At 37.6% G+C, this 142,232-nt stretch overlaps 12 protein-coding genes and 1 long non-coding RNA gene across 18 annotated transcripts in view; 6 read left to right on the forward strand and 7 right to left on the reverse strand.

Moving 5' to 3' along the window:
* Positions 1-18,268: 18,268 nt before the first annotated feature.
* Positions 18,269-48,058, forward strand: LOC112560307 (C2 domain-containing protein 5-like). The gene is given in 32 exon segments (XM_025232078.1): positions 18,269-18,288; positions 21,201-21,290; positions 21,895-21,981; positions 22,651-22,691; positions 23,085-23,215; positions 24,072-24,167; positions 24,531-24,686; positions 24,996-25,021; positions 25,023-25,057; positions 26,034-26,159; positions 32,283-32,818; positions 34,199-34,302; positions 34,522-34,630; positions 34,968-35,082; positions 35,450-35,701; positions 36,001-36,099; positions 36,966-37,055; positions 37,203-37,263; positions 37,439-37,492; positions 37,783-37,857; positions 38,378-38,440; positions 39,249-39,353; positions 39,577-39,687; positions 40,624-40,752; positions 41,019-41,105; positions 41,645-41,734; positions 42,297-42,390; positions 42,757-42,894; positions 43,725-43,768; positions 44,020-44,145; positions 44,433-44,579; positions 45,348-48,058. Coding segments are annotated over 31 exon segments (3,552 nt in total). The 5' UTR covers positions 18,269-18,288; the 3' UTR covers positions 45,483-48,058.
* A 548-nt stretch (positions 48,059-48,606) lies between these two features.
* LOC112560310 (oxidoreductase HTATIP2-like) lies at positions 48,607-56,025 on the reverse strand. The gene is made up of 6 exons (XM_025232083.1): positions 55,805-56,025; positions 54,901-55,090; positions 54,284-54,391; positions 53,938-54,075; positions 52,848-52,909; positions 48,607-52,548 (listed from the first exon to the last, which is right to left on the reverse strand). The coding sequence occupies exons 1-6, from the start codon at positions 55,939-55,941 to the stop codon at positions 52,287-52,289; spliced, it is 897 nt and encodes a 298-aa protein (XP_025087868.1). The 5' UTR covers positions 55,942-56,025; the 3' UTR covers positions 48,607-52,286.
* Positions 56,026-56,673: 648 nt separating this feature from the next.
* LOC112560308 (archaemetzincin-2-like) lies at positions 56,674-60,335 on the reverse strand. Its single transcript, XM_025232079.1, has 4 exons — positions 59,535-60,335; positions 58,851-58,972; positions 58,302-58,441; positions 56,674-58,008 (listed from the first exon to the last, which is right to left on the reverse strand). The coding sequence occupies exons 1-4, from the start codon at positions 60,113-60,115 to the stop codon at positions 57,727-57,729; spliced, it is 1,125 nt and encodes a 374-aa protein (XP_025087864.1). The 5' UTR covers positions 60,116-60,335; the 3' UTR covers positions 56,674-57,726.
* Positions 60,336-60,340: 5 nt separating this feature from the next.
* On the forward strand, positions 60,341-77,330 carry LOC112558918 (kinesin-like protein KIF6). Its single transcript, XM_025229678.1, is given in 19 exon segments — positions 60,341-60,465; positions 61,475-61,830; positions 61,989-62,103; positions 62,663-62,813; positions 63,387-63,601; positions 68,948-69,136; positions 69,894-70,003; positions 70,558-70,675; positions 70,951-71,047; positions 71,463-71,595; positions 71,759-71,968; positions 73,091-73,288; positions 73,291-73,327; positions 73,690-73,822; positions 74,340-74,555; positions 74,968-75,467; positions 75,470-75,755; positions 75,988-76,069; positions 76,396-77,330. Coding segments are annotated over 18 exon segments (3,258 nt in total). The 5' UTR covers positions 60,341-60,465; positions 61,475-61,592; the 3' UTR covers positions 76,626-77,330.
* Positions 77,331-77,525: 195 nt separating this feature from the next.
* LOC112560312 (soma ferritin-like) lies at positions 77,526-79,829 on the reverse strand. The gene is made up of 4 exons (XM_025232085.1): positions 79,651-79,829; positions 79,069-79,215; positions 78,596-78,721; positions 77,526-78,375 (listed from the first exon to the last, which is right to left on the reverse strand). Exons 1-4 carry the CDS (start codon positions 79,747-79,749, stop codon positions 78,226-78,228), a joined length of 522 nt encoding a protein of 173 aa, XP_025087870.1. The 5' UTR covers positions 79,750-79,829; the 3' UTR covers positions 77,526-78,225.
* Positions 79,830-81,448: 1,619 nt separating this feature from the next.
* Positions 81,449-91,224, reverse strand: LOC112560309 (nuclear transcription factor Y subunit alpha-like). 2 transcript variants are annotated; one of them, XM_025232082.1, is made up of 9 exons: positions 91,085-91,224; positions 88,671-88,847; positions 88,290-88,439; positions 87,915-87,977; positions 87,323-87,470; positions 87,057-87,217; positions 86,003-86,269; positions 85,713-85,814; positions 81,449-85,192 (listed from the first exon to the last, which is right to left on the reverse strand). In XM_025232082.1, exons 2-9 carry the CDS (start codon positions 88,788-88,790, stop codon positions 85,169-85,171), a joined length of 1,035 nt encoding a protein of 344 aa, XP_025087867.1. In that variant the 5' UTR covers positions 88,791-88,847; positions 91,085-91,224; the 3' UTR covers positions 81,449-85,168. The 2 variants fall into 2 exon arrangements, with proteins under 2 accessions (XP_025087867.1, XP_025087865.1); XM_025232080.1 differs by having other exon boundaries at positions 88,671-88,850; positions 91,085-91,221.
* A 102-nt stretch (positions 91,225-91,326) lies between these two features.
* On the forward strand, positions 91,327-100,280 carry LOC112560313 (secretion-regulating guanine nucleotide exchange factor-like). Of its 4 annotated transcripts, none has more exons than XM_025232086.1 (10): positions 91,328-91,583; positions 94,722-94,855; positions 96,138-96,293; positions 97,035-97,117; positions 97,358-97,433; positions 97,902-98,000; positions 98,179-98,247; positions 99,367-99,521; positions 99,802-99,954; positions 100,146-100,280. In XM_025232086.1, the coding sequence occupies exons 3-8, from the start codon at positions 96,242-96,244 to the stop codon at positions 99,447-99,449; spliced, it is 462 nt and encodes a 153-aa protein (XP_025087871.1). In that variant the 5' UTR covers positions 91,328-91,583; positions 94,722-94,855; positions 96,138-96,241; the 3' UTR covers positions 99,450-99,521; positions 99,802-99,954; positions 100,146-100,280. The 4 variants fall into 4 exon arrangements, with proteins under 4 accessions (XP_025087874.1, XP_025087871.1, XP_025087873.1 ...); XM_025232088.1 differs by lacking the exon at positions 91,328-91,583 and adding an exon at positions 92,148-92,165; XM_025232087.1 differs by lacking the exon at positions 91,328-91,583 and adding an exon at positions 92,175-94,379.
* Positions 100,281-100,890: 610 nt separating this feature from the next.
* Positions 100,891-107,096, reverse strand: LOC112558926 (spore coat protein SP65-like). Its single transcript, XM_025229685.1, has 6 exons — positions 107,033-107,096; positions 103,395-103,709; positions 103,191-103,290; positions 102,641-102,692; positions 101,801-101,875; positions 100,891-101,402 (listed from the first exon to the last, which is right to left on the reverse strand). The coding sequence occupies exons 1-6, from the start codon at positions 107,094-107,096 to the stop codon at positions 101,304-101,306; spliced, it is 705 nt and encodes a 234-aa protein (XP_025085470.1). The 3' UTR covers positions 100,891-101,303.
* Positions 107,097-108,487: 1,391 nt separating this feature from the next.
* Positions 108,488-111,398, reverse strand: LOC112560311 (cell wall integrity and stress response component 4-like). The gene is made up of 5 exons (XM_025232084.1): positions 111,229-111,398; positions 109,697-110,897; positions 109,058-109,151; positions 108,848-108,899; positions 108,488-108,724 (listed from the first exon to the last, which is right to left on the reverse strand). The coding sequence occupies exons 2-5, from the start codon at positions 110,232-110,234 to the stop codon at positions 108,650-108,652; spliced, it is 759 nt and encodes a 252-aa protein (XP_025087869.1). The 5' UTR covers positions 110,235-110,897; positions 111,229-111,398; the 3' UTR covers positions 108,488-108,649.
* A 3,965-nt stretch (positions 111,399-115,363) lies between these two features.
* LOC112560107 lies at positions 115,364-117,405 on the reverse strand. The gene is made up of 4 exons (XR_003098477.1): positions 117,216-117,405; positions 116,869-116,961; positions 116,237-116,285; positions 115,364-115,530 (listed from the first exon to the last, which is right to left on the reverse strand). It is a non-coding gene; the product is annotated as an uncharacterized LOC112560107 (long non-coding RNA).
* A 5,641-nt stretch (positions 117,406-123,046) lies between these two features.
* On the forward strand, positions 123,047-128,635 carry LOC112560897 (cell wall integrity and stress response component 2-like). The gene is made up of 7 exons (XM_025233007.1): positions 123,047-124,020; positions 124,642-124,740; positions 125,122-125,363; positions 125,759-126,095; positions 126,512-126,632; positions 127,345-127,445; positions 127,788-128,635. The coding sequence occupies exons 3-7, from the start codon at positions 125,235-125,237 to the stop codon at positions 128,012-128,014; spliced, it is 915 nt and encodes a 304-aa protein (XP_025088792.1). The 5' UTR covers positions 123,047-124,020; positions 124,642-124,740; positions 125,122-125,234; the 3' UTR covers positions 128,015-128,635.
* Positions 128,636-133,721: 5,086 nt separating this feature from the next.
* LOC112559905 lies at positions 133,722-138,777 on the forward strand. The gene is made up of 8 exons (XM_025231386.1): positions 133,722-133,873; positions 134,839-134,929; positions 135,265-135,329; positions 135,531-135,632; positions 136,097-136,335; positions 136,762-136,999; positions 137,308-137,419; positions 137,876-138,777. Exons 2-8 carry the CDS (start codon positions 134,844-134,846, stop codon positions 138,543-138,545), a joined length of 1,512 nt encoding a protein of 503 aa, XP_025087171.1. The 5' UTR covers positions 133,722-133,873; positions 134,839-134,843; the 3' UTR covers positions 138,546-138,777.
* Positions 138,778-139,891: 1,114 nt separating this feature from the next.
* The window catches only part of LOC112560350 (MAM and LDL-receptor class A domain-containing protein 1-like), a 12,399-nt gene continuing 10,058 nt past the window's right edge, over positions 139,892-142,232 (forward strand). For both annotated transcript variants that reach the window (XM_025232161.1, XM_025232162.1), the window contains exon 1: positions 139,892-140,090. In XM_025232161.1, the coding sequence (XP_025087946.1) occupies positions 140,005-140,090 (86 nt within the window). In that variant the 5' untranslated portion in view covers positions 139,892-140,004. The remainder of the gene's footprint in view (positions 140,091-142,232) is intronic.

Genomic DNA, 142,232 nt, shown 5'->3' on the forward strand with positions numbered 1-142,232 from the left:
AATAACCTAATCTATAAATAACAGAGTAGTACAGGCACCGGAAGCTCCTGACTGAATGAACAGTAGAAATGTTACTATATTTCTCTCCCCGGAGTAGGTTTCGTGGAATAAGTAATAATTATCGTGAATCTGAAAATAGAATTCGCCGTCTGGTCGACAGAAGAGCATTTGATTGCACAGCAGGTAAAGGAAGATGATTTTTTTTATCGGAATAACATACAGGACATTAAATCTCTTTACTTATGAATTAGTCATCCTTCTCTCCTGGTCTGCGTCTCTCATTATCATTTTCTGTCTTTGTCTGTCTGGCGATCAGTTTTATTATCCAACCCTTCCTCCAGACTGAGAGGGATCTGGGGGGGGGGGAGGACTGCAAGCTCAAGGGCGACCTCGGCAGCTTAAAAAAAAATAGAATGAAATAAAGCGAGTTTTTATAATTTTTTTGTTTTTAACCGTTGGAGTGTTTGCGTCATTGTGACGTCACTGCGTCATCTTGTGTTTGAACGCAGCAGCAGGAAAATACTGCGCCAACACCCACAGCGTAACTATTCCCAGCACGTCATGCTCGACTTTATCCTGTAACCTCCGTCGCGTCGATAATCGGCATTACCGTAGTCGTGCCGCCGATGTACCTGCATCGTCAGGACCAAAATGCTCGCAACGGTTTTACATTCTTTTTCTGCAATAAAAAAAGTTGTACCTCTGTAATGGCCATGTTTTTCGAAGACATGGTAATTTTACGGTTGGAAACGCGCTGAGATGTTTTAATGGAGGTATAAAATGACTATGAAAAGACATCAATATTCTTTCTGCGTTTGTATTGCTGTTTTTGTTTGTTTGTTGGTTGGTTGGTTTGTTTGTTGGTTTGTTGGTTTGTTTGTTTGTGTACTAACGTGAATATCAAACTCATTAAGCCTTTCGATTTCATAAGAGCACGACAGGTGAAGAATAAATTATCATTAATCTTTCTCTCCTAAAGACCTTCAAAATGATATCAACGTTCTACACACACACACACTACATTTTAAAAACTCAATCATCACTCACAGACACGCACGTACCAGACACAGACATAGAACGGTCCGTGCGATGTGCATGTTATTTGTCTTTCTGGAAGAACATATCCAAAGATTTAACGAAGGTAAGGTGAATCCTTACTTTGTGGTCGCACTGTAGAAGGAGAGAAACATTGTTCTCCTTTCCAGCGTCATTCACCTTGGCCTTAAAGCAAGTTGAAGCTGCTCGATAAAAATGCTGAGAATGGAGCGAGATAAAGCAGTTGCTGACGTCCAGGACTATTTGTGTCAAAAAGGCTGGGTCATCCGACCTACGGTTATCCAGCCGTCAGCCTCACTAAAGGGAGAATGATGGAAAAGAAAAAAAATCTTTCATACAAGATAGATAAGGGAGAACTATGGAGAGGACGGGATCGAGTGAGGGAGTTGAAAGAGATAGAGACCGGTAGTGTTACAGCACTTGTTTGTGGAACGCACAGGTCTTACATAAGGGCGAGAATGCGGAGAAGTCTTGACCTACTGACCTCGGCTCGAGGTGAAGGGTGACTAAATATAGGTCACCAGCTTATGTAATGGCGGGCGGAGGACGAGAGGAGCGCTGCCTGGCTTCTTGAATCTCTCTCGAGTCCAACCCCTTAATAACTTTGCGACGAACTTTGTTCATTTTTGTTCTTCGTGGGAATTTCTGCCCTTGTGCTGCTTCTCTGATTGAGATGGGAAATCAACTGTTAGCTTTGTGATGAACAAGTCTGCCTTTCCTACTCCTTTTGATGGGCTGCGAAGAGAAATGGGCTGGTGGGTGGGCTGCTTTCAAAACGGACGAATATCTCAACCATTTCAATACTGTCTTCCGTGTGCGTGAGTTCTTCATTCCATCCATCAGTCTATGTAACCAGCCAGCCTGCAAACAAACCAACAAACTCATCATTCGACCAACATTTTTCATGTCAAGTAGGGAGAGCAGCTAGTCAGAGGAGTGTGGGTATATGTCAAGTAAGCTGAAAGGAATAGGAGCGGGATTTTAACTAAGCCCAATGCACAAAGTAGACTTCAACTCCTTTTCCAGCAACTAACGTTGGATATTAGTATGACCAAAGGATAGACACGAGAGAGTTTGACGCCAACATCTTGGGTCTGTCTGCCCTTCCATCCACCTACTATTGCCCTCGAGAGCAATTCAACGTCTGGGAGCGTTTAATCAAGAACCTGTGTGAGTTCGTCGACGATTATCAAACAGCAGATGGCCCGTGACACAAATATCCTGTCCTTTCCCCCGCCTCTAAAATGTAATATTTTTCTTAGTCACAGTGCCATATTCAAGGTTTAACCCGCGCATTACTAGAATTTAAGCCAAGAAATCGAATATGTTTCCATGGAAATCTCCAAGGACCAGTTTATTCTGTCATCTCATCGTTCATCGTTCTTTTCCCCCCTGCCTCTTCCCGTCTGTCGCCCTATCATGCTGTTACGCTCTTTTTCTTGTTCACCCACTTTTTCAAACAACCAGGTCAAAAAAAAATTTGAAATGGGGCTGAGGTGGGGGGTAGGCGCATCAGAACTGGCCGAGACTTCACCTATTAAATTAGGACAAGGGAAATGCTCTGCGAGTGCCACATCAATTGCTTGTCTCGATCGTCGTGGGGTTTCCTTCGATCAGCTTTCTGGGGGCCATGATGGGGCAAACTAAGTTTTGTACATGACCTACTTGATGGGAATTAAAGGCGCCGACGTGAGATTGGATCACCCCGTCTGTGCCATTATGTCAGAACAAGTGTAGAGTTGCAGGCTTCCCGAGATCTTGCAGGGACAAGGCCAACACCAAATAAAAGACAGAATAATGATGTTAGGGGGGAGGGGAGGGAATTACAGGGAAAAAATGAGGAACAAATCATCAGGAAGACAACCTGACCTAAAAAGTAATTTTAAAAAAGTTCCAATGACCCCTTTATTATTTGGTTTTGTACAGAAAAGGTCCAGCGCTGCCTTGGGTTACAGGTTATTACAAACTACATTTGCCTTACAGATAACTATATTTTTCTGTGCTCTTCGCTATTAAGCTTAATTATTCATTTACTTATTCTTTAGTACTTTTGTAAAAACAATTTCAGACCCCTTAAAAATAAAGCTTAGTACACGAATGCCTTCAATATCAGCCTTGACCATGAATTTTTGATCGGTTGTCGTTGCGTTAGTAATTTTTCACCATTAAAAATCACTTTTGCTTGGAATATTTATCTTTCTTTGAAGAAAAACACTGTCTTTTTTGTGTCTTGTTAGATCATGTAGCTAATATCCGACATTTTCTGAGGTGTCTTTGAAGTCTTTGCTCCATAATGTGAAGACAGAATTGGCAAGCTCTTTCGCTTTTTTTTTAATATCATTTTAAGGCTGGAGCAAATGTGGGTCATAATTTACAAGGGATGAAAGAGACTGGGGTTACTGCAAATGTAAGGCATATTTATTTTCTTTTTTTTTTTCTCGAAAAGCTCCTTTTAAAGGAAGCGTACAAATGTCTGCAAGATTTCAGTGCTGTGTAATTTCATTATAACTGATCCATAAGCACTAATCCTAACATAATCCCCACTGTAGACCTTTAATCAAGGTTGATGTGATTCCTATGTGAAGCCCTTTGGAGAAGCTATATAGAGAACCAAACCTGTGCCCAGCTATCAACCAAATAAGTAAATGGCTGGGACTTTGCTGCCGACAGAACAACAGGCTTTTTGATGAGACAAATTCAGGAATTATGACACAATAAATTTTATTTAATCTTTTCTTAATAAATTTTGAGACCAGAGAATGTGAAGACTGGCTGGTGGAAGTAATTGATATCTGCAGACGAATACTCCGGATGGTTGTACGGATGACAGCAAAATATAAACAAAATAATAACTGATCTATGCCCAAAAATGCGTAACCATTGGTCCTTTATTTTAAGTTGGGCCCAGATAATTGTGTTTATCGTGTAGACTTTGGTCAAGAGAGCAGTGAAGAATATTGTTGTATTGAAGCTCACGGTAAATTGAATACCTATTATGCCTCCTCACTGTGATAGAGTAGCGAAAAGGTTCTCCCTGGAATTAGCAGCTCGTCAGATTAGAGACAACAGATTACATTAAATTTTACAATACTGGACGGATTCTACAATAAGAACAGTACTGTGCAATCTGAGAACAGGTATTAGTGTGCACTCTTCCACAAGCGCTAGACAGCTCGTTGACTATTACTAAGATGACTGGGTGACTGAGTATTCTCTTTACTGGTTAATGTTTCCTTGTTTTAGTCTCGACTGAAGTTATGAAGTTATGAAGTTATGAACTGTCTTCATCATCTCAAGCGTTCCGCTTTATTTCGATAAGTTCAGATCCCAACATCCCTACTTTTGTTTTGCAACCATTATAGCATAGACATTTCCTAAGTAGGCTTGTATTCAACATCAGTGAACTACTTCCCTCTAACCATACTTATAACTCCATTTAGGAGACAGATCTTTTACAGACCTCCAGCGCCTGCTGCCTCCATACAGATTTTCACACCCCCCAAGGCATCTCCTCCAGTTACTACAAGTCTAGCTTCCTCTTCCTCTCTTACTCTCCTTACTTTGTGGGTACCAGAAGAATTCGACATTAATATTACAATAGGACGAGACCTTGTAATATATCGAATTCAGTCAAAGTAGGCTGAAACTAGGTCTAGTTTTATGGGGTTTTTTTGGTCTCATTCTCTACTTTCCCTCAACAAATGGCGATTTTCTTTTTCTCTTTCATTCCCTCTTCTTCTCTTAGTCGGTCTCTTCGCGTCGAACAGTTGCAGCTTGAGTACGAATTTTCCAGAGTAGGCATACGTAGTCATCTGTATTTTGCATCGTTTACGTCAGAAAATTTAAAAAGTCCCCGATAAAGGTTGATTTTCATCCCCTTTTGCCATGTAATTTCATGCTCGAAAGATATTACTCAGTATCGATATCAAACTATTTCTACTCTAAATCAGGTTCATGAATCCAGAATTATTTTAATCAGTTGGTTCCGCCAGCGAGTAGCAAACCTAATTTTGCATTCTTGAGACGATCGAGATAGAAAGACTTGAAAAATGAAAGAAACTTTGATTATAATGCCTCCTTAAAAATTCGTCATATGCATGCATACATTTTTGTGAATAAATGATATTAAGGGCTGGGTGAGATTAATGTTTGTTCACTGCTGACTGTTATTTTTAAAACAAATTAGGTTTGATTATATCCTGTTCCAGGTGCAGAAATGATTGCCTAAAAACACATTCTGACAGATACTCTTTAATCTGCAAAGGACGAAATCTCATTTATTCAGATATCCAGGTCGTTCCATAGCGCTCGCAAGAAGACCCATAGCAACAGACTAAAATGAGTCTCTAATCAATCTATTATTCTCTTTAAGCAAGTTTTGTAGTGATCATCATCGTCGTCGTCGTCGTCATCGTCATCATCATTATCGTCTTCGTCGTCGTCGTCGTCGTCGTCGTCGTCTCTGTAATATGTGAGTGTATGTGTGTTGGCTTGTTGGCACCGAGGTATATGACCATATTTCACGCAACGTTTAACTTTCACTTCGCTTTCTGAAAGTCGGTTAGTAATATTTATAAGCCGTGAATATCAAGCACGTTTCTTTTCAGTTCCACAATATAATTAAAACATCTTTTTATGCTATCGGTGATTACACTTGGGAAGGAGGGGATGTTTGTGAGTAGGCGAAAGAATAGACAGAGGAAGATGCGGAGGAGGATGGGAAAATAGAAATCAATATTACCGCTATCTGGCTTTGGAGAGTAACAAAAGCTCTTTCAGACTATAGAAAATAGTTCTACCTGGTATTGTAATCCTTCTTATTTTAGCAGATTTAATGGGCTGCACTGTCCCAACTACAATGGCCTCAAAAATCAGTACAGAATTCAGAGCCATGATAGTCTTCCGACGTTCAAAGAATTAAATTAATCAGAAAATAAATTGGGCTTGAAAAGAAAGCTTCTCGTCTACTCCACATGTCCAGAAATAATTTCTATAAAAGATTTGAGGTCATAATTGTTACTGTAAATGGTCGGAGTAGGTCAAATGCCTTTTAATTTATGATATTTAAATATCTCAAGGGATACTTCATAAAGCTGAGACACGTCGGTGACTTGCGAACCCCAGCCTGTTGTTCACTCCGGATCGTTCTGGAGTTTTATTTAGTTTAGCCTTTTTTGTTTGCTTCATTTTGTTTGGTATGTTTTGATGTTCTTCCAATCATGCTTCTCCTAAAAAGCACGAGCAAGCACGCTATGCAAAAATATACAATGATCCTCTTACTCATGTACGCACACATGCACACTTGCGCACACACACACACACATGTGCACGAGTGAAGGAGAAAAGGTAAAGTGAAAGCCGCTTCGAGGCAAAGACTCATGGCGAGTTCCAAGAAAAGAAAGCAGGGCGCAACACGTTATTTTCTCCTAAATTATGTTTATGTGAACTGCAAACCTTGTGAAGCACCAGCTGTTCGGACATCCTTTTGAAAACAGTTGTAGACCCATGGAGTGCACACACGCCCACGGGTGCAGGTCGCTACAATTATTCTTTACTCCGTCGTTATGAGCCTCCTGTTGGACTTGACTCACTTTCCTGTTCCCTTATCAACCTAGACATTGACAGACAGAAATATGGGGATATTGAGTAGTTCTCTGTCTCAGACAGACGTGTAATCCTCATCAAATCCACGTGCGCACAATCTAGCAAGGACAGACTAAGGAACAGGTCCACACAGACACACACGAGTTTGACCCCTTGTCCCTCCCAGAGACCAGACACATGAGAAAACAGACAAAGGCAAAAACAAAACTGCTATGATATTTTTTCATTTGATGGGGGCAGTAGAAAATAAACTGCGTCTAAAATTCGATCTCCTTTATCTGCAAATGTAAACGAACTGCGCGTTATCCGTAACCGTGGACAGTGACAAACAAATCGGTCAGGTGATATCAGTGAATCAGTGTGAGCCAGTTATTTGATCAACGTGCTAGTTTTACATTCCACAACATTCTCTCCCAACCTTTTAGAACACACTTTCCAGAAGCTTCAGGATTTTTGCAATCGTTAAAGTGACAGAGATGTTTTCTTTGTCGATTGTCTAATTTTAGCTCCATTGACAGTCTCATCGTCGCAGAAACGCCTCCACAGGGAGGTGGGTGTGAAAGACGTTAGCAGCAAGGAACCACACATTTAGGGTGGCTTCTACTTGCATTTCTTTCACCACACACCTAGCCACTTCTCGCAAGCATGTGTTAACTAAAAAAAATATCTTCAAATCCATCTTCTGTCATTTGAACCAAACAATTATCGAGATTTCTTTCCACCTTATCACCGATTTAATATTTGATCTTTGGAAACCAGTCAATACAGATATATCACGAGAGCAAAGACAATAAACTGGAAAATTAAACAAAGAAAATGCCAGTCCTTTACTGATGGCCAGCGCCGGGTTTTCTAAAGACGATCGTTTAAAGAGGAGTGAAAGGATCAAAAGGTTTCGTCGGCAAACTTTCGTCGTCTCTGATTCACATCGCACAAGACGCAAAAAGTGGACAGTCACAACATCCACGAACAAAGCTGTCGGAAATAGAAGGCTTGGTCAGCCCGTCCTCTATCCCTCAAAAATCAAGCAAACAAAGAATAAAACGTAAACAAAAACAAACTAAACAGATGGATTGCCGCACGACTGGTGCTCCCTTGATGACGTCACGCATTCTATTGTAATAACCTATATGTATGGCCTATAATTATTAAGTGTCAGCTAGCAATGGAAGCATCAACTGTGTGAACAGTACTTGAAAGGAGTCCTTTCTTATATGTACACATCGCATTGCGAAATAGTCCTTGCATCTGTCTCTACAGAAAAGTGCGATAGATTCGTGAAATTCGTGGGTCAGGTTAATATGCTTCCTTTTGTTTCCCTGCACGATGCTGATTTTCGATAAACAGATAACAGTAAATCTTTAGCAACCTTGCACAAGTTAATAGTAAAAAGGTATGAAACACAGTTATGTAAAAACTTCAAAACAAGTTAGGGTAAATTACACATGCAAGGTGTTCAGAGGAAAGATTGTCTTTGTCTAAATTTTACTTGCAAATTAAAGAGGCTTGTCTACTTATTATTATTTGATCGTTAGTTTTTCTTCAACCTTTCTTTATTCAGTCATCAGTTTCAAATTTTGATTTCGCATCCTCGTCTCCCAGAGATTTTTAAATCGGTTCAAATAAGAATGAAAGGAACCAGCTATGTTCTGAACTTTTGACCTAGTGGGAAATAAAAATGCAAATTAACAGAACAGGAAGAAGTTTCACGTTTGTGGCTTCTACATCAGACGGTGCAAGTTTTATTCACAAGAACACTTTCAATGTCCCCTTTGAGATGCTGCTGCTAGTTTTAATCCACCTTTGGAATTTGAGTCTTGAATGGCGAATACGTGCCTCCAAGGTACTTCGTAAATCATATCTTGGGAATACAAAGATCAGCTCAGAAGAAACAAACACTTTATCGATAAGCCAGACTGGAGGTCTTGTGCCAATGCCATCTATAAAACGAAGAAAGAGAATGGTGAAGAGGGTTGGAATGAGCTTATCGGCAATAATAAAAAAAAAAAAAGCTGTGAATGTATCATATTGCCAGTTCCGAGGATTTTGTTTTAAAAGCTTAAGTCAGTAATTTATTTAACAATCGTGTTGGCAGAAGTGCATTATGTACTCAAAAAAGTATGTAAAGCAAAACACGATAAAAAAATATTTTAACATGTTTTCAGCGCTCTAAAATTACAAAAAGGACATGCAATGCATTAAAGCAGCTCCAACTATTTCAAGCTCATCTCACTTGGACAAAAGGTATCTCTGCAGAAGAAAGTCGTGAAAGCCAGTTTTTCTTGCTCGCGATTTTACTCGGCACAGAAACCGCGGTTCGGTTTTTTTTTTTTTTTTTTTTTTCCCCGTCCTCAATATCTCCGCCACCTTGAATTTCTCCATCCTTCTTTCTCACTCGAATTGCTTTTATCTGTAATGTGAGATTTTTAGTACTAAACTGGTGTGAGATTATCTCCCCTCTTTCTAAACTTTTCTTTCGTGTGGGCGAGTGTATATATATCTGCGTGTTGGCGTGTGTATAAGAGAGAGGGAGGGAAGAAGGAAGAAATGAGTAAAAGAAAGTCGCGGGCACACACACACGCCCACGTAACCCTCCTACTTACGCTGTGCACCTACAGTTAAATAACTTCTGGACTGGCCGCCAGTTCGAGCTCACATCGAATTCAAGATCACCATGATTCGCTACTGTGTTGTTCCTCGTCTCCCCCTAATCTGTCTGAGCTTGTGTCACCCTCCAAGCCCTGCTCTCGCCGGTTTTCTCCCTTTCCCACGTATCATACCGGAAGATGTTCAGCAGTCGCTCATTCTCTTTCGCTGGCTCCGGTATTTCGAATGCCCTGCTTCTGTCTCTCCGTACAGTGGAGACGCTATACATACTTTCCGGTCGGGACTTATACCTCTGTCAGAAATACCTACTGTAATCAGTTTATCCTGACTGTTATTTTCTTCACATTTCCTCTGTGTTCTTCCGTATTCCTGGCAATGTTCACTGTGATTTTTGTGATGCCCATGTGGTGTGTCATACGGCTCCTTTATCTACAGCCCTTTAAATGTTGTAAAGTGCATTGAGATCGCCTCCGTGTTGGAGGCTATATTATTATTAAATGACACTGTCTGCACGAACGAATTTAGAGCAAACTCTTAAACACGTTTGTACACCCGTGTACGGTAGCACATTTCTATACCTGTCGGCATCGACCTTGGCAGTAGTTTTTACTTTCCTGTACTAGGCATTTATAGCCTGCAAAACACTTGTCATCACATTTACTATAGTTTGCACTATATTTCTGGATCCGACTAAGCAACTAACGATGGGGTTGGTCCCAGACGTGGATCAGACTGAAAGGAAAGCCGAGAGCTGCTTATATTTAGACCCGTTTGCGTCATGCACCATTGGCACCTGACAATTAAATAGGATCTGGCAGATGAGAAGGTGAAGCCAGCAATCAATAGGTTTATTACCTGCTGCCTCTAGGTTCTACGTTCTGTCTCGTCGTCAGCTTTATCGTCTTTTTAGTGACGAACGACTCTCCGGTGTGTGACTGTACTGCTCCGTCCGACGTTCCTGGCCTTGATGATGGCATTCGTTAGTTGGTGTTGAAAGAAAGGATGCTGACTCAGTTGAAAATGATATACATGCTGACTGGTACGAAGTACAGACTGAAACAGGTGAGCAGGTCTTTGCTCCCATTTAAAATAATCTGATTGCATGTTCTGATTTCGAGGGTAATCTTGGTGTGTACTTATATGCCAGCTGATTATGGATGCACTCATCAACCAGTTTTGTAAAGTATCAAATATACACTACCAACGAATTGGGAAAATTTGACAGCAGTTGGCTCTAGATGTGGCTGTGCTACTCATTTGAACCCCAGGCGATTATTATACAGTGTTGTAGCAGCTGATGAATGACTACCTCGCTAGAATCTTAGATCGAAAGGGAAGGTTGGAGACGTTTAGAAAGTGACCAACAAGTAAACCAATTTTAAGAACAGGGTGGTCATAAACGACACGACATAAATAACATAAATCAACGAAAAAGAAAGTAGGTGAATATCTATGATACATCTCTGGTAGAGTAAACAATTAACTTTCCAAGGCTGGAATAGGTCATCCAGGAGTTTATTTTAGCTTAATTTATAGCCACTAGTGGGTACAGTAATACTAAGAGAACACTTGACACTCAGCAGGTTAGCGTAACATTTATCTCCGTGCGCAGTAAATGTCATCTTGCCCCGTCTTGTCTGTATGAAAGACACTGCAGCTCATCTTGTCAAACAAGTGTGGCTTTTCATTTCTCAGTCAGGATCTGCATAACATCTGCATACACACATGACAACAACTAAGGATGCACTTTTATGCACTTTCCAAGCACCCTTCCTTGGACATGTCTTGCACTTTCCCCGGAAAGCAAAGCTGTTATTGTCTGGCGTTAGTTATCAGTCGAACCAATCAAACATCTCCTATCTATGACCTTTCTGCGAAGGGTGAGGTCAACAGCAGTGGAGGTAATTAAACACCCGAAAGCGTTATCCTAGCTTGAGGGAATGTCGTCTGTCACTCAAGGGGATCAGTAACGACCTTTCACGCGAGTCAAGCATTCTCCTTGTAGGTGTACTTAGCACTTAATGCACGTGCTTCGTGACCTATCCGAATAATCACACCCTATATTCAGCTAAAGGTTCTCCTAAAGACAGGAGAAAAAGAATGCGTACATAGGATTTGCAAGTGATGTCGATTAACAATCACGCAAAATGTAACACACTCAACCAAGCACAACTAAACACAGATGGACCTTTGCGTCAGCATATTTATTACAATGTTCTTGTTATCTCACCAGACGTGAAACATGGAAGTTGTCATGTGAGTGGCAGTTATGAGGTAACTCTTACTATCCACGTTAACATAATCCTGCAGGGGAACGTTGTATACAATGTTCACACGCCAGTCACTGCAAACCTCGCCACATGGCTCACATATCCCCGCCCCCTGCTCTTCCACGGTTAAAAAATTAAACAAACGCCTTATGAATCAAAGTACAACAAGAAAAGAAAACAAAGCAAAAAAAAAAAAACAAAACAAAACAAAAAACAAACAAACTAAAAACAAACAAAAACAGAAAACACACCAGAGCCAAACTAACAGCGTTATATATGCAAGCTCTGGTCTCTCGCTTCCAACCTTTTTATTGTGCATTTACAGATTACTTCCCAGAAGTACATAATGAGTAGCTGCCACGGAAATGCAGAGAGTGGTAAGAAAATGGTCTAGTAGAAAGGACATTGAATTCATTAGATGGACACAAACTGTCATTTCCCAGACGCAGGGTGTAAAAAAACAAAAGTATACATCACAAAGGAAACGATATAAAAAATAATACTATAGCTTCTTTGCCCGACTACACTGATATAGCATATGATACCCGTCGGGATACACGATGCCACGAACGCCACCTTGATGTGTCGTCATCCTCCCGACTACAGCGCGTTCTCTTCTCCTCTGAAAATGGAAAGAAGGAACTTCTGTCTCTCACACGTAACCCAGATTCTGGATAGATAGTCCTTGAAATTTCCTCGAAGACAACTGGCAGTCCCGACTTTTTGTTGTCTCTGACTGGTCCCTTGCATCAATGTTCTCTAACTCAAGTGTAGTGACTCTCTCCCGAGTCCATTTTCTTGTCCCACTTAAAGTTATCGCAACATTCGGGTTGGGAAAGCGAATATAAAAAATTTCAGAGAACAATAAAAACAAGGAAACACAAAATTTCCCCCTCCCCCAAAAAATTAAAAAAGACTGGAGACATTTGGGCGACAATATCTTAACCTTTGATTGTGTGTTAATAAATTTGTGTGCGTCATCTTCTTGTGTACTTTTGTAAACTTTTGGAGGAGCGGATAGTCAAGTGGTTAGAGCACTGGCATCTGAACCAAAAGCCCCCACTGATTCTATACCCGTGGCCCAGCGAACTTCCTCCAGTTGACTCAGTGGTTAGGAATAAGCATCTGACTCCATAGAAGATTGAGAAGGTAAAGCAGCAAGAGGGAGAAGAGATGATCGCCCTCCCTGACAAGAAGAGGTGGTCCCCAGAAAAGTGAAGTCTCCAGCACCTTCCTCCCAATCGCCTTAAGAGTTAGGAATCAAGCTTTACCTTTTTTTCAAATCTTTTGAGAGTAGTCAATACGAGGATTCTTGGGTTCTCAAATATCGTTTAGTAACCACTTGATCTCACTTTCAAGATTAAAGAAAGCTTATGGAGTCATTAGCACAAGCCGTCGAACTCACTGATCAAGTTACTGCAGATGATGAAAATAGGTTGAGTGTCGAAAAAATATGGATAAATAGTTTTAATGTGTATTGTAGTCATGAAAACATCTCTCGCAAAAAACAACTGAGATTTTTTTTTAAAGTAACACATGCACAGCAGTGGTCAGAGACAACCAAACTTACTAAGGCAACGAAAAGCAAGTTCAAACGATAAAGTTTCCAGTAATAAATATTAATAACCATTAAAAATATGAAACGTAAACGCTAATCTGTACCTCATATCAAGTGAATAACATTTAAACAAAAAACAAAACAAACAAACAAACAACAACAACACCAAAAAAAAAAAAAAAAAAAAAACCCAGAAAGAATGAATGAAACGAAGAAGCAAAGAAAGCAAGAATAGGGGTTGGCCTCAGAATACAATCTTTATCCTCCGTGTCCATATATTCCTGGATAAGAGAACAATAGAGACCACAGAGCAGCAGACAGCAGCAAGAAGTGTAACCTTTGCAATTATTGTGTATGAAACTGTTTTTAAAGTACTGGTGTTTGTGTATAAAATGCACTGTTTCTTTGACATTTTATCATCATATTTGTAAAGTAGGATTGGTATTATGCGGGACAAGAATAGGCGAAGCTTGAACACCTGCCGGGTTAAGATGACACAAAAAAGGGAAAATCCAGTTATTCTAAAACAAGTGCCTGAGCAGACTGCTCCGGATCTGGTACAAGAAAGTAAAGCCAATACCTTTGTACGAAGCACGGTCACCACACTCATATGACACCAGGAAGCACTGCTTGCAAGTCTGCTGAAGCTGGTCTGATTCAGCCATGTTTCCAGATGCGATATTCTGTAGAAAACTATCCTTACAGGTAACTTGGATGAGGAAGATGGTCTGATGAAGACCGGGCTTGTAAACGTAAAGAAATGGACTGGTGGCCACGTGCAGGACCTGCTCACCATCCTCGTCAGGCCTGAATGGCGGGTCTTGTCAGCTGCCAGCTCTTGTCATGTCCTCCCCCAAACTACTGGTACCAGTCAAGGGACGAATGACTATTATCAAGACACCATTGCAATGTCGAAAGCTGCTACAAGCATGAAAATGATGGAAACATATCGAAATCATTCAAGGAGTTCAGAACTTGATACATCACTGCAAAGGTTATTGAATACATGCAACATCTGCCAGTACCATCCGTCAATACAATATTAATGCGATCTTAAGTTCAAATATGCTACATTTTACATTGTACTGCACAGTTCCAAAACATACAGTATTATTTGACAACAATTGTGACAAAACTATTCCTCGATGGACTGTGTCATTAAGCTTGCAGCACACTAGCGTTTGATTGTTACATTGGCCATCTAGAAGGACATTCTCTACTCCTCCGTATTACTCTATTTCTGAATGCTATCAAATGAGATGTCGTCCATTTGTAACGTAAGCAGGTAAGACGTATATGTAGGCGGCAGGATCAAGGTGCGAGATGTTAATGGAGCTTCGTCTGCAGGGAAGAACTCTGAACACCTGGTAGTTTAAGTTGGCGCAGAAAGAAAGAAAAGAAAGAAAACAACACGTGGAGTAAAATTTAATTTTTCGTGGGTGGGAGTCAAACAGAAGGCTGAAACTTGATACGCGGTGGAGTATAGTCGAAGTCTGTAGTTTACGATGGACGTGATTGCCCACGTACACCGACGAGTAAGCGGTTCGGATCAAATTCTGTTGGCAGGTGTTAGTTCGAGATACACTTCCAAAAAGAAACATCTTTTTAATCGTAAACAACGCAGGCTTAACACATTTGCAGTGTATATGAAGAACTACATCTGAAATGCAGGAATGAGGAAAGGTAGTTCAGTCAGTCATGCAACACTTAAAATCCTAATCCAAAAAAAAAAAAAAATGCTAAGAGGTTTACAGAACATAGGGCTGTTATTAGTATCGTAGTATGGAATATGGCACACACAAACACACACAGAGGCGCATCATGTATAGGCTGGGCGGTGGGGGGAGCTACTGGCCGTGCGGCGACCCTGTGACCAAAGAAGAGCTGGGTGGGGTCACCAAAAACAGGATGAGGGATGCGGAGATTTTCGGGAAAAGTCGGGTGGAGAGATCACGGAGTCAGTTGAAAGGGGCGCCATGGGTCGAGTACGTATAGAACATGTACGCAAGCCATTAAACTACTGGCCGGCACTCGGCACCGCTTATGGGAAAATATTAATAGACCCCATCACTTGTGTAGATGTCTGGGTCGAAGGTGTAGCCACAGCAGAGCTTTGAGTCACGGATGCCACCCTATCGACCTTGACGGACATATTCTATCGCCAGAACCTAGCACACCTGGTGGTCCGTCGGCTTCAACAGGTGTTACGTACTGAGTGTGCGAATGTCCACCTGCTCCCGTAAGAAGGGTACATCGCACAGGAGCTGCTAACAGAAGAACAGTTAATAAGCAGATCTTCAACTGTCGCATTTTTATAGCAAAGCCTCTTCAGCACCACAACTTCATTGACTTTAAAAAACCATTTCACAGAGTCTTACAGTAGGGCCTATGACATGTGGTACGAAAATTCAACACCGAATAAGGTCTCGTTCGAGTTATCGATGGGCTATACAATAACTCAACGAGTACAGTACTGATAACCAAATAGGAGCTTACTTTCGAACTACAGTATAGATCTATATGAATGGGGTACAGCTCGAATAGGTAAGCAGCTAGCTTCAAATACTTGGGAACCACCTTCTCCAAAGACGCCAGCTCCACGCCAGATATCCGCATCAGGATAGCGACAGCAACAGCGGCAATGGCTAGACTAGACAGGATCTGACATAGCCATAAGGTTCACTACCAAGTACAAGCTGTACAAATCCCTGTTAGTACCAATCCTGCTCTACGGATGTGACACGTGGACTTGCCGAAACAGAAATGAAGAATCCAGGCATTCGAGTACAAGTTCCTGAGGAGGTTGCTCTGGATCTCATACAAAGAACATAGAACCAATGGCTTTGCATGAAACAAGATTGCCACACTCGTATGATACCAGGAACCTCTACTTTCAACAGCCAAGCGACGTAAGCAGGTCTTCTTTGGCCATGTGACCCGGCACGACTCCAGGGTGGCCAAAGAAGGAACTTGCTTACGAAGGTCAAAGACTGGATTGGTCGTCATGTACAAGACCTGCTGACTATCGCCCACAATAGACAAGAGTGGCGGGCTGGCGGCCATGTCAGCTGCCGCCTCTATCCATGTGCTCCCCCAACAGGTGCCGGTCAAGGGACGACTGACTGACACACTAATCGGCAGAGAAAAGAATAAAGTGGCTACTCCCGACGCTACATGTTGAGTTATTAAAGGAGTGGATAACGTTACTACCAAGTTTTCCTAGGTCACCTGCTACAATAAACTTGCAGCTAAATGCGTTGTAAATGTTTGATTCGTTTTTTTTTTTTTTTGTTTTTTTTTTTGTTTTTTGTTTTTTTTAAGAATACACACATGATTTGACAAAAGTCTAACTTCTTATGTTATCAAAGCTTGCATCTAGTGGAATAGCTTCGTGCATTTGTTTATTAGAAACTACTGTTTCTGCTAAATGCTGACAGAGTTTTACATGGAGTTTTTTCAATTTTCGTCAAATAGTAAGTGCCGTTTTTCTTAATCCTTCCTCCCCCCCCCCCCCCCCCCCTCCATGACCCTATAATATATACCCTTTCCCTCCATCACACACACACAATAAAAGAGGGAGGTTTTCGAGCGCGTTGCAGTCAAACGCCTCTTCAGGTAACTATGGCATCTTGACACCGAGTGCTCTAAACTCGCGTTGTCGCAGCTGTTTTGCGCCTGAGATAACTTTGCCTATCACCATTACACGTACCATGAACTGTATGCACTCCTTCGTAGTTTGTTCACTAGACCGCCATACTAAGGCTTCGTAGTTTTATTTTCCTAATGATTAAAAGTAAGGCTTCGCCTACCGCAGAATGTCATGGTCGCTGACCTGACGCTTCCAAAGGCTCACTTCACTAGGACATTTAGAAACGGTGGTGGTAAGTGTAGGGTAGGGGGTGAGGGAACCAGCAGCCGAACCATTAGGTCAACTGATGCCCGACAAAAGCCCAGTAATGTTGCCCCTCGGTTCTTTCAACACTTACTTGAATTGTCAGCTTTGTCAGCGGTATTTTTTTTTAAAGCAGTCTATTCAAGTTTAGCGACAGCTGCAAAGCCATATTGCCGATAACACCCCGGTTTAACGACTGACTATAGAGCACGTCCGCGAACTTACTGTACATTGCAGGTGTTACTGTTTTGCCCCCTCTCTCCACACACACTCCCTCCACCTCTCTCTAAAATCCATTGTTATATTAATTATCACACACATATTTGGAAATTTAACTGTATAGTATTATGGAGTTGAGTCTTTCTTTGAGGGGTAGGAACCGTTGTACATGAATTTTTCAAAACGTTAATATATAAATTGAGATGATAATGTTTTGAACGGGATGCATCGATCCACGCATGATGTTGCGTGTGGGTAGGTGAAACATTAGTGTTGGCCAGGTCATGCGCTGCTCGCATCTTCGGGAGCAAGAGATTATTGCCTTTACATTTACTGCTATTTTTTTTTCAAACAAAAGCTATCTCAGCCATTCACAAGTGTACATGTCTATTATGAAAATAATTAGTCACTAAAGTATACGACTGTCACGAAAGAAAATCTAGGGAATATAAAAGTAATTAGATATGATGAGCTTTGTAGAAACAAATAGCAATTTTATTTATGCTAGACTCTGGGACTGAAGAACCAGGCCATAACAAGAGAGAAAGGAAAATATCGAAGTATTTATTTTACCTCAACACACCTTATATTAAGAAAGAAAAAATCCGCATCCACTTTGATAAGTAGTGAGCAAATCCGACGTATTCATAGTAAAATTTTGAATTTTGACAAAATAAATAATTATAAAGCTATGTAATCGATAATCATATTTTTTCACGCACACAAATTACGGTAAAGCTGTAAATAATTTCATAAGCGAAAGATCTGGCTAGTTATAGTTATATAGCAGACGACATTACTTGACAAGGGAGGCTATCAGCAATTCCATTTCAAATAAAGAGTTCCTTTTTCTTTTTGAGCGAGTGGGACATCGTCTGCAAAATTTAGAAAATTCTGCGAAATTAATTCGTTATCAGCTACATTAAGGTATTTTGCCGACATTCTTTGTTTTGCTTAGAATATACATCATAAAGGTTTTTAACTCACATTCCCATTAAGGGGACTGTTTTGTCTAGAAGGGCTTGAAGTATTATTACCTGTAAGCTGAACAGTAATCTGATGTCTCGAACAGTTAATCAGACGTATCTTTTAACGTTCAGTTTTTGATAAGTATAAATGTTCGAATTTGCATATTTCAGTTCGTCATTTTAACAGAAGTTCGTGTGTTACAAAATGCCGTAATTTTGTGAAGTTCTTTGACATTATTTACTTGACTGCATTCCTATATCAATAATAATATATATAGTAGTTTTATGTCTGTGACACATAGAATATGTAAACTCCAAGTTACAATCCTGTTTATTTACTCATTTTAAGGCCTATGAAATATATTTTTACATCAGTCGACAATTAACACGTACGCAGGCTGTTCATGTGTGTAAGAGAGAGGAACACACACACAAAAAAACCCATTAAAAACAAAAACGAATGATCAAGCTATGTGCAATGAGCCTGGTAAGCCATGGAAGTATACATATAGTACATGATGCTTCAGAATAAACACAAATTTAAAAGATACCTTGCTTTTTTATATTATCAGTTGACGGCATCTTCATGTAAAGAATCATACCTCTGTTTGGTAGCTTACATAGTTATACGTGTGTGTCCTCACATCATTCATCAGTTGTGTGGGAGTTCATGTTTTGTTCTCTTGTTTTGTGCTAGCAAATGTAATTGCATTATTCTCTTCACCCTCAAAGTGTCATAATAGTTTGTTGAAAACTATGTGTGAAGCATCATAGTAAAACATAATTAAAAAACATGAGAAAATCTGCATCCATTACAAATTGCTAAGATACCTTATTCGCAATATCATAATGCAGATATGATATGCACACATAATTAGTAATAGATTTTATATACTTTGCGACACCTGGCCAAATATAGTATTTTAACAAAATGAGATATTGTATTACATAAGTTTTTTTAAAGTAATGTTTAGTTTAATTATTCCTTGTTACTCCTCAAAGAGCATAGGGCCTCAAAGTACTGTTTAAAACCTCTGTAAGCGTTTGGTAGATTTCCATAAAAATGTGGTTTTAACATTTTAAAAAGCAGATTTATTATATTTAAATAAACCATAACTATTGATAAACCATAACTATTGGATGTCTTTCTTCCATAGGCACATGTTGTATTAGGTCTGATAAAAGAAACTGCTATTAAAGGGTCAGAATTTTAGCAATGGGATGTGATTAGGTGGTCATATTGTAACCCCAAAATATAACAGGGTAGATGTGGGCTGCTTTCCCTATCTCACCACAAGAGCAAACACAATAATGTCATGGGTCCCTTTGACTTGAACGCCAGTCGATAGTTCTGCCTAAGACAAAACATCTACATCACACACTTACGCTCTCCATGAGTTGTAGCTCTCACCTTTGCGGTCCCCTCACCTTCTTTCTTACATCTTCCCCCGGCCTTCACGCACGACTTCTCTCCAAAACATCCCTGCACCTCCATCCTGTCACAAATCAACTCCCTCCTGGTCTTCTTCAGTCACAGGGTTTTCTCCCGGCCAGTAATTACCCCCTACCGCCAACCTTTTACCTGTTACCTTTCCCTCTGTGCATGTGCATTTGCGTGCTGGTGTATGCATGCTGTGTTCCACACATAATAATATGACTAAAATATGACTCAAAAGTCAAATACAAATGTAACTTTAAGTATTTTGTAGTTTTGTATGTTTTATCTACTTATTTAAGCCAGTTTTTGATAAATTTGTCAGAATTCTGTTGTTAACTCTAAACATTTCTTACTAAAAAGAAAGAGTGTTAAATTAATTGAATGATTGATTAGGTGGTCATATCAAATATGTCTCAAATACAAATGCTATTTTAAACATTTTGTATTTTTTTTTTTTGTATAAATCTTTCTTGTCTACTTATTCAAGCTAGTTTGGGAAAATCTAGTCTTACATGTTTCTTAACCTTTAAATCTTTTATTCTTTAAAAAACGAATGCTCTGTTCAATTCCAATTCAGTCCAGGAATTCAGTTGTGAAGGGTAGTTTTTACTGGCGGAATAAAATTCAAATGAAAGCTGTCTCTTTGTGTGAAAACCTAAAGATAATAATACTAGTGTTTGTTGTAATTTTTAGCATAAACTTATTTAAATTAATTATTAAATTGAGATTAGCATTTGACAACGGGCAATTTTGACAACAAAGTCAATATTCCCTAAGCCCAGTTGTCTGTAAAAAGTCACTTGCTCTAGTTGACTTTTAAATTTTTGGTGGAAGTAGCAGTGTATATAGGTAGTTTTTAGTTACACCCATAGGTGTACTTCAAAAAAACCCAATCAAATTCTCCGAGTATTTCTTATTTCACCCCTTTTTTTGTTCTTTTTGAAACAAGATTTGACTTTGACTACTGGCGTTCTAAATTCTAAAGATAGTATTTGCTAAAAAAAAAACAAAAACAATTTGGATCATGTACAGAGAATTGTTAATTAAAATTACTTTTTTATTTAAAAATTACTTCAAGCTATCTACTGTATTCCCATAAAATATTGAGCATCAGACTTAGGAAAAATTTCTTTGGATACAGCAAAGGCATTATCATCTTTATCTTCATCAGTTTTCTCAAGTTTTAGTCCTGTTTATGCATTGTGTAACTGACCATGCTACCATCAACACTTACTAGCTTTCATGGTTCTATATCTTATCAGAAAAGTCATATTTAAAAGAGATGTTGATCACAGCAATATTATTGCCAATAGCTTAAGTAAGTTATTTTAATACTATTAACAATCTTCAGATAATTTCAGACTGAAAAACTTTCCATGGCCTCATTAAGTGGCATTTAAAATAATTTTAGATGTGTTGATATGAAGCTTTCTATTTAGCAGAAATAGCAGTGCTCCATTGTATTTAATCTGTAAAAGGTTTGCTTGTCTTCCAGAAATTAACTTTCCGAGACATTGCTATCATATGTACCTAGTTTTTACATAGATGCAAAATCTTTGAGATGTGTAGTTTTGCTTATGTATCACAGATGCCTGGACGTCTGAAAGTTCGTCTTCTAGGTGCAAGAGATTTGCCAGTCATGGATCGAGCTAGTGATCTGACAGATGCCTTTGTAGAGGTATGAGAAAGATGTGGAACCTCAAAGATATTGTTCTTCATAGAACATTAGACTGTTTCTATCAGTGATGAAACTACACAGTGCATATTCTGAGGCATACAGTAGAATACAGTTGTGCTATAAAAGTACATTGGTAATGCTCATAAGTGTGATATTAAAGCTTATTTATTAGAAACAGATGGCAATGTTCTTTGTTTTGGAATTTCACCTTATTCCATGTTTTACTCATTTCTTCAATTTTCAATTCTGCTCAAAAAAGAGAGGGGTTGGGGAATTCATTACACAGTCATCCATTCAATGAGGGGAAAAACATGTTAGGTTAAACAAATATGAATATTAGGCCATCAATAATTAAAGTTATTTAGATTATTAAAGTTAATCACAATCATCAAACCGAGACAATAAAATGTTACCAGAAAGAAAAAGAATTTGCTTACAGTTTACGCTTCAGTTGTATTTTCTTACATCTCTGCAGTAGTGAATATTCATATTTACTGTATTTAGTTTGACTGTTGTTATAATTTTTTTCCTCCTGATCTCCTTTCTCTCTGCTTTCATATTTTATACCACACCTAAGGGTTTCTTTATTTTCTGGAATTTTTAGGTAAGATTTGATGGCGAGATGTTTAAAACAGAAGTGTGCAAGAAATCATTGAACCCTCAATGGAATTCTGACTGGTTTAAATTTGAGGTACCATTTTACTTTTTATGCTTGTTCACCCAAAGATGAGTTAGATTATTTGTTGGAATGTTGTGCCATAAAAGCATGGTACCTAAAGTTATAGTATATGTAACATGAGGTGTGTTTTGTATGACATTTTGAAAACTTCACTTGCTGAAGCAAATATAATATGTGTAATCCTAGTGCCTATCATTCAAGAATGACATAACTGATTTGTAAAATCTAAAGTGGTTTCAGTATCACTGGCCTTGTATGGGCATTTCTTCAGCAGAAAACTATGTTAAATTTGTTATGGCTGCTTGCTGTACTTGTGAAGTGCTAATGGTAAGCCATTCTGCTCATAATGGATCTGTGAAAACTGTGAATACTGGGTTCTCAGACATAAAACCTTCATCATCTAAATAGAGAGTTAAATATTAAGGTATTGTTTTAAGATCATTGCTAAAAATGGTGTTTTCTTTTTCTTTTTTAATGAATGCAGAACAGCATGGTACCTTTTCCGAGTGTCCATTAAAGTTGACATGATGTAAACTCGCTGCCTGATGAGGCAATAATAATTAGAACCCTCATTGTCCTTGTTAGTGATAATACCAGTGCAACTGTCTTTTTTATATTTTTCTTCATAGATTTTTGTCAGAGGTTTTCTAACTCTTGACCATTGATTACTTCTTGATATAGGTGGATGATGAGGTCCTACAAGATGAACCACTGGACATAAGGTAATTTTTGCTGAGTTCCTATTTTAGCTCTTATAATGTTTTCTGTAGTACAAATAATTAATATGCTTTTTTCTTCTATTTTAATTGAACTATTCACATTCTTTTTGAAGAGGCAAAAAATTAAAGAGAGAGAGGAAAAAAGTGAAGACTATGTCCGAGGCATTGTTTAGTCTTGCTAGTATCTGTCCATCAATTTTATTCACTTATTTGGGTTAAAAATAAGTTTTTTGAAATGATGCATCTGTTTGTACACTGTAACCTTGTTTTACAGTTAGCACACATCATTATATAACAGAAACATGTATGCAGGTGCTTATAATGAGTGCTTGCTTTTTTAGAATTCTCCAGTTTTCTTGTTTTCATTAATTTTTGTCCTAATCCTTTTCATGCCAGAGTGCTGGATTACGACACCTACAGCGCCCACGATGCCATTGGGAAAGTTTACATTGACCTCAATCCTTTGCTTACACGAGATCTTCCTTGCACAATCAATGGCTGGTTCCCAATATATGACACGATGCATGGTAATATGATATTTATATTTTTCTGCCATTTTTTTGAAAAGAAGTTTTTAGCTCAAAGTTGTTTTGTAAGGTGGAAGAGCATAAAAAGTTTTGTGATATTTTAGATCAAGTAATATTTTTGTTTATTTATGGGGAGTCAAAAGAGAATTTTTAAACAAGTGACCTCGTGCATGTATGAGATTCCCTTACCCCACAACAAAAAAAAAAAAAATGGAAAATCAAGTGTATTTGTCTTTTTACATGTGCATGAATTTTATTTTATTTTTTTCATTAATCTGTTAAGGTTGGTAAGGCTATCACCATACAGCATCAGTTTGTAGCTTAGAATACCTCAGAATTAGAATGATATGTTTTTTAGTGTGAGTTGATACTACTGAAAAAAGCAGATTTAGTTTTCACCCAGAATACAGAATACTCATATTCTTGTCAATATAGAGAACTCAGACTAATAAATGTGTGCTTCTTTAAGCACTTTGTATAGTTTTAAAAAACACTTTCAAGAAGTTTTCGAGATATTGTCTACTTTAGTGTTAACATTTATATTTTTATTTTGGAGTCTGATGCCAAAACTTTTTCCTGTCGACGATGATGTGACAAGGATGTGAACCTAAATTGCTGAAGATCCATTTCTGTGTGTTGACTGTTGAGGCTAATATTCATCCATAATTATATGCAGTGCATGTTTGCAATGTAGCTTATCCCATTATTTCCATAGGGTAAAAAAAAACTTTTTCAATTTTTTTCCCAGAAATTGGCTTTCATAAACCGTTACCTTTACTTTGTCTTCCCTTCTTTTTCCCCTCCACCATGGACCACGACCACTCAGCCAAGTTTGTTGTATTTTCCAATAACTCAGGCATCAGAGGGGAGCTGAATGTACAGGTGAAGGTAGAACTGTTCAGTGATCTTAACAAGTTCCGTCAGTCATCTTGTGGTATCCAGTTCTTCTGCAGTAAGTGAATTTTGGAAGGGGGTGATTCAGTTTTTTTTTATATTTTATTTTTAAAGACAAATATTTACCATGTTGACTCAAAGTTAGTGCTATTTCTTGAATGCCAAAAACATGCTGCAATCTGTTATGGTTAAATAGATTACTTTGATCCATGGTATTAAAGGCCACTGTTAAATCCAAAAGGGTTTTTCTGACAGTTTTTCTTGATCAAAGGCCACTAGTAGATCGACAAATTTCATTCAGTCGTAATAATGGTTTCTAATATATATACCTGTTTTGCCTGTAACATGTAGTATGTATCAAACTTCTTTGTGGAATTGCATTATTGTGTTCAGAACTTTCTTTGTAAAACTCTTTTTTTAGCTGCAGCAGTACCATCTGGCTATGCTCTACAAGGCGTCCAAGGGTTTGTGGAAGAACTTGTGGTCAACGATGATCCAGAGTATCAATGGATTGACAAAATACGAACACCCCGTGCATCAAATGAAGCAAGACAGAGACTCTTCTCAAAACTTTCAGGTATGACATTTTCTTTTACATGAAAACTGCTTAACCGCAGACATTAAAGACTTAGAAATAGAATAGTGAAATGACGCCTATAAAATATCTCCTCATCTTTTGTTGTACAACAAAGAGACAAGAACTAATCTACCAATTAACATCTCTTCTCACTCTCAGCATCAAACAAGATTATTTCAAAGACCTCAGCATGGATTCATTATGTGCCTGTGTGTGGGGGTGTGTGCATTCATATACGAGTGTGTGGTGTTCATATGTGTGTGGCAGTGTTGGTGTACCTATACTGAGTTTACTTTTTTGTCCATGTAGGCGGCTTGCAGCGTAAGGTTGGAGTCAAAGGTCATGGAAATGGGAGGCAATGCTGTTCTTGGGTGAGTCTGACAATATCCTCATAACTTGAAACATTTACATTAAGTTTGAAGACAATAAGAGCCTTGTGTGCGAAGGATAAAACAGAGAGTTGGCTATTGCTTTATAAGGAAGTGCTCTTATAAGATTGTTTTAGTTCGAAATGCATTTTGAAATTGAAGTCTTAAAGAGAATAACATGTTTTTGTTATTACTGAATCACAGCACTCTTCCTTTCTTAAACCAATTTAGCACAACCATTTTATTAAAATTTAATAAGACTTTCTTATTCTTATTTAATAAGAATTGTTTATTAGGAATGACTTGCTATGTTATCAAGCCAGATGGCAATATGAATGCAACAAGTACTTCATTGGTACAATTTGGCTCAAAACACATAGCAGTTGGGCCCTTCAAAATTTGAAATATATAGAATGAGCACATCTGAAAACATATGGATTTAAATGCATTTAATAACTATATATATATTGTGTGTATGTGGTGTGAGATAAGAGTGGTGAGTGATTATGGTGGACTTCTTGGTGGACAAAGTAAGTTAGGTAGACTCTTAGACTGGGTACCAGAAGATGAGCACAGTAAACACCAAGCTATGATGCCTTTCCACTTACCCTTTTGATTATTATATATAATAATTTTATAGTTGAGAGGAGTAAAATTGATATTCTACACCAAACCAGCTAAGGCTATGTCATGGTAAACCAACTTCTGGAAACAAGTGCCACATGCCCAGAAATGGAATCATAGCTGAGAGAAGATTTCAGTCCATGACAGCCATTTCCTTAGTATATTTGATAAACACATAACTGTTGCATCACTGGACCTACCTAATTATTATCTCTTACGAAGAAATTGAAAGAAATAGGCATAAGCAGAAGAATAATATCATTTTAAGCTATTCTATTTAATGCAGAAAAACCAAAAGAGGCAAAACATATCACAGGACTAATTTACATTTTATCTTTTCTTTTTATTTACACAGGTATACTCAAAACTTTGACTTGGAAGGGGAGTCTGGCATTGTTGTGCGGGCCATTGGAACAGCTGTTACCCTTGCCAAACTCCACAGCGCTCAGCACTCACCTATAGGTGTTTCTCCACTGAAAGAGTAAGAATTAGTAAGTTTTTTTTTCTGTTACCTTACAAAAGGAATTGGTTTTCTTTAATGAATTTTTTAAAGAGAAAAGACAAAAAAATTATATCTTTATGTGAATTGAAAGGATATTATTGAAAGGTATGATGAACATTGCTTATAGTCACTTTCACCTATGAATCAACTGGGAAGTAAACTGCTTTTATCTCAAGAATATTTTACTTTAGGTATTTGACATGGTTGTTGTAAGAACATTTCAGAGAATAGCAAATTAATTTCAGCAGATAATGTTCATCTCTACTCAAGCTTCATTTGTATTTTTTTTTTTTACATTAAACAAGTCAGAACAATGTTATCTGTTCTTTTTTCAAATGCTTGATACTCTCTGAGAAGTCTACTATGCATTGTCTATAGTTTTTTGTCTCGGCAAAAGGACACATTATTTAGTCAAGTCTTTTATGAGAAAGAACTTCTTTTCTGCCTTCAGTGACCAGCCTGAACTTATGATTAGAAGCTAAGCATTACATATTTACTGAGGTAACATATCACAGCAAATGAACTGATTCCTAAATGTTGAGTAAAGCAGAGGCTTAGTCAGCAGAGTCCTCATATTTGATGACGTAAAATGTGAAGAGGGGACAAACCATTTATTCTAAAATATGTGGATTAAGAGAAAGTTTCCCCTTTAGAATTATTCATAGATGTAGATATATTATCAGTTCTCTAATACTGAATCTGCTGATTTTGTTTCTTAATTTATATATGCAATGAAATGTTTTGCTTACACATAATAGTTATAGGATATCTATTATATATATACTTTAAATATCTCAAATAACTTGACGTTTTTTTTAACTGTTTGAATTGCAGACATAGCATGGAAATATGTTTTAATATGCCATTGCTTCTACTCATTCAACTCTTTTTATTTCTCCCCACTGCATTTTTTCTTGTCTCTGTTTTCACCCTCTGCTACTTGTCTCCATGATCCTTGCCATTGTGTATGAGAGTTTTACTCAGAATCGATCAGTTATAATGCACTTGCAGATCCTCTGCTTGCTTCTTGTTAAAATATGTCCAAGGCTTTTCCTTACACAGGATTTTTTTCCAGTTTATCATTTCTCTGGCTGTATTTATTTAAAATAATTAGCTGATTGCAAGATTTAAGTCATTAACACATTTTTCTAAAAGATCTAGTTGGGAGCAATTTTTTTTTGTAAGGACTGGGTAAACCCAAATGTTGAGATTGTACATACATATATGTTTGCTTTGTGAAGTCCTCAGCCATAGGGAGAGCTGGGATCATAATTATGTTAATGAGTCTTGTGTGTGTACCACATGATGTTGTGATTTTGAACTCTTTCTGTGCATGGTGATGTTTGAAGGCATGTAGAATGGAACTTAGGGAAAGTATGAAGGGGATGAGGGGGGAGTCACCAAGATTTGGGGAAATCATATCCTGTGCTGAGTTTTATCTGGCCATTAAAAACAGAACTTGTGCACCCCATCAGGCCTTTAATTTTGCTAATTGTATTATTTTCTTTGATACTGTCAGCAAATCAGATATATTCAAACACTCCATTTTTGTCATGAGATAATCATTATTAACTTACAGAAGATAATGCCCTATAATTTGTGTGTCTGCTGGACCCATGTGTCAACTTATGCCAGTTTAACAACCTTTTCTTTAAATTAAGCCTTATGTGCTAATATTGAACCTGTGTCCTCCATTCATGATGTGGCTTGAAATTACTCTCTTATAACTCTCATAATATCTTGGAATAATATCTGCATAATATCTTGGGATGGGAAACGGTCTATTTGTTTTCTGATGTTTTTATGTCTGTAAAAAGTGATAGGACTTTTCTGTTTGTGTATAAAAGCAAAGCACATTGTAAACAAGAGTACCATATAGTCTATATTGACCTATATTTTATTCATTATTTGTTATTTTTTACTTTTGTAGATATTGACAGTTTTTATATGAAATATTACAGGTTTTATTTAAAGATATCTACTTAGCTTAATATCAGAAAGACCTAAGAACTAGTCTTATGAAACTATTTTGATGGTCTTTCTTTCCAGTAGCTATATATATATACCTTTTTTTAAAAAAAAACCAAACATTATTTCATGGTCACTTATTTAATTTATATTTTATACCAAAAACCAGAAGTTAGGTCCTCAGTGGCACATCAGAGATACTTGCAGCACTTACTGTGCTGGTGCTTAAATGTAGAAAAAAGTCCATGTCATTTGCTTTCATCTACTTTTAACTCTTATGTATTCTTTGGTATTTCTATTCTGCTTTATCTTTGACCTGTCTTAGAATGTCTGTAATTACAATAAATGGCCAAGTAAGCTAAACTTGAAAGCATGTTAAAATACACACACACACATGCATGAACATTATCTGATACTAAAGAAGGTGCTGGAGAAATGTGACTCAACACAAATGAAGTAAATTCAGTATAAATAAATTATCGCAAGGAACTGAAAGTTGTTTTTAAACTAAAGAGTGAGTGATAGTTCCATTTTTGATCTCCACTATGGTTGTTCTGAGGAAAGAAAAAGACAAGGAAAGAAGAATAAGGAAGATGGAGTGAAATAAAATGCTAAGAACAAATTTATATCAAGAATAAAAACAGGAGCTCTATAAATAATACATTATTGGAAAAGGCATAATAGAAGATAATGTCATTTGAATGTTGCCTATGTAGGGAAACACTCAAAGACAAAGCTATTTAAGCTGTAGCACATGGGAACTTACCTTGATGCTCTTATTAATCATATGATGGATTTTACTGTGGCACCAGCATGGATCCTCGTCTGACTGAATTTTCATCAGTTTGTAAAGTTAATAGTTTATCCATCAATATATGCATGTTCTGAATACCATTCAAGTACATTCTAAAAATAGTATGATCCTACCTCCACCAGCCCCAACCTACCAATACTTTTTTATAGTTCTCTTGCTGATTAAAAAGACAATTATTATTGAAGGATTAAATTGAATAACACTACAGAACAACATTAAAGAACTATTTCTTTCTTTCAATGGCTGATTTTGTGCTCATATTATTTTTGATTTTCAGAATTCTTATGCCATGGGGATATTGCTAGCTAACATCTTTAATTGCTGTTCATTTGAAATAGCTTTAGTGCCTGTTTTGGTAATCAGTCATGACATTTTGTTTATTATCTTGTGTATTATTCAAAGAACAGAAGAAAAGAAATTTCCCTCTCATAATCAAATGATTAAAACATTTTTGATGAGTCTTTCAGGTTTGACTTCTTGAAAACATTAGAATAGATAATTTCATTCACAGAAGACAGGTGTGGTTCAACAGATGATGATTGACATTTAAAAAAAAAAGCCCTAATAAAAGAAAGAATTTCATTCTGTTGATCACCAGGCATGCCATTTGTCAGTCATCTGCACAATTATCAGGTTCCCTTTCATGATACAGTATATATTTTTTTTAATTAGCCAGTGTTCATTTATCTACATTGTTTGATTACTTTGAATTTGCCAGTGCTTTTAATGTTGATGGATTTCTTTCTCCCTTCTTTTTTGGTACTGAGGCTGGGTGACAGCTTGGCAAGTCGCACCAGTCAGGCTGTTGTGACATGATACTCAATGGTACTGTGAGAATGACCAGCAGCTGAAACTTTATGTGTGCCTAGAGCATTCTGATGAATGTCAAGTAGACCAGCCTTACATTTCCTGCTGCATGCTGTGCTGAATTTTAGTGGCTTTTGCAAAAATAAAACAGATATTGCCTTCCTATGCACTTTTACCATATATGGCTATTGTCCATCTGTTTCAAATTTTAAAACTTTTTTTTTTTTTTTACCTTTATCTTTATCCCAATTTGCACCTGCTGGTGTCACTATGAGGGCATACTTTATGTAGTATAATGAGTGCTATCCTGCTGTCTCCACATTAATATCTTAATATTAGAACTTAATTATTTGTCCTTTACTTTTTTATATGAGGAACCTAACATTTTCAGTGTACTTGTGTTCATTTCTTTTTAGTCTTAATTTCTGATATGTTTTCTAATTTTGTCACCCTGCCTGTTGCTCACCTGCTTGGCACCATTTGTTTTTCTTTTTATTTTGTTGTAACAGTGCAAACCATTTTGCACAATTCTGTGCATACTGTTTTCTTTTTAGTTATATCTAGTACATGTGTAGACAGAAGTAAGATGTTGATAGGACTCCTGACAGATCCTCTGCTGAATTTTTCTAGGAAGAGCATTGGATTTTATTTTAACAATGATTGTGAATAACTACTGTAAGTTTTCTGGAAGACTTTGGTTACCTTTTTTTTAATGAAATTCATAAAATATTTGCTTTCAGTCATTATTATGATTAGACATAATATAAACGTTACTATTGACAAACATATTGTGACTAACATTTATTGTGAGGAAAGTCCTCTATAGTAAATCTTTTGCCACTGCTCTCCTACCCTTTCTGCCATCATCCCCATTAACTAGGCATCTGGGAAAGGTTATGATATAGAATATATGTTTGCTGTATTTAATTTAGCTGCTTCAAGTAACCTTGTGTAAAGTAGTTTTAAAATTGCCTATTCAAGTATAAAGAATCATGCTTTTCTATTTGGCTACATCCAGCTTATGCAGGATTATTAAAACATTAGCATGTTGTGCTGTTATCCCATAGGTGGAATTCATGAAGCAATGCACTATTTTTTTGTAAATGTATCAAGATGCAGCATCCAAATGGTGATCATCACCCTGTTTTGTGATTGATGACCATACCTCTGTATGTTGTGAAATACAGCCATGTAGATGTGTATGGTATCAATAAAACTCAAACTACATTTTTCGAAAGAGAGCATGCAGAATAGCAAGTAAATCCGGCCTTTGTATGTTCATGCCCATTCTGTATAATCAAGAACATTAACAAACATTCAAACAATATATTGGAAAGCTTTGGACATAATACTGACATACACTTTGAATCTCATTTTAGTATAAATAGTCTGTCTAACATTAAACTAAAGATAAAAATTTATTTTTTCTGCCTTCCCAGTTTCCCCACTTTGACCTAAAGAATAATAGCAGATATAATGAGACATACTGAGAACTGAGCATTTTCACTAGGACTTGGAAAATAATTTAAACACTCAATCTCCCACAAATTTTCCCCATTTCTTAATGTAAGTTTCATGGAATCTTTAGATTATTTTGGAATCCTTGACTGTCCTTGTTTCACTTCTGTGCAAAACATTTTGTAATAGGTTCACTTGGTTGGTGTGTATTCAAATGTGTAATCTTTTGAAGACATTTTAGAGTCTTAAGACAAGATTTTGGATGAGTGTTTTGTGTGCTCCTTTTTGTTACATTTTTATTATCAAACGTTTCTAATTGCTTTAATTCATTGCTAATTTTGATTGTTTGGTTTTTAGTTAAATTTAAAACACTGACTTAAAGATTGATTACTAAGTGCATGCTGAGGTTAAATTTGGAGTTTATCTTAAGTGATAAGGCAGTTAAAGTAAGAGCAGTGTAGTGTATTTACCTTCGCAGTGAAAGATTTGATAATGCAAAGCCTAGCTGTTACAATGACCTGCCAGAAAACCAAAAGAGTTCTTTAAAGGCTTCTTTCTAAGGCTTTAAATGAAAATCTCATGTGCTCAGTATAAATCTTTATATATATAATTTAATTTTATAATGATATTTTGTAGTGTACACATTTAGATGCTACAAAACAATGCCAGTTCTAAATAAAGTGTACAATCTAGACTCTATATTTTAAAAAATATATATAAAATCATGTTTTTTTTCTTGTCCTTAATTTTCTGTTCTTATCAGAGCAAAGAAAGCAATATTTTAATTTTTCCTTAGTTACTTATTTAATCTTATCATAAATGTGGATTAGCAAGGAATGAAATATAGTTCGGACATACACATTCTTTTCTGTTGGCTGGTGGATTAGAGTCTTTTCCATTTTTGGATATGAATGTGATTCTTAATAAAATGCATTAAATATCTTTGATTATGAAGTTTCTCAGGTTATGTACCTGATTATATCCTGACAATAACTAAATACTTTGCAGAGTCTCTCAGCCTGATACTGATATCTGTTGTTGTTTTTGTTTTCCAGTGCTCAGACTGGTTATTCCTCCTCTAGCTACTCTCACCATCATCAACACTACCAGCATCAGTACCATCATCACCATCGGCACCACCACCATCACCGACGACATCACCAGCACCACCATTGGTCATCCTCAGGTCAGGTCACGTCCCCACCCTTAAGTCCACCCAAGACTGGGAAAAGTCACAGCCAGTCGCCCCCTCCCTCTGCTCCTCCACTCAGCTGCAGCCTGGGCTTCACTTTTGATGGCATGGATATCAGTGATCCAGTGAACCACTGTGGTCAAGGCAGAGGGTTGCTGGAGGAAGGTCACATTAAAGGTCAGCTGGAAAGTCAAGGTCGTAGCTTAGGTCAAGAGGATGATCGTGGTTTCGACTTTCTTTCCAGCTCACCTTTACCTCAGGACACAAATCAGCCTGGCTCGCCTCCCCTTGCTATCAACAGGCACTCCAATTCTCCAGCACGTGTGAGTGGGTCAGGTGGTGGAAACAACTATTCCAGCCGAAGACTGTCTGATTCAGATGTTGGGTCACCACCTAGAGGTTTGAGATGTTGGCATTCCTTGTATTAAAGTAAATATAAGTGTGCCTTGTGCCATGTGAATAGTGTGATCTGCAATAATTAAACACTTTACTGCATTTAAACAAAACTGCTTTGAAAGAGTACTGCATACTTGTTGAGGGAGCTGGGCTAAATAGAATGAATGGAGCATCTAAATCTAATTTAGTTATTTGAAAACCATAGCAAATCAACAATATTATTGGAATGTTTTCCTGGTAAGACTCTTTTAATTTGAACAAGTAAATGCAGATGAGAAAAACTGAAAGTCTGTTATATGTGCACCTACACTTTTTTATAATACTTCCATTTCGTTTCATTCAGAATTTAGAAAATTGAGAGTAGTCTTTTGAGTTTATAATAATAGCAGGTGTTGCAGGAGAAAGGAATATAAGAAATTGATATAAAAAATTATATCCAAACTAGTCTGTGCAGTTTGTATAGTTGGTATTCTATATATACTTATGAATACATCAGCCCATTACAGTAACTCCTCTCTTAACATTGTTTTATTCAAAGTGATTTTTTGTAAACATTGATGTAGGGGAAGAAAAATAATTTCCTGGCCAGAACCAATGTCACTGTAGAGTTTGCAAGTTCTCCACAAGGGTCGTAGTTATGAAGTGAGAGTATAAGTTGCACTGGGGAACTCAAGGTGAAGTGTCTTGTTTCGAAACTATAAAGCAGTGTCCAGATCTCATAGACACTACTTCATGTTTGTTTACCCCAGGACACTTTGCCACAGCTTTTTAACTGCAGCTCCAGTGGTTAAACAACATCAGCAGAGGCTGGACCTCACTTCATAAATTTGATTTAGATGCTTGTCGTTGATTTCCCCAGGGCAACAACTTACCCTCGTGGGTTTCCACTGGGGCTGCAGATTCCTCTCACATATTTTGGGTCTTTATTTAGGAGTCTGGTGATGTGACCAGAAATATACCATGGGAACTTAATTCTTGCTTACATAAGTGCTAAAACTGGTTTTTTTATATGTCATGCCACCTAAAGTTGCAGTTTCTGATAACCTAGTAGTGATGTTGAGGGATGAGTATATGACATAGAAGACCAAGAATTCTATTCCCTGTTGTGTTGTTTGCTCATCCATTGATCATGTTAATACCTTTGACCTGACGTTTCACGATACTCTTTTTCACTTCCTTTCTTCCATCCAGTGAACAATGAGCCATAGTTATTCATGTGAACTCATGTGAGATCATCAGTCTGTCTGTGTGAAATCACCCTTTTACTTTCTGCTATTGCTGGATGGCATTTGGAAATTAAATCACTCTAACCTTGAATGTCAATAAGCAGTCGGCCTGTTCTCACCTGAGACTAATTACCTTTGTCCATTTGTGATGTTGTAGCTAACAGCTTGACAGGGAGCTACAGTAGTGGAATAAACATAGGGGTTACTCCTCGTGCTCCACCTCCATGTAATGCTATCAACCAGCAAAATATTGATCTCTTGGTAAGCTTTGACCTTTTTTCTTTTGGGAGCTGTTGTTCCTCTTAGGCTATAAAGAACCAAGCTTAGAATACCAGGAAATGTTCTCCTTTGTAAATATTCAGGAACATTTGTTTAAATATCACAGACAAATCTAGTTACAGAACAGTAACAGCCTGTAGACATCATTTGAAATGCTCAAACAGGCACTCACTGTGTTTTCAACATATTTCACAATTTCAGGAATATCCCTTCTTCACAATGCGATCATACCCACCTGGTTTTATTGTGAGCCTTGGTAGTATGGTATCTGCTCGCTCAGTGAAACTTTTGGACAAGATTGATAATCCAGGTAAATTTATTCATCTTTCCCAGTTTATTGTTCTCCTGAATTTCTCAAAAGTCAAACTATTGTTATGTCAAGCAATCATTAGCCATAGCTTTTACTTTAGGATTAGTTATATATAACATCAATATCTATATTATGATCATTATTTTTATAATTTAGATTTCTGCCTGTTTCAAGAAACTCCAAGGATTCTATGATCATCTACAAATATGTTTATATTGAAGGTGTAAATTTCTGTAAAACTAAGAGTTAGTAAAGTTTCAGAGTTTCGTGTGATTCTGAGAAATACAGAAAGTGCAAAAGAAGTGACTTCATTCTATTATCATGTATATTTCCACAGAGGAGCCAGAGACCAGAGATATGTGGTGGAATGAAATCCGGACAGAGATTCGCTCCCATGCTCGATCTATGAACTGCCATGCAGTGCTAGGTTACACAGAACAGACTGCAATTTGGTTAGCATCAGAAATTGTGTACTGCTTGAAGAAGACCTTAGTTCTTGGTTGTCAAGAATGCAGCTTTATCATAGATTATTTTGTTTGTGAAACAAAAAACTATTTTATGATGGCTGCAGCAGAAGCGTTGAAAGTTTTTTGGGGGTATGTTCTCACTTCTTTAAAAAATAAATATTTGTGGAAAGGGATCTACTCACTTTTCGTATCTGTACTATTTTGTGTTTGTTAAAGTAAACAAGCTGATAACATGTCTGATAAAAATTTTTTTGCTCATTTACCTTTTCTCATTTGATATAATGTTTTATACAGTAAATCTTTTGATGACATGTTTTAATATATTTACTTATTTGTTTGTTTTTGTATGCAGTGATGAGATCATAATTCTGTCAGCAAGTGGCACAGCTGCTAGAATTTCATTTCACATTGGGCCCAGTGGACAAGTTGGGCAAAGTAGCCATTTGCTTCAGGCCCCTGCTTTGATTGTACCTAATGCTGCTGTCCCATCAGTAGACCGGCAACAGAGTAGTGAGCGAGAAAAAGACAAAGAAAGAAGACTGACAGTGGATATTGCGCTGGCAAATCAGTTGGCTCAGATGAGGCTATTAGCTGCAAGTGAAGGGTGAGTACTTGACTTCTAAAGGTAATCCCCAGTAATACTACCATGTGTGTGTGTGAGAGAGCATGCCTTTGTATATGTGTGTGTGTGAGAGAGAGCTTGCATGCATGGATGAGCATATTTCTGAAAGAGTATATATGTGTATATGTGTGTTCAGTAGATAATAGCTTGACGCATCCAGTCTCTTGTATAAATTTAAAGTAGCTGTTAAATCTTAACAGTAACCCATAAATTAAGTGAAACTCACTTGACTCATCCTGGAAGCAACTAAATACTTAGAATAACTGCTGTTTGTATTCCAGGTCTGAGAAGTTGTCTAGTAAATGCTCAGTGTGCCATATTCCTTATCATGCACACAATCTGCCCTTTCCCATCAACCTCACGCTGTGCACCATTTGCAAGTAGGTGAAGCGATTGCATGTTGTTAGAGCATTTGTGTGTGTGTGTGTGAGAGAGAAAGAATGTGAAAGAGTTTAGAAAAATGTTGACATGATGTATTTGGAAAATATCATGATCTCCTTAGACACCATTTTGGTGGATCAACTGTTCAAAATGTGTGACTGACATGCGGATTGAATGTTGATGCTTAGTCTTTTATGTATGCCAAAGCCCCCTTCTTCCTAAAGTCAGTAGAAATCAAGGTGAAGGCTGCTTAATCAAAGAAGGGTTAGATGCTGAAGTCAGCTTTACAAAGATGGCATCTCATCATGTCCTGACTATACTATATGAACTGAAACTCCTCTGTGTGTGTGTGCGTTTTCACGCTTATGCATTCATCTGTATGTATATGTTTCTGCCTGTGTTTTGAGTATCTGTTGATGTGTATGTCATTGTATACCTTTGTGTATGGTGGTTAAAATACAAGGGTGTTAGTGTTTGTAGGCTGTACATAAACATATAATGGGCATGTAAGAGCATGGGATGCTGTATACCAATACAGTGTTCTGAAGTGAAAATTTAGTGTTGGCAAATGACACGTTCTTACTGATTCTCCAGATTTTGATCATTGTAGCATAGAATGACTTACAGAAGGTATATGTTTTTGCTAAATTCTTTTGATGATCTAAGTTTGTATTCCTGACAATGCAGCTGTATTATAGCGCCCAATTGTGATTTAATGGATTGATGAATGAAGGACATTTGATATATTGCTTTGTCTACAGACTCTTTTTGTAAAAACATCATCTGTTACAAAACCCATCATATTTCATTTTATTCTACTTCACTTTAAATTCTTGATTAAATGAATTTTTGATCAATATCACAGGAAGAGACGAGTACCGGATATTCTCTTTACTACTATTGACCCTCCAAAGGAAATTCCTGTGGTGAGCCATGGTTCCTTGGTTCAAGCCAGGTAAAATTTTGCTCTTGCAGCAAATTCTGTAAAGTGTTTAATGTGATTTTTGTAGATCTGTTTGCCATTTTTTTCAATATCATCACATATTGTTGCAATAATTAAAGTTTTCTCTAATTATTTTTGTCATCTCTGTCTCCTTGACAGAGTGTGCAGGGCAAAGAGCAAAGGCAAAGGATCAGAGGCCACTGCAAAAGATGTCAGTGATGTGAGTGTGTGGATTTTTCTATTTTTTTAATATTAATAATGAACATTTTAGTTTATTATTTAGTTCAATTTTAATGCTCGAGTGATATAAAGCTATACAATTCTACAAGGTAAAATTTCATTGTGATGTCAGTTTGCTTCTAGTGTTCAATGATTTTTTGTTTTGTTTTCCCTAGAGTTTACCCTTTTTGGAATATGAACTGCACAGTCAGCTCATCAACAAGCTGAAGGTACGAGTTCGTCATGTATGGTAATTGTGACTTTGTATAGAAAAATCCAAAGCAGAATTTTATTTAACTTCTCCGGATTGGAGGTAGCCATTGTTTCTACTGTTTGCTTTTTTTTTTTTGTTGTTTTTGTTTATCAATTTATGAACTAATTTATAGATGCTGATTTTCTAGAGGTAATTGCTTTTCTGCTAGTTTGGGGAGCTGTTTTTTATGTTATTTCAAAGTTAAGGCTTTTTGTTAAACAGTTCTGTATTCATTATTCTGTAATGATCTTTGGTCTCCTTAAACAGATGCGGGGTCTTAATTCCTTGTTTGGACTGAAAATACAAATTTGCCTTGGTGAGACCATGATTACAGCACTTGCTGTAAGTAAACATCACAGAAATATATTTTTTGATTTTCTTTTTTATTTATGCAATATATTCAACCTAAAAAGACATAATCATAATTACTTTTTTTTGTAATAACAAGTAATTGCAGTAATTGCAGTAATTAAATTAACCCACAACAAACTGCTGTATGTATATTTTGTTGCACAATTATGTTTGCACATGTGGTGCTTGTGAGTATATTTTATACTTTTTGCACTCAAAAGCTGATTAAAACAATTGAAGATAGTTGTCATGCAGACACAAAAGGGGTATAATCTTTTAAATAGTCAAAAACTACTTTCACAGACTGTCTTAATTGTTTAGTCATACTTGATCGCTTAGATGTTTTGATATCCTTATTTAAAGGATTACTATTTTTGTTACATTTTTTTCATTGGAACTCAGGAGAGAATGTTAAAATGGGGAGAGGAATAGCAGTACATGTACATTAAATTGTTCAGCAGTGATATGTTCAACTCAGTCAATTTTAATGATCTTTTATTTCACTTGTTAGACAGGAACAGGTGTTTTTCTTAGCCCAATGCCTCAACCCCCTCTTCCAAAGCTATCAACCCAGGTACAGTTAACTCTTTTCAGTAGAATTCCGAATTAGAATTCATTAACTGTTCTGGAGATAAGTCAGAACATTATTCTATGCTTGAACAAATATGTGAAGAATCTAGCAAGAAATTATATTATGTGAAGATAGTATTTTGAGAGGATAACTTTTACTGTTTGACAGAAAGACTTGAAATTTTACAAAAATGTTCACCCTCTCTCTCTCTTGGTTTCACTGCCTCTCTCTCAATCTTTGTTTCTGTCATTCTTCTAATTTCTGTCTTTTTCTCTGAAAGGCTGCTTCGCTAAAATCTACAAGATCATAGGTTCAAGGAATCAATGCAAGTCTTTTTAGACAACTCTGAAGCAGCCATCAAACAGATTATTTTTAGATATTTGTATCAAGTATTCAAAGAAATGAAACATGAACATTAATTGGACATGTGAACATGTTAATATATAAAATGTAATTTGAAACATTGATATTTTTTACATATAATTTCCCCCTTGAAATAAAGCAAACAGTTTGCTCAATGAAGAAGTCAAAGTCTCTCTCTTCCTCGTCATGTTTTCTTCACTCAGCTCTTTTTGTGCTAGCAGTTCATGAATGTTTTGGCTAAATTTTGAATATTGGCTTCTTAACTAGAGCATGCTTCCATTCCCAGGTATAGATCTCTGTCACAGCAATTACACTTAGTTGTGGAACAATTTTAAAGACTTTAGTAATTTGCACAAGCTGTTTATATACACAATGGATGTAATACCTTAAAATACTACCTTTATTAAACAGTGAAATGTATTTATAGTTTCCAACAATTCATTTGTAGGTGCAAGTTGCCACACAAGAGGAGAATCGGGATCTTGTGGAATTGCAGGCTCGAATTAATGGTATTGTGCAGCAACACCGCCAGAGGCTGTCTTTAGAAATGGCTGTGAGTACATCTAATGATTGCTGTTTCAGTGAATGATTTACTCAGCTCTGCAACACAATATAAAAAACAAACACATTTTAATGCATACATATCTGTTCTACTTTTTAAGGTCTTGGCTTTTTTGTTTCTTGTCTTTTCACTTCTACAGGTGGTTTAAAACATAGAATGTATATGCAGAACTCTTGATAAAAGTGAACCTAGTGGTTATAGTTGTGTCTTGCAGGAAGAGATGGGGCTAGATCAGAACATTCATGCTCCAGTGACTGATGAGAGTGATGAAGAACAATCTGACCTGGAGATGCCCATCACTAGCAAAGACACCTTTGTTTTAGAGGTTTGTTTTGCTTTTTTTTTTCTTTCTTTCTTTCACTTTTTTTTGTCTTCTATATACAGTAAAACATACAGATTCAACTCAGACAGGTCAGTATGGCAGGGTGATATGACTGGCCTTGCACTTTTTTGACTCTTTGTTTACCAGCACGCATCAGTCAGTTGGGCTGATTAACCTTTTGCAGAAGTTATATGTTTACAGAAATAGGATTCTTGGTACTGACTGACTGACTGTGCTCTATTGCAACCTTTTGCTGAAAAAAAAAAACCCTTTTAAAAAATTATTTGAAAATAAAGCATATCTGTCTTCCGTGGTAAATGTGTATTAATTGATTGCTCTTACCTGAAGAGTTATAAATCTTCAGTCAAGCCTGTCAGTGACAGATTAAGTAAACATTACCAATTGAAGGTGAAAATGACAAAGAAAAGCACTACAGCGTATATGATATGGATTTTTAAGAGCGTTTTTAAAACATTTAAATAAATGAACTTAAATTGATAGGTGTTCGAAGTCATGGTTTGTGGAATAGAAGTAGAATGGTCAATTTCCCTTCTGATCCTTCTCAGAAACAACCTGATTTAGTGGATTTTACCAGGTCTTAATGGTGATATTTGTATTAAGTATCCATCCCTTTCTGTATCAGTGTTGTTATCTGCACGTGGACTGACATGAATAAGCACTTGACTGTTCGCTGAAGGTGAACACTAATTATCACCTTGTACAAAAATATCAAGTAGAGTAGGAAAGCTATAAAACTTGAAACTTTTTGCAGTTACAGTTGTATCATCTTCATATTTCTAATGTGGCCAGTTATCTGTTACCTGTATGTCAAAGGAAATATTGTCCAAAGCTGAATCGCAAGCTGATTAAAGTATGAGCATGCATCAAAAAAGAGTCTTCGAATCATGAGTTTTGAACAGTCATTATTTTTCTGGGTAGATTGATGATCCCAAAGATGAAATTCTCTCACTAATTCTACAAGACTCTGTACCACCCACTGGCTTTGAAGTGTGCAGTACTCAGTACCCACCTGGGATTCCTCCAGATCGCCTTACTGGTCATTTACAGGTATTTAAAATGCATACAAATTTCTGTACTTTTATAGCAGCACAAATTAGGCTGTATTCCATAGAGACTAATTGGATCAAGTTTCTTGTGGGTAGGGGAAAGGAACTAACATTATCACTTGGACATCATTTGCAGTTTTTGTTTTAGACAGTATCTGCATGCCTTGTGTGCTGATAATTGTTGCACAATCAAATATTTATTAACATATTTAAATATTTTATTGATGCATTTGAATATTTACTGCCTGATCGATTGCTTTCTTTCAGATGTTTACCCAGATGGCTGTCATCCGATATCTGCCGCATATCAACAGTAAACTAGAGTTTGGTGACATCTTTGAGATGCTTTTGAGGGTAGATGCTTTAAGGACTTCTAGATTGTTTATTGCAAAGAATAATCCCTTCATAACATATGCCATGCTTTTGGACAGCAGTTTTTAATTAGATGATGATGTAGTACATTTGTATAGTGCTCTACCACAACATTAAAGTTATGCTCTGAGTGCTAATCAATATGAACTGATATGAAACAGTAAAACTGCACAACACAGTGCAAACACAGTGAAAGCTACAGATGACGTAGAATAATAGCTAGAAGGAAAACTGTAGTCTGAAACTTTAGAAGTTTCTTGAACAATGCAGTCTAGAGATAAAAGAACAACACTACAGCCTACATTTTTGGGGATTTGGGTCTTCACTCTTTTTTTTGCACCAGTAAATTATGATGATTCACATTTTTTCTCTTTCACTTCTCTCTGTCGCTCTGTCTCACTTTACACACACATGCATACACATAAAAGCTAACACATTCATGAGCACATACAGGTATAATGACTTCCTATCAGCTGATGCTGAAGCACTTCTGAGACAAACTGTTATTACATCTTTTGCAGAGAATGTACTTTAAGCTTCGTCGATTAGCACCGTGTGTTTTGACAGATCTTAATTTCACCATGGAGGTCCCTGATGAAGATGAAGTACAGGTAGGTAATAAGCTTATGTCATCCTAATGTTAGTATATTCACATGGTTAATATAGATGATGGGAGGGAGGGGATGTGTTTACAAGTGCGCATCATTTGATGCACTAAGTTTTGTGGCTTTTAATCATTTTAATGTAAATAATAATGACTATATAAACATCTGATCTTGGTCATTACCTGATAAAATATGAGCCCATTTGTCGTAACTAAAAATTTGAATACTGAGATTAGGTCTTTCATTGTGTCCAACCACCCCTTCTTTCACTTCTTCCCTTTCTTTGTACACCGCTACAATTGTTGAAACTACTTCAGCCATTGCACAGAGAGAGGGGATGATGATTCGTCTTGTAACACACAGGTATTCTTTGTAAAAATGTAAATATAAATATGTAGATTGCTTTGGCCCCAACTAATGTATGTATCTTAATACAAGGTCCTAATAGTCCTCTCTTTTAATATCCTCAAAAGCAAACTTCAAAATCCTTGTCATAACAATTGCAGTCAAAAGAGATCCAGATTGTTATCATGCTTGTAAATGTATGTTATATATGTATATCTTACAGGTTGCAGTTACAGGCTGCTGTTTGGGTGTTGGAGATCCACAGCCTCAGAATACACTGCTAACTCTTTCTGCAAATGTGAAGCATCCCGTTGCAGGTACTTCTGGTATTAAATTCTGTTAGGTAGTACTTTATTTATACTTTATTTCTTATATTAAAGAGATTTAGTGAATGGATTTTTGTAGACATTTCTCAAACTCTGTAAACTTGTCTAAAATTGTTAGCAAGATGATTTTTCTTTTTTTTTCAAAGGGGAAGGGGAATTTTAGTAGTTATTTCTGAATTAACTTATAACTGTATAGAGGTAATAGTTTAGAGGGTAAGATGGGTTTGTTATCTGCCAGATGTCCTCTCTTATGGTCTTTTGATGCAAAACAATTTCCCCTCAGACTGCAAAGACATGTATCTACAAAGACTTCAAATGTTTCAATGTGTGCAATAGAATGGGTATTTTCATTGACAGCTCAGGCAGCTGGCCAGACAGACGATATGATGTTCAATCTAGAAGTAGATGGTGAGGTTGCACCTGCTGCAGCAGCCAAAGTTTCTTCCTCGATAGAAATATCATCAGGACCACACCTTACATCGTGCAACCCTATAGGTAAAATATTTTAGTTTCTATTAATAATACACTCACATCTATACATAAGCTTAATTGTTAAGTGTATGTATAGATATATGTGTGTGAGAGTGAGAGACACATATCTGGTAGGTGCTCAAAAGGAAATATTAACAGTATAGTTTTCTCATTCTTTGTTTTGTTTTTAATGGCCTGATCAAATAATTAAAGCATTTGGTAAATGCAGCAACACAGAGTAAACAAGAGTTGATTAATACAACAGCCAGCAACAAACTGCAGCAAAATACAGAGTGAAACATATCCTGTTTGTACATTTTTATGTCCTAGTCATAGGTAAATTTGTCATATTTACAGTTCTGGGGCCAATTGCACATTTCTAATTTGAAGCACATTTAGGCCATATATATATATAGTTTGATAATCAGTTTCATAGAAATAGAGTGTACAACATAGTTTTAGAATTTTTTAGAATTAAAATTATTTTAAATAAGATAAAACTGCTTAAGTTAAGCCAGTCTTTCATTCCCGTCAGCTCACTTTTTTGTATGCATTTTTGCAACACGTGTAATGTAAATGGTATAGGAACGATTTTTGAAAATTTCTAAATTTGCTTTTTCACAACAGTTTTAAGTTTTAGAAACATGTTGTGCACTAGCCTTGTCTATATATTTAAAATATCCATTTGGTGCAAAATTTAATTATATTTATCATGTTATATAATTATATCATATGCAGAATGTTGTGTTGTTTGTTCATGGTATAATATAGGCACATATAAATATAAAAAAGATCCATCTAGTTTATTTTTCTCCTTACATAATAAATAATCAGTATTTCTTGCTTTCGCACAGTGAGCAAGTTAAGCAGGTCAGAAGAAAGGAAAAAACCATTACAGGTAAAAGAACTTTCTGAATCATTTAACTCTGTTTTCTTCTCCAGTGGTTTGTGATGATCTTCCACTTGTTTGGCTTCAAAGCTAAACTGAAAAATGTTCATCCAAATCAATTTCAAATTAAAGCAGCAAAGAAAAATACTCATAGCAAAAATGTTGCTAAATGTTTCTCTCATTTCTTAATGATTATGAATGCATTTTTATGTTCATCAATATAAGTTTAAAATTTTTTAGGATCATTATCTTTGTCATAGAATACAGTCAAACAACGTGTTGGAGTGGAGATCACCCCATTACCTACAGTGATTGGAGGACAAATTGTCAAATACTTGGGGAACCATAACTTCTTCCTAATCAGGGAAAGCACCTCTGTGAAGGAGGTAATGAAGGCATACTTAGATTCTTCATAGTGATGAAAGTGGCACTGGCTGTCAGAAATTGTATGTATATAAATAAACTATGTGTTGATGTACTTAATCTCACAGACCAGTTTATGCGCTTAATTTTGCTTTCACCTCCATTTATCCTTTAGTAAAACAGTCTGGTCACTGCAGCATGGTAGCTGCAAAGTTGTTGCTTGAGTTAGCTCAGAATATGTAGATATGTTGACTATTGTGTCAGATGAAGATATAAGAACAGGCTGTTTTCTGCATTTATTTCTGAACAGTGTGGAGGCCTTGGAGGCTTTATGCAACGTTTTATAGGAGAGGTTCTTGCAATTGTGAGAGGCCATGTCTCTGCCCTTGGGGGCAATGCTTTGGTTGGGTATCAGATGAGCCACTGTGTTTTATTTAGCAATCTTCACAAAAACCAGGTACGATATAGCTAATTTTCTTTTATTTTCCCATTTAAAAACCCTTGCAGTTTTTCCCCAACATGAGAAATTTTACTGTTATACCACTCTTCTTTTTTTCTTTTTATCTGAGAAGGAAATCTTGCTTATGTCATCAAGCAATTTACCTAAAAGATCTTCAGAAAATTCATTTAGTTCTTAAGGTTTTTATTTGTAGAGGTTTTTTGTTTGCTGTCATATGATTAAAGTGGTTTTTACCATGTTAGATTGGTGGAATGGTAAAAAAAATGGAAATAATTTTCTAGTAGGTACTGTGGGTGTGTAATAAAGACAATGCAAATGGTTTTCCGGTAACAAAAATCCAGCTTTAGAAAGCTAAACATTTTAAACAAAATTAAGTGGCTTTGTCATTGGAACATGTTGACAGTTTGGTTGGGAAAAGTGTTTTAATTTTACTTAGGTCATTTTAGTTTGTTTTTTTAAAGACTTAAACAGATTAATGATACTGAAATGTGGGAGGAGAAAGTATATGTTGTCTAGATTTCTGTCTTCATCCCTTTCTCTCTCTCTTTCTCAGTGTCTCTTTTTTTCAATGATGATACTCATCTTGGGATATCACAAGAGTGGAATACATTACATAGTGATGCAAAATCTTAGATGTAAATGACCCAAAATCTTAATATGCATTTTTTTAACCATGGAGATTTCTTTGGGTGTTTGATTATTACAAACTATAAAAGTACTATGCATAAACATTTAATGCTCATACATATTATGTCCTTTCTTCAGGCCCAGTGCCTCATTAATGTGTGTGGAGATGCTGTTCAGATCAGTTACGACTGTGAACCAGTTCAAGTTGACTTTCCATCCTCACTTAACACACCTAACATTGTAACGCAATCATATGCAGAAGCAAGCAGTTAGGTCAAGGTGCTTACTAAAGTCCTAGGGAGTGTATAGAAGGCATTTGATTGTGTTATCTTAATAACAACACATCTATTTTCACTGCTAGCTAGGATGTTTAACGTCAATTTTTCTTTATCTTTACCTTGTTACATTTTGTAAAATATCTGACTTAAAGAATTACTTTCATATGCTTTATTAACAGAAATGCTTGGCACGGGTGATATATAGTTATTGCTTTTATGACAGAACTGCAGGGTTTGTAAGACTTTTAACTGATATATGAACATTATACAAAATGAAAGGCTGGTAGACACATTTTTTTGTATGTGTGTTAACGTCAAAAACAAGACCTTAGCAAATGAGCTTCTGGTTTCACTATCGACACAAAGGAAAAGCATATGATATAGGCTGAGTTGACAGAGGTACAAAAGCTTATGCTTTATGGTCTGTTGTGTTTCACTTTACTGGCTCTAAGCCAGAAAGAAAAAAAAATATATAATCAAGCACTAAACTTTTGGCAAGTATACATTAAGAATTTTGGCACAATCTATCTCTGACTTGTTCTGAGTTTTAACTGTCAGATTGCCAAGACATATAGTGGCCTACCACTTTCCGAGCATCTCTACAAATCACTAGTAGTCCAGTTTATGTACAGTCCATACTGAGTACTTTACTGAGTACCATTTACATGCCTGTTGTATGTCCTGTTCTGCCAGTGTCAATTTAGTCACTGATCAGTTTGCCACAAGACCATTTCTCACCACAGCCTAAGTGAGCTATGTCCATTTTGTCCCAGGTAAGATCATCTCACCCAAGACTAAAATTACTATCAGAAATTAAGGTCTGAAGTTATAAAGTGAAAAAAATTTATTTGATTTTCAAATAATCTGGATGTATGAAGGCCATCTTTGTCATCAAGATTTGTTGATGGGGCATATTGTTGTGGAGAGTAGCAGTACTTACATCCCATGGGAAGATAGAAAAATGGTGTGTATAGTCTCCAAATAAAACAAAAAAGCAGAGGCACAATGTCACCTGACAGTGATTTCCTAAAATTATATCTGTTGGAAAGGGATATGATAATTATCGTGCCGTGATTGTTTTTCTGTCAGAGATTAACTTGCATTTTGGAGTGTATACAGATTTCATGACTGCAATATTTGTGTAAGTTAAAGACACATTCACATAAGTCTGATAAAATCTTACATGACTTTGCTAGTCAACATGAAATCAAGATGCCAGCGATCATGTTTGGCAGTGCCAGTGATCTCTGATAATGTTTTTAAAAATGTATTGTGAGTGAATTTGTTGAAGCAAAAGAATGATGTGTTTAGTACATAGAGATACATGTATGTCTAAGTGGACATGATTTTTATATTTTTATGCCACTTGGTTGATATTGGGTATATTTGTGTACAGTTTCAGAGTAAAACTTTACATTCCATCGATATTTTGAGCTTTTTTAGTACTTACATAAAAGATTTTGTCTTGTGGTTTATACAGATGCTAGTCATTTTTGTAATTTGTGTTTTTCAAGGAAAATCATGGGTATGGATTTGCACAAACATGAAATTACTGATGATTGTGGAAAGGGGATTCATGCATGTAATTAACATAAATTTAAATCTTTCATAGTTGACACACACACACTTGCTTATGTTCATACATTATTTCTTACCCCTTCTCCCCCAAACACTGCATAATAATCCTGACAGAATCCCATGAAAATGCAGCAAAGAAGATAAATTTGTGTGCATGTGGCTGCAAACATTCTATTTTTTTCATCAACCCCTTTGTAAAAACATACGTGGCAAGTTTGGAAAGCATGCAGGTAAGAGTGGACTGACTAAAGATTGCAGATGAACCAAAGTTATAACACCATGATCAGTAATCAACATCCACAAGTGTAAGAATATTTTGTTGCCAAAACAAAAAGGACTGATTATGATGACTACCCATATTTTAGACAGAATTATAGATGGCACAAAGTGTGTAAGTAGTATTATGAAGACCCAATTTAGCTTTATAATGAATCTCATGTGCACTTTATTAGATTTACATGTTTCACAATACTGAATGTGCTGTTTTCCCAATATGCTAGAGAAAGTAATAACAGTCCCAAGGGACTGAAAATATTGTTTTCAAATACAGGGCACAGAACTAGCCAGCTACATAGAGTAAAATATATGATGTTGAATGAATTTCCTTCTGAAAATAAAATGCATGTAAATATAGTTATGATGGTAGATGCAACTACTTACATCACTTTTATGCTGTTTTATTTATGAGAACAGAGCTTAATATTTGCCATTATGCATCATCTCAGAAGGATGTGTAGCTTAGGTATGAAAGTACCTTGTTAGAGAGTTGGATCATGTGCGAACGTAACTGTGGGAGTGGTAAGACGCACCCACTTAAAGCTGTATTAATGTTTGGTTTTGTTGCAGCAATGGATAGGGGTTTATTTACAGAATCTGTTTGTCCAGGAATAGGGGAGCATTCTAGTTTTGTGCCCAATCATTATTCCTTGGCTAAATTACTTTCCAATTGTACTAGTTTTACAATGTAAATGAAAATAAAGTTAATTACTTTTGGGCTGATGTTTGGATAGAATATTTTTCTATACTATGTTCATATATGTATGCCTTTTAACCACTTTGTCTACAAACGTCTTGTAAATGCTTGTACTGTGGCAGGTATTTTTGAATGGTATTTTTGATGGTGTTTCAGTTTGAAAATATGCAATGCCTTGCAACAGTAATGCCATTGATATTTGTAGCTGCTTCATTGCTGCAAAAGGTAGGTAGGTTAAAAAACCCAGAATTTTAGGACTGGACAAATGAGAATGTTAATGAGAATAGACCTAATTTTTTTTTATATAGCAGGTACAAGAACCTGAAAAAAAAAAAATCAGAATCTTGATGTGAAGCACATGTAGGCCATGAGTAATCTGTTGAAACACTCTGTACATAGTATAAATGAGACAGTTGTTGTTTTCTTTCTTAAGAATGCTCTCTTAACACAGCCAAGAGACCCACTATATGCCTCTAATATAACAGATCTGAGGGGAACTCATAGAAGTAATTAAAAATTGTATTCTTCAATTCAAGATTCAGATTAGCAACAATTAGAAAGCCTAAAGGAATTGTGAAGATTTTATTATAAATCCAAGTGGCATGTATTTGCATCCAGAATGACATGGTCATGGATAAAAATGCAAAATATCACAAAATCTTAACAGCGAAAAGATCAACTATGGACATGTGTGGAACTCAACAACACTGACAAGTACTTTAAAAAGACATGTAATAATTATTTTCTTTTATATAATGAAGATGTACACAGAACTCTTTTCTTTTAGCTTCGCTTTAACCAACCTGCACCCAGCACATGGACAGGCTTTTAGTCTTCCAATCAGCATGCCTCAGTAAAAATTAATAAAAATATTCAGACATTCTGTTTTTTAAATCCAGTGTTAGGCATCTTGATTAATCAGAATTAAGCGTGAAATGTTTTGTTGTACTTGGTCTTCCCAAAAGGTACAATCTCATTTGTGAGACATTTAAGTAATAAGTAACAAGAAAAAAAAATACACATGCATGTAATCATAAATATGCTTATCAGGCTTATAAAAGCCATGTTTAAACGTGCAGTTCATATTATCAAATTGCTATGCTTATATAACTTATAAACTTGATCAAAGGCACAAAAGGAGAACTGAAAACAACCTAGACATAACACTTCATGTTTCTGGGTCTGTTAATTGTTAAAATGGTGGCAGCTATTTCCATCCCTGATTCTCGTTCTTCGTGTTGAAGAGGGCATTACACATACAGATTACAAAGCAAATTAAAATGTTAGCAGATAAAGGTCCCTAAAATATCTAAATAGTAAAACAACAAAAAAATTGTGTGATAAAGCAATGGAATGAAACTAAAAGACTACTTGAACAGACATCATGAAAGGGTGCTCAGCTATGACATTGTCAGTCATCAAAAACAGCAGAACCATGGCAGACTAGTTAAACATGCCACAATCATTCCTGACAGGTATAACTCGCACATTTCAAAGTTAAAACATTTAAAACCAAAACTATAAATCACAGCTGGTCTACAAATCTAGAAATAAAAATGTATCCTTTGGCAAACCACTTATAATTCAATAGGTCACAATAACAATAGAAGTAACAATAGAAGTACCTATACAACACCACCAAATTACAGATAACTGTGCATATATGTGTGTGTATGTAAAAGGGCTACAAATGCTTAAACCTGTCAGTCAATAACATCTAGAGACATTCTTCATTATTTCCTAATACCAGGTGCAGTCTAGTGTGAAACCCTTTATTGCATGTTAACAAAATAATAGTGAATTACAGAATTTTGTTGAAAATGTTTTTAAACTCTTAACAGAAATGTATTTCTATGATAGGAAGCATCTTAACTCTTTTAAATTTGCTCCCTTTGAACATAATGAAAAGAATAGGTAATAGTTATAGACTAAGCAGTTTGGTATGGATGTTTCTGTTGCGCAATAGTTCTTCCAGGATTAAGTTCTATGAGATCGCAGTTTATAGGCATAGACATCAAAGACCAAATAGCACAGCTTATCATTTGCTTCACAGGAGCTATCAAGCTAGAAGCTGACAGCTAAAAAGCTCATGAAATATAAGAATGTTAGCCAGCTATTGTTGATTACCATCCATCCGACATTAAACGATATGCTAAGCACATTCTCTGTGGTAGTTGAGCATTCATCTTTAAACAGTAGCAGCACTTGGCATAAGAACAGATGAATCATTTGTACGACCTCATAACTATGAAATTAATAACAGACAACATACCCTTTCAATATAATATTTTTCAGTCTATGTATTTTTTTTGTTTTGTTTTTAGTGTTTGTGTAACATTATCAACATAAGAAATAATGCCATAAGATCAATCACAATCACTTTAAACATGGACAGGAAACAAAAGCAGTAAAGCTCATTTTAAACTTTCTCTACTGTGTGACCATATTTAAAGATTCACATGTGCACAATTACTTGCAGCACACTTTAAAAACACGGGACACTTTGAAAATGTCAAACAGTCGAATACAGTCAAAATCCTCTTCATCTGTTACTAAAGAAAACGCACTTTGAGAATCAAAAGAAGGTATAACAATAATGAGTTGCAAGACTGAAAATTTTGTTAGAAGATAGCATCTGATCAAATATTAACTGCTGGGTGGGCAGACTTTTAAGGGCACTATACATTAGGCCATGGAATTTCCCCAATTTATTTCAGAATTTTATTGGTTATTCGCAAATAACCTGTCTACAAATAAACCTGCCATAATAAATGACAACTCGGATGAACACAATTTGACAAAAATAATATATTTTTTGTGAAATCCCCCAAAGCATGTAATAAGTCAACAGGTACTAGTCAGAAGAAAATTTTGCAAAAGTGATAAATATGTTGAAGTTTCAAAAATTAGTGATGAACATTGTAACAGCCCCACCAACAGAAATTGCACATTCCACAGAATTACTGAAAAGGAAAAAAAAAATTAGCTATAACAGAATGCTACATTGGCTGCTACAGAACAAATGTGAAGACAGAAGCATCGCTAAAGATACTGCCATAATCTAAGTGAAATGAGATCATGTAGAAACTTCAGCACAGTTTCTCAGCAAGTAAAAACAACGGCCTAAGAACCTTAGCTAAGCAAACAACTAACGCCCAAAGGTACCTTGGAGAGTCTTCCATTGCTCTCCCAGGTTCTATTTAGAGCAAAAACCCCCACCTAAAATCAGTCTTGGGCTTCTAAGGCATCAGCACAGTTGATGGGATGAGTTCTAAGGATTGGTTTATGGTGTCCACATGCAGATTAAATATTTATAGAAAAATATTAAAAATGAAGCTGAAAACTGAGGAAAAACCCCACAGAAAAATCAAACATCTCTGCTATCTTTTGTATGCCAACATTTCACTCAAAACCATTTAAGTCTTAACACCCACAGGGAGACTAAATTCTCCAAATGTGTTTTCTATCCCTGACCCAGCCAAGTTACGGATGCAATATGTGGGTCAGCTCTGGCTGCATTGGAAAGATAAAACTTAGCACGACATAATTTCTTAATATCATTAAAAACTACTATAACATATATTGCAATTAGGCTCATTTCTGATGTTCCCTAACCCATAATTTTGGGGAACTAAAATAAATATGAAGTTGATGAAAATATCTGTGTTGGGCAACAGTGACAGGGAATGAAGCCCTACTGTCTTCATGTACCAGTTCTTGCAAATATGAAACATGGCAAGTAGTATTGTTGGGGAAGAGGTTCCAGATTTTTATGCTTATAGGATTGTAAGACTTTTTTTAAAAAGCTAGTTTTGGTATAGTCCTGACCTTCCATCAGCAGTGACCCTCAACACTACTTTCTGATCTTTCCCCATCTTCATACTGGAAAGTTTTGTGCCATTTAAGGTGTTGATGTGGCCCTATGTTCCTTGAGGAGTAAAAAGGAATAAACTAATCTAAGGTGCACACTGATGTACCCCCACCTCAATGACCTTTAATACCTGCCATTTTCTTGATAAGAAAAAAATTAAACAATGCTACATTAATTTGACATTGCCAGTAACATAAACCTCCTTATTTTCTAACCGATAAAGACTTATTGATAACTTCTATTCCACTTCTTTATTTTGTAACAAAATGGTCTCTTACCCAACAGATGAAAAATAAATGGTATTCGTTTAATGAAATATATGCTGATGACAAATGGTCTCTCTCAACAACAACTGTTTATATGCTTGAAATTGGTAACTATTTTGCCTTTGAACTTTCCGCACTTCGGCTCTGCTTGGCTCCACAGCCTGATGAAATTCCTGAAAGTTGGTGAATAGCTTTGTTCTCATAGACTTCCACTGGTTGCTTGGCAGGGGATACCAAATTGTTGATCATTGCATGTGACACCACTTCCACCGGTACAGTAATAGCAGTAGGGAAAAAATAGGAGACGGGCTTGAGGAAAGCTCTTGCAACAGCTTCTCCAGGTCGACTTTCCTCACGGTTGCACAAAAGAACTCTGTCCCAGGAAAAATAGATTGAATGTTTAAAAAAAAATTCTTGACTCTGAAAGATAAGTAGGTCACACATGCAGATAAATATTGAGTTAAAAACTGAAAAAGATATTTTTTTCTACCTCTAAGCACTTACGATGTTAAACTATATCCCTATTTCATAAACACTGAAGCAGTTTAATTTAATCATAAGTTACAAGTTTCCAGCAATTCAAGATATGTATTTTAAGACAAAGATTGTAATCAACTGAGAAACATTGGATGCTCAAGCTTTATAAACATTGATTTTAAATGGATTACTTACGCTGGCCTAAAGATGGAAAGTCTGTCAAAATGCATCACTTTCAGTGCTTCTTCTACCTGGCCCTATGATAGAATATCAGTCAGTACAAGTAACCCAATCACAGATATTAACTCAAATACTCATTAAGATAACATTCTTCAGAATGTGTACATTTTTCAGAACATGCAGCACAACAAAAAAAAAAAGAAAGAGCATGTATCTATATATAAACTAACGATGTCATGATACATTCCACAGGATTTTTTAAAATTCTGCACAGTCCCAGTTCAGGTCTTTCCAAGAAGCTTGTTCTGATTATTAAATATGGGCCCAATGTTGCAGAATTTCAGTGTTGGAGAGACAAGCCCTGCATTTGTGGCATAGGAATGTGTTGGCCACTCTGCCAGATATAAGACAGTCTTGCCAAGTAGAGGTATCCCTTCCAAAAATGACCTCTGAGGTAGGACAGGTCAACACCATGAACAAATAGCTCTGGACTGCTGGCTGTCTGCCAAAACCAACTTTTAGCCTCTTGCAAAGCTGTATGCTGTAAGGTCTCACCAAACCATTTAGCAGTTCAACATCTAGAACTGCAACAAAATTCTGAAAGACGACAATCTGCATTTTCCATTTCCCATGACAGAGCCAATAAACTGAGAACACAACAGACCATAAAGCTTGAGCCTTTGTTCCTCTGTCAACACAAGGGTTTTCATCTTCTGCTCTTTTTCTTGATGAGTAGAAGTGAATTTGTGCTTTGGCCTGGTCCTAGAAGTTAATGAGGAAAATGTGTCTGCAAACAGTCCAGAAATATATGTCCATGACACGACAGTGCTGATTTGGTGGCAGCACTGTTGAGGGCACATCGTCAGATTGGAAATGTTGTGACCCAGTAAAAGACATGGTGAGACTATATGAGCAGATTCCCAGGGTGGTGTTTTGGAGTTAAACATTAGAAGTCAGGACAACTGTTTTCCTTGTGGGACTAATGCCACGATGTCTTCGTAATTTTGTACCCCAAACAAAATCTGTCTTGTGTATGTCATAGTAAAAGTGCATGCCCATCTACCTGTGCAAGGATTTTACAAATTAACATATCTTCTTTACTCACCTTTGTTCGAGCATAGAGGAGGGAACTGTTTTTATCAGCACTCATTGTAGACATAAAATTGAAGTGCTTGCAGCCTTGTTCTTTGGCAATTTGTGCAGCATTCAAGACATAATCATGGTCAACTCTCACAAATCCTTCCTAAAAATATTTTTAAAAATCAGATACAGAAAAAACGGATTAAACAAAAAATCTTTAATAGAGAAATAAACAGCAGTGCTTTATTTTATTTTTTTTGTAGGGTGTAAGTGATGTGAAGAACAAATCTCTAAGAAACTGTAAAGAATATTTATTATATGCCCAACTCAACTGTACAATAATTAATAAAATTTTATATGAGAGGACTCACAGTTCCTGATTTAGCACGAGTTGTGCCCATACAAGAAAATCCAACATCCATTCCCTGAAAGACATCACGATAATCCTCAAGTTTTTCAAAATCCACCACTTTCTGCTCCTGTAAGAGCGAAAAAGACTTGTGTGTTTTGGTAAATTAACTGCTAGACTAGTTACTAACCTCAATAACAAAATTACACAAGTTAGACCAACATTTTGGATACAGATCTTCATTGTGGTTTTTGAATGCTAACGGCAGTCAGAGGGCTCTTCTTTAAAGCAGTGATCATAATGTCTAATGTATAAAACAAATAATTTATAGCTAAATTTTATGATCAGTATTTTAACTTTATTTTCATGATGCATGCCCTTAAGAACTTGACTACATTGACTAAGACTGCAAATCTACTCTTTCTCAGATAATGACTGCAATTGGGATTAGCCTGTATTTAATAGTGGTTCAACTGAACTTTAATGTTCCTTAAGTTCTGTCTAGACAAAGTGACCCTGTTTTGTGCATGTTGCATACCAAAGTAATTTTCTGCAAAGTTTAAGTTGATATTTTACACATTTTGAATGTCAAGATTTCAAATACAAGAGAAGGCAGCTAAATCATTTGATCTAACTTACAAATTCTGGGCCAAAGCTGGGGTCTAATGCAACTTCCCTGCGTCCAACAAGCACAACTCGCTTAAAGACTTTCATGTTGTTCAGGTCTTGGACAAGAACTTTGCCTGATTCTCCAGAATAACCCAGCACAAATGCCGAGTGGCCCTCAGCTCTGTACTTTTCAAGGTTACTCTCTGCTTCTGCTGACATTCTGTAGTAAAAAAAATCCAAGATTGTTTTCTGCAGCTTTTAAGCTTCATTTTCAAAAGGAATTTCATTGTAAATCTGTCAACCAGTCCTGGAGTTTCTTCAAAAGCGGAGCTCTTTTGTGTCTATCATTGGAAAAAGTTTGATGGCTCTTCACATTCCATTTATATCCGACGTGAAGTCAGTGACAGTGACCTATATTTTAATCACTGCCAAGATAGTGAGGAAACAGTCATAAGTATAATAATCCCTAACAAGCCAACAATCTCTGTATTTATTTAGTACGAGACTGAAATGCAATACGAAATTCATTACTTCTGCGCAGAAGAAAGAACAAAAGAAAAAAATAATAAAAGAACTGCGCTGGCAACGAATCACTGTTGCAGTTTTAGATCAGTGCAAAGAGCGAACTATCATGTATACAACTATACATGCAGATCGGTGGATGCTGCTCCTTCAGTATATGACATTAAAAGAACAGGAGAAAGAAAAACTTTTCTGTAAGCCAAAGGGTTCGAAAGAAACGATAAAAGTTTTTAACACAATTCATGTTATTCTTAAGTGCTCCTGATCTTTAGAAAAAAAACATGCTTTGCCTCATTGATCGGCTATTGTAAACAATGCTACTACCATGATACACATTCCTAATCGAGATACTGGCTTTGGTTTCTGATGTGTGCATAAAAAAGCATTAATTATCCTCATAATGAGAACGTACATGCAGTGTCGTTCTGTGTCAGGTTCGAAGCTCAGTTCGTGCTGAAGAAATAGCCCCCCTAAACATATGGCCAATACACCAACTGCAATCGCTGTAGCGGGAATAATTTCGTCGCACCTAAACCACAAGAAACGCATCTGGGAAGGTCTGTGTCCTCGCCTTTACCTTAACCTTGGTCCGTAAACAACCATCGACCACCGGAAGTAAAACATTGATTTATTTTCAGGGAGATAAATAATATTGTCCCATCACGGAGTTATGTAACTTCGTGGTCCCATTAGTTTTGAATCGTCTGCATTATGAATATTGTGTGCCTCGTTGAAGGCCTTGTAGATGCTACGAGAACACTCCCCTGCCAAAGAGATTACAGTCGGAAATGAGCGGGACAAATGGTAAAGTCGATGGAGAACCAAAGATCAGCAACTTCTTGTTTAAACTGTTCTTAAGAACGTGCATGATGGGACTCGGATCATCGATAAATGAAGGCTATTCTGAAGCTTACCCGAAGCACACACACAAAAAGCGTCTGAGCAATTCTAGACACCCATGAAAAAAATCCCTTTAAAATGAAACTTTGAATGTTTCAAGATGTCTGGTTTGTATTTCTTCCTCATTACGAAAACAGTCGTACGCTTCATGTCCAGCATCATGGCATCATTGGCATGGCTAGTATTGTACTAACAGCAGATATGTTTCTTGCCTGATTTGTTCATTTTATTTTACTAATACGTGTATTATGAATAAATTAGGAACTTGTTTCAAATACTCTACTGATGACACCTTTAAGTCAACATCTGGATTGAAATGAAAGATTTATCTAATTTATGGAAATATTCAGCAAAAAGCATTAAAAGCAGCAATAGTCTAAGCACAGAAAAACATAAGTTTAATAACCAGATTTCATGAAATAACTTCAATGAAACGATTATTGCAATCAGCTTACAGCATAACAGTGAAAGTGAAGCTTTCTTAGTCTCATGTCAAGTCCAATATCTTAGTGATCATCTGGAATAGAATTATTAGCAAACTCAAAGAAAATACATTTCTTTGATCCATAATGAAAAGAAAGTAGCACTTCAAGCAACATTTTCCATGCATGAATGTTAAAAATATATGAAAATATAACGTTTGATGTGTCTCTCACTCACCAGGGCTAGGCAATGACACAAATATATTGCATTTTAAACAAGATACTTTATTATTAATGAAATTTATACATACTTTGGGAAGTTCATAGCTGTAGAAATATTACTCCACTGTTCAGTTGCAGGGCATTTCTGACACAAACAGCTTAGCTCTGCTTATAATTTAAATGACCTCACTGTGTGGCTTATATCACATACATGAATAATTTTGAGCTCTGATTAATCATGCTGTTCACTAACCTGATTGATTTTTTAATTCCCTTACAAAAAATTAGAGTTAGAAAACTGCAGAATTAATCTTAATCTCTTGGTGCAAATTAAACAAATGTTACATAGCATCATTTATAATAGTTACTATCTTTGATACATTATCAGTGCTGTGTACATGGTAACAGAAATCTGAAAAACATACAAATGGAATTTTGAGCATGCAGAAAATCTTTAAAAAAAGTAAACACCTAGCATGTCCTAGAACATCTTTTTTCTTTCAAACTGTGTGTGACAGAAACAGTCTATTATTGGGATGGGTGGGCAAAGATCACTGAAGTAGCCTGCTTTCATTAATACACATTTTCACAATCTCATGTGACGTGATACAGTATAGACTGAACCTGATGCTGTTCTTCAACAAAATCAATCACTTGAGCTGACCATCTTTCTTAAAATAAACATTTATCTCAAATTTTCTATTTTGTAAACAGATCTTTATGTCACTTAATGCTATCACCATATAGATTTTGGTTTTATAAAGTGAAAGTTCCAGTTTTTGAAGCATAACTATGAATTCAAAAATTTCAGACAGTTTTCCAGCCACTTCACAGCACTGTCCACAGAATCACATGGAAGCTGTACTTGGATGTCTTTGAGGAATTTGAGCAAGTCTTGGTACCTTTCCACAACATCAAATCCACAGTGCTGATGAAGCTTTCTCAGACACACAGGACACAGGAACAGAGGTTGATCTACAGCTTCTGGTACAGAGTTGCTTTCATTCATTGCACATCTGAAGAATGTGCAGTGATCCAGTCCAAACAAGTGGCAAGTTTCATGACTTATTACCTACATTTAAACAAAAGAAAACCTTGTTCAATCTTTTAGTGTTACTTTCTATCAGTATTAACATTAATGACCCGAAATGTATATCACACCAAGAGAATTTTATTTGTCATATCATATAAGCAGAAATCATTCAATTCTTTTATCCACCCTGAATTTGTAAACTGATGAAACAATACTAAATTGAACGCCATAGCCAAAAGCAGCTACTCTCATCCCCCCACCTCCAACTCCTGCCAAAAAAATGTGGGTAAATAACATTAGATAATATGAATTACTATTAATATCAAATGTACCTTGATTAGTTTCCAAACAATACTGCCTGTTATCTTTGTCAAATCTTGAGCATTGCTGCTGCTTGGGGGAAACCTCCCAAAACAGAAGATGCCAGCCAGATGCTTAACAGATGCCTCTCCAAGCACAAAGTTAAAATTTTCTGTAGAAATTGAAAAGGATATGATAAAAAAATATTACACCAAATGCAGTTTTACTAGTCTCCTGAACAGTTTTTTAAATGTAATGACAGGTTATATGGTATTCTTAAATGCATACAAATATAAAATTTTGTTGCTACAAAATATCTGGTCACCTGTAGGAAATTTCAAAATTGGTTTAAAATAAATAAAATTCTTCTATACTGAAACCTAAAGCAGGGTTTCTCATTGTTTTACTAGAAGAGGGGACTATAATCAATGAAAAGTCCTTTTCATAATTTAAAATCCTTTAGATCATACCATTAACTTCACAACAATTTTATTCTATAATCTTCTCAAAATTTATCGCACACACATACATGCAGTTATACATGCTTTCACACATGTAATCATCCCAACTGATATATTTACCTGGGAACAAGTCTGTCCAGATAAGGCCAAGTATACAGGCACCATCAGGTGGGAGAATGCGTCGCAAATGTGGATAAAAGTCACTCACCAGGTATTGTTTCTGTCCAGTAACCTGGTGATACCTGGACCAAATCAAAGAAGGAAAAAATGCAGAAAGCTGAAGTTGCTCAAATCTGGCTTTACATTTTTAATAAACTGTCAATTTAAATTTCTATTACATGTTTCCTGACCTTACAGTCATAAGGGAGCAAGGTGCTAGAACCCTCATTGGACTTGAAGCCAGTGTTTATGAGGGCAGTGCTTATCGCATCTTCTTTGTCCCTTTACCCTCCTCAACCCTCCATCCAGTCAGGAAGCTACTGAAAGGCTGAGTCAACTGAAGGATGTATAATGCATCACATGGATATCAAACTAGCTAGGATATATTCTGAAAATGTGTGCTTTTTCATTTACATTTTTATACTTTTAGTCCTGTCAGAAGTGGCATCCATACTTGTGTGTGCAGAGAAAATTATCTCTTTAGAATATTTGTTAAAGTTCACTTTTCAGTCAATATCGTCAGTGGCCAAGTCATCTCTTGGTGGAGAAGGTTGAGTCAACTATACAATGCTCAAGTTGCCAAATAGTAAGTTGGCAACAGGTTGAAATGACTAGTGACGAACTCACAAATGCTACAATGATTACCTGGACGCAACATCCCATCCAATTTCTGCCATTTCTATTTTGGGCAGTAAGCAAACATCCATTCCTGAAAAGAAGATTTGTGCAAAACCTTGAAGCATCTCAAACAGATCTACACTCATGGTTCGGGACTGAAAGTTCCACTCAAAACGAAAGTTTTTCACAAAATCTGGAAAATCGTCAATAGGTTGGATATAAATAACTCTACGTCGCTGACTACAGGTGAGATTAGCATACTGAAAATCGTGACCAGCTTTCCACTGCATGAAAGTCTGCCCGTGTTGCAAAGGAGGAGTAGACTTTTTGAGAGGGTGAAATAACTCAAAGCCGCTTTCAAATTTGCTTTCTGTGGAGTCTCCCCTATCTAGACTTGGGAACAAGGCTTGGAATTCATTTTTGTCGTTTTCTGTGTCTCTGTCTCCTTGCACAAAATACAACTTTCCGAGGCTAAAGATTCTTTGAGCTGCTGGTGCCAGTCTTTCCAGTTTACCCATCAAAGATCGGAAGTGTGGATCTACGCATGAAAGTCTTTCTGCTCCTGAAGACTGCTGGATTTCAGACTCACTACTGTTGGAAGCACCCATTTTGTTTGTCGCAATGTTTAGTTTCAGATTATTGTGCTGTACAGTCCAACTTGCAAGGAAGCTTGAATGAAGGCATACACTCGTACGTCGAAAAATAGCATTCTTAGTGTGATTTCGTGCTTAAGTTTGATTTTTACCACACAAAAGTAGAACAATTGGATAATTCGCAGTTCAGGTAATGATATACGTTTTCGGTTAACGAAAAGCAGTCGAACATCTTTGGTTCAGAAAACCCGTAAAGTTACAAAGCTGCATGTCGGGAAGGCTAGAAACAAAATGGCGAATGTAAACTTTCCGGCCTGATGGCGGTGGCTGTCGCCGTTACGACTTTGAAAAGATTAAGAAAGAGGGTAAAAAATATATTGCATTTAATACGCATACATTTAATATAAAGACAATTTGTGTGTGTTTTTTTAAATCTGATGAATCTGTCATGCGAAGCGTACTTTACGGAACGTTAATGCTTTAAGCATGGACCAACTGTATTCAATTATCAAGATTTAATACGATCTTCATTTTTTATGAAGTTATCTCACTTGACATTTGAAAACTATATTATTCAAAGCGTAGTTCCCTAACGTATTCATGATTGTTTGGGAGCAAATTTGAGTTGATTTTAAATTTTATGTCTTGGCACTGTTTGAATCGAGTGACGTCAATCTTGTTTGAACATCAATCATTCAATATCTTATCGTGTTCTCTCCTCTTACATTTGTTAAGTGGCTTATAAAGGCTTAATTGACAGATTAACATTTACAAATTACAATACTTTTAATATATCTTACTGGATTTCTTCTCCCCTCATATCAGGGCAACATACTTCACAACTTAATTGGTAGGTGTACCATTATAACAAGCACACGTAATTCAGTGGACTTTTACATCACTAAAGTTTGTTATTTGTGAACTAACTGCAATGTATGTTTCCAGAATACATCATTTATTATTAACCAGTGTTTCAAACTAAGAAAGTATATTGTCAGCTTATCTCATGACTTAATGGAAAACTTAAAGTTATAGCAGAAGTTGAGTGAGTTACACAGTATGGGTTCAGTTTATTTCAATTTTGGATTTATCCAAGTATACTAAAAAAAAAACGATTGTTGGTATGAAATTAATTTGCGCACTTTCTTTTTACAAACATGTTATTATTACTTTTTCAGCATCTTGACATGCACACGTGGAGTCATTTAAGTTGATGGGTTTGTTTTAGCCATTTAAAAAAAATCATGTAATGTTTAAGAGAAATATACTGTCATATAAAGGAAGCTTTATTTTTGGCACATTAAATCTAGAACTGATAATTTGTAAAAAACAAGCCTATAATAAACTTAAAAAATGTTTTCCATATTATTTCAGGTCCAGTATGCATGAGAATGATATAACAGATATGATTACTTAAGAAGTGGAGAAATTAATAATGCAGCAAGTTTAAAAGGAGCGGGTATCTTTCTTGATCAAATGCTGTATTTTGATCATGTCACACATTAAAACCTTTGCACGTATAAAACCAGCCAAAGATCTCTATGAAGACTATGAAATAAGAGGAAAGATATTTGTTCTTCGTGTCCCTGAACTAGTAAGAGACTATGGTGGACCGCTGGTAAAGAACCGGATACCTACTATAAGTTATGACTTCAAATTTGACAAAATATTTAACCCTAACACAAACCAAGAAGAAACATACAGTGCAGCCGCTCAGGAAATAGTAGCAGGTGGGCCATACATTATTTATATCTTTTATGTTTTAGTTAAATACTTAAATATACTGTGTGTGTGTGTATATATATGTGCACAGTGGTTTGTGTATGCTATGAATACACATAAATGCATATAGTTCATGTCAAGCAGATACATTTGTATGCATCTCCAGGATTTCTTGATGGCTATAATGGAACCATATTTGCTTATGGCCAGACGGGTACAGGGAAAACATACACTGTAGAAGGTAGTGCTCTTCGTTTTAGTGATCGAGGCTTGGCTCCCAGGTGAGTGTTTGAGTTGGTTAATTTTATTTCTTGACTATACATGTATAGTGAAATGATAAAGCATAACAAAGTAATCTTTATGTAAATAGACCAGTTTGATCTAGGAAGTAGAATAGGAATTTCTTTCTCATATGTGATGTCAAAAATATATAATGCAAAATTATATAAAGCGAGAAATGTTTGTATGTGTGTGTTAAAGAGAGAAGGTGATAAGGTGTTTTCCTTTTAAGACAAAAATTCTCAGTAAAGGGAGCTACTCATTTAGTTATTAAGATGCTTGCATACTGAAGTAGCCTCCCTTAGTTTCTATGTTGTTGCGGCCCTATGCTCCTCGAAGAGTAACAAGGACTAAATTAAAATTAAATTAATTAGGCTTCTTTAGAATGGGGTGACTACATTTATTTAAAAAAGATTTATTTTAGTACTGCTTATAATACTTTAAAGTCCCAAAATTTCATTTGGGGTTTTACAAACTACTGCATAAAGTGTAATTTTGGAGAATAGGTAGATTAGTACAACATGTTTTCATGTAGTTAAGAACGTTTTTTGAAATCATCAGAGCACTGACTCAGATCTACAAGGCCCTGGAAGAGAGGGAAAATGAGGAGATTACATTGCATATCTCATACCTAGAGATCTACCAAGAAGTGGCCTATGATCTGCTCAGTACAACAGCAAGAAGTGCTTCTGCTGTTACAGTCTTCCCAAGGGTTAGTTTGTGAATACTGATTCATTTTGGAGATATATATATACTGGGTATACTGGGTATACATATACTGGGTATACACAGAAATCTGCAGACAGCTTAATGAGATCATTATATTGCCTAATGGAATTCTTTCCTACTTGAAAGCATGAGCTAGATTACTTATTTATTTATTTTTGCTTATCCTAGGAATAATTAGGAGATTGACATGATAGTAAACTAGATTTGTTCTCATGGAAAGGATCTTAAACTTTTATTTATGCTTGTTTAGGATAAAGTTCTATTTACTGCATTCAAAACCTGTCAGTTCTTTTCTTAAATAAGTGTCGCATGGCAGCCATTGTAATACACAAAAAGAAGCAGTAATAATTAATTCCTTATCATACTGATAATTAATGATACATTATGTTTTGTGAGTTCTTATTGTAGTATCTATTTCTGTGATCTACAAAGGTCAGAGTGACAACACGTTTTTTAAGTGAATTCATAAAAGTCCCATGAATATGTGCGTTAAGGTTTTGGTCTTTTTTTTTGACATTTTCAAAATCCCTTTGTTGTGCTTTTATTATTATCTCAGGTGACTGTGATGGAAGGACCTTGTGGGACATGTCTAATCCGCAATTTGTCGATCCACCTTGCTGCAAGTGAAGATGTTGCTCACACGCTTCTTCTTCAAGGTCAGACCAATCGCAAGGTGGCTGAGACTCCCGTCAATCAGCGATCATCACGATCACATGCTGTTTTCACCATCTACCTCACAGTGCGCAAACCAGATTCAGACATTATTACACGGTGTGTCATTGATTTGATCTTGTTTCTTCCACTTTATCAGATTATTCTGCCACATTATTAATTGTTCTCTTAAGAAAAAAAACCTTCTTTTTCTATACTCTCATGCAGTTTTTCATTGCCATTGTTCTTAAGTATAAACATATTTGAATAAGGAATCGTTCTATTGTTGCCAGTTGATAAATATAATCTTGAAGATCAATGTGATGAAACACCATAGAAAACCTTTAAAGGCCTACAAGAGTGTATTTTTTGCCAAATTATATGATTTAGCTTGAAGATATTATTTCCCTAAATATGCGCGAATAATATCCATCTGTTCTTGAGATCCAAGCAGACGTTGCTTTAGAGCAGTGATGCCCAACCTTTTTCGGCCTGCGGGCCATATCCATTTCGGACAGCCGTGTCGCGGGCCATATCCATTTCGGACAGCCGTGTCGCGGGCCACTTCACCGCAAAAATACAAAAAGGAAAAAAAAAATAGAGCAGATACCCTTTTTTATTAGAAACAAGTTGTACTTACCATTAATTATGTAGTAATTAGTGGGATATTTGAAGTTGTTTTCCCGAAACCAACTTCTGAATGTCCGGCCTCATCGTAGAGACACCAAGTCGGAGCACTGAATCGAAATGTTCGTCCATCGAAAAAAAGATTGAGAGACGCCCCTACGTGGGGATAAATACTTCTTCCTTTTTTTCGTTTTTTTAAGGTCTTCTTTTATTACTAACATGCCGATTTCCTGCACTGTGGGCAGAAGTTTCGCGGGCCGGATGGCACCGTGTCGCGGGCCGGATATGGCCCGCGGGCCGTAGGTTGTGCATCCCTGCTTTAGAGTATAGACAGACACTGTGAATGTCCACAGATATGCACTTTAGTTCAATGGTTCTAGCTGTCCCATTAACTGCAGCCTGACAACCTGTATTTATGTACCTTTTTGTGCATGATGTTAGCAGGCAGAATATAGAATGGAGAATGGAGGTTTATTTTATGTTTACTACCCGTTATGCCGGTCGGCACATAGGGCAGCGACAAAGGTCCTCCACTTTTGTCTGTCCTGGGCTAGCTTCCCCACAGTACCCCAGCTGTGGTTTAGGGTCTTCATTTCTGCCTCCACAGTTCGTCGCCAGTTGTTCTTGGGCCGGCCTCGCTTGCGTTTTCCTTCTGGAGTCCAGTGTAAGGCAGTTTTTGTGATGGAGTTGATTGGAGAATGGAGGGTTGGGGACAATCCACTCAGAATTTAAAAAAAATACTTTGTTTCATCTGTCCGAAAAAAAATGTGCTCGAAGTTCACCTTAAGAGATCATAGTTGCTGAGCGATAGAAAGCAAAAGCTCCCGTTCAACCTGGGCCAGCCCTCTTTAAAATAGAGGAGTATAATAGACCTTTAGTCTGGTTTGTTAGTGTGCCTTCCAGCAATAGAAGGAGAGTAAAGAGGGTAAAAGACACTAAAAAAAATCTGCTGGTATAATTGATCAAAACACGCACATGGACATAGCTAGCAGAGAGCGCCATATGCAGCTAATCAGATTTCACCTGTGATCTGTGTCGAGTTGTGGTAACGTGGGTCGGTGGAGATAAGGGGATCAAGAGACGTGTAGATATTATTACTACAAAGATCGTATATGCCTCGGTTATAGATATTAATGTAAGGCTAAATGAATTTCACCATTTTCGGACAACTCACTGACGCTACGAGCGTCTGTGCCAGCGACACTCGTGAGTCTTTTTAAAGGAAGATATCGGAACACCTTTGCAATTCTTGACAACTACTTCGTCATGGATGCTATCCTCGCGTGACTTTTCTGATCCCACTTGGTATACCTCCAAACTGTTCGTGGGCACGTCACTTCAGTACAATTGTCCCCTCAAAAAAAAAAAAAAAGTCGCTGACCGATCATAACCATGCTAAGGCAGATTCGTAAATTTCACGCGGAGAACCAGTTGGACAACTAGTCATCAAGGCTATACACAAACACTTGTTTGTTTTATTTTTATTTTTTATGATTAACTGTCTTAAATACACACCCCATATAAGCAGTCGGTCGACGCACATACACGCAAATGAAAAATCACGATCAGAGCAGACGGTTTAAGTCTTACAAGACCATGTATAGACAGAAGTGTGTAACTGAAGTGTCTGGAATGATGATCAAATAGGATTTGATTATGCAGCCATGTGATCAAGGACGTAGTCACGTTCAATTCGAGCGTCTAACATAATGTGTGCATGCGAGCACACACACACACAAACTGCATGAGAGATATTATTAAGAAGATGCGGACTGGGGACAGGGTGAAAGTAATGCGTGATCGCAGTTGTACGAGGAAATCATCTCTTGCTTATTGCACTTCTTGAAAGAGGAAGTGAGCAAGTTTGCCTTTTGATCCGTTCGCTTATTTCGAAGGATGTGAGTATATATACGTTTGATTTCTGTTTTTCTGGATCTAATCCCACGTTTTGTGCTGCAACGCGATCGGGTGCAGAGCTTTTAATCCGGGTGTTCAGCCCACTGAACAGCCAGACACTCCACACAAACGAGCAGGGATTATGGCGCACAACGAAGGACAAAGCCGGGGAATGGCGGGGGGAGGGGTTCGCGGAGGGATTGTCATGAATTCTATACTTGTTTGGTGTGACCGAGGCACTTTAGAGCGCACCTCTGCCTTTTCACTGACGCCTCTCGTGTCTTAAGCGGGTGCTTCGCTGTCGATTTGCTCACCCGCGATTCCGCAGGGCAGTAGTTCGCCTGACAGTCAGCGGTAATATCAGAGCTTTGGGTCGGGCCCATGTGGTGTTGTGTGCGAGCGCTGTGTGTGTGTGGGCGTGTGTGGACATGGTGCATGTTCACTACCGGGCCCAGTCGGAGGTAAACCGGAGTAGGTAGAAGACATCTTCACTGCAGTTTCTGGCGAAAAGAAAAGGTTTTGATTTCAGGTAAATCCGTGTTTATTTATTTACTAAAGGTATAAGTCATTCTATCGGCCACTGGCATGAATTTAATGTAGCTGTCAAAGACAAACTAGATACAGTCTTTAGCTCACATTTCACACATCCACAATAATCAGAACAAAACAATTACTATTCAACGCCTTTTATCTTCACATGTATGGTTTTTTGTTCTCATAAGCAAGAAATAAGAAATTTCTATTAACATTAATTTAGATTAGGCACGTTTAAGCCACTGTGATAGCTACAATCAACCTTGCTCTTCCATGGCATCATTTGGTAAATTAGTGAGCTATTTTGTTTATTTATAACTGTAATAGCCTGTCCGGGTCATTTGTGTTTTCAGGTTTTCCATTTCTAGGGTTGTTCTTTGTGGACGGCCCGTTTTTGCAGTTCGCTGTCTGATTTGCTTGGTTTCGCTCGTCTAAGTTTCATTGCATCACTAACTGGCATAATTTTCTTTGTATTGAAGAAAGAACGTAGTTTGAAATTTGTAGTCTTTTGGTGTATAGGAGCATTTTGGCTAAAGTTTAGCGTTTCACGAGTGAAAAACCAAAGTTAAGGAAACTTTCTTCATGATAAAACCAAACTTTGGACTGACCATGGTCGTGTATAGGTGGATTGCTGTCTGTCTGCCAAGACCATCGATTAGGTTTTTCGAAGTGATCTGCTGTTAGTCTCGGCGAGCCTAAACAAAGAATGTGAATAAACCGGAAGCTTTTTAGTCTCATGCCTCGTTTTAGCAGTTAACTGGGGGAAAAAAAATTCGTCTGCCAGCAGTCCAGTAAGACAAGTTCGTGGCCTGACCATGTTTATACTCCTGAGCGATCGTCCTGCCGTGCATGCTGTGAATGCCTTCACAATAACTCGCGCTTGAATATAGACCAGTAGAATTTGAAGTGCATAAACGATTGATCTTGAGCCACGTTTTTCTTTCATTCTTCATGCGGCTCACGTCTCTATGGATTGTGTCTAAGAAATCTTCATAGCCGAAAGCCTGAACAGTTAAAGTACACAGGCGTTAAAGTACAAAAAGCACGCGATGTTCACTTTTATTGTGTTTGCCCATTTATCGTTTGATAAGAGAGGGGGGAATTAAGGGAGGGGAGAGAGGATAGGTTGTGAAGATAACTAGCACACGGACATGTATGGGTAAAACAAGTTCGTGGGTAATGCGAAGACTTTTGCGCTGTATGTGATCTCACATCGTGGACAACTAGACATCCTTTCTTTACCAACATATTGTGGACAGGCATGTATGTGTTAATCCATTTCGAATAAACGAATCATTTTTTCTATGGTACATGCATGCGTGTCTGAGTGAGAAACAGAAAAGAGAATCAAAGGTTGTGCCTGGACCTTCAATAATAATAATCATTAAAAAAAAAAAACCAAATGGGATCGTAAATTCTAATTGTAAAGAAGTGACGGAAGCACTGGACTGCATGGGATATCAGGCAACGAGAGAAATTAAAAAAATAAAGAGCTTCAAAAGCACAGACCATGGACGTATTTATAGGTCGTGCACAGATTTACGGAACAGCAAATATTTTCCGGCCTTGCTGGGGTGCTAGATTTAGAGTGCTCACTACTTCACTGTCATCACCCGTTGTGCACCCCATGGTGTGACAGTAAATTTTGGGTAAACGGTCCTTGTAAGCTGCTTTTAAGCTTTTGTGACAGGCGCAGTCAGTTTGATTAATTAGTGGAAAGCCAGTTGGCGCCCATTCTCCCGGCACTTTCTGAGTGGTACCCCTTTCAATCAGGCCGCAGTGTGTGCAGAGACAAGTCTACTCTCACAGTTTTCACGTCTGGGCCAGTTTACTGGAATGCGCTGTGCAGTGTTGCTTTTTTGTTTCTAGCCTTGTACAAACAGCAGTGAAAGATCACAAGCATAGGGGAAACCCTTTCAGTTACATTCATTACATGCTATGCAGTCATTGAAGCAAAGAACTTCTTTGATTGAAGGCAATTACCTATTGGCCCCCAATCATTATCTTACCACCATCCTTCCAAAGAGGGTAGATGGGTTACTTGGGTGAATATCCCTTCAATACGTGATTCCGCTACATTTTTTCTTACATGGAGCTATAAATAACAGTATGTTAGAACTATTGGTCAGAGATATAGACTGGGGGTTATCAAGTTAGGGGATTTCATGCTTTGTGGGTTCTGTTTTGTGTGCCAGTGTTTTTAATGTATGTTTATTAGAGGATAAACAAGGAGTCAGACCACATTTCCAGGATCAAAACTTGTGACTAGTATTCCTACACAGAAACCAAAAATGCTGCCCAAATCCTTCTTGCTGCTGTATTATATTTTCTTTGTTTAAGCTACTTTTTAAATATAACCTCAGCAAAGAAAACGTCATAGTTCATGAGCAATGCTACCTGGACTTGCAGGTCCAAACTACACTTGGTTGATCTAGCAGGATCAGAGCGTGTAGCCAAAACTGGTGTAGATGGTCAACAGCTGACTGAAGCAAAGTCCATAAATCTCTCACTGCATCATCTGGAATCTGTAATCATAGCTCTGCAGGAGGACTCTGGGAGTGCCCAGAACCAAGCACAGAACACAACAGTAAATAAAAGGTAGGTAGTATTCCCCGAGTTTTGTTATTCATGCACCAAGAATCACATTTTGACAATTTGCATAGATAACTTTATGGTGGTGGGAAGAAAGACTATGGTGCATGTATTAATGCGCAGTACCCAAACATGGGAACTGGATAGTGGTTAGAACATTTGATATTCATTGTGGCATAGCAAACTTTCCCTAGTCGACTTAGTTGTCAGGAATGGGTACCTGACTCAGATAGAGGGTTGGGGAAGGTAACACTTCAAGGGGAAGAGATGGGCACCTTCCTCATATAGAGCTGGCCCTGAGAAAAGTAAGGTCTCTAACACCTCACTCCCCAACAATCTGAAAATATTAGAGGACAACTTTATCTTTTTTTTATAAATGAGCATAAGTTAGGATTGACTAAAAATAAGTCTATCAAGCAAAGAATCTGTTTCTTTTGTGTTCCATTGTTTTTGATGAATCTTATTACCATTTCAATTACCATTTGTTATATATTTACATGGTCATTAATGTTCAATCTGCTGGTGGTATGTAGTCCAATAATCATTGGTATATATATATCTGTCCCTTAACTGTGACCTTGACTGTGTGTAGGGAGGACATAGTGAGACAATAATGATAAATCATTAGTGATTATTCTTAAATTCATGAAGCTGGCACTTTCTTCTGCCATATTTATTGAGGCACCTTTGACTATTACCGAAATACCTGATAGGTTAAAAAAAATAATTTTTTTAATATTCTCCCTTTTTTATACAATTTCAGCAATTTTTTCCTACCTCCATCACGTCCCAGTACGACGGAGTGTGGGAAGCAAAGTCGTCATGTGCCCTACAGAAACTCACTTCTTACCATGGTTCTTCGTGACTCTCTTGGTTAGTTGCAGACCAATTTATGTTTCAGCTTCTGCTGGAAGTTGCTGCAGTACTTAGTAGTTTGTTTCTTTTCATTACAGCCATTGTAATTATACACAACAACTTCAACTGTACCTGTATCAGTTTCATGCATTTTGTTAATTCTTTTTGAGCAAAATTGTGTTTCGTCTTGATGCTTCCCTTATAAAAACAAAGAAATGTCAGCCCTGTGGAGCTTTGCACCTTGGACATATCAGAAGGTTAGTCCTTCTGATGTTGAGTAACAGGAGAAGCATCAGTGAAAAGAAGAAAGTGAAAAGTTATTCTTCACAAAGCGTTTGTTCCCAAATAGTTACAGTTCAGTCAAACATGCGTAATCAAAACATTTACTTGATAGCAAAAGATTCAGAAGTGTAAAGAGTGTACTTGATATTCTGTGAATTACATAGAAGCAGAGAAAATAACTTTTTTAAACAAATATTATTTGTCTTTCTCACATATTGTAGGAAGAATATTGGAAGAATCTTTCAGGTACATTACCTAGGTTTCTTTTTCATAATTGTTTTTCATTCAAGGTGGCAATTGCTTGACTGCTATGATAGCAACTATTTCACTTGAAATCCATAACATTGGAGAAACTTTGTCCACCTGCCGATTTGCCCAGCGTGTGGCTTGCATAGCAAATCACGCAAGGTATTATTACTCATGTTTTTTATTTAACTTAATCTGAAACCAGTATTGGCTGATAGGTTGATATGATAATTTTAGCATGATAAATAACTGCACACTTTTGTTCATAGATTTTGAGACAAAATCTTGGACTTGAGAGACATAATCTTGCTTGGCTTTGAAGTGTTCATCATCCTGTTCAGAATATTCAGATGTCTATCACAAACAAAATGTTTCTTTCTGTGTTAGTCATCAAAACATTGCCCTCTCTTAAAACTTTTTATGCTTAATGATAACAGGAGAAACGAAGAGGTTGATGACAAGACCCTTATTCAGCAGCTGAAAAAGCGTATTGCAGAACTTGAAGCCAGCATGGCCTGCATGAAACTTTTGCAAGTATGTGGAGGCAGATTTGATTCAGACTACTTCTATGTATATGTTCATGCTAAGCTTTAGGTTCATATTTCCCTGTGCTTAGGCTAATTTTATCAAATTCTTTTGTACACTAGTATATTATCACTAGTGGATGTGTTTTTTTGGTTTACAAGAAATGCAGTGCACTCTGCTTATAAGCACAACTCATGGGCCAATGTCCTTATTGCAGCAGAATAGTTTGGCCTATCAAAGTTAACTGAATCAACAAGACTGGATGGTGATTTTGCCTATAAATAAAGTATGCTTATAACTAATGTGCAATGAACAGATGCACTGTATGTACATGGATGGATGCTTTTGAAGGTACCTAAATAATATCTATTTGGCTAAGACACAGAATGGCACCAAAAACCTTGACTTATTTTCTCCAAAACAGGACCAGGATGGAAGAGGAGGTGGGAGTGATGAAGAGGACACAAATGGCAAGCTGACAGATGAGGATAAACTCGCTTGTGCACAGGTGGTGCAGGAATACATTGCTGGCCGTGTGACTGATCCTGTAGTTGCAGGTAAACTGACACTCCATACAATGACTGTATAACAGTGATGCGAATATGCACATTTTTTTATGGAATATTCCTGTGGTTAAGAAATGAAGCATTTTGTCCAGCAGCTTTGCTTTTCTTGGTACTTTGCTTGTAAATATTCTTCCCATACTTACTACATTTACAGGTATTACTAACCCATTCAGATTCAGAGAGTGCCTACGGATCCTGAAGAAGATGGTGATCAACAAGTACTTCCAGCAATTTATCAACCTTCCCGACCCTACATCAAGTGGAAGCACTATGGCTAAGTCTTCAAGCAGTAATAATGTACGTCATGAAGTGTCATCTACTGATGACCAAAGAAGCAGACCCTTCAGAAGACCAAGCAGGATGTAATAATATACAGGTTCACAGACTAGACCAAACTGGAAGAAACTCTTCTATGATGAGGTACACAAAATAATTTTGAAGTAGATGTATATGTAGCACATTTCTGCAATGTAGAGTAGATCTAATGCACTTTACAGAAGTAAAAAAGAAGCATCTAAAATAAAAACAACATATATGTGATAGTATAATTGTGCAAATGAAATTTCACATAGGAAATTCCTTCACCTCATTATTGGTAAATGAATCATTTGTGCACTCTTAGTGAATTATTAAAAATCCTTAACTGATCTGCAAATTACAGTTATATCTGAAATAAATAAAACACAATTAGTGAACAAAGCAGCTGAGGTACATTTTTGAATTTACATAGCTCATTGATAATAATCAAGATGTCTGATTTGTTCCAACAATGATTTTAAAGGCATAGAGCTCTTATGCTCCGAGTTGAAATAGCTATGGTTGGAAAGAAAAAAAGAGAAACATTTGACAGGTATTATGACAGGTAGCGATAGTTTAACAGTTGTCTTATGACATTAGTTTACAGCACCTTAGTGTAATCATTAAATCTGTTATACATGAGCATCTCTTTCTTGCATTGGACTATTTAACAAGTACTTATAAATGAAATGCATTATCATATATATATATATACTAGATGCCTGTTTTTTTTGTAAATCTTTGCACATTCTATGTTTATGTGGAACTTCTTTGGCTTCAGACTTAGGATTTAGAAAATTTCAAACTTACAAACAAATATTGAAAGTCATTGTCATGGTTTTGTCAAAGGGTTGGGGATATGCAGGCCATAACAAATGAGTCTGCTATCCATTCATTTGCTGGTTCAGACAAGTTTTTGCCAGCGTGCAAATGCTGTATGCTGCATCTCAAACAGGTAGTTCCTTGTTCTCAGTCTAGTAGTTAAAATAATTTTGTTTTGACATGACTATTTTATTTATTTATTTATTTTTGAATCAGTACTGTGGCCTGTGATTATCTTTGCCATCTGTACTTAAATATGTGTATACAACAATCATTTGATATTATTACCTTTACCTATGTGAAAGAGCAATTCAGTTTTAATAATTTTAGTTGATCATGTTGATTGAGAAGTATTTTGATTTTAAAGGTCAGAAGGGGAAACCACTATCAGCGGAAAATGAAATGTTGACCAATGTTCCCAGAGTATCTGTTTCTTCTGAACACTATAAATCTCCGTATGAGCGAAAGCGTGAAAGAGAAATCAGACGTCTTGCTCGCAAGGTGGATAGCATGAAAGACAGTCAAGCTATTCAAGAACAAAATGTACAAGCTCTGCAAGTAAATACTGTTTAGAAGAATTCAGAAGTATGGAATCCACTATTAGGCAAGCAATCATGACTGTTCAGAATGCATAGACAATGTTGAAAATACTTTGTTTACAGTGTCCTCTGTCAATGGGGTTAAATATTGTCAAACAATGGTGAAGACTATTTAAGATTAGCATTTATTGAGTGTGTGTTCTGTTAATTTTCTTCTATCCTTTATGATGGAGTCAAATAACAAGGAGAAAAAAAAAAGACCTCGAGATTTTCTCTTCTTACAGCAATGAAGAAACTCTAAGTAAGCTTTAAATAAAATCCTACCTGAAGAAGAAGTTACAGAAAGATATAAAGAATTACATAAGATAATGTTTGCATAGGATCTTTGGACCAAAAGCAATTTTAATCCACTTACTGTTTTCAATAGAAACAAGATAAGTGTCACACGAGAACAGATTGCAGACCAGCATGCATACATCCAGCGCCTCAGACATACAGAAGCCAGCCCAGAGATCTTGGCCCAAGAAAAGTTAATTGCAAGCCAGCTAGTTAAAAAAGAGGTAAGCTAGGTTAATAAAACTTTTGCCTAATTGAAGCAGATGGATTTATGTGCTGTACATGTATAGTGGAATAAAGATGTTTAAAAAAAAGGTAAGCTTAACCACATTCACTGGGTGGGAGGGGGCAACTGCTATTAATCATGGAATAAATTAGCAAGTTCCACATATCAGCTTACAGCAAAAAAGTTATTGGATATTTTTGCTCTTCTCCAATGGTTGTAACCTTTAACAGCTTTAAGGAGAGAAGAAAAAAAAATCTATTCACATGAAAAGAATAAAAGCCAATGGGCCTCTAATAACATATGGAGGATGTGAAAATGCTCTTTGTGTGTGTGTGAGAGAGAGAGAGAGAGAGGCATGTACCACATACATGTAAAAGAACAAATCATTCTGTTTTCTAAAGACATGCACGTGCCTGTGAGAAGTAATTATCATGGATTTCTGGTGCTGGGTTAAAGTCATGAAAAGTCCTCCAAAAGATAACTCTTAACCTTGGCAATGCAATTTTCAATTATAGGGAAAACTACAGAAAAAATTGGAGGAGATACTTCAACATAAAGCTGAACATGAGTCACAGATTACTGGGACAGAGGAAAGAGAACAGCTTCAGGCCAAGCCTGCAGAGAATCGCTCATTAGAAGAACAATTTGCTCAGTACAAAAAGCGTAATGGCACCTTGAACACTCGACAGGTGTTTGAAATGCTTAAATCAGAAGAGAAAAAACAGACAAAGGTGATGATGCTGAACTGTATATTGTCAGATGTTTAAGTAGAGTTAATTTACATAAATGACATGCAAAAAATGAATGTGTTTCATATCAGGTCCCAGTTGTGGGTACACGTACAGCCATTGTGCATTCCTCCTTGAAATATTTACATGCAGCATTCACACACACCCTTGTTTATTCAGATGTCTTCTTAATTGTTAAATATGTCTTTATATTTTTGGTCATTAATCCCAAGATATTTGCATTTTGCATATTAAGTTTGTATAGAGTTCCTGATGAACTTTGCAATATTTACATACAAACATTTGTTGATGTTATCAATGTGTTTTGTTAACAAGTACAGATGTAGGCATAAGTCAGATACAGCTGTAACTTCTTATAGTAGGATGGCAACTCACAGATGACTTGTATTTGCAGATTATAGCCAAGACAGAAAAAGAACAGAAAATATTACTAACAAAACAGGTGGCTGCAAGAGAAGAAGCTACTCGAGAGAAGCTCCATCTCCTGAAAGAAATGCTGCATAAAGCTCATCAGGAACAAATAGAGAATAAGCCATTGCCTTTTGGTCAGAAAACGGATGGTTTGTTTGCAACACACATGGGGTCTGTGCCGCAAGAATCAGCTTACTCAGCTGTATCCAATTACACTGCCAGGGATATGCAAGGAGAAGAAAATGTTCTGTCATCCGCTATTAATGGATCTCACAAACAAAGACCATCTGATGATACTGGATCTCAGAACACTGCCCTTAGAGGGAGCAATGGTGCCTCTGATAACCGGTTATTGCACAGTCCAAAAAAACACAGAGTTAGGGTACAAGACTATGAATCTCAGCTGCCATCAGGACTTCTCAAAACAGAACAGATGCAGGTATCTGGGAGCTGTATTCAAGGGACACAGGAAGCTCTAAGCCCACCGTCATTCCTAGTGAATATGTTCGATGCATGGCTAATGGTGAGAAATTTGATGCCAGAAAGATGGGCTTGTCATCAGAAACCTTTGACACTGCCCTTCTGTCCATGCTGAATGGTGGGACACTACAGGTGTCATGTGATGCAGAATTTTATGACAAGTTTGCTAGATCACCACCACCCAGGAAAAGACCAGGACGAAGACATTTGAAACTCAAGAGTGCAGTTATACCAAAAGATTACCAGGAGCAAAATGAAAAGTTCGGGGAAGCCTGGGATCCAAAAGCTAAGGTTTGTACTTAAGTTGTGTTTACTACACCTTTGCATTGTCTCATTCTCTTTATACACTTACAAACTCAGAGTAAACACATACTGGATGTCAGCACTCTGATAGAATATACCTTTTGACTATAACACTTTTCACCATCACTTTGCAAGGCCATTGTTTTGTTTCAAAGTAAAAAAGAACAGCTTCCCTTTGGCTTATTGCTTAACTCACTGTAAATATTGCTTTAAACCACAGAACTCACCTGTATCACAACGCCTTGCTCAATTCCTGGGTGACGATATTTCAAAGCCTAAACCTGTCCCACCATCAAAGCAAGGTATGTTTTATTGGCTTTTGATGATCGAGGCTATTCTGACACATTTTATCAAGAAGCATTTAATTGGGATATTGCTATCGTCTCACATTTAGACTTCTTGCTTGAATATTCCAGGTTCTGTATTAAGCAACTGAAGATGGCTATCATAGAAAAGATATTTGTTATATGACAGAAAAAAAACAATTCCTGTACATTTCATTATCAGTGAGAGTCTTGTTTCTCACCACATGTAAATGCATAGAATGTGTATGTGCATTTTTTGTTAGGATGTATTATTTTTAAAAAATGAAAGTATATGTAATTGAGTTTTGATTTCTTGCTTCCAGATAATTCTTTTCAGCAGCGATCATATCTGCATGCAGAAAATAATAATTTTGTTGATGGCTTAGAAGTCGTCTCTCCACGAATACAGGCTCTTGAAGATAAACAACGAGAATTCACTTACATGGGCCGAGTGCAAGCAGAGCGAGAAAGAATAGCAAAGATTCGCAGAGCAAGGAAAGCAGCTGAAACTATACAAAAAGCATGGAGGCTTCACAGAACTCGCATCAAATGAATCTGTGGCTTCTCATTGTGATTAGTTTACCTATCATGATCAGACGATTCTTCTCTCTCCACTAAACATGGAAAAATATAGATTTCCTAGATTCAGGGTAAGTGCCTTAACCAAAAAACACTTTGGCCGTATGCATGTTCCATGCCTGATGGTACATGGCATTAGGTGGAGAACTAATAGCTTATGCTTTGAGAACAAATGTCTCATCTATATAATTATGATTATCTAAAATGATTTTCAATTTTGGTTAAAAGTTGATTTGGATAATCGTTTGGAAAACATTTAAAAAGGACATGTGCTGCGAAACATTTAAAAGGGACAGGTGTAAGAATTTATCTGGACTGCTTTTTTTGGTTTGCTATTATGATTACTGTCTCAAAATATCTGCTGTATAAATAGCATGATTGAAGCTTATAAAAAGGAAGCAACAAAAAAAGAAAGCAATCCAGATAACTTTTAATCTTGCTTCATGTCATCACATCAATATATTTTTTATACTTGATATTTGGGCTTCTCACATATTTTTTTCTTCCATATGGGTGGAACAAGCTCAGGGGAAACGTTAGCCAGTTTCTAAAGAAAATTAAATACGTTTAAGAATGAAAAAGATGATTTAGCTATTCCTGAATGCATTGTGATTTGTCAAATAATTTCGTGTTGCTTCTAACAAATTTTCTGAGGTAAATCAATAAAATAGTTGTGCTATAAAACTTGTCTTCTGTGAATGTTTACAAATGATGTACTAAAACACTCATCATGTTCACTTTACTACTATTTTTACCCCTGAATCTCCAGGTTTGCCTTGCAACAGTATATGTACACATTTAAACTTCCACACTGTGTGCTCTGTTCCCTTTTCCACCCCTCCACAAGTATGCATGTACAAACACAAAGCCAGAATGAGACACTAAACACTAAATTTAATGGACAGCCTGCACAAAATCTTATTGCAAATATCAACAAATGGTAACATTAAAATATGCCCTCATAAAATATTCTCCTCATGTAAAATTCTAACCTGAGAAAGTAAAATACAAAGCAATTTGGTTAAACAACTTTTATATACCATGATGTAATCTTTCTTGAAAATTGTGCCCATGCACAAAAAAGCTCTAGCAAATTTTGTCCCTGAAAATGTAAGTGAACCAGAAAAAATTCCACGATCATGCAGTCGTCCTTATTTGGTTACACTATAATACCAAAAAAAAAAAGTGAGCGCCAAGTCCTTTCTAATGATAGCGCCTTCAAGCTGATGAAGATAAAAATTGAGTGCACCTAGAAACTTTCATGATTCAAAATGAAGTTATTCAGACATTGTTTACGCCTAACGCATTGCGAACAACATCCTTAATCGTAAAGCTTCTTCAAAAACAAGGCTGACAATATTTTAAAAGAATGATAAAAATATGAACATGAGATTTTTTTAAAGTAAACATTTTGCTTTGAAACATTTAGCATTTTGCTTAAAAGCACTTTCAAGATTTAAGGATTTTGTGGTAGGAAAAACAAAGTAATAATCCTGAGAGAAAATGTTTCTAATCAACAGACAATAATAAAGCAATTAATAAGTACTTCATGTATGTCTCTGGAAGTTGCAATTCTAGGCAGATTGTGATTGTAGAGTTTCTTTATCAAAGAGATATTCACCAACGCCAGTCCCAACACGCTTGAGGTTGGTAACAAAGTCTGCGATCTGCTTGATGGACTCAACCTGTTCCTTGAGAAATTCACCTTCCAGAAAGTCGCACATCTGTTTCACACAAACATCCATGTTGCAATGAATTAAAAAAAAACTGTTCTAAGCTAAAAACAAAATAGTATTAGATGTCTGAAGAATTTTCCAAAATTGAAATAGTTTATATAGTTTTGATTAGTTTACATGCAGGTGAATCATGCATCATTTTATATATAATTTAAATTAATAATTTCTGAGTTACTGCATCCCTTTAACTTAAAAAATGGATCAATACCTGTGCATCGCCATGTGAATCAGCACACTTGTGAAGGTCAATTAGAGACTGGTTAACACTTTTCTCCAGCTGGAGTGCTGCCTGCATTGCATCTAAACCTGTTCCCCAGTCATCAACATCTGGTTTCTGCAAAAGAGGCATTGAAGCAAATCAAAATCATAAAATGAAAACTGTAATTTTTATTTTGTTTTGAATAATATTACTTTTTCTATATCTGTAAATGTTTATATCTTTTTCCATGCATTTAAACATGGACCAAAAAAAAAATCTTTTGATTGCATTAAGTACGTTGTGTGACCTTGAGTGAAAATATGTTCAAATGTTTAGTTTTGTTACTGGTCTATTAAGTCAGGTCCTTTGCTCAGATTGTTATAACATGGTCACAAAGATACCCTGGATATAAGTGTGCATGGGTAAAAAAAAATGGACAAAAGTTTCCATTTTTCCAATATCATCATGATAAAAAAACAAACCTTAATGTCTTGCAATAAAATTCTTCCACCTCGCATGTTTTGATACTTCATCAGCTTCTCCGCATGCTCTCGTTCCTCATCAGAATTTTTCTTGAAAAAGTTATAGAAACCCTTCAGGCCGACATTATCGCGGTCAAAACTGAATGCCTGCAAAAGATCACCAAAATGTATTGTGCAACAATATAATTTGTAATAATGTCAGTTTTAGTGCATGTGATAATACTATGCTGTTGTTTTTGAGTACATTTAAACTGGAGGTTGCATGGTTGCAATCAGAACACGCTACACATTTCTTAAAAGTAATGTAACAATTAAACCAGTGTATTATTACAAAACTCCTTTACATCCAGTTCCGCTGGTACATTTTGTTCCGATCGATTTTTTTTATTTTTATTTTATTAATGCGAACTGAGTAAATGCCTACTAAAACCGATTTTGTACGCATGAGAAATTGTTTTCTCCAAACTGAATAATGATCTATCATTTAGTAAAAAGTCTTGAACTAGTTGAAGGAGAAGAGGAGAAATCTGATATTAAAGCCGGGGAGTATCACGAGGGCACCGCTTTTCATTATACACTTACCATCGACATGTAAACATAACTTGCATATAGCTCAAGATTTATCTGGCGATTGATGCCCGCCTCGCAATCCTCGTGGTAGTTTTGTCGAATCTGAGCCATTGTTGATTTTAAATCTGTAGGTGAATATCCACCTTTATGTAAAGGCAATGGGCAATAACTGCACACACACCACACGTAGAGAGGAGTAGCTGTTCCTGGCGGAGGAACACGTTTGTATGTTCACGAACGTATATAGTTCGTAGGTTTATGTTACTTGCGCAAGAACAATTTAATTCATAGGTCGCATTCTTAAACGCTACTATTATCACGACTGAATTATATATGTATGATATAAAACTGCTGTGCTACTTTTGGGGCTTTAAAAATATACTCAAGCGACAGAAAAACGATTTTTTTTTTTTTTTTTTTTTTGAGCGGGGGGACAGTGCTCCACCTTTACCCCAACTAGCTCACTATATATGGAGTAAGTTGATCTTTATAGTCTCTGATCACCTGTCGTTTTCAGACTCCCATTACTAAATTACCCATCAAGGTTTTTTTTTAAGATAAATAGTTTTTTATGTTCACATGGTATACAAGAAAATATAAGAAAAACAAGACAAAAACTGAGGTCTTATAGTTTTTAAGATATTTCTGTTTGAAGTTTAATTGTGATTTGCATCACAGCTATAATTACTTTATTTGTGACCATGTTTGAAGCTCTCCTATACAGCAGCTTGAAATATATCCCCAAGTACTTCATATGAGAAATTACTAACACTGACATTTTACTTAAGTGATTGAAAAACTGATTTGCAAAGTTACACTGGGAAAAAACACATCAAAATATGAAAAATACAGTTTTGTATATATATATTACTTACGCATTTTACAAGAGATAGCGCAGGAAAATCCTTTTGTGTTCTGATGGCGTGCTTAGTTCATACATTTTTTGGCTGTAAGTCTGCCCACCATGAGGGTGTAAAACGAAAATTGTGTCAACAGTGATTTTGAAGTATTTATGTTATTTGCTAAAATATTATGAATATTCTATATTGTAAGGAAATCACACAACTGCATCTTACACACAGAAAGTAAAAACTGTTTTCTACGTTGTTTTTAGTTACAAAAATGAGTTTCGATGTTATGAACTTTTATGAGGTAGCAACTTTGTTTTAAAAAATGCATTTCAGAAGGCTTTTACAAGCAATGATGTGTCCTCTGTCATAAATTATGTGAACAAAAACAAATTTTCTTAAATAATCATAAGGCTAACCATCTTTCTTATGACTTTCACTACTGTGCTAGTGCCAGTTTACATAAAGGTTTAAAACCGACTTCAGCAAGTAATGGCACAACTACTGGCTAGTGACATTTGGTAGTTTGAATATAAGGTAAGCTCTAGATTCAATTGATGACTGGCCATTCAAAAACAGATGCACATCTTCAGCTTCATTCCTATAGTCTTTACATCATAGATCTATGTAGATGGATTTATGTTATCCATGATAGCCATAAAACAGAGCACATGGCAAGTGGGAAAAGGCACATCACACTACTTAGTGTGTTTTTACCTCTCAAAGTTGGTTGATCTGGGAGATCAGGAACTGACATGTCTTTTACCACTTATAAGTGCTTGACTGATTTTGGACTTGCATTAAGAGGACAGAATAAACAGGAGATATGTTCACTTTATGTACCTCCGTAATTTTCATAATTTCTTCGTTTATGGTCTTTAGAACTGTCAATTGTTAAAAATTCTCACCACAGCTACTTACAAGGCAAGTTTTAGGAAAACAGTAACGGTTTAAATCGATGCCATCATTCAAAGAACCTTTATTTTTGGCAATCTTTCATTTGCAAAAATACATTACTCATAAATGAGCCAAGATAAATAATGCACATGAAATAAAAAGCTGAAATGATGATGACAATAATGGTAAGTACAGGCAGCTTTTGTTTATCTCTTTTCTCCGCTTTTCTATAACTGCAGTTATTAGGTAAAAATAATCATCTAGAACTAGAGGTAGAATACTGGCCAAAACCCAAGTAGTACTGGAAATTACCGGATATAGGCAATGTGTAAAGTTTGTCAGTTGCTCTCACCCCATCCTTAAGGGGAAACATTTTTAAAAAATAAAATGTGACTAGAAAGTGTTAAAATAATTTTGAGGTAATAATGCTGAATCATGGTACTTTTTTTTCTAACAGATAAAACGGAAATTGAACAGCTTCTAATAAGTTTCACTTCTTCCTTGGTCCTGCATATGCAGGCACTTAGCTTGCTTTCTAATATGGTCACACTAATTCCTTGGTCTACCATATACAGGCGGTCCTCGACTTACGACGTTGTTCCATTCCTACGTCGCGTCGTAAACCGATTTTTGCTGTAAGTCGGAACATACGTACATACTGTACATAAATAAAATACTGTAAGCACTTATCCTATCTAACATCTATCCTAACAAAACATATAAAATATGTTTAATAATGAAGTGAAACAGGAATAACACAAAGTTCGCGTTACGACACAAAACCACTTAAGTCGAAACAAGGCTTTATACAGTAAATGGGAGATGTGTTGTAACCACAAAACATTGTAACTCGGGGCTGACGTAACCCGAGGACCGCCTGTACTGGCTTCCTTGTATTCTTATACCAAGGGTGGGACAAATACAAAGTCATCTTTAAGGAAAGAACCTCTGCCAACAACAAAGCAAAATGATAATGTTTTAAAACTAAAATTCACTAAGTGCTTTATATTTTTTCTAGCAAAAAGAGCAACGTTTTTTTTTTTATATGGTAAAGTCTATAAAATACATTGCCACAGCATTGATATATATAAACATGAAAAATACGGCAAGGTAGACAATCTCATGAAAGATACTGGATATTAGCTGTCTTTTTTTTAAAAAAAAAATGTCAGAAAATGACAGCAGTTGACAAAGTCAAGAGAATTCACTCTTGTGTAGCAGGAAGATGTACAGCATTTTTTTAAAAAGTACTTTCTTGCAATGCAGAGAGAAAGAGTATGTTTGTGTGTGCACACACCTATAATAATGGGCAGACAACATAAATTACCGTGCTCAACAGCCAGACTTTTATAATGCTGCAACATTCCGCATACTTTTCAGAGCAAGGCACCCAGAAACCTTAATTATAATCTATCTGTGAGTATGCAGTTACCAGAAGGGCTGTATATATATAACCTTGTTAATTTTCAAGAAACATTCATTGTTAGAAAATCCAAAAGAGATTTTCAATCAATTCATACATAAATGTCACAATATCATGAACCCCAGATAATCAAGGACATCATGATGTGACTGACATCTCCATATTTTGAAAGAAGAAAAAAAATCTGACTTTGCTTGGTATGATAAATTAGGTATGTGTCTTTTTACATGGGTAGAAATATTTTAAACATTAGAAGTAGCAGTATGTCACATAAATTAAAAAAAAATCCAGTAAAAGTTGGCTGCTTCTGAAAGATACAATGCAAAAGCCAATGCATAATGTGTAATAACAAATAACACAATTGTTTTTACAACAGATTAATTGACTAAGGAAGTTAGCATCCAAAATTTAAAAAAAAAAAAAAAGACGGGGAAAGAAAGATTATCATTAGAAAGTGGGAGAGCCTATCTTTTAAAAAAATCAATCATTTACTTGCTAATGTTGCGTTGTTGTGTAGGGAGAGATCTTTCCCAAACTATTTTCCAAAGACAGAAATATTCCTGAAAAATGTAAGAACAAAAACTCACTGAGCATTACAAAACACTGGACATTATCTGTATCACTCAGTTGAACACTGGCAGTGGAGAATCATATCGCAGCATGAGTTGGGATAGCCTTTGACACGGTTTATAAAGTAAAAGGAAGGAGGGGGGGAAGAACTGGTGTTTTATGCTGAGGCAGCAATGATGGCAAGGTAACCAGCCCTGTAAACAAAAGCTACATGCAGAGAAAGAACAGCATGCCCGAGACGAGAGCAGAACCCATGACAGTCAACCTTCACTGTATTAGTGACGGGAGCTAACTGTTGCACCACTGGACTGCCCCTGATGTCAAAGGAAACTACAGCACCAAGTAATGCTCACGAAAAGGGCAGAAATGAAAATGTTTTCGAGAAAGCCTCAATTTTCGTATAACAAATGATAAGGCAAAACAAATACATACAAATTATGTAATGGGTAAACATTCTTGTTGAGGGACAAAAAAAAAAAAAAAAAGATTTCATGTTGCCTATAAATATGTGCATCATAATAAAACATGCAACAACTAAATATGCAGATAATGAGGGTAGAAGTCTTCAAATTTGTTCAAAGACTTTGTCTAACTGAAAATGATATAGCAAGGCAGGTTAGTTAAACTCAGCTGAAGGCAGACATTGTCTTCATGAATTTTCTTTGAGGAGAAAAAAAAACTTGTACTTTAATAAAATCTCTTATGCATATAATGACACACATTTTCACAGTCTCTTTAGTTTGCATGGGCTCAATCTCTCAAACATGTTCCCTTTCCGAAAGATTACATTCAAGATAAAACTGGAATTACACTGATAAAAACTGATAAAAAACAGATAATGTCATGGACTAGTCTTACTTATCACAATAAAGATGATCTAACATCAAAATTATAATGAACACATAAAAAGAAACTTCCATACATCCTGCACTCAACAAAGCAAACATACAACTTAATTCTCACAGCACATATTCTGTGGGATGAAAACTGAAACTATGCATGACAATAAAGTCATAAAACAGCAAAATCTAATATTTCTTCAGCAGGAAAGAAACAGTCATTTAACTTGCTCTAATTTAAGAAAGCAGTAAAAGTAAAGCAAATAGTTTTTGCATATGATTGCCTTTTCTAATCCTTAAGACTTAGACATGTAAGAGAAATGCCAATTGACAAAATTAAGGAGCCAGTGTTTTCACATCCATTTGTATGACAAGCTGCTTCCAGGAATAGGGCCAGTTATGTGTTTTCTAAGTTTTGGTACCCTAAACCACATTCACAGTTTGAATCTAACTTGTAAGTGAGACAACAGCTTTCTAAGAATAATTAGCAATTTCCAAATGGTTAAAAAAATTTAACAGCAAGAAAAGCTAAATATTCCACAAACATATAATAATAATGATGATGTAGAAGCCATAATCACTATAACATCATCAATGGGTATTTGAAAGACTTATAAATTGGCCAGAAATACCCTCATGAAATGTATGAACAAGCTCTGATTACTAGTGTCTTAACTGTGAAGAAACTGTGTAACTATACACTGCCACTGCTATTGTATATATTTAAGTCCAATGTTTGCAGAATGGAACAATCACACTCACTTATCACTTATTCTCACACGGCTGCACGCTATACACATTCAGACATAGAGGCTTATTTCTCCCTCGTTCTATTGCATTGTCTGAAATGGTCACTTCCATCCAAAGTTTTTCACACAAGCTGCCATAAAGTAGATTCCCTTTGCTTGGGAACAAGTGTTGCCATTTTGTCTTCATAGATTGAAAGGTGGGCGTCATTCTTGTGGACTATTAGGTTCCTGCAAAATGTTTTTTATATAAGAGAGAATGATAGAATAATGTACCCAAGTATGAACAATTAAAATAAACTACATCAACATATCACTGAATTTGTAAACTATTTCTTTTGGATTTTTCTGTAACTCTTCAGTTATGATTTTTCTTTTCATTTTTGCATTAAGCATTTAGAAAAAAATGATCAATGAACAATTGCAAATAAAATCTGACAAGTACGTGCAACTAATTGAGAATAACAATTTATAGAGCACATATGTGGAGGCAAGTTCAATGTATTGTGCACAAAAGATTGCCAACAGTTAACCACACAACAAAGAAACACAAGCAACAGGTAATGGCAAACATAAAAAATAAGGAATTGGGAATTGTGGAGGAGTTTACTCATGAAAGGCAGAGAAGGGTTTTGAAGCTGGACCTGAAAGATTTAAACGTAGATACAGTTCAAACAGAAAGACTTAGAATTCCAAATGCTAGGACATTTTTACCTCCCTCCCTCCAAAAAAACAAAGCAAAAACCTTTACCTCTTTCACATTGTCTGGCTCCGCTTTAATGGAGAAGAACCGCCCACCAATACCCCTCATACGTTTCAAGGCATGGTTGTGTCGAGATTCATGTAAGTATTTCTATTACAAAAAATAAAAGCAGATTCATTTATAATGTTTTTAAGATGATTTTTTTCCTGCGTTGTAGGTTATTTTTCAAATAATAACAGGAAACCCCAATCTTACTCCTTCTTCTGATCATTATTCTGAAGCTCAGAAAGCTGTATTACTACAAAAACATTTGCATATATTAAAGAGGAAGAACATACCCTTCTGTGCTTTGGAATTTTTCCAGAGGCCTCCAGCTTTGCTCTTGCTTGCCGTCGCTTGAGAATTCGATGATATTGTTTAGCATTAACATACAGTGGCTTGTCATCTTCTCGTGCATCTTCTACCATAATGGGAATGCGCTGGACTGTAGATGTTTGGGCTGGAGTTGGAGTTGAAGAAGGTGTAGGTGTTGGAGTGAGTGGCGCTGGTACAGGCATAGATGGTGCTGGAGTGGTGACCGAAGTATTTGTAGAACACGGAATAATCTAGGATACATAATATGCAAATATAAAGTACAGATTGTTTTTCAGCTGTTAGACCTCTTAGAGACATGATGGTGCCAACGAATAACCCTTCAATAGCCATGCCTGTTGGAAATAGTGTGAATTGTACAGTTTTCTAAAGCAAATTTATGTGCTTTAAAAATAGATATCACATTTGAGTGGGTCATCAAACTAACTGCAGTGTTACTTAGTTTTCTCTCAACTTATTTGTGACACCATGCTTAAGGAACTTTCTGAACAATATTGAGTCTGTATCTATGGAATGAATGAAATTACCATATTTCGAAGTACTTGAAAAAGAACATGACAATGTAGAATAAGCAGATAAAAGCTGTTCCTATCCTGAAGAGCACTTTCTTTATAGGTCCATAAGGAATGAGTTGTGTCCAATGGAATTTAGAAAAAAAGATCTTTTACACACAGGGTTACTCAGATTGTGTTGCCTCTGATAGTTTATTCCTGAAGGCAGTAGACAGGAGACTCTTATGTAAAAAGAGAGTTAAGCAGGAAATGAATTTAAACCAAAATAACTCTAAGACAATAGATTTTCCTGTTGAATGCAGCAATTCCTTCCCTTCAAAAAGTGACAATACTTGAGTAAAAAAATAAAATTAAAAATTACTGCAAAGTCTTCCATCTAATATGTGTACACTACCATAATTGATATTATAAGGCACCATGATTAAATAAGCTGCCCTTGAAAGGGGATGAGCAATGTGCATGAGCATGTACTTTCCACAACACAGCACACATATCACACACAGCATACCAAGCTTGTATCAGTTGTCTGTGTGCCAGATGAATTAGTCTGAAGTGGAACTGGAAGTTGAATAACTGGGTTCACAGCCTGCTGTTGTGCTTCAATGGAAATCTGTTGACCTCCACTGTTGCACAGGACTGTCTGAGCTGCCCCATTTGTGAATGATTCCACTGAACAACACATGGGAGGTAAAAGTGATGCAAATAATAAATGTTAATTATTCAATGTGCTGACTAAATTATAGATCTTGTCTGCAAAGATATGTCTTTACTTACTTTGTGGATGAACTGTGGTCTGTATAATCTGTTGCTGAGAGGGGTCTATGAGGGTTGGCTGAAAAATAAAACCCCCATTCTCGGTCTGTATGAACTGCCCTAATACCTGACCCTGAACTTGAGGTGTAGGTGTTTGTTGCACAAAAATCTGCACAAACAAGAGATGTTTTATTAAAAGGGATCATTTCTTGTGTGTACACAACTTTTGACATGTTAAGCAACAAACAATGTCAAGTATCAATCTCATCCATAACTTTCGAAACTGAAAATAACATTATTGGATGCAAACTCAGTGTGTGGTGTATGAAAGACTACCAATGAATTGATGATGAATCAAAGAAACACAAGTATTAGCAAAAAACAAAAATGATGAATTGATTGAATTTTTTTCTGATATATCACACAAAGAGCACCTTAGCACAAGCAGATTGAAAAAAAAAAACCTGAGGTATAATGCCAGTGACTTAGACAGGTATGCTGAGTTGAGGCCATGATAATATTGGTAGCACAGTGTGGCAAACTTGTATTATTACTCATAAGCATATGATGCCTCTAAAGATTACTTTAAAGTAGTTAAGTATTTACATTGTACCTGCTGTGGCATAGCCTGCATCTGCATAAAGATTTGTTGTCCATCACCACACAGAACAGGAATCTGTGTGATAAGCATATAAAAAAAAATTACTTACGATTAAGAATATAATCTGACTCCGTTTATTACAAGGAAAATCTGAGAAGGGGGAACACATATAGCTCCCCTATCAAAATTTAGTTGAATGTAAATTTACACAACGTTTGAAATATACACCAGAAATATTAGAAATAACCTGGTTCATTTAAATCCTTCAATCCTGCTTTAATCCAGATTAAGTATTTGCAGAACTGAGGTTTTCTTTCAACCTATGCAATCACATGAAAAGTTATTTAGTTTTCAACAACGTATTGGAAATGAAAATCACATGCATACCTGTTGAATGAACTGGCCACTTTGTGTTTGAAAGGTCTGCAACTGCTGCATTGACTGCATAGGTATTTGGATTGCCTGCCCTTGGTTAAACGGCAGCATAAACTGCTGGCCATGAAGCTGGTTTTGAGCTAGCTGAAGAAAGGGCAGTTGCTGGACAAAGCAAGACATTTGTATCTGTAGGAATGTACCATTTCATCACAAAAGCATTCTGCATAATCATCTCAAACCCCCATGTTTTCTTATTTTTCCATTAAGTACTAGGAAATAAGTGCTACTTGAAATGCATACATTTGTCATGTTTTTATATTTGGCTCAGTATCAAAACTACCAGTTAAATTTATTCAGCTACATAATAAAAGGTAGGATGACAAGATGTTCCACCTGCTGGGAAAGCTGGGAAACTTGAACGGGTATAGAGAGGTTACCAAGGGGAGCCTGGACCAAACCAGTAAGTGCTTGCTGGTCATATGCGCTGAGGGTCGTCTGCAGTTCCATGACCATAACATGAGGAGATTTTGGTTATCCACCCCTCACAAGAAGCACCTTGTCATTCACGTTCTGCTGCAGATTCACCATGAAAGGAACAATTTATAAGCTAGTGCATAACTACAGGTAATGCTTAAAATACTTACTGTAGCGATTGAATACATGGCATCAACAAGAAAGGAAACACAGTATTAATATACATAACATTGATAAAAGGTATGCTGTGAAATAAATATAATCACTTCAAGAGACAGAAGACATTTAATTCCACTGTTTTTAAGAGGTCTTTTTTGTATGATGGCATTTATGTAGCTGATGGATATATGTCTAAAGTCACTGTTGTTAGAAACCATAAGATTGTATATCTCAACTTATCCCTGGCATGTTAAGTGGAAAACTTCCTTAAGGAACACATCTTAGAACTGAAACTTAACTTAGAACTAAAAGGTCTTGAAACACATCTGCTATATCAACATCTTTCAGTTAGTTAGGCCCTTCTTTCTGAAAAAGGAAGTGGCTTCATATCCAGCTAAATGCATGTTGTAGCAGTCTAATCTAAACAACAAGAGGTGATAAGGGTTTTACTGGCATCATCAGTTAGAAATTTTCTAATGCAACTGAGTCACGCAGACTGAAGGCAGAACAAGTGTAAAATCCATGAAGCCAAGACCTCCTTCATATCTAGAAGATGATATGTCACTTAAACTGTCTGTGAGAAAGGTTGAGAAATCCAGCCTGGAGAATCCAGAAAACAGTAAAGTCTCAGTTTTGTCACCATTAAGTTTCAACAGGTTTGTCATCCATAACTGGTAGCTTCCACTGAACAATGGTAATACAAATACTGCTACAAATGGCTACAACTGGCTTGTGTAGAGTCATTCTGCACTTTCTAAACAATAAACTGTTAATTCTTGCTCTCTAATTTAGAGGTGTGCACAATGATGTAAACTTTAAAGGGAAAAGCAGGTTCACAGGTAAATTGGGTTTAAATGATAATGATGTTTTGAATCTTGTCCAAACAAAGTTTTGGGTTGCAAAATGATTTCCTTAACAGTTATGTCTAAAACACAGCTTTGGGCTGACTCATGAAGTTCCCTCCACCCATCCATACATTGAACCAAAAGAGTGTCGAGAAATGCTAGAGTAGTGTCATATCATAAGTTTGAAGACGGATCCATTTGACAAGAAAACTGTTGAGTGATGTTTGCAATATTTAGTAGTCTTATGATCTAGCCTTGATTTATGGCTTGGAATCTACATGAAGCATGGAAAGTTTGCAATGTCTAAAGGCATAGGAAAGATAAAAAGACTTGTCTTGGTCGCATCCTATACCTTTGAAAAAGCAGGGTGCATGTGGATCCCTGATATTGCTTGTGTACAAGGAACAGTACATATTCTACTGCCAGTACAACATAAGTCATACCAAAGGATTCAGTTTTGCGATGGAATTTTTCTACGTTTCAACAGAGATTGTTGGTCTGGCAACTTCTTCAATAACAATTCCAACAACGTGCAATAGCTACATTGAAAATCTTTGTGTTATGATTTAACCTTCAATTGCAATCAAAATATCTTATTTTATTGACAGAACAATTAAGCAAGGGACAGTGAGCTGGGACTGTATTGACTTAAGTGTGAAAATAATGTTGTTTTGTAAATTAGTGTTAGACATTAGTCTTGAAAGTGATGAAAGTAGTATGTAGGCTACTATGTATATATCTTTATCTGTTTGCTCTTAAATCCCGTTAATATACAAATTTTACGCCTTATTACGTAACTTCACAGGTAGTGGTAGAAGAATATTTTCTGCATTATGTAAGCATACCAAGTAAAGAAAGCTCACTTACACAATTTCCATAGCAAACATAAATTAAAAATGCGCATCTTTGTCGCCCAATCGCGACTGATTCCCATTCGAACCACAGCAAAACTTGGACCTTTGTCTGAAAGGTCCTGATTCGCTCACCGCTTTCGAGTACCACATATAAACTGCAGTTTAAACTCATTGCGATAATTTAGTAAAGCAGGTATTTAAGTCTATCACTGTGTTTGAAAAAGGCCAAAGAAACTCGCACAGCTTCGAAATTCTAAACGTGTAGACATATGATTAACGAACAAAAGGCTCAAAAGAAATGGCGTTCCACGAGAGAAATACAAAGATTCATAACATTGTTGATCAACATAAACAAGGTTACTAAATCCCGCATAACACAGACATGCTATCATATGAAGGGGCTGTCACTGTTAAAATCATACACTAAACGTGAATGGTTGTACAGAAATTGTAAGAAGATAATTTGCAGACTTACAACAGGGGCCGGCGTCTTTTCTCCACAAGTGATTGGCTATGGAAATCAAGTGTATTTGACGACGAATCATGGCGTGCTAGGCTGCGCGAGCCTCTCACCAGCTTGCTTGCAATTGGTGGTGCGGGAGAGTTCTTTCTCCTCCCGCTGATAGACAAACTCGAAAGTATTTTATGCTGAATTCTGGTTATTTTCAGGCAAAACTGACCAACCACGTCCATTCAGGTAAAAGATTTTGAACGGTTATGACAGCTGGGTATCACGGTGACTTTGTTTGATTGTTTATTTTTGTGTTGGCACGGAATAGACTTGTTGACTCCCGCCTAGACTGGGTTTGGGAGGGAGTGAGAACGATTGAAGAGCCGGCTGTGAAGGCTATTGGGTTTCGTGGGAGCCTCTGCTGTCAATAAACTCACTTTCACCACGTGAAACTGGCGGCATGGAGGTAACGCTACCGACGACAAGACAGGCAATCGATTCAGCAACGCTTCTGCTGTCGTGGGTAAATCTCTTGCTGTCTGTGTCCTCGTCTCTGAAAGCTTTAGCAGTCGGGCTCCACCGCTAAGCCTACGTTTTGGCCTATCCCGCTTGGGCTTTGGCGTGTTGCCCGCCCATGTCCACGCGCTTTTCAAACCAATGCTTCATTGATCAGCTGTGGTGTTTCCAACACTACCGTACTTGAACAAGGACACGATGACGCAATAGAGGTGGATTATCATAGCTAGCTTTTGTCTTCAGGATATATGTTTAGCGAGTATGCTATATATTTCACAGGAAAACTTGCGCATTTAACCACATGGCCGTAGGAAGGCACTGCTTAGTGCAGGTTGTAGATGCGTGGACCCGTATGTAGGAGTCCATGATTACACCATGGATGTGTATAGGGGATACCGATTCACGATTACACGGACGAAACGATCCGTCGGAGATCGCGAACCTCACAGCCATTGCTTTGCCTGCAGCAGTGATGGATGCTGGAACTGACTGATCATGTTTTGGTTATCGCTCGGCAGGTCAATTGAGAGGGAAGAGGGGAAATATGGGTAATTCATTTGCTCAGTCTGCATTCAAAACACATTGGAAGGTCTGTTCTAGTAAAGAAATTCATATCATTGTAAATGTGGCAAATGGTTCATCATTAGTAATGAAGCAGCATTATGGTAATATTTCTTCCATTTGGGATCTCCTTTTGATTACTGAACGCTTTTTGATATTTTACATGAAAAGAGTTACAATAAGGCTCAGACTGTATGGAGAATGATGCTGTAGTTTCTGGTATTTGCAAGCAACGTGTGAAACCAAACTTAAACCTTCTACCACCATAACTTTTCAGATGAATCTTAAAGGGAACATTTTTCTGATTTTCCTTAAACTTGTTCTACTCAGGTAAAAATGGTTGGTTATTAAGTTTGGTTAAAGGTGCTGCTCTATTATAACAAGTATGCCAAAAGAATGGACAGCTGGTAGACAAGTTTTCCATGCTAACTTCTTGAATAAGATCCTAGATAATGAGGTTCTGGTTTTGTTATTAATATGAAGAGGAAGATCAGATAATAACAGCTCTCAGTTTGATAAAGATACAAAATCTTAAATTGCATTGTCTCGTTTTTTCGGTTTCTAGGCAGGAAAATGGAAGTCTGACTTTTGCCAAAAAGGAAGCAATCATAAAGTGACTAACACATTTCTGGTTGCTATACCACTGATAAGAGGATAATCACAATCACTAAAAAAACTAGATCTGACAGGCATGCTCTTTGGAATGCAGAAGATTCTGGCATGGCCCATCCTTAACTAGCTGTGGTTCTGGATATTAATTTCTAAAGAGCATCCTCCATATAGAGAATGATTTTTGCCACATTACATCAGACAGGCAGCAACACATTAAACTAGGTAGTGAAATTTGAGATCTGGTTGAGGCACAATTAAAACATTGACAAGTTTCACAAGTGGGATGGTGGAGTTAGCTATTGTTTAGTGATTCTAATGTACTTTTCAACAACAGCAAAAAGAGTTATTTTACATGGTCTTCCTGCTGAGGTCTCAGTGTGGTGAATGTTTCTAGCTCTATATTTCTCATACATTTGTCAATCTAATATATTTCAGGAATTTTAATGCTATTCCCATCAATTTAAAGGGAGTTGAACCTCCAAATCTGTCTAACAATGTTTATTTTTATTTCTCCAATACGTTTTTCTGATATTCCACCTTTAAAAGTCACCTTCTTTACATTTGTAACATTACTGAGAAACATTCTGCGTGTGGGCAGAGAAGTTAAATGAGCACTTGATTAGTATTATTTCAATTTCCCCTCTTTATAGCATGCCGAAGGAAAACAAAAATTGTCTTCCTTTAAAAAACGTGGGGTTTATTTACTTTTTTACCATAAATGTGCAATAGTTTTAAGAGATAAAGATTAACATGTAACTAGCAACGAAACATTATAGTTTCTCACTTCCTTTTTTGCAATCTGTGCTAAGAGGCGTCTGCGACAAATTCTAGCGACCAGGGGATCACTATTTGTCATCCTCGTTCACTCATCCAAAGAAAAACAACAAACAAAAACTTCCAAAAAGAGCTGGCGGTGGTCGATGGGGCAAGTTAGCAAGCATGCTATTAAAAGTTACTGTAATTACTCTGGTTGGCAGCGTAATCCAGTCACTAGTTGCAGGACTGCAGCTGGATTTCCGTTACAGTGAAAAACCGTGTAACTATGGCAACTGCTATCCAGCGAACTCTCTAAAATATGATCGTGGCTGTGAACCCACGGTATAATCACGAACTTGTCCGTGGAAGACTAAACAAAATGTTTACATAAATTAATCAAGCTCCAGCATCAAAGGCAGAGCTATGGTTGTTGCTGTTTAGCAAGACAAATATAAACGAAGTTGTTTTTGATGAAGGTTGCGCATATTTCTTGTGCATTTATTTGCATAGTATCACATTGTTTCATGTGTCGTTATCAAATGACACGTGTTGTTTTAAATTATTAAAAAAAACATGCAAGCCTTTTTTCACTGCATCTTTTGTAGGTAGAATTTAGTTGTAAAATTTGTCTTCGAGTACACAACCGGACTTGCAAATTTCTTTTCCTGACTATAATCGTTTATAAAGCCAGGAGGGACTAAAAACTAAGGGATGTCATTACTACAGTTTTATGTGCGCAAGAATTGTCTCCCTTTTTAGAATGTGGCGCGGCGGGGTGACTAATTTGTCATTAGCGAAAAATCACAGTACCTCATAAATCCATAATTGAATTTAAAAAAGAAAAATCCATTTCAAAAGGACGGATAATTTGATCGTATGTTTTTTAAAGCTTGCTTCTTGAGTGAAAGCCATTCGAGCTAATACTAATTTTACACACTCACCTTCGTAATAGCGAGAGACAGAACCAAGTACATTTAATAGTATTTCAGTAACCCTTTGCCCAGCGGAAAATAGGGATATGCTAAAATACTGAAATGAGAAACGTATTGACAAGATAATATACCATTCATTACCTTATTTTCGAGGTTAAAAGTATTTGCATAAGTGGTTACAAAAATCACTTGAGGATTTCCACAAAATGTGTTGCTGCTTTATGACACATCAAAGTTGATCACGAACAATACAGAGAAACCTGTTGATTTCCATATTATTTTAGGGAGCCAACAGCTATGGACAGCTATCACTGAGGCCATAAGGAAGACCAGTTGGTTCCCAGAGAAGCAGTGCTTGTTAAAAAATATACCCCATGTTTTATCACAGGTGGTGGCGGTCATTCTCTGCTTCAGACAAGTGAGTGTATGAAGATTTTCAGAAACAACAATCTCCTCATCATAATTTATCAAAAATAATTTCAGTTAACCGAGTCCAACAGTGGAGGGCCCATTCAACCTACTTCAAAGAAAACTCTATGGAAAAAAAAAGAGGAGGACTGCATCATTCATTCTTGACGGGCATGAAAATGCAACTTAAATGGTCAAAAAAAGGGGGGGGTGGACCCCTAAGGCCTATATCAATCAGTTTTATAGACACATAGTAACTTTCACCAGGTTTAAAAGCCTTCTTTTCAATTAGTTGAATGGGGTCTCTTCCACTAGCCATGGTTTGTCATGTTGCTCATTTATTATCACATACTTTGATAAAACTATTAAAAATCTTAAAAGAACTTATTTTTAGTAACTTAAAAGAGAAGTTGATGTCCATAGCTTTAATTGGATACTTAGTTGCCTGGATAAATCAATGGTGCAGAAATTCATTGTTTTCTTTATCAGATTTTTTCATGCTTTAGATGTAGCCATCAATTGTGATAGGCATTCTCTTTCTATTACATTATTAAGACTTAATCTTGTACTGATAGTCTTTGTAGCACGAGAGTCAGTTGATTTTTAACCTAATAAATATATATTAAATGAATCAGATGCAGGATAATACAAGGAGAGAAAATTTATACAAGATAAATTTATAGAATGATAACTCTTCCCACAGCAGAGAAATGTGCTGATGTCAGCATTTTGAATACAGAAAGTAGGATACAAAAAGCCTACACAGTGAATATATATTATTATAAATCACTGGCTACAATAGAATTAGTCCTTTTTTAATGAATTTGTAATTTGTACAACTGCAGTTTTTAAAAAAAAATTTGACATCTCCAATAATAAGCTTCTTGCCTACCCCAAAAATAACTGATTGGATTTCAGGTGAGAAGTGTGTCTTAGTTTGTAGATCTCACATGATGAGCTAGGTAGCAGGGCTTCTGCTAAGGCTAAATTCTTTGGGGTCCCAGGGACCCCTTCAGATTTTTTAAGGGGTCCCTGTTCTTCGCCCAACTTTGAATGGGACCCCATTGACGAAAATTGAAGGGGTCCTCCGAACTTTTAATGCGTACTGTACGCAATTTTTTGCGTAAGCAGAAGCCCTGAGGTAGTGCTGCAAGTAAAAATCCAGCACAATGACTGTACCTTACTTTAAATTCCTTGTAACAGCAGTCCTTTTTCTTTAGTTTTTTTTTTTTAAACTTTGACAGCTTGAACATTAAGGTTATTGCCTAGCCAAAAAAACTTACTGATTTCAGGTGAGAAGTATATCTTAGTTTGTGGATCTAACTCGCACGGCCAGCTAGGCAGTGCTTCAAGTCAAAATGAAGTCATTTTTGTGGAGATTCCATTTCCTTTTCATATGAAGATTGTCCAAGTGGCAGGTGGATGGGACTTTTCTCTGGCTGTCACAGGTATGTACTCATGGTTGTATGAGTGAATGCTGCCTTCCTACCCACCTTTTTTCAAAACACCCATAAAAATCTAAGGTCTGTAGTAGGTTCAGTGATTGATGTGAGGCTGCAGGCACATCAATAGTGGTGTGTGTATACACATCAGCAAATCTTTTTTTCAGTTTTATATAAACATTTTGTTTTTAACAAATTAACAAGAACCAGTTTTAGCCAAAAGAAATTATAATTACAGTTAGAATTTGATCATGTGGCCATTTAGCTATAGCATGTGTACCAGCTGAAATGGATGTGGTTGATCTCTTGCAGTGTTCTAAGATTTGCTGGAACATATTAAGTCAAGAGTCCATTAGATATGAAAATATATGCTCTTAAGCTTCAAAACATGATGCCTAATTTGAGAAAATTTCATGCATACAAAATAGCAGATCGATATTTATTTTGTAAGAAATGATAAATGTGCATTTATAAAAATTTTATGTCTAAAAATAGTTATTTTTTTAGACTATATAGACTATAAAAACGTTCCAAATGTTCTTGCTATGTAAAATGATTTGTTTAGTCTGAGGACTAAGAAAGGTAGTCTCATATGTCATTTATTCTTTTTTTTTTTTTAGCTGTCCATTCAGTCTCTCTTCCCTCCTCATCCCATGTCATTTTATCACAAACTCTAAAATAAAAATAACAAAAAATAAAGTATCTGCTTGTTTCATATTTTTTTTTTCCTTTTTAAACTACTTTCAGTGGAAGGGGAACTGTTTTCATGGGGAAACAACATCTTCTGTCAGCTTGGAAGGAATTCAAGTCATAAGGGGTCTACTTGTCCAGTAAGTCTTGTATCAGTACTGTATAGTACATCTGTTAGGCATGACTAAGTTGCATTTTGAACTACCACATTATAGAGAACAGAGTTGTGTGTTGTGCATGTGTGTTAGTAGGCATGTGCATACATTGCCACCCATGTTCGTTTCAGCTGATGCAATTACAAGCTAGCTATCATATCTTTTACCAAGCTTAACTAGTATTCTAAAGCAGATGCTGAGTTTTTTTCCTTTTTATCCTCATAGGCAAGAGTTGAGTTTCCAGATAAAGTGAAAGTTGCTGGCGTGGCAGCAGGCTTGAGACATGGCCTTGCTAAAACAGGTAAGCCCCAGGAACAATTTGAAACTTGTTTATGGGAAGTAGAACTCTAAGAGGAAACAAAACTCATAACTAGAATTTCTTATACAAATGTGTAGACAACACTGTTTCTATAATTGATGGAAATGCTTGGGTCAGAGGTTATTGGAAGATGGTTAGAGAAAGATGAGGACAGTTCTTTATTTATGACGATAAGCATTACACACATTTTTTTCATTGATCAGATATTAAATTGTAGATGATACACTTCCTGATACTATGCACTTTCGGTCTTTTTTTTATGTTAGCTTTATTTTATTATCTTTCTTGTCAGATCAAATTTCATGAATCTCCACTGACATTGGTTGTGAGTGACTGCATGTACTGCTGTGTGGAAGTAAGAAGACATATAGAACTTGTCATTTCAATCAGATTGAGAGATATGTGTACAAGAGATAGCACTATTTGAATGTTTTGGTTGACTCTTGACAGATGATGGTGCAGTTTATGGCTGGGGAGATAACAAACGTCAGCAGGTTGTGAACTTTGACGACAAAGTGGTATGCAGCAAAGTGCAGAGCCCTATGAGATGTAAACACTAATTTTGATTCTAGCATACATAAATGTTTAAATACTAAAATGCAGTAAATGAAATATATGTGGATTATTATTAAAGAAATATTGTATTGTCCTTATTTACTATGATCCATTTCTTCAGGTAATCATTAGTCAGGTAATCATTGACTAATCAGCACTGTTGAACTTACAGTGACTCTACCTTTACAAAGCAAGGTAGTCCAGGTGGCGGCAGGTGCATATCATTCTGGGGCTCTTACAGGTAAGTTCTTAATGATAGATTCTGCACAGTTTAATGATATTGATATCATTACAAATAATGATGAGAATCAACATATCTAAGGTGTTTATTCAATAGATACTTGATGCATTTATTCAGTCATGCACCATTCAGAAAACAACAACCCACCATTTTAGGCAGGAAATTCAGGCATATCTGGTCAGACAAGACGAGACCAAATGAAGGCACATTACGAATAGTAGTTTCTGCATAAATACAAATTCGAGTGAGATTTGAAGGTGAGATAGTGAAGGGCAGAAAATTCCAGAGCTAAAGTCCAAAGTAGAAGAAGGGACAGAATTCAAGAGAGTAATGCTTGAATGGCCTAGACAAAGAAGACAACTGTCTATGAAAGCATGAGAGTAGTGAGTAACCAGAGCAGAAAGGACTAGGAGCTATGGCAGCAATGATGGTATAGCACCTACAACAAGTTTGTTTATGAAGAGCTCAGTCCTTAAGCATCAGCATTAAACAAGTGCAAGATGTGTTTTTGAGAAATAGTGGGCAACAGAATAGTGAACTTTGAAAAGGAAGGGAGAGAGATTGGCCTCAGGACTAATCAAGGAGTCTAACGAAGACAGTATACAGTAAGTGATAAGAGCTTTAATGCCTCCTTCAGGGAGAAATTGTCCGTGCAACTAATCTGTGGAGGCTCAGGGTAGCACAATTCACAGAATTTGGTGATGTGTTGATTTATCAGCAGTATAATCCAGGAAGAAGCCAAGATTTCTCAAGCCCACTTTTCTTATGGAGTTTACTGACTGGTGTCTGCACAAGTGGGCAATGACCAGAGGTTGCTATATGTTGTCTATAGTCAATAGGCAGAGCTTGTTTGTTGAGCTGATCATGGTTGAATGGATTACTATTGTATAACACACTGATAGATACTCAAACAAACACACTGTATTATTTGGAAGTGGAAAGGAGGACTAAACATGCACGTGTTCAAAATTGTTTTTTAAATAGAAATCATGAGCCATCCTGATTAGCATACTTGTAAAGCATTAAACAAATCGAACAACGCTGACCCATTGAGTTTAAGTTTTGGGCAATTATTTCTAAGCTAATTACTGAGAAGAGTTTATTACTTTTTTTTTCCAGAAACTAGGGAAGTCCATCTTTGGGGTTGCAAAAGATTTGGACAAATTTCCGCAAAGGCTGAGGGTAGCTCAAGTCCTGCTTAACTTCCTCTGATTTTGGAGGTGAAACTGTCAAGCATCTTGCAGTTGGCTGGACACACAATATAGTCTTGACAGGTAGGCGCACTTGAGTCCTTGATCCTTTGCTCTAGGAAGGTTGGTGGTCTTGTTGTTAATGTGCTTAACTGTGGAGCAATTTGTAGTTTGAGGAAGCCTCTCTTGCATGTTTACTTTCTAAGATATTTCTGGGAAAGGTAAAAGGTCATGAAAGGAGAATGTTAGGAGTGACAGTTTGCTGACCCAAGGGCAAATATGTTGGGTAACCTATTCCTTTACCTTATTTTTTCAGTGTGAGAGAGAGAGAGAGAAAATTTGAATCAGTTTGAATTTGTGGCAGAGTCAGGAAATGTCTACAGCTGGGGAAGAGCAGATTATGGGCAGTTAGGAAGACCATGTGATCAGCCATATGACCCAACTCCAAAACTTATACAATGTCTACAGCATGTGCAGGCTGTTGTGTGTGGGTCAGAACACACACTTGCCATTTCAGGTAAGGTTTTAATTCTTGTCATTTAGAGGATGTGTGTGTGTGAAGACATGTCTACATATTCTTGTGGCTAGAGTTCTATAGAGACTTCAAGGTAACTACATTTTACATGAAAATAGATGGCTGACTGCAAACTTCCCATGTATACTGTTAATGCCATGTGGTACATCCTGTCACTTCCTGTTTCCTTTCAGGAGATGGTCGACTGTATAGCTGGGGCTGGAATGAACATGGAATGTGTGGAACAGGGGACACAAACAATGTTTTCATACCTACTGTTGTGGAACTTCAAGCTGAGAGTATCATGTTGATAGGTTGTGGTGCTGGACATTCTTTTGCATGTGTGAAAAGATGATTGTCTGTTTAATCTCAAACACACTCAGGTTTGAAGTAAGCCGAATCGTTGCATGTGATTTATAGTGCATGTCTGTGATCTGTTAAAAACAGAAGAGGGTAACTCATATTTTCCAGAAGTGACTGCAGCTGCTTGAAGTTGAGGGCAGATGCACTGTACAACTGTTGCATTGTTGCTGTAAAATTAAATTTAGTAGAGTATGACACTGATTAGCAAATAATAAGTAAGAAATGTAATGAAATAAGGCTACTTGCATGGGCGACGAGCAGTAGGCAAACAGTGACCGTGAGAACTGCATTCTTTACTCTGAGGTGTAGTCATCTCTTTATTTGAAGATAAGATCAACACTCTATCCAAATGCATCTTTTCTTTCTCCGATCAGATTTGGACCCACTTTCAGATAATAGTGTTGACTATACAGTGTCTTACCTCTACTATCCCCACCCCTGGTCCAGGTGTTATTACAGGGCATTGAGTTATAGCACTAGTGTCGCACTTATATGATACCTACAATACAGGTTCATACAAGCGTGTGGTGCTAAAGGGTAAAATGGGATGTTTGCAATATTTATCGCTTATAATTATACCATGGATACAACTTTTATTTTCAAATAAAACCTATACACTTTTTTAAATTCATTTTTTTGCATGTACATCTGAAGTTTCAACAAATGGAACAGATTTCTTTAGGCTTAAATTACGCAAATGTGCAGTTTGTACGGGTGTGTGATCTCTCACTCTGACACACAAATGACGGCCACTACACAGCATATTCTCATAGCTCCCGCGGTCAGACGTGTCCAGAAGCATGAATCCCACGAATACAGCGATCTCTGACGACTATGCTTCATTCCAGGCGAACTGTGACGATGTAATACTCGGCGACATTGACCTTTTTTTCACAAAATTTCGAGTCATAGAAAACTAGACTTTGCCACCTCGGAGTCCACTACTAGCAAGCTTATGACAATACACGGGCGTGGTAAACAGCGTGGGTTTAATCTTCCACGTAAGGCTCCAGACTGTTTCTGGAAAAAGTTGTCATTTTTTTGTCTTGGAACCGAAGAAACTGGGCTGGCAGATCTTCCGTGGCGTCCTGAGTGGAGACACAAAAGAACACCTGACATAATAAACATCAAGAAAGTCGCGACGTAGTACACGTTGCAGTTACACAGCCTGCAAAACTAGTGGGTCCCACTACCCCGCTAGTTTTCCAGGCTGGGTATCTCGTGATTTACTAATTATTACAGCGAAGACAAGAACTATGACTACAGGGATATCGTGAAGGGCGAGAGAACATGAACATTTGCATACTTATTTTTCACCCTAGAACTTTGTTCATGGGGTCCAGCAAGAAACACTATGACGGGATTAAAAGTAATGTTATCATGCAAAAATTCCTGAAGATCAAAAGAAACACAAACATATATTTATGCTCTTTTAAGACATTCCTTCCAGTCTGTAGAAGATGGAAATAAATGACCATGAACCTACCCTTTCAGAAAAGGTGAATTCCGAGCTCTCAAAACTGATGAGACCGTAGCCTGTGTTCGCGACCCCGAGGGTAACCTGAAGAAAAACGAAATCAATTGACATTCCTTATATGGATAGTTGTTTAAACATCAGCACCATCTTGTCACAGTTTGCTATTCAATTATGAAACAAAGACCATTACTGTCGTCAAAGCTGCTAGGGCAATAGTGAGTAGTCGAAATGGTCAGTGGGCCCCCGCCTCTCCTTGAAGGTAGAGTGTGGGGAGATCGGTGCAACTAAGGGTATATCACGGCATGGCAGCCACCCTGTCAACAACTGCCACATTCAGAGAACGAACAGTGTGTCCTTGAAGGTAGACAGCAAGTTGATATACTACTCCTGTCTGAAGGACTAGACACAACATCGATGAGCGCTAGATAACACGCTGGGTGAGTGACGAGCAGTGAACAAAAAAAAAAAAATCACCATAAAGCGAGATAGCATTTAACAACAGGAAGTAATGATATCGTACTGATATGGCGTGTTTGATTTATTTGTTTATTTTGTTATAAGGTATGAAAAAATGTTTACTGATGTGAGTACGAGTGGGAGGAATCAGACAATAAACTGTTAGAGGCAGTGGACTAGCAGATAAAACGTGGAACCAAAGAAGGAAGAAGCAAGACAGTTTGGAGGTGGGGGATACCACACGCACGCGCACACACAGACACGAATGCACGCTGGTACTGACAATATGAATCACAGTGTCATCTAAAGTCATCGACACAACTAACACACTGTTGTAGACTCTATTGTTACCACTACAGGCACCGAGACAAGGTAATTATTTTGCGTGCTCACATTTGAAACACAAGTCTCTTCGTCCAGTGTAATCTTGTTCTTCCTCTTGATCCTGTAATTACAGCACAAAGAACATTTCAAGTGATTGGATATATACAGCAACAACGCTGTCTAGAAACAAGCAACATTTGTGATGTTTATCCACAAGCAAAATGAAAAAAACTTTTTTCTTTAAACTATGTTTTGTTGGCTTGTATGCCTATCGTAGCCTATACAAAGCGAACCTTGCATGTTTGCCCGGACACTGTCGAGCACATCAGGCATGTAGACTTAAATGTTTTCGTGCATTTACAATATTTACATATATTTGACGAGGAAAAAACAATGATTATATCGACATTTCATCGTGTGAAAAGTAAAATGGTTTAAGCTTTTGAACATACATGGACAGTGAGTCTTGTAGGAATAACGTGCGTGTTTATTGGAGTTCATACTTGTAGAGATCGTTTCTAAAGGTTGTTCTTACGAGAGAACACGAAGACAATGTGCCTGCTACAGTACGTGATGTACTTTTCGCTCGTTTGAGTAGGTGAGACCCTACTACACCCACCTTTGTTTCCGCCGGACGCATATGGCGGTGATGATTATGAAAAGAAAGAGGCCTGCTGCTGCGCCTGCGACTGAGGCGCCCAGTTTCTGTACATCAAGGTCTGAAAAAAAGACAAAGACGAATTTTGGGGACAATAAACTAATGTTCGCTCTTTTCTTTACACCACACACACCGGTTCGCCAGCTCGATTCTCTAGTGACTTACCTTCTGTCCGTCTTTCTGAATTTTTTCCTGACGAGAGCTGCGTTGTTGTCTCCATGACGACAGAAGATGATCTGTTGAATGATGATAGCAGTGAGGAGAAAGAAGTTTTTTCACTGACAGTAGTGGCCGACGACGAAACTGTTCCTGTTGTTGCAACAGCAGTAGATGCTGATGGTGCACTTGCTGTGACGGTTGTGTGGAGAGCTGGTTTTGATGGGGATGATGCTGTGGTCGTGGCAGAGGTAGTCTGTGTCGATGGTGTGCTTATTATGTGTGTTATACTGGACGGTGAAGATGATGGAGTCGGAGACAGGACTGGTTACGCGGCCAGTTACTGATGTAACTGTTTTCAATGTTGTAAGGAAAGATGAAGTGGATGGTGAAGGGGATGTTTTAGTGAGGGTTGATGATTCCGATGGTGTAGTTGTGTGAGTAGTAGACATGGATAGTGTGACCGCATGTGTCACATGGGGAGTTGATGCTGATTTAACCTCTGTATTTATTGTATGTATATTTGGCGTAGACTGCTTTGCTGCTGTTGCTGTAGCAGTACTAAACACAATTGATGTCTTTGGTTTTGCTGTTGCAGCTGTTGTCAACAAAGTTGATGTTGCTAACTTAGTTGATGGAGCTGTAAAAACAGGTGACATTGTTGTCCTAGCTGCAATTGTTGTATAAAGACGTGTTGTAGGTGTTGTAAACACAGTTGATGTTTCAGGTTTAGGTGTAGTAGAGAAAGTTGATGTTGCTTTCGGTTTAGTTGTCTGGATAGTTGTTGCAGTTGTTGTTATGACAGTTGATTTCGGCTTAGCGGTTACAATTGCTGTAGAAGCAGTTGATGCTGATTTAGTTGTAGGGACAGTTTTTGTTATGACAGTTGATGTGGGTTTAGTCGTTGCAATTGTTGTAGAAGCCGTTGATAATTTCGATCTAAATGTTGTAGGTGTTGTAAACACAGCTGATGTTCCTGATTTTTGTGTAGTAAGGGCAGCTGATGTTGATTTAGGTGTGGTTGTGTGGGTAGTTGTTGCAGTCGTTGTCAGGATAGTTGATGTCGGCTTAGTCGTTATAATTGTAGATGTTGTAAACACAGCTGATGTTCCTGATTTATGTGTAGTAACGACAGATGATGTTGACTTAGGTGGGGTTGTGTGTGTAGTTGTTGCAACCTTTGTCGGGACAGTTGATGTCGGTTTAGTCGTTACAATTGTTGCAGAAGTAGTTGACGTTTTGGGGGTCAGTGTTGCGGATGTTGTAAACACAACTGATGTTTCTGTTTTATGTGTAGTAAAGACAGCTGATGTTAATTTAGGTGTGATTATGTTTGTAGTTGTTGCAGCCGTTGGCAGGACAGTTAATGTCGGCTTAGTTGTTACAATTGTAGATGTTCCTGTTTTATGTGTAGTAACGACAGCTAATGTTGACTTAGGTGTGGTTGTGTGGGTAGTTGTTGCAGCCTTTGTCGGGACAGTTGATGTCGTCTTAGTCGTTGCAATTGTTGCAGAAGCAGTTGACGTTTTAGGACTTAGTGTTTTAGATGTTGTAAACACAACTGATGTTCCTGATTTATGTGTGGTAACGACAGATGATGTTGACTTACGTGGGGTTGTGTGGGTAGTTATTGCAGTTGATGTCGGTTTAGTTGTTATAATTGTAGGTGTTGTAAACACAACTGATGTTCTTGATTTATGTGTAGTAACGACAGATGATGTTGGCTTAGGTGTGGTTGTGTGGGTAGTTGTTGCAGCCTTTGTCGGGACAGCTGATGTCGGTTTAGTTGTTAGAATCGTAGGTGTTGTAAACACAGCTGATGTTCCTGATTTATGTGTAGTAAAGACAGCTGATGTTAATTTAGGTGTGATTATGTTTGTAGTTGTTGCAGCCGTTGGCAGGACAGTTAATGTCGGCTTAGTCGTTGCAATTGTTGCAAAAGCAGTTGATGTTTTAGGATTTAGTGTTTTAGGTGTTGTAAACACAACTGATGTTCCTGATTTATGTGTAGTAACTACAGATGATGTTGGCTTAGGTGGGGTTGTGTGGTTAGTTGTTGCAGCCGTTGTCTGGACAGTTGATGTCGGCTTAGTTGTTATAACTGTAGATGTTGTAAACACAGCTGATGTTCCTGATTTATGTGTAGTAACGACAGGTAATGTTGACTTACGTGGGGTTGTGTGGGTAGTTGTTGCAGCTGTTGTCAGGACAGTTGATGTCGGTTTAGTCGTTGTAATAGTTGCAGAAGTAGTTGATGTTTTGGGGGTCAGTGTTGCGGGTGTTGTAAACACAACTGATGTTCCTGATTTATGTGTAGTAACGACAGCTGATGTTGACTTAGTTGGGGTTGTGTGGGTAGCTGTTGCAGCCGTTGTCGGGACAGTTGATGTCGGTTTAGTCGTTGCAATAGTTGCAGAAGTAGTTGATGTTTTAGGATGTAATGTAGGTGTTGTAAGCACAACCGATGTTCCTGATATGTGTAGTAAAAGTAGCTGATGTTGATTTATGTGTAGTTGTAGGGATAGTTGTTGTGAGGACAGTTGATGTGGGTTTAGTCGTTGCAATCGTTGTAGAAACACTGGACCCTGCTGGTTCATGTGACGTAGCCTCAGTTGTAAGATGTGAGCCTTTGGTGCTGCTCCAAACACTATTCTGGTTTCCATTGCTGACTGTAAAGCGGTAAGAAACAGTAGGATGCATGGATTCAATACACAAGCTTCATGGTCTTGACAGCTGCAGGGCATCGGACCTTTCACACAAAGTGGCTCGCTACACAATTTTATTGTTTGGTTAGTCTTAGAGAAAAGGTGGCCCTAATTCTTCACCATAGCAGAGTGGTGTCAGTGTAATAAAAACTGAACAGCTAGATGTGTTAATCGCATAAAGATATGTTAGCTTTAATAGCTTTAGTTTATAAAGAAAACTGAAGTGTCTGCTTCGACATAACTGATAAACAGGGAACAGTATGATCCACAACGAGATGATTCCGTTTTCAAGCGAACTAACTATTTATATCACAGTTATACTTTAGGGATCTGTTGTATGCAGCTTTACTGCGAGCATATGATTTAATTGTTAGCAACCCTTCATCGCGGAATCATGTTGTTAGTAACAGTACTATCATCATCATCACATTGGTGGCAAGATGGTGGCCAAATGATGAGCAATAGTGTGACACAATATTATAAAACAAAGAAGCTTTAACAATATTAAGTAATCGTTTTTTTTAACAGAACAGATAAAATTACATTGACCATATGCTTTACTTTGTGATCTGTAGTTACTGAAGTAGCAATAAATTATTTTTAAATACGTGTCACTTAAATTATGCATTACATAAATCATAAACCTCTGTAATTGCTTCGGCAAACGAAAAGTTGTAATTGAAGCTAAATATAGAGTGTTACCAACTTTTACTCATTAGGCTAGAATTGTCTGTAGGACATCAGTACAAACAGCATGTATACATCAGTTAGTCCAACCTATCTTAATATAGCTAAACCAACTGTTCATCAGTGGTAGGACCACGATTCAGCGGTGGAAAAAAACAAAGAAAAGGAGGAAGATAAAGAGGGGAAAACAAATCCCAACAAAAAGCAGAAAGATTAGAGGAAGACCTTCAGAAGAATTGATGGAAGTGGTCTTACCTGAACTCCCGAAAACATAAAAGTTAGCAATTAGTGCGATTGTTAGAAACATTAGACTCTCCATGATGCATGAAGAAAACAAGTGCACGACTCTCACCTCGCCAACCCCCTAACATGCACAGGTTGAGGAACGATAAGAGAGCTCGGGTTGGGGTTTCCGGCTGGATAAGCTGTAGGTCAAAGGTCAAAAGGGTTAGCTGTGATAACTCCTGTGTGTCACTGGGGAAAAAAGTTTCAAAACTTCGCTTTTCCTGTTTTGAATTTTGAATTATAATTAAACGACCCACGTCACCTCTGACTTGTAGCCACAGTCCATGCTGTTTTGAAAGGATTTCATGGGCTGACCGCTTTTAAAAGTGATTCAAATATTATTGCGTATATTAGTAGGATATTTAATAGGCGATATATTTCAGTAGTCGTATGGCCTACAATTAATGATTCTCTTATTGTTTTGACTGATGCAGGCTGACAAAAGCTGAACATTGTAGATGTCACCTGATCTTTATCGCCCATTTTTCTGTTATGTTCTTGTGTCCATCAAGGTCCCAGAACTTTGTCTGCAAGGAGGTTAATGGCAGATGGAAATGTTTCAAGATCAAAGTTGATTTTCACTGAGCTCCAGATTGTCGAAAATAAACTGTAATTGTTCGAGAAACGAGACCACAGAAGAAGACTCTCGTGGCCTCCTAATGAATACTAGAATGGGCTTTTCATGGACACGGCCATCAGATCATTGTAGTTTCTTTTTGACCAAAAGCCGCCATAAAATACAGAGCAAAAATTATTGTATCAGTCTAAACACATTATTGTCCTTTCATCTAAGATTTCTATTTCGTAGTTTGAAGGACTTGAATGTTGAGATATATCTACAACTTCCTGTGAGCCTTAGTTCTGTCGAGAGTTTAAAGTGACTATGATACAGTTCCCGATTCTATGAAAAAAACTGGATGACTCTTCTGTAGCTGTGTTTTAATTTGTCATCTCTTCTATAAGGACTCCTTACACCAAGCGATGCGTGTGCAGAGTGTACGTTGATAATGTCGATATTAAGACAGTTTATCATCCAGGAAGCTGTTTAGTGGGGGCTGGCGAGGTTTGTTGTGAAACAGAAGGTCGCTTGTTCATGGTTTGATTAGGGCTGTGGATGGAATCAGTTTGTAGTTGCTATACGATGGACAAGAGTTCATTTCTGAATATAAAAGCTTGTAGTTTCTTAAGAGAGAGTGATGTCGCTTCGCCTAACTGGCTAGAGGGCGCTGCTGTCTGTCTTTTTTTGTTGTTGTTGTTGTTTTTTTTTTTTTTGTCTCATCTGACGTCACCTTTGTGCTGAAGTTGGTGTTGGTGAGTGTTTTTGCCATGCCTGCCATTGTACGTTTGGAATCATCATCATCATCATCAATCATCAATCATCAATCATCATCAATCATCAATCATCATCAAATAATTAACTATTTATATCCGTTTCCAATTTATATGCCATTAAACTGCAATCTCCGCGTTGGCCTGGATCATAAATACTTATACAAAAGTTCCAGTTGCCGAGGCTAGACTTTGTCACTTCGGGTAGCGCTGCTCACGGTGACAAACATCCAGGGATATAACCCTGGCATACAAAAGTTACAGACTGGTCCTGTAAAAATTGTCCATGGATTGTTCGTCGTCATGACGCTGGACAGGTACCTCTGCCTCGTTCTGAGGATCGACACAAACAAAAGAACACGATGTCAAACGTATTACAAAAGTCGTTATGTAACAGTTATTACAAAGCTTTCTCCTAGCAAAAATTAAACGACAATGGGGATTTTGCAAACTCACGTTTGAAACGACCCTGTCATCTTCCAGTGACATCTTGTTTCTCCTCCTGATCCTGCACATCACAAATAACATCGTAGATGATCAAACAGAGAGAGTACCATAAAACTGTTCCTCAGGTAAGCTATTTGTTTGATCCCACGAAAGACAATACCTGTGCTGCGAATAAATGAGCGAGTGTAAATTGGTGAAAACCTGTTGAAATCCACTTACCTCTGTCTGCGCCGGAAGAAAAAGACAGTTGCGATAATAACGAGAAAGACGCCACCTACTGCTCCTCCTACTATGCCTCCGAGCTGCTCCACTCCTGAAAGAGAAGAAGTTTTGTAATTCAACAGCCAGTACTCTCACTAATGCACGCGCGCACACACACATACATAAAAGTTAGGACAGATTGTAGTGTGGAAATAATAATAAGATTGGTTACAACGGTTACAAAGAACCTTTAACCCTCTATTAGCTTGTAGGTAGGAGCATGGTTAATTGATATTTAACTGTCACACCACGATAAAAAAATAACCACAACTTTAGCGATCTATCCTCCAAAACTTCATCGAAAATTACTGATGGAAAGAAGCAATAGCGAGCTGCAAGACATTACACACAGACGACAGTACCAAGGTAGGTGGAATGGAGACACTCACAGACAAGAATTAAGTTAAAGAACTAGTGGGACGGCAATTGTTTTGCTAACGAATGCGAATAATAATATTTCCTAAAATATGGATGATTACACATCTTTCGTTCTCGAGAGACAGACTTACAAACATTACTACCAATGGACAAACATGGGATGAATAAATAAAGAGACGAATAGATGAGTGGTCCGTCTTCTCGATTTCTGTCTCTTACCTTCTACCCATCTTTCTAAGCTTATTCTTGCCGACGACAGAGGTTTTGTCTCTGTTATTACAGTGACACGTTCTGTCGATGTCCACTGGGGTAATCTGTTGAATGGAGGAGGCAGTGACGAGAGCGACGTGGCTCTGGTGCTAGATGATGTCGACGATGAAACTGTTATCGTTGTTTTAAGAGAAGTTGATGCTGACAGTGCACGTGATTTGACAGTCAATGCTGATGGAGTAGAGGTTGTGGTCGTTGTGGATGTAGTTGGTGTCGAGGGTGTACTACTGACTGTGCGCGATATATCCGACACTGAGGAGGATGACGTGGGTACTGGGGTGGCTAGACGTGCAGCTAGCGTTGATGTCAATGGTGAAAAGGATGTTTTTGTAAGGGTGGACGATGTCGATGGTACAGCTGTTGAGGTTGGTGTTGATGACGAAAAAACTGTGTATATTACATCGCGAACTAGTGTTGATGATGTAGTTGACTGTGAGGATTCCTCTGTTGCTGTTGTTGCTGTTTGACGGGTGGCGTATATCGACATGTGGACAGCGTGCTCGATGTAGGAGCATACGTGGGTGGTTGGGGAGTTGTAGCTGTAGTGGGATAAGGTCTTGGTGTTTCAGCTGTTGTTTCTGTGGCACGCATGGTGTGTTTCGGTGCTTGAAGACTTGATTCTGTACGGTTGGATGCTGTCGTTGTTGAATTTTCGCTCGTTATAAATATTTCCTGATGGTGAACTGATGTTGTATGCGCATTTTGGTGAGAACCTGATGCTGCTTGTGTTTTCTGATGAGAATCTGGTGGTCTGTCCATGTTGTGATGAGAATCTGTGGGTCTGTCCATGTTGTGATGATAATCTGTGGGTCTGTCCATGTCATGATGATAATCCGTGGTCTGTCCATGTTGTGATGAGAATCTGTGGGTCTGTCCATGTTGTGATGAGAATCTGGTGGTCTGTCCATGTCATGATGATAATCCGGTGGTCTGTCCATGTTGTGATGAGAATCTGTGGGTCTGTCCATGTCATGATGAGAATCTGGTGGTCTGTCCATGTCATGATGAGAATCCGGTGGTCTGTCCATGTCATGATGAGAATCCGGTTGTCTATCCATGTTTTGACGAGAATCGAGTGGTCTGTCCATGCTCCAACGAGAATCGGATGGTCTGTCCATGTTCTGGTAAGAGCTTGGTCTGGCCATGTCACCTGAATCACCCATTACGCAGCAAATTGAAATAAGTATAACATTCTGCCAGTTTGAACTCATTTGTTTTAGCCTAGATTTATCTACTGTAAAAAGAAATCAAACACCCAACAACAACAACAACAACAACAACAACAACAACAACAACAACACACGTTAATTACACGTCAACTGTTAGACCAGTCTGTATTTACTACACCCCGCCTCCACTCAGTGGCCAACAAGACATTCCCCTGAATAATAATTCAACAACAATAACGAGCACAACCTCAATAATCCAAGAGAAAGATTCGGAGAGGACAAGTAAAGTAGAAGTGGTAGACGTGATCTTACCTGAACTCCCGAGAAAATGAACAAACAACACCAGTTCTAGAAAAATCAAGCTACCCATGACATATGAAGAAAGTTCCAACCTCTGAAATCACATCACCTGCACAGTTCACACCTCCAGGGAAAACTGAGGACGAGTGGTACATCGGCTGGATAAACAGGACTTTACACGAGGTTACAAACACGCGCTAAGACTGAGATAACACCCAGGTGTCCTTCTCCAAAGGTTTTTTTTTTTTTAAATAAAACGACTCTCACCTGTTTTGATTAAAAAGTTTGATACCACTGTATGTGAATGTCAGCACAACGAAAGCATTGTTTGGTCCATTTGTGTCAACACCACGCCACAATTGTGAACCCGGGGTAGATAGTCCACTCCCAGAACACTTTATTTGTGTTTCACAACAAAAAGTTAACCAAACATGACAATGTGAATGGATTAATTTCATCGAAAGCTCTTAATACTACTAATGACAATAAATAATCGTACTTCGTCCACGAGATGTAAGATTTGGAACATCAGGGATAAAGCAAGAATGTACGAAGCAAGATCCAAGTCATTTCAGAGATCAAGGTTTATATATTTGGGTTTTTTTTATATCTGGGTTTTGGTAAATAAAATCTTCAGCTTCATCACAGAAGTAGGTAAGATGTCAAGAGGACACCTCATTAACAGTTACTCGAGGTTTTCTCATTGGCTGCGGCATTCAATGACGTGGAAAAGTGGAATTTGAGTTAGTCTACAAATGCTTGCCCTGTCCTCACAAAATATTTTATAATCACACGAGAGGCACTTGACTTTCAGTAAGCTGCTAGCCTATTTCTTGCTGTGTTGTTTAGGGATATTTGCGCGCTATTTGGCATCAAAATTATAAGAAAAATAAATAAATAAATAAAAGCTGAGGAACGGAAAAGCTTGAACCATACCTTGTTGCTATATGGAAAAAATAGTAAACTACATCAGGGAATATCTTAATGGCTACATGCTTTTCATGTTTTATAACTTCTTAAAGTGGAAAATTAAATACACAGAAATAAATATGGAATGTAATTTGATAATGATAATGAGAATGAAGTAATTAGTTTCAAAAACAATAAATTTGAGCAATTAGAAAAATAAACAGCACTATTTCTATTATTTTATTTATTATTATACATTTTATATATTTTATTATAGTAAATCGGTAACATAACTGCACGTTATATAAGAGTGAAGCACAGATTGTAAGAAGTATTTGCAAACGCATACTAACGAATAAAAGGCAGACAAGGGTGTTATCAAAGTTCCAATGATACCCATGTTTTGACTGAGCTACATCTTTCCCTCTCTCTCACTTTCTCTGCCCCTCTCTCTCTCCTTCCTTGCTACAACCTTTATACATTGAACAGGACAAACCTCGAGAGGGTTACTCACCCAGGTGCCAACACCTACCCAACACCAGAGGGCGGTAAGTGCCGATTGACGTCAGCCTATGACGAGCGCACTTCGATACCCTGGTATGACATGACCTTTAACCCAGGTTGGGTCATGAAGTTCTATTTCCGTTGTTATCATACTGTTATGTATGAAGTGTTAACTGATGACAAAAGATGATGCAGTGGACATGCAGTGGTGAAGCTGCTGCACTCGAGATAGCATTGCTCTGCCCACCCGCAAAGCCACCCCGCTGTGAAAGTACACATTTATGTTTAGTCTCAAAATACACGTGTACTTAATTACTACAGCTTTTTACAACTTTGTGAACGGCGCTAACTTGTGAGGAAGTGCAGCCATTTTTTTTTGATGGCATAATCTCAGGTAATGTAGTGATTACCGGAAGTTGTTGTAAAGTGCGCTTGCTGTAGCGGGGTAGTGCAATAAATGTTTATACATTAATACTGAAATGTACCCCGTTCCCCCACTAGGAACCACGCTGTAGCTAAGAGGCTATGGCCAGTGTCACGAGGATCAGGACAAATGTACGAGTGAGGGTTTGCTATGAGGCAACCTCTTTACAGAGAACAGGATCGTTGAGTGAAGATACAGACAGTCATGTGATAATTCTTAAAAAAAAAAAACAAACTAATTTCACTAGAGAGCTCTTAAAATTGCACGCTTAGATCTTTCGATTATACAGACTGTCTGTCAGCCCACACGTTTCATGTCGAGGAAGTGGATGTGAGAGTTGATAAGACAAAGGAACACAGCTCTCGGTTTATCCTTTCATCGCTTTAACTGTTAGCAATATGCGTTATTACCCTTTGTTACAGATGGTTACACAGGGATAACAGCCCGCACAGTAATGGTGGCTGAGTCCACGTCTGGCAGATACTATGAAGAGTTTTGTGTTGTTTTATTTTGTGAATTGTTTAGTTTATGGGTATTCTGGAATATACGGCTCAGGAAGACAAAGTCTGACCCCAAGTTGAGTTGTGAGGTCGCTCTTCCCAGAGACAGGACATTAGTGTATACAGTCTGTCCCCAAGTTGACTTCAGCTGTGTTTTGTGTGGTTGTTTTTTTGCGATTTAAGATAAGTTGTGAGGGTGGATGATATATATATAGATTTATGGAACATTAGTCATCAGTGACTGTGTATACACTGAAAGCAGTGTTGTGCCGAACCTTGCATTTGTTATTTCTTGAGCTAAACACCAAGAAAGGAACTTTCTTTCAGGACTGAGTTTAGAATTAGAGATCATAATAAATAATGATAATATGTCATAGTAGTAAGGATTAATTGATGTATGTTTACTATGAAATTATTTTAACATTTTTGTGTAGTTTTTAAATTATTAAATATATTCGGGCCTACAAAAGAGGTAGAGTTGTTCTGAGTAGAAAAGAACACGCAAATGTCCAGGCGTTTGTGGGAATGTGAGTGACGGTGACAACCTTCTTATCTTTCAGTCGCCAATTGTCTTTGTGTGTGTGTGTGTGTGTGTGTGCTTGCGTGTGCGTGTGTGTGTGTGTAGGAGGATGAAACATTATTTCATGTTGATTATCTTTACTACAAGTTATCAGTGAAAGCCCGTATTTACATTTCTTTAAGAAGTCAGTCGCTTGTGATTCAAATGTTTAAAAAATTGGCGGTTCGCATCGTTGATTGCCTTTCACTGTTGTTTTTACACCATACTTTGTTTTCTTATCAAGCGAAAAACATTATGGTGTAGTCTGACTTTCATACACCAAGCCACAGACTCACTCACGGGACTACAGTTGCAGGGATCAGCGCAAACATATTTATTGCTTATGATTATTTTGCAGATAAATATTTTATATTTATAAATAAAATGTTTCAATTGCTTTTACCAAACACTCTAAAAAACGATGTATATAAGAATTTCCAACTTATGTCACTGTCACAGTTTCTTTAGCAGCTCTTTCTACATCTCTGTCTCTGTCTCTGTCTCTCTCTCTCTCTCTCTCACACACACACACACAGATGTATGTTGGAGATGTACATTCCTAGATCTCCAGTCGTAAGAATGCACAGAAGAATGAACTTCCCAGCTGGCGTTCATCGCCTTATCAAGAAGGTCCACATGAACTGTCTGCACAGTGACAGCAGGTCTGTCCATCTTCCCAAGAAGTTTCCATTTGACGAAGACTGGACTTGGTCACACCAGGCCACGCTGCTCACATCCATCACATGCGAAGATCGACTTGCAGGAACATCTACTGTGAAACAAACTTACACATCGCTCATGCAATACTCGTCTTTGAGCTGTCTTCGTCTTGGAACCGAACACTACAGGAAGGAAAGGTCCGCGGCGTCCTGAGTGAAGACACAGAGGAGCGAACATGACATGATAACTATTACAACAATATCTTAGATATTTAGAGATGTTTACTACTGTAAGCACACGACCACCAAGAGCACACACTGCTAGCATGCCTCACTTCAAGAATAGCACGAAGAGTAAAAGAGGTACATAAATAAGGACATGAATAATTCCCTCACACCTAGACTGAATATGAACGAACATCAAACGAGGCCCCGTATGAAAAACTGAAAAATGTCAATGTTTAAATAAAAAAATACAGCAGAAAAATTTCTAAAATCCCATCAAAAGAGTTATTGCTGATATGTAATCCTGATCCAACCGAGACTGGGCATTACAAGAATTGTTTTTTTTTAAAATATGTTTCGTCGTCGTCGTTAAAATCAAATGAAACACTGATACTCTGTGATTTGTAAGATGTAGCTCGCAGTCTGTAGAACTTAAATAGAAATAAAGTAATATAATACCTGTTTAAAAATAGTCTGTTTCCAATCATGAAGAGCGGTGAGCCCGTAGCCAACATTCACAATCCCGAGGGATTGCTAGGGAAAGCAAGCGAAAAAAACAATATGACCGGTAATATACACACAGTATTATCTAACATTATCGTACACTTTGTCACATCTTCTTAATTAAAACATAAGTGACAAGGGTCACACGATTGTCGCCAACTGTAGGCGGTGTTTCTATTGACAGGTTGCGATTGTACAGGATAGAGAGAAGGACGATGAGATGGTGTTGTCAGAAGAAGGACTTTGCTGGATAACCTTTCTGTCAGACGATAGATAACGACTTGTTGTACCACACAACACCTAGTCATAACGAGGCAACCAAACTCATGTGACCTGGGTTTATCGTCCACGTTATCGCCATTATCGCCACAAACTACAGATCTACATTGTAGATGTCACCAACATTAGCATCAATCCTGGACATAAAGCTATCATTAAAAAAATAACAAGATGGATTGTATATAGATAAATAGTTCAATTAACGACTGAAATTAAACCTGTAGATAACAGGTCTACTTTAAACGAATAGAAATAAATTGGCTGCAGTTTGGAGGTGTAGGTAATCTCTCTCTCGCTCTCTCTCTCACACACACACACACACAAACAAACACAAACACATGCATACCAATCTGATCGCCTGCTTGCGTTGTTGGTGTGATCATCACCAGACCAAACACACATTACCACATCACATCACAAATAAAAATAATAAAAAATGATAATTTTGCAGACTCACATTCTGTTCATTGTCATCGTCCAGTAGGAACTTGCGAGATCTTCTGATTCTGTATGTATAACATAAATAATGGAAACACACCTTTCAGGTGATCAGACAGACAAAAATAAAACATTACGCACATTAGAATACGCAAATACCCCAACCTGTTGGATCAGGTACATCAAAATCTACCCAAAAATGCTCACGAATATAACTGCATACAGAATATTTTTGTCATTTGGTAAGCAAAAAGATTAGAAGTGTTTTGTTGTGCAAACAACAGGCAGGGTTTCCTTGACAACGGGAAATCAGTCCTTGTTTGAGGGAGTGAACATTTGCCCTTGTTAAAGCAAAGTAAAAGTAAAGCGATGACAGTTGTTTGAGACTGTCGGGAACTAATAGTCGTGTGGCGAGTTGATGTTGATGGATATATGTTGTGGTCGTGGTAGAGGCAGTCTGTGTCGATGGCAGCTGCTAGGATGAGTTGATGTTGATGCAGGTTTTGATGTAAGGGTAAGCTGATGTCGATGAAGAAATGATGTTTTTCGACTATGATATTCATGCAACTGTTGATAGTGCAGCTGATGAGTCCGCAGTCGAGTAGTCCTGTGAGTGTTTAAGTAGGTAAACACTTGTAGAAGTAAACAAACCTGCGTTTGCGCAGAAAGTAGATGAGAGCTGCGATAATGACGAGGCCGAGGACACCTACTGTTACCCCGACAACGGCCCTTAGCTCTCCACCTCTGAAAGAGACAAAGTTTGAAATGTACTGATGTTCTCTCAATATCTTTTGTCCTCTCTCCTTCCTCTATTGGCCGACACACGCACACACATGATAGCATGCACGCACACACGCCAGCACACACAGAATTACACACACACAGCGTTATGTCACCTTGGTAATGTCATGATGTGGCCATGTGATGCCAGAGCAGTAAATACCAATAAAACAAGACTAAATGTTTAACCATCTACCTGTCCGATCTTAGTGACTTACCTTCTGTACTTCTTTCTGACAAGAGCGGCGCTGCTGTCTGAGCTGGTGTTTTTACCTTCGGTGTTGTAATTCTTGCATTTACTCCTCGCCTTGTTGTTTTAGTTGTTGGTCTTGTAGTTCCTCTTGTTCTTGCTGCTTTGTGTGTTGTTGGTCTAGTTGTTTTAGTTGTTGGTCTTGCAGTTACTCTTGTTCTTGTTGTTTTTTGAGTTGTTGGTCTTGTTGTTTTGGTTGTTCGTCTTGAAGTTACTCTTGGTCTTGTTGTTTTAGTAGTTCTTCTAGTAGTTACTCTTGTTGTTTTTTGAGTTGTTGGTCTTGTTGTTTTCGTTGTTCTTCTTGTAGTTACTCTTGTTGATTTTTGAGTTGTTGGTCTTGTTGTTTTTGATGTTCTTCTTATAGTTACTCTTGTTGATTTTTGAGTTGTTGGTCTTGTTGTTTTGGTTGTGCGTCTTGAAGTTACTCTTGGTCTTGTTGTTTTAGTAGTTCTTCTAGTAGTTACTCTTGTTCTTGTTGTTTTTTGAGTTGTTGGTCTTGTTGTATTGGTTGTTGGTCTTGAAGTTACTCTTGGTCTTGTTGATTTCGTAGTTGGTCTCGTAGTTACTCTTGTTCTTGTTGTTTTTTGAGTTGTTAGTTTTGTTGTTTTAGTTGTTGTTCTTGCACTTACTCTTGGTCTTGTTGTTTTAGCTGTAGTTATGCTTTGGACAGTTTTTGTTGTTGATTTAAGTGTTGTATTTGTTTTGGCTGTTGGTCTTGCACTTACTCTGGGTAATGTTGTCTTAGTTATTGCTCTTGTAGTTACTCCTATTCTTGTTGTTCTGGTTGTTGGTCTTGTTGTTACTCCTAGTCTTGTTGTTTTAGCTGTAGTTATGCTTTGGACAGTTTTTGTTGTTGGTTTAAGTGTTGTATTTGTTTTGGCTGTTGGTCTTGCACTTACTCTGGGTAATGTTGTCTTAGTTATTGCTCTTGTAGTTACTCCTATTCTTGTTGTTCTGGTTGTTGGTCTTGTTGTTACTCCTAGTCTTGTTGTTTTAGCTGTAGTTATGCTTTGGACAGTTTTTGTTGTTGGTTTAAGTGTTGCATTTGTTTTGGTTGTTGGTCTTGTAGTTATTCCTAGTCTTGTTGTTCTGGTTGTTGGTCTTGTTGTTACACCTAGCCTTGTTGTTCTGGTTGATGGTCTTGTAGTTACTCCTAATCTTGTTGTTCTGGTTGTTGGTCTTGTTATTACACCTAGTCTCGTTGTTCTGGTTGTTGGTCTTGTTGTTACTCCTAATCTTGTTGTTCTGGTTGTTGGTCTTGTAGTTACTCCTAATCTTGTTGTTCTGGTTGTTGGTCTTGTAGTTACTCCTAGTCTCGTTGTTCTGGTTGTTGGTCTTGTTGTTACTCCTAGTCTTGTTGTTTTAGCTGTAGTTATGCTTTGGACAGTTTTTGTTGTTGGTTTAAGTGTTGCATTTGTTTTGGTTGTTGGTCTTGTAGTTATTCCTAGTCTTGTTGTTTTGGTTGTTGGTCTTGTAGTTATTCCAAGTCTCGTTGTTTTGGTTGTTGGTCTTGTAGTTATTCCAAGTCTTGTTGTTCTGATTGTTGGTCTTGTTGTTACACCTAGTCTAGTTGTTCTGGTCGTTGGTCTTGTTGTTACTCCTAGTCTTGTTGTTCTGGTTGTTGGTTTTGTAGTTATTCCCAGTCTAGTTGTTCTGGTTGTTGGTCTTGTTGTTACTCCTAGTCTTGTTGTTCTGGTTGTTGGTCTTGTAGTTATTCCAAGTCTTGTTGTTCTGGTTGTTGGTCTTGTAGTTATTCCAAGTCTTGTTGTTCTGGTTGTTGGTCTTGTAGTAATTCCAAGTCTCGTTGTTTTGGTTGTTGGTCTTGTAGTTATTCCAAGTCTTGTTGTTCTGGTTGTTGGTCTTGTTGTTATTCCAAGTCTTGTTGTTCTGGTTGTTGGTCTTGTAGTTATTCCAAGTCTTGTTGTTCTGGTTGTTGGTCTTGTTGTTACTCTTATTCTTGTTGTTCTGGTTGTTGGTCTTGTAGTTATTCCCAGTCTAGTTGTTCTGGTTGTTGGTCTTGTTGTTACTCCTAGTCTCGTTGTTCTGATTGTTGGTCTTGTTGTTACTCCTAGTCTTGTTGTTTTAGCTGTAGTTATTCTTTGGACAGTTTTTGTTGTTGGTTTAAGTGTTGCATTTGCTTTGGTTGTTTGTCTTGTAGTTATTCCTAGTCTTGTTGTTCTGGTTGTTGGTCTTGTTGTTACACCTAGTCTCGTTGTTCTGGTTGTTGGTCTTGTAGTTACTCCTATTCTTGTTGTTTTGGTTGTAGTTTTTGTAGTTACACCTAGTCTAGTTGTTCTGGTTGTTGGTCTTGTAGTTACTCCTAGTCTTGTTGTTCTGGTTGTTGGTCTTGTTGTTATTCCAAGTCTTGTTGTTCTGGTTGTTGGTCTTGTAGTTATTCCAAGTCTTGTTGTTCTGGTTGTTGGTCTTGTTGTTATTCCAAGTCTTGTTGTTCTGGTTGTTGGTCTTGTAGTTATTCCAAGTCTTGTTGTTCTGGTTGTTGGTCTTGTAGTAATTCCAAGTCTCGTTGTTTTGGTTGTTGGTCTTGTTGTTACACCTAGTCTTGTTGTTTTAGCTGTAGTTATTCTTTGGACAGTTTTTGTTGTTGGTTTAAGTGTTGCATTTGCTTTGGTTGTTGGTCTTGTAGTTATTCCTAGTCTTGTTGTTCTGGTTGTTGGTCTCGTAGTTACACCTAGTCTCGTTGTTCTGGTTGTTGGTCTTGTAGTTACTCCTATTCTTGTTGTTTTGGTTGTTGGTTTTGTAGTTACTCCTATTCTTGTTGTTTTGGTTGTAGTTTTTGTAGTTACACCTAGTCTAGTTGTTCTGGTTGTTGGTCTTGTTGTTACACCTAGTCTCGTTGTTCTGGTTGTTGGTCTTGTTGTTACTCCTAGTCTTGTTGTTTTAGCTGTAGTTATTCTTTGGACAGTTTTTGTTGTTGGTTTAAGTGTTGCATTTGCTTTGGTTGTTGGTCTTGTAGTTACTCCTATTCTTGTTGTTTTGGTTGTAGTTTTTGTAGTTACACCTAGTCTAGTTGTTCTGGTTGCTGGTCTTGTTGTTACTCCTATTCTTGTTGTTCTGGTTGTTGGTCTTGTTGTTACTCCTATTCTTGTTGTTTTAGTTGTTGGTCTTGTAGTTACTCCTAGTCTTGTTGTTTTAGTTGTTGGTCTTGTAGTTATTCCTCGCCATGTTGTCTTTGTTGTTTGACTTGTAGCTATTCCTCGTCTTGTTGTTTTGGTTGTTGGTCTTGTAGTTACTCCTAGTCTTGATGGTTTAGCTGTAGTTGTTCTATAGACAGTAGCTGTTGCCTGTTTAAGTGTTGCATTTGTTCTGTGAGTTGTTTTTGTAGTTGTAGTAAGTATTCTTCTAAGGGCAGCTGTTGTTTGTTTGTTGGATGTTGTCGTTTGTGAAAAGACTCTTGCTGGTGCACCGCGCCTTGGTCTAACCACTGAGTAGATGTCGCTGGAGTTGGTGCCTTGGTTGATGTCAGCCGCAGACTCTGGGTTTTTTATACTTCTCAAAAAAGCTTGGAGGGTTAAAGTCCCTGTGTTGGCTGTAAAAGAGGAAGATACAATAATCGGACATCCATGATCTTTAACATTTCTGGGCATGGAATTTTGTGCATGAAAAGTGATGTTATTTTAATTAACGATTGCAACTTGTTTACCCCGAGTCAAAAGTAAAAAAGCGATCAGTTAGAAAAAAGTTACGTTTGACAGACTGAGCATGATTCCTACTGCCGTCGATACACACAAACCCACAAATCAGGTGATTGAGATGTAAAGGGGGATCACATTCATACGTCACCGGTTGGCACATCGCAATAGTCACATTAGAACGGACAAAGAAATGACAGCAAAAGCATGGTAACTTAAGACACATCCAAATATCTGGAAAAGAAAAAAATCATTGACAGCACGAGGTCATGCTTGGCAATTAGAGGCAGCCTCGTCCTCGTTTGTTTACCTGAAGTGTTGCTGATGACATCGTAGCAGACCTGAACCACCTACTAGGCAAGATGTTGTAACTACTTCGGCGTCAAACTAACTGGCTTCAATCAAGAAGAAGAAGCAAGAGAAGAAGGGAATGAAGCAATAGAACATCAAAACTGAGCTGCAGGAAACAAACCAGAGGATCTATAGAAGGATGGTGGAGTTGGTCTTACCTGAACTCCCGAGAAGACACAGACTAGCCAACAATGTAAACACTAGAAAAATCGAACCCTCCATGATTTACAGTTTGTGAGAAAGTAAGTGTCTCTGACTTCACACCATCTTTTCGTGTGAGTAGGAGAGTGATAAAGCCCGTGTTGATACCTGGGGGCGGGTAAGTGTGACATCAGCTGATGCACCTTTAGCTCGCTGTCTACAGGGACGCTAATCTCTGGTGGCAAAGTTTGATTAGGTCACGTGTTGTCATCATGATTGGCTTCATGTGCACATCTTAGGGATCAAAATTGGTTTCACTGGACCATTTTTTGCACTCGTGATTGTTGTGTTTGAATCATTTTAGCATCGCAGAAAAGCGGGAGGGGAGTGGCTGATAGAGTGGGTCAGGAAGTTCGGCTTATTTTGTTTTAATTCTAAGATTTATGCGACACAATTTGGTTGATTGATTATATTATTTATTTCTTTATTATAAGACGGTGTAGCAAACGTACAGTAGTGACACTGATATACTAGTTTTAGCAACCAATCTCTGGCAAATGTACAATTTAATATCTTATTGATAAGCGCCATCTTGTAACTAGCTTTTTGTGAGAAAGTTCAACAACTGTTTGTATAGAAGACAAAACTCTAGTCGTGTAGATGGCCTGCAGTCCTTTAGGACCTTGTTCAGAGTATTTATTGTGATGAAGTATGACAGTTTGTCATAGATAGTTCAAATTACCATTGAAATATACCTTCACAGGTAACTACGATGCTTCAAACAGTCGGTGTGCATTTTCACACTAATCAGTCCCCAATACATTTCAAGTTGATGAACTAACAGTTTGAAAGACAAAAAAACACATAGTTACCTAGCAATCCTTTAAACTCCTCAGGTGTTTATTGTTGTTACTGTTTTAATGTTATTTGGTATTGATATTTTAGTTGTTTAAGTTTTTGTGATTGTTGAAGTCTAGTTATTGTTGTCGCTGTTGTATGGTTCGTTGGTTTCAGTGTTTTAGATGTTGATGGTGTTGTGAGCCAGTACACTTTAAGTTAAAGGAATGGATGACAGTTTGCAAGACAAAGAAACACGAATTTTTCTGTCTTTGAACGCTTCAGTTGTTAAGAAATATTGTTCATGGCTTTCTGATCTTTCGGTCACACCTTCACTGTTAGTATATATATATATGTGTGTGTGTGCATGCGCGCGCGCTAGTGCTTGAGGGTGTGTGTGTGAGAAAGTAACTGACCTGATAAAAAGGAACTTTTTTACATTTCACGTATACACAATATTAAAATGTATTTATTTCTATTTATCTAGTTCAAGCCGATTGAAACAAAAAAGATCCTTTTGTACTCTCGGCCTGAACAAAGGTTCGCTGGCACAATGGCTTTTCGTAACCTTAGCCGTGGTGCTCACGTAACTGTCACGTGGTATTTAATTGGTTAACGGATCGATCATTATTGTCACCTGTAAAGCCATTATACCTGTAGCAACAGGCTTTTTTTTGTTTTTGTTTTTGTTAGTGTGCGTGTGTGACGATTGAGTATACCATTTCAAGTGCAAATAGAAAGAAATGTTCGGGACTGCCCACAGTGAGTTCGCTTCCTGGGAGGTGGTGGTGGTTCACAACTCGTCAGTCTCAGAGAGGAGGAATTCGGGGTGGGGGAATAGGGGAGGGGAGGTTGACAGCAGTAAACCTCTTCAACCCACCCGTATGGCGCTGGGCCAGCAGGTGGTAGCCGGGTGTCTTCGCCTGACTCTAAGGAGATCCGAGACCGGCGATGAGTGTATGACAGAAGCTTCCAGACGACAAGAGACGAGGAGTTGAAAGTACATAGCGACTGTTGTCTGACGGAGTGGTTGAACTGAGTACCATTAAAAAAAACTACCCGTATTTATCGATGGAAAGATACCCAGAGTATGAACTGTTACTGGCAGCGAGAAGAGACTCGTCTGGTGTCAAACCTGTGTTGCACAGAATGACAGAAGGACGCTGTACTGACGTCCAGGCTAGCAAGGGTCTAGACTACCCGAGGTCAAACTAGCAAGGGTATTAACCCAGGTACCCGGGGTGCCACCGCATGACGTTGTGTGGAAATCAGCTCAGCGCTAGGAAGTCGTGAGTTGCATGTTTGGCAAAGGCAACGGTACTGTACACAAAGCCAAGATGCGTGGACTGATAAGTATTGTGCTGGCAACAGTACCCTGATGAGGTCACAGCATGACGAGCTGATAACACGATCTTCCTGGACTCTGGGTGTCATTCGTGAGACACAAGCTTCATTCCTTTCATTGGTGGAGCAATGCAACGACTACATTCAGTCTGAACTGGTTCTGTCTTATTTCCTCGCTAAGAAATCTTTCCATGTACATTATTCAGCTCTCGACTGTCTTCATGTGAAAACCAGTTACCGCAGACTCAGATATGATCGTTGGGATTTTGAGGGAAAACGTCTTCAAGCTCTGATTCTATTGAAACAAAAGCAAAGTGGTCAGGAATCTCGATGCCAGCGATGCAGTGAAAAAATCTTTTCTTCGTTTTAAAAATTTAAAAGAATGACACTGTTAAAAAAATATTTTCTGGAGATCATCCTTCTGATCAACGGGATCGTGAATACACTTGAGTAAGTACACGAATCTGAAGCGTTTAAAAGTGACCAAAAAACAAAACAAAACAAAACAAAACAAAACAAAACAAAACAACAACAACAACAACAACAACAACAACAACAACGGTTACGGGTGCTTGGATAATTTTCACGACAAATCTTCAGTTTTACCTTGTCACTTGTTACGCTATGCACACAAAAGATTAAAAGGGTTAAATAAATAACAAATAACTATTGCTTTTCATGTCCTGTTATTTTGACCACGAGTACGGGTACTGTCGTTTTTAGTGATCAAGACTAGTGCTTGCTTTTTATTTTTGTTACAGACAGCAAGGTGACGACAAAAGGTACTCACTTCCACAACAAAGTAATTGTCCTTTTTATCTCGTCGTATCTCCTAGAATATTCTGTTCTACTGTCGAAATTACTAAAAAGATAATAAAAAAGGGTGACTAATTAAATTACTAACATATTATGAAGAATTACAATTGGGTTATATTTGACAAACACACACACGTTCACTCCCTCTCATGCACTTTTATACGTATAGTTATATTAGATAGATAAATGACATGACATTCCACAGACACCATGATAAACATAATGTAGATGGTTTGTCATCTTGTGTTTCTACAGCCGATTGGGAGGCCGCCTCGTGTCCCTTCAATTCTAGTTTCTGCTCCTACACACAACTCCCTCCGAGCTGGGACGCCAACAACTGGACCATAAGCAATGGTAAGTAGACGCTGTCAACAAACATTATTATTAAACAACAAACTTTGATTCCCAGGCGCATGGCGATGTCGTGAACTCATATTTCTACCTAAAGAAATGTTTCCCAACACCTCACGTTTAGTAGTCTGAAGTATTTTACCATTTCCAGAAGAATGATTATGGATAGACGAGAAAAAGACAAATTAAGAGATACTGTGATTGATCAATTTACTGAGAACATACGACAGAAAACATACTAACCATAAGAAGTGTGGATTTTTAATATCATACATACTGAACCAGATTTTAGTCATTCTAACAGAGAGAGGGGGAGAGAAAGAAACCAGATTTCGAATTTTCTTGACCCCAAGTCATTGAGTGGCTTGTTTGTGACTTCCGAAGGTCATGCCACGGTGCAAAGTGGACTAGAGAATTTCGGGGCGACTTCCATCATACAATCGCCCCGCCTGACCTCTGACCTCCCAGCATGCCTAGTGTACCTGTACACGCAGTCCATGCCCTCCCAGCTCACCGTGCGCGTGACTGACGGCGTGGGAGGCTACTGCGTCCTCATCAAAGAGAGTAACCTCCAGGTGGATGAGTTCATTGAGCAGAAGATCGACCTGCCCCAAGCTAATGGAAGGGTAAATACGTTGTTTTGGTTTAATTGTATCTCGAGATCCAAAGGAAAGCATTCACCTACATTTGAGGAAATACAATCTGTCGCTGAGTTTTACTCAGGGATTAGAAAAAAAATCGCACCCCACTGGTTCTATAAGATAATTACTGTTTAATGACTTCTGATATTTAGATTGGTAAAAGATCAATCGAAGAAAAAGAATAAAAATCAATATTGTTAGAAAAAGTAGTAGTGGTAACTTACTATTCAGTGGTAGTAGAAGAAGAGAAAAAAGAAGAGTTAACAAGAAGCTAAATTTGTGTAAATTATTCACAGGAAATCGTCACTGAAACAATTTGGTAGAATAAAGTCGTGATTTTGAGAAGAGAATAGTAGCTGACTGTCCCCACTGTCTGACAGATTGCCTTTGTAGCCAAGTCCGGTGCCAACTCGCACGACGGCAACATAACGCTTAAGAACGTGAAGCTGACGTCAGGCCCGTGCGCAGGCGCACACGCGAACACAAGCACACCTGGCCCCATCCAGCCCCCAGAATGTGTCAACTTTACCACAGCTACAACAACAACAACAGCGACAACAAGAACAACAGCAACAACAACAGCAGCAACAACAACAACGACAATGACGACGACAGGAACAAGGACGTCTACAGCGTCAACAACTACTACTACGTCTCCTACAGCTCGCTCCACAGAGTCGACAACTGCCGCTGTGTCTCCTACAGCTAGCTACAAAGGTAAGAAGACTGGAACAAGAACAAACTAAAAACAAATGTAATTATTGTCTTCTGTTCAGTTTTTTTTTTCAGCGAACAGCATAACGTATTTAAGCATACTCCGCTCACACTACATTTTACAAATGTGAGAGGAAACAGAGATTTCAGAAAATGAAAGGATGGGGTGGGGGCAAGAACTCAGAAGAACTGCCAGAGGTAGAGAACTCAGTAGAACAACTTGGTCTAGAATGTTCTGATACCAGGTAGGTGATAGCGTTTCCAGCTACAACAGTTGTAGCTCTGATGACAAATCTCAGTTAATAATATTTTCAATGAGCAGAGCAAGGCATCAATATTCAAACAGAAATTGACTTTATTTTCTCTTGAGTATTTGTTATAAATAATAACCTTCTGGAGTGATTTGCTTTTCTTTCAAGGCGAGGCGAAGGACAGCTCTCGGAACACCGCTGTCATCATTGCGTGTGTCATCGTATTGGTTATCATCCTCATCGTCGTGGGAGTTCTCCTTTGGTGGAAGACGAAGAACGGACACAAAAGGTACAGTGTTATCCGACATGAAATGGACTGACAGTAAAAGGAATAATTATTTTATGGGTAAGATAAGCAGAGCACACCTTCTAACATCTAGCTCTTCCTTAGAGGAAAAGTATGATAAAATATAAAACCACAACTCCATAGGTGGGACAGGACGAGAAGAGAACGGGATGGCTAAAGGACAAAGGTAGTGCCTTTTTTACTCACACTCATTATATAAGTATATATAAATCATATCAAAGATATATGTATATATCACATATGTCGTGTAGTAGCTACCTGTCATTTATACCCAACAAACACCTACTATGTTAGTCCATTGCGCGGCATTACCTAGGCTTGTCAACGGTGAATGAGAGAGTAAAAGAAAAGAGATAGGTATGGGAAACACACACACACACACACAGAGAATGCGGATGATGATGATGATGAAAAGAAGACTAGGATATGTTTTAATTCTCTGAAATGTCATGTAAGTCTTAGAAATGTAAAGACAGTCCTCAAAATATAAACAAATCAGCACATCATGTCACACATTATACTTTATTTCATTTTCATATCAACACTACATCCGCCCTCCACATACAAACACACATGTAATATGTGTATATTGCATGTAAACTATATACAAACGTTTGAATGGCATTTGTTTTCTTAGCTCCTGATTAACAGTGGCTAATTTTAAGCTAAAGGTAAGCCGTTTCTTTCGATGCAGAGATGTGCATCCACTAGAAGATAAGCAGGCAGCGGATCCTCCTGGTCTGGAACCTGCGATCAACAATCCGCCTCACAGTCACTTCATGGTGACAGACACAGGTATGTCACTTCTCCACTTTGTAAACGGACCTGAACTTCCATAGATGCCGGTTTTTTTTTCCAAACCAAATGAGTAAATGAGTAGCGTTCAGTCTGTTATTTTTTTTGTTTGTGTGTGTGTGTGGAGTGTATGGGGTGGGGGATGAGTGGGTATATGTACGCGCGGGGGAGAGAGCGAGGCTGTGTGCACCACTGTGCTATGACTCAGTAACCCCATCAGTTAAAAGGGTTAACAGCTTCCAAGCTGTCATGTATACCTGGTTTTTGTTTTGGTAGAACTAAGAGAAAAAAAGCAAAAAATCAAAACTGATTTTTACACACTGTGATTTATCAATGACACAGGTCAAAGGTGGGCAGACAAATCGTCAACAGATGTAACCTCTACCGATGAACTGGTCGCAAACGAACAGCCTACGGATACAACTGGAAATGTTTCTCCGAACGGACACGACCAAGACCAGATCGTCGACATTGATGAGACTTTGGATTTTGATTACGATACAAATGATGATCCCTATGATTTCGAATATATGAATACAGCCCCTTTTTCAGGGTTATTAAATAGATAATATACGTGTGTATATATATATCCTTGCTTATGAGAAAATTATGTTGCCGTTGGTCTTAAAATAAGCTACAGAACTACGAAGACATGAGAAGACATGGCACTTGGTAGCCTGGCTTTCTTCACTTTATTCTCTTTGATCCATTGTTGCTGGTTTGTGTACTCTCACACACTCATCCATACTGAGGGTTAGCATCTCTCATTCTAGTCCACAATATTTCTGTACAAGTCAGTTGTAAACATTTGTTCACGTGTCTTTTGTGTATTAGTATTTATTATGTATAAATAGGTTAAAACCCATTGTGCCTAAATCCAAGCAAAGGAAATGGAAAGAAACATCGACTGCATCGACATACATAGACTTCTGTTTATCTGTTTATATAATTACATGTATTTAGATACAGTAAAACCTCGATTAGATACGTTTCTCAAGGGACCGCCAAACAAAAAGTCAAATCGAGGAAAACATTACATCAAGTAAACACATTTGTTTACTTTAGATTACATCCAAACATGGAGAAAGTATGACAGGCTCCGCATATCGCAATCCTGTCTAAATATAATGCGTTGTGAAAGTGTAACAGTTGAACAGCAACATTCTTATCATTTTTATATATTTTATTTCCCTGTGTGGATGAACTCATCCAGGAGAGCCTGTCTTGTGCTTTTGTCTGTATTTGCTACACAACATTTTCAGCAGGTTGCAAGTGTCCGAACATTTCGCCCCTCCCCCCCAGGTGCGCTGAAGGCAAACGTTCCCAACATTTCCATCCCTATGATGTCTACGGACACTGTCCGGTGATGGACCTGTTGATTCAGAACAGTCGTCGTCGTCACTTCCGGCGTCGCCATCGACTTCATTACCGCTGTGTCACAGCCTCAGCTTCCTCGCATATTTCCTCAGTAGAAGGTACACCGCAAGTTTACAAGCTCTCGGTCGCAAGTAACGAAATCGTTGAAGTCGAATTCCCGTGCACCAGAGGTTACCCTGTCCCAGTCATTCTAAACTTCCTCATTTTCTGATCACATGCGATATGCAGTGGAGGGACCATGGAACAACGAATGTTATACCGAGGAAAGTGATAATTAAAGGAAGTATAATCGAAGATTGAAAAGCATTGGGTGCATAGGACTTTCGCCGTGACCGCCGAAAACAAACATTATACTGAGGAAATCGTTACATCAAGGATCGCAAAATCGAGGTTTTACTGTATCACAGAGTTTTATCTTTTTCGAAATCTTGTGACAATTTGTTGACATGATCTTTTTCATATCTGTGGCTGAATCCGCTCGGTGGCGCCCATCATCTCTCCAAGATGACGTGCTGATTACTGTTTAAATAATAAAAAAAAAATGAAATTTATAGTAAATAATTTAGTTATCACTAAAGTGACAGATAATGAGAACAATTTAGGTTGATAGATATATAGCAGAACTGAAATATAAATCCAGTGATTCTTTAATATCGCAATAAAACGAACAATAAAGAGACAGCAATACCTTAAGATTAATTTTGTTTTGTGGCTCTGATTTTCTGAGAGTATGTCATCGTGAGGTGAGCTTGCTGTTGGCTACCTGAAAACGAAAGGTCAACCTTTCCCTACAGAAGGCTTTTTCTACCAGGGTAGTTCCACCTGAGGCGTTCTTTGTGCTGAGTCTCTGCTTACCTAAAAATCAAAGCTATGAACTTGTCACGTGATGTCTGGATCAGAATTGCAATTTGAGTACTTCCCTGTACATGCTTAGTCACTGGGATTTTTTTTTTGTTTTTGCTCAGCTTACCATAACTGGTGTTTCGAAAGCCAAGTTGAAGGAAAGAAAAATGTAAGTCAGTATTATCAACGACAGCTCTAGCTTGATAACTGAAGTTTCCAGAAGAGGAGCGTATCATAACTGCATAAAGGAATATTCAGACAACGCGAGAACTGAATGTCAAACTACAGAGGTTCATGGCTAGTGGTCAGGTCAAGCTTGGTGTAGCTGCTAGGAGCACTGAAGACCCAACTGAAGACTCCAAGGTGGGGTGGGTCACAGACGATACACCAACTGATTGTTGGAGATCTGCCAGCACCAGACCCCTGTGGTGAAGTTGGTAAAGGTGTCGGGTCTCGTCATTTGACAGCCAGCACCCGGAACTACACCCGGTAGTTAAGTCGTAGATAGTCCGCTCTGAAATGCTGTCAGCAGTATAAGCTTGTCACTGACGAATTTGGATTTGAATCCCTGTGTTTCAGGAAGTGGTAGCCATGCAGAGAGTAAATAGAAATCCCTGATATCTTATTATAACGTACAGTATGGTTGTAGCCATATAGACAACATATGATGCTGAAGCCAGAAGCCACTGGTCCAGCTCGTAGATCCGATACATGTTGCAGATATTTTGTCTGGCATTAGATATTTCATTCTTAATTCGTGCACGCGTGTGTTTTAAGGCGAGCGGCCACAGCTTCAGCGAAGGAAATTTCCTAAGGTCAAATTGTTGCTGTGGTATTTATTCTGTACGAACCAGGTGCTCTAGTATTCTCCAAATCTTTAGATCGGTATGGTTTATTGTTAGTGTCATTTTAACCACAAGCATTTTAGGAAGGCACAGGAGCACACAACAGAAGTAGGCATGAGATATACACCATACACAACACATACACACTGATTCATGTCCGCACACAGAGAGAGAGAGAATAGGTGGAGAGAGAGAATGTGTGAACCTTTTGATCATTATGCCACAGTTACACTACAGAAACTCTCAACAAATATGGAGCAACAAATATGGAGACAGGGGAAAGAACTCTGCTTTTCTTATGCCGAAGCTTACTGTACCGGTTATTCCCCTTACCATACAAGTCACACTGTAACGTTTGTTAATGACGAGCACCAGGAGGTCTGCTGTCACCTCTGGAAAAGCTCAAGGTTTTCGTTTATTTTTATCATCATCATCATTGACTGTATGAGTGTGTGATTCTGTGCGTGTGTGCAATGGCGTGCATGTGTGTGATTGTGTAGCGTGTACATATTTCAAGGAAAGCGTTTTCAATTTCCACAAAGGTCCCGACAGAGCTCTGTAATTACTCCTTCAGTGATATTCTCGCTTGTCACAGTGATCTTCACTGGAGTTATCGTTTGACGGAAGACTAAGCTGTTCACAGTCAGAAACCGGAATTGAGTGAAATAATGAGCGGTGGTTCACAGAAATGTTGTGTCGCTAAGTAGTCTGTTGTCTTTAAATGTCATGAGTCATAAGGATAGGAGGCAATAAAATGTTTCTTTTGTTTTAGTAGGAAGGAGGAAAATTCGTAAAAGGAGCTTACACTCGTGAATTTTAGAATCTTTAAATTATTCGTCAAATAAGGATAAAAGCGAAGGGAGAAGGAAAAAATAAAACTGCAATTCACTTCTGTGAACAAAGTGCATCCTATTGCCCGCATTAGCGGCCCACCCTCGCATTCGAAAAAAAAAAAAGAATTAAAAAAAAAAAAGACAGCCAGAAGTAAGATGTCTGGCCATAATAAATTATCCTAAATAACTTCCGTGTCAGAACTGTTAAGTATTTGATTTCAATATAAATAGCAGTAAAGTGTGAACCTTGCCCTTCAATCGCGCAAACTGATAAACTCTTAAAGGACACTTCAGCAGATCCTCCACCCGATAATACCCGTTTGTGTATCCACTTCATTACTTCTGCTGGAGCAAGCAAAATATTGTATTGAGCTTTAAGGGGAAAAGAGGGCCGGGGTTGACGATCTGAGACCTTTTAAATCTTTCATTCTTTATCTGTGTGTGTGTGTGTTGAGCACATACTGGATGGTATCACGAAAAGCAAACACTGAAGCCCACATAACCTCAGGCAGAAAATAGGCCTTTACAATGCATCTCCCTGTATGTTGCAGGCATTGTTTGAAATGAAGGGAAACACCCAGTTACTTGTTTTTTCTCAGTCTGTGGTGTAAGTCGTCCGTCTGTGGTGGTCTGTGTAAGTTTATTTGCTCAGCTGGGGTAGCCAACGTGCTTACAAGAAAGGAAGTTTCTGGTTTTATGAAATTTGGCATTAAGAACTAAATTAGGAATATTTTTAATCTGCTTCAGCTATGACTTCATTATTTTAAACCGAGAAACAAGATGACAATATGTGATAACCCTGAAAAATCTGCCAAAAAACGTTTTTTTTATCAGCTTGTACTTCAAGCGTGCAGTCCTCATACTAACTACTCAGTTCAGTTCCGCGATATTAAGATGCAGCCAGGACCATACTCTGAGTCCGTTAAGTTTATACTGTATTTGTGTGTGTTGATGTATTGGCCTGTTTATCTCGGCTGTCAGGAAGCATGAGTACAGTGAGTCAGTGGATTATCACCCGGTAACGACAGATACGTATGTTTAGGTACAACATGTTGCCATTGATATCACAAAGTGAACACAGCAGCAGTGATTGTAAGTCAAACAATTTTACAAACAGGCCTCGAACTTTGCGCAAAACATCTATAAGTGTAAATGTGTACTAATATAATAATAAATGCAAACAAATTAAAATTTTCATTTAAATGATAAATATAACTCACTGAATATGTGTGTGTGTGTGTGCTGAGGGAAGAAGGCGTAAACACACATTAATCTCTTATGCAAAACAATCTTGCCTCTTCACTTGTGTATTCAGGTTTGTCTATTCCCTGATTTTATATTTATAAATACCTGCATTTAAATTCATTTTATTGTAGATATACCTAATTAATAATATATACAAAGTACTCGATTTTATTTATCTATTTGTATATTTGCATGAGTACAATTTAATGCTTATGTGCATAATTTGTATGTTTAGGTGTAGATGTATGTACGTATTGAGTATTTATATGTGAGGTACGTAAAGAAATTTGTTTACATATGTAAATTCCCATAGTTAAGTCATGTTTTTTGTTCAGTTCAACCTCTGACATGTACACGGTTATTGCTGTAGGGAAAGGTGAAGTGCTGAAGTTTCAGTTGCTAGCTATCAAGGCAGTCCTAGATGTGGCAGAGCGTACCCGACCATCGCCACCCAAGGTGTCTGACCACCGTCGGAAGGTGTGTGTGTGTGTGTGTGGGGGGGGGAACATGTCAAGACTGATGGGACCTTACAGCAGAGTGTTGTTAGTAGAGGTCGCTAGACAATCACAAATCCCATCTCTTTCACAATTCATGTCTCTATAGTAACACAGTCATTGTTATAAGCTCAGCTCATGTCACTGGACAGATGAAGAACCCGCCCTGACAAAGAATAAAATGCAAACGGTACACAACCCCAGTAGGTACGCAACTGTGAGGACAACTTTTTTTTAACTTAAACACGTTTCGTGCGGCGAGCAGCGTCCAGGAAGTTTGTCCTACCTACGTATCTTAATAGCGGTTTGCTAGACAGATGCTCAGGATGGGAGTGAAATGCATTCGTTAGATAAACTTCCTTGTTCCACTAAATAGTAAGGAATAACGCCTCCTTCGTTTTAAAAGACAAAGATTTCATCTGAAACCCTTGAATGCTTATACTGACTGACAGAAACCTATGCTGAACAGTTAAAGAATTGAGTAACACACTGACTATAAGTATACTTATCGAAACGCCCAAGAATAGGACCATCATTATGTGGAGCTAAAAAGGACAGACGACAGCTTGGGATTGCTAAGTGGGACCTGTACGAGTGGTTGTAGTCAGGCGGTTCATCTCATGGGGATGTCACGTGTGAAGCCAGCAGCACACATCATTGCACGCATCAGTTAAGTTCCTGTTTCCAGTGTTCACGGACTAGAACCTGTAGCGAAGACAAACCCTTGAAAGTACAGAGAATCACAGTACACAACTGTAAAGGAGTGATTGGAAATATTCGGCAGCACCTGTGTAAGTCCATATAAATTTATTATGTATAATATATAATATTCCTTATTTGTCTCGTCTCATAGTTTCCATCGATGTAGATGTAGTCGAAATATATTGTAACGGACAAGAAGCCCTTACTTGCCACAGGAGCTTTCACAATCATGTAAAAACCACAGGAGTGAAGAGAATTTAACTCATCTGCAGTTGATTATTATTTATTAAAAGCATATTTCAGGAGATAATCAACATAAAGTAGTTATTGGGCAGATTGCTATGTTAACGGAACTTTTCTAGTGCATCTCTCGCTACATTTTTTGTAAATCGAAAAGAAATTAAACATGTCCAATGGACTTTTCCCCAAAATTGGATAGCACAGAGTTAAAACACTAGGTGTGGCGATGAAATTTAGCGGGGCAGAAAAATCCTGAAGATACGAGCACTAGTCGACACAACAAATCAAATAACTCACTAAAATGCTAAAAGTACGAGAGTAGAGCCAGAAACACTGCTTACTGAAGACAGCACGATGATAAATATAGTAATTAGTCTCGTGTTCTAAAGACATTTAGATGATGTTTTGTTTTGGTATAAGAATAGTAGTTTAGAATCGTGCAGTAGTGTATATTTTTTGTATAGCACTATTTCAGGTTCTTCAAGAAAGGAGTTTGCTGCTGTTGTGGTAATGGTAGTTATGGTATTTTAGAATGAAACTTTTGAGTATGCATTGTTGTCCAGACTAAGAATGAAAATACCTGATAAGAGTGAAAATAGGAGTGAAAATGTGTCTTTACAGTAAAGAACTATGACAGCAACAGAAAAAATAGTTGCATAAAATGCTGGGTATGACCACATTCCTGATTATTATTCTTATTCTTATAGGAGAGCTGCTCTTTCATCAAATCATAATTACGTGATTACAAATCGTGATTAACCCTTCTCTTCCTCAGCTCTGCTCTCTGTTCTTCTTACAAAGTTGATGTGTGCAGACAAGATGGTCTTGTGTGACACCGTGGCATGGCGTCGATGGCTGTACTTAGAATTTTTTATTGTGAACATCACGGGTGCTCTGTCACAAAGGTAAGAAGCTGCTGATTCTGAAAACATAAAAAAATGTCAGAAAACTCTGACGTCAGACAAAGACAACGGATCTGGAATTCATGTTCAACGCACGTATTTGGCGATGAGAGCCGATGTTATTTATCCTGACTGTTGTAGTTGTAGGTACTGTGGCCAATAGCGCCTGTCGCATCCACAACAGGTGTAGTCACTGGGATGCATATTGATTTTAAGCAGCGCCTACTGGCTCTTTTTTTGGCATTATTTAATGTATTTTAATTAAAACATTTTTAAGTTACGCACTGATTTATAAAGATGTCAATCACCATTTATATTTTGCTTGTCTTTTTTTGCAGACTGTGCACGAATGCTCCTGGTTTTATTGAAGACAGAAGCTATTTCCAAGGGAATGACACTAAACGTAGGAACTGTTCATCGTCAATCACACTTTGTTTTGAAGCAATTTAGTCATTGTGTAATGGATATTGATAATGATAGTATATAAATAGTAGACGTTTTATTCCCTAACAAACATTAACTTGTAAAAATGAGTTTAAGAAGGGGATTACATTGTTAAATTCATAGTTGATTCATAGTTCATTGTGTCCTCCATGTTATCAAGCGTACCCTATGCAATATGGAGACTGTTCCTTTGCGGAGTCTCTGTGCAACTACACTCAGTTCTGTACGGACGATGACTCAGACAACTGGCGGCAGATTGGAGGTAATGTTTCTTATTTAAGATGACAGCTAGAGGATACTGAATACAGCTTTTAGTCTCTAAAAGAAAGTCATCTTGAAGCTACAAAGCTGTATAGATATATCGTCAATGCGAACAGTAAGAATTTTTTTTTTTACATGTATTGCAGCAAACACCAGTAATCCAGTAATGATAAATCTCCTAAAACTCTGTGACTGGAGATGAAGAGATTCATAACCGGTTAACCATATTTAGTTCGTGGCAACTGGTATGCGTATTTAAACCCTCTCTTTCCATTATCGTTCCCCTTCTATGTTTAATCAGTGGACGAGCGGGTAGTCTTTCTATTCTCTTGGAGCCTCCAACAAGTGACCTGCTCGGAAGTTCAGTAATCATCATCAAATTAAATTTTGTGTATAAAGGAGCACATTTCTCATCTGAATTGTATTGCGAGTAATACTCATGTCATCACACTACGTATACTGCAGATCACGCTGAATGTCCCGGGAAGAATGGCCTGCTTGACTCCTTCTCAATCCTGGTGTCGCCGCTACTCGAGATCAGTCACGTGACCTGCCTAACGTTTGAATACACACAAGAAACTCCAGGACAGCTGAGTGTTTACCTGGCAACATCTACGTCTTTAATTCTTCTCTTGCGCGAGGAACGTAGTGATAAGCGAAGTTTTGTCAATTTTACGACTGAATTACCAAATATCGTTGGCAAGGTAAGTTTGATCCAAGTGACGCTCGTTACTATTTTAATGAGAGATTAAAAGGTCAAAGAATTTAGAGCATGTAAATTATTATTTTCGAAATAAGTATCTGAAACACCATTCAAAATTACTATTATAAGTCATTAAATTGAAAGAACTTAATAGTTTTTATTTTAAAAATTAGTCGTCCGTTGAAGACAGCTGTTTTTATTTTTGTCTTAAAGAGACAAACAAACACACACACACACACACACACAAACACACACACACACACACACACACACACACACACACACACAAACACACACACACACACACACACACACACACACACACTGATGAATGAAAGAAAGAAAGGAAGGAAAATAAACTGCCGATGTTACTAAATGTTGTAATACTGGACCACTGACATTACTGCCAACAAACAATTTTTGTCAGCTTGTATTTCGAGCTCGCAGTGCCGATACTAACTACAAAGTTCAGCTCCGTGGTGTGAAGCTAAAGTACGGATCTTGCACCGAGCCTGGTTCCACACAAACAATGCCAGGAACAATCAGTTCAGTTTTGGAGTTAGAAACTTCTAAACCGGAAGCCACCACTACATTTCTCTCATCAACGTGGCCTCGTTCTGAGGACTATACAACAGCGGCAACGATTTCACAGTCAAACAATGATCGTAAGCAAAACTATAGTTTGATTTTAGCATTACTTCTCTTATTCCCCACTCCACCAATAAAAAAGTGGTATATCAGAGGTATGTGAGCTGCCTGGAGCACACTCGAGCTGTTTTATGTGTGATGCATCATACATGTCTCACCTGTGGACAGGACCACTGACCTCAGTATAGGGTAACGGAAGGTAAGGCAATGACGGATAGGAGACGGACACCACTGTAACAGAAAGGTGGCCATGAGATTAATGTAGTATAAATCGTATCAAGATGAGATTTTCACGCGCTAATCCAAACATTATTTCCTGTCACAGAGAAGACGCCAGTGATTGTTGGTGCTGTAGTGGCGGTGGTCATCGTCATCGCCTGCATAGTCGCTCTCGTCATCATCGTCATCAGAAAGAGACGCAAAAAGCACCAGGGAGGGTAGGTATCTTTCAGGAGGTCATCTGTATAACAATTACAGCAGACCTGTATGATTGTGAAATGTGGGGTTGCATCCTCTGAGACCTTGGTACAAATGTACAAAGTGTTTTCAGACTACAACGCATGCTTGAGGTTAAGAATGAGAAGGACATGATTAATGGTAGTTATTGTGTTGCACTAGATGCTATGCATGGGAGAGATGCTTTTTGTGCATTTTGTTCACTTTTTTATACTCTTCAAGGAGTAAACGAATAAAATCAGTGTCAATATTGCTAGAGTTAATCTCTAGGCACAAAAGTTCACGAATCTTTGATATACTCAAAGTAGGAGCACTGCACACTTGTTTGACTAGTCATTATCGTAAAATTAGTTTGTAGGAAACCATATAGAACATGTATATTTGTCTAGCTTTGTCATGAGAAATGTCAAATTCTCTGACATAATATTTTGTTTCAGGAAAAGCACGAGTGATGACACACGAGTTGCTGGGATTGTGAATGACCTGCATAATGACAGTGATGATCCTTTGTCAGGCACGACCCTGGTGGATATAAAGGACACGCAGGTCTTCTCAAAACCTGATGTTGACCCTTGTGATGTCGCAGACGATGGGCTACCGGGGTCAACACTCTCTGCTGTCATCGACGACTATGGACACATACCTAGCCATGAAGATAAAGCAGGATCATGTTCCAGCTCACAACACAGCCACAAGCAAAGTAAAGAACCATCAGAAATATACTCACAAGTTCACAAAAAGAAGACTGAAACAGTAGACGTATACTCACAAATTCACAAAAAAATCAAAGAAACTGGAAATAAAAGTCTAGAGCAAAGCATCGAAGCTAGAGGTTTTATCAGTCCTTTGCACACTCCTAAGATCTTCGAGCTCCCCGACCCACAGAGACCTTTGGGCATGGCAAATACAGAAGATGAACAAGAGTACAATGCCCTTAACTTTGAACAGCACAGGCAAGTCGGGAAGAACAGTCCATCAAGGGAGGATAGTAGACAGACATACGACCACATCCAGGGCGATGTTGGGAACGACTGCCCCAAGGTTGAACACAACAGACAGGCTGCTAACATGATGGTTGACACTGAGTACGACCACCTTGGCACATGATGCCATAAACATGGTTGAAGGATGCGCATTCTAATTTCAACTGGGTGATTATTTTCTTACCGAAAATAAACTGTCAGCTTTGTAAATCATTGTGAGCTGTATATATATATAATGGATCGTCTTAGATATATCACGTACGCTTTTGGAAATGGTGATGTGTGATGATGTGTGATGTACCTCCTCAGTGTAATGGCCTTCATTAAATACTTAAAGATTTTTCGCTACACTCGACTGTTTTCTTATTTTATTCATTTCTTTTTTTTTTTTTTGTTTTTTTTTTTTGTTTTGATGGATGGACGCCTTTCCGGTACGACAGGTCGAGTGGTCAGATATTGTGATATTGTGAGAACCAATCCCGGTACAGGTACTGTCTCATTATACATACACAAAACTTTGGACTACCTTCCAAGATGCATACTCATGATACCTCCATAACGCACTTGATCATTGGATCTTCATCGTATATACGTAACTCTAGGTCTCCTATTTATTTGTTATTAATAAGGGGTCTCCGTTAAATAGTTCAACTTTAGGTTTTCATAATACCACAATAAACGACCATGATGTTTTAAAAAAACACCCCCAGTAATTTTTCACGAGGTGAGGCAGAAAGCAAGTGCGTCATTCAGTACAGTGGTAGACGTACATTGTAGTACTACATCTATGTGGAAGATAATGTTGCTGCTAGAAACAAGACTCCGTCTCCTTGACTGGGCCGTTGGCATCATCTTCATCCCTCATGTGACTGCCTGCCATCTGTGACTCTGATGTGGGACCTTGGGGGCTTTACTACTTAAAGGCCATTTCTGCTTTCGTAGGACCTTGAAAGGCAATCTCTGCTTAGGACCTTAAATTAGGGCTATCATACTGTAAGGCCTTTGCTATCAACAGTTTGAGAGAGTGTACTAACACACGTAGCTAGTCCAACCAAAAGCAACATACGATTTTACCAAAATTTCATAAAGTTTTCTATGAAGATTGCTATTTTTTGTGTCGGCGAGGCAGTCACAGCTTTGAATGGTGCAAAAGAAAAAACAATTTGAAAATGAAAGAGTGGAGTAATCAGAGGAAAGATTAAGGACATTTTTTTTACAGATTTTTCCGTTTCTCCATACAGTAGGTGACTGGCACGTAACCTCTGCCTGTCTGTGTGTACGTGTGCGCTAAGCACTAATTCAATTTTTTCCATGAATAGCATACACATAGCTACACCCTTCAAACCACACACACACTTTTTCTCTCTCTTTCCATGTGTGTTTTGTAGTCGATGTTTGACTAAAGGTAAACTACTTCCCTGTGTTCACCCTGCAAGGGAAATTTGTGTTTTTATGCCGGTCGCTTACACAGCGGGAATTCTCTCACGGTAGGGCTGGAGTTATCCAAAGTATAGATTAATATCGCACTTTGCTTTAACCCTGACGATCGTGTTCTAAGCTGAGAACCCTCTCAGGACCTTCAGATGGCGACGTATGATGACGTATCAAGGTGTCAATGGCTGTTCTTGGTATATTTGATTGTGGACGTACCTGGAGCTTTGCCACAAAGGTAAGACATCTTTCTTGATCGTGAGGACAGCAAAAGATAAATCAAACTAAATGATATCACACCATCGTCAGCCAATCGTGACCTTAAGAATGGAATTTGTTTAGATAATGTAACCTCATGTAAAGTCAGATAAGCCAACAACACGGCGCGACTTCTGTCGGATTTGGGGGAGTGAACAGTGTGAACAGCTAAACACGATCACTAAGTTCACAAACCGTGACCTGAATCGTTTTGTCTGCTCACTACACTACAGCAGCTCCCACAAAACACGGATGTGTAGTATGTCTCTGGACCGTTGGCTGTGTGCCGAGACCAACTCGGCCTCTCTCTCACGAAGTTGTAGCCTGTCAAGTCTCGGCAAACTATTTAACAGTGAACCGCGATAAAATCCTTAAAACATACTTGCAATAAATATGTCACTTATTTACTGTTGTTGTTGTTTTTTTGTGGGGGGATTTTGAATGTTGACGTAGGGAAGGGGGAAGCAATATTTATATAAATATACGTCTGTGTAAAATAGTCAAGCTAACAGTACTTATTTTGATTGGACATTAGTAACAGAGTATACTACTACAATTATCCTTAGGATTTCCTGAATGAGTACAAACTCCATCTGAGTGTCCAAGAGAACACTCCATAACAGCGCATTGTGTCCTGGTCTGTTTTCTTTTCTTTTTAAACCAATGATTGCAGTTTCTCTTCGAATTCAGCGCAAGCAGACGATGCTATTTTTAGGGGTACTTTCATTTCACCATTTCCTGTTTTCTAGAAAAATCCAGGTGTGATTAAGAGAAAAACATTAACATGATATTTCTTGTGCAGCTTTGTCATAAAAAACTCTATGCTCTAGAGACTTTCGCGGAGCCCTCGTCTTGTCCTTTAAAGTGTACCTGAAACCCACACTAGCCTCTACCGACTAATTCATTTACTCACAACACTAAAACCTAAGAATTAAGTAAGAGACATTAACAACAAACAAGCTGATCACGACGCCCAAGGCAAAGACCCCGAATACCCGAAGCTACAAGATCGCAGGGTGTCAAGCGTACGAGTGTTTGTACGGTGCCCCTTGTAGCGTGGCGTCAGGTGTATAATGGTTTTATTTTGTCATTTGAATTCCTGCTTTAAGTGTGTCTACAGACTGCGTAGTGTCGACAGTCTAATTGACAGTATACAGAAATACATTGAACACAGTTACAGTACAGAAATAACATTGTAAATATTCAGAACTTTTTTTTAGAAGAATTTTTCTATTTATGTTTCTACTGCAATGTTTATTAGTCTCTTATCGCAATCCTTTTCAATGCTGCAACGAGCGAAAGATGATGTGACTAACCTCATTTAATTTTCTGCAAATTTCAATGTAAGGGCTGGTTTTCAGGTTAGTGACACTTGAAATCAAGCTTTTTTCAAATTAACTTAGCGTGTACGTAAGTAAGGTATTATTTTCAAGCAAGCTAAGTATTTGGGTTCAGTCGATTTGAAGCCCAAGTAAAATCTATTTAAAATTAAACCTTCAGCGCTTTAGAAAGACATGACCATTCAGGCGATAAGGTGTATTTCGGGTACATCCACACTGTTAAATTCTTCCTTGTCCCCGTACTCTGTTGAAAACTGTTGGAAATCACCAGCCACAGGTGAGCGTTGCTATGTGGAGGTGGACGTGCACAAGGTACAGGTGGCAAATAAGCAGCAACTATATTTTTCATCAGGAGGGGAGTCTTGTATTAGGAACTAATTTAAGGCCTGAAATTTAAGATTTACGGTTGGGCTTTTGGGCTTTGTTGAAAGATTAAGAAAAACCAAACACATCATTGCAATGTAAATATAACATGAATAGTGTATGAAAACACTGTTTACCGGCTGACGGCAGCATGGCAATAAACTTTGCGGTTATCCGGACTTTTCAAAGGCACTAAAATTAAGATCCGCGGTGAAAAAGTAGTTGTCTAGAATTACTCGTACACGCCGTTACTATGGAAACATTCCAGGACACGTGGAGGTACTGTCAGTTTTAGCAGGAAACAGTTTTGCTGTTGCTGGCGGTGGTGCTGCTGCTGATGATGATATAGACTTTGTCAAGCTGGGATTTTTCACTGTGGGGTAATGGAGTGAGGATATTGTTGATGCAGGGGAAATCTT

The sequence above is a fragment of the Pomacea canaliculata genome, linkage group LG3 (assembly GCF_003073045.1).
Source record: "Pomacea canaliculata isolate SZHN2017 linkage group LG3, ASM307304v1, whole genome shotgun sequence".
Taxonomy (NCBI): domain Eukaryota; kingdom Metazoa; phylum Mollusca; class Gastropoda; order Architaenioglossa; family Ampullariidae; genus Pomacea; species Pomacea canaliculata.

Excerpts from the sequence above, each read along its gene's own strand:
- LOC112560309 (XM_025232082.1), bottom strand. The coding sequence starts at position 88,790 with ATGGTCATGGAACTGCAGACGACCCTCAGCGCATATGACCAGCAAGCA. Across the intron at positions 86,270-87,056 it reads AGACAACTGATACAAGCTTG|ATTATTCCGTGTTCTACAAA; the intron begins GTATGCTGTGTG and ends TATGTATCCTAG. Across the intron at positions 85,193-85,712 it reads AGCCAGACAATGTGAAAGAG|GAACCTAATAGTCCACAAGA; the intron begins GTAAAGGTTTTT and ends AACATTTTGCAG.
- LOC112560311 (XM_025232084.1), bottom strand. The coding sequence starts at position 110,234 with ATGTCGATATACGCCACCCGTCAAACAGCAACAACAGCAACAGAGGAA. Across the intron at positions 109,152-109,696 it reads CTTAGAAAGATGGGTAGAAG|GAGTGGAGCAGCTCGGAGGC; the intron begins GTAAGAGACAGA and ends CTTCTCTTTCAG. Across the intron at positions 108,900-109,057 it reads TTCTTCCGGCGCAGACAGAG|GATCAGGAGGAGAAACAAGA; the intron begins GTAAGTGGATTT and ends TGTGATGTGCAG.
- LOC112560310 (XM_025232083.1), bottom strand. The coding sequence starts at position 55,941 with ATGCGTTTCTTGTGGTTTAGGTGCGACGAAATTATTCCCGCTACAGCG. Across the intron at positions 54,076-54,283 it reads CTCGTGCTAAATCAGGAACT|GAAGGATTTGTGAGAGTTGA; the intron begins GTGAGTCCTCTC and ends AAATATTTTTAG. Across the intron at positions 52,549-52,847 it reads CTTTCCATCTTTAGGCCAGC|AGTTCTTTTGTGCAACCGTG; the intron begins GTAAGTAATCCA and ends TTCCTGGGACAG.
- LOC112560312 (XM_025232085.1), bottom strand. The coding sequence starts at position 79,749 with ATGGCTCAGATTCGACAAAACTACCACGAGGATTGCGAGGCGGGCATC. Across the intron at positions 78,722-79,068 it reads TTTTATTGCAAGACATTAAG|AAACCAGATGTTGATGACTG; the intron begins GTTTGTTTTTTT and ends CCTCTTTTGCAG. Across the intron at positions 78,376-78,595 it reads ATTCACATGGCGATGCACAG|ATGTGCGACTTTCTGGAAGG; the intron begins GTATTGATCCAT and ends TGTGTGAAACAG.
- LOC112560313 (XM_025232089.1), top strand. The coding sequence starts at position 96,242 with ATGAAGATTGTCCAAGTGGCAGGTGGATGGGACTTTTCTCTGGCTGTC. Across the intron at positions 97,118-97,357 it reads ATAAGGGGTCTACTTGTCCA|GCAAGAGTTGAGTTTCCAGA; the intron begins GTAAGTCTTGTA and ends TTATCCTCATAG. Across the intron at positions 98,001-98,178 it reads AGTGCAGAGCCCTATGAGAT|TGACTCTACCTTTACAAAGC; the intron begins GTAAACACTAAT and ends TTGAACTTACAG.
- LOC112560308 (XM_025232079.1), bottom strand. The coding sequence starts at position 60,115 with ATGGGTGCTTCCAACAGTAGTGAGTCTGAAATCCAGCAGTCTTCAGGA. Across the intron at positions 58,442-58,850 it reads CTGGACAGACTTGTTCCCAG|AAAATTTTAACTTTGTGCTT; the intron begins GTAAATATATCA and ends CAATTTCTACAG. Across the intron at positions 58,009-58,301 it reads TTGTTTGGAAACTAATCAAG|GTAATAAGTCATGAAACTTG; the intron begins GTACATTTGATA and ends GTTTAAATGTAG.
- LOC112558926 (XM_025229685.1), bottom strand. The coding sequence starts at position 107,096 with ATGGAGAGTCTAATGTTTCTAACAATCGCACTAATTGCTAACTTTTAT. Across the intron at positions 101,876-102,640 it reads AAGAGACTTGTGTTTCAAAT|GTTACCCTCGGGGTCGCGAA; the intron begins GTGAGCACGCAA and ends GTTTTTCTTCAG. Across the intron at positions 101,403-101,800 it reads AATTCACCTTTTCTGAAAGG|GACGCCACGGAAGATCTGCC; the intron begins GTAGGTTCATGG and ends GTCTCCACTCAG.
- LOC112559905 (XM_025231386.1), top strand. The coding sequence starts at position 134,844 with ATGGTCTTGTGTGACACCGTGGCATGGCGTCGATGGCTGTACTTAGAA. Across the intron at positions 136,336-136,761 it reads TACCAAATATCGTTGGCAAG|CTTGTATTTCGAGCTCGCAG; the intron begins GTAAGTTTGATC and ends AATTTTTGTCAG. Across the intron at positions 137,000-137,307 it reads TTCACAGTCAAACAATGATC|AGAAGACGCCAGTGATTGTT; the intron begins GTAAGCAAAACT and ends TTCCTGTCACAG.
- LOC112560897 (XM_025233007.1), top strand. The coding sequence starts at position 125,235 with ATGCCCTCCCAGCTCACCGTGCGCGTGACTGACGGCGTGGGAGGCTAC. Across the intron at positions 125,364-125,758 it reads TGCCCCAAGCTAATGGAAGG|ATTGCCTTTGTAGCCAAGTC; the intron begins GTAAATACGTTG and ends ACTGTCTGACAG. Across the intron at positions 127,446-127,787 it reads CTTCATGGTGACAGACACAG|GTCAAAGGTGGGCAGACAAA; the intron begins GTATGTCACTTC and ends TCAATGACACAG.